We start from the raw sequence: 144,179 nt of genomic DNA on the forward strand, positions 1-144,179 counted from the left end.
TGCCTACCGCTTCATACCATATTGTAAGCACTTTACAGTTATGCCAGTTGCGACGGGAGAGGAACGATCAATGGTAACCTGGTGAACTCGCCCCTTAACTCCACTCCCCCCGACACATATACAAGTGTACGCGCACACGTGTACACACAAGCACTGCTGTTTGGGAGAGCAAACTAAAGAATTAATCACAAGTGCATGAAACAAGGGCAGGGGTGTTAGCACATTGAATCCATTGCAAAACCTACTCCCGTTAGCACGCCCCCAAGAAACCAAATGGAAGAATCTCCTTAGGAGGAAATGTCAATTGCACCAACTTTTGCCAGAAGAGAAGTCTGACAACGTTGTGAGTCATACCAGCAAAGTTTGTCATTAAGTGTTTCTTCAACTATTAAAAAGTTTCTTCAACTATTAAAAGGCCCCAGTGAAAAAATAAACAATAGCGTCTATCTTTATATTATGTGAGAAAGCACACAGAGAAAGAGCGCAAGACCGTAAATAGCATTTTTCCATTCAAGTTTGCATCTGTATTCCTGAAACCCATTTAGAAAACAATAGGACAGAGTACCCGGAGAATAAAGGATCGTTTTCCATCAGACATTAGCGTGTGACTACTTAGTAATATAATTGAAAGCATGAGTGTAGCACAGGGCCAGGGTTCTAGGGGCCAGGAGATTATGTCAAAATGATATGGAATATTTCATATCTGTTTTTATTTTCCAATAGTATAAGGAATTCAACGTCTGCTCATTCAAGTAGTATTTGTAACAATTATTTTTAGTGATCAGCGAGGCAATGACCGTGTCTAACCTACTGCATAATGTTGCACAAGAATAACATCTCAGGTTTGTAAATGGTACCGTTTCTTCAACTTTATTTCTCTTTTATTTGTCTTTTTTTTTTTTAATTTTTTTTTCAACGTTTTTTATTTATTTTTGGGACAGAGAGAGACAGAGCATGAACGGGGGAGGGGCAGAGAGAGAGGGAGACACAGAATCGGAAACAGGCTCCAGGCTCCGAGCCATCAGCCCAGAGCCTGACGCGGGGCTCGAACTCACGGACCGCGAGATCGTGACCTGGCTGAAGTCGGACGCTTAACCGACTGCGCCACCCAGGCGCCCCTTTCTTTTTTTTTTTTTTTTTTTTTTTTAAATTCCCAGAGCTAAAGGTCAGGAAGTGGTTAGAGTCACACAGGCAAAAGTAAGAGGAATGTCAAATTACTGGCATTGCAAAACTGTTTGAAAGAATAGCCTTTTATGTTGAAACCTTGCACGGGTCTTCCACTAACGACATAAAGGAATAAATATCTGCCACTTCTGGGCCTGATGTGTCACAGAGCACATTGCAAACAAGCATGGTAACTTTTTGAAGGGTACTAGTACTTAGCACAGTACCTGGGACATCGGCGGTACTGAAAAGTTAATAAATGAACACTAACCTGTCCATTGCTTTTTTCTTTTGGAAGCTTCTATTCAACAGGAGAATTTAAGTCATTACCCAAAAAGACTTTTTTTTAAGATCACTTCTGTGAAATGTGTTTTCTTTCTGGCTATGCACACCCCCCCCTAGTTTTTCCAATGAGACAAACCAGATTGTCTAACATCACAGATCCTTCTAATTGGTATTAGTGTCCTATTGTATACATTAATAAAGGCATATTATCTTCCCGTAGCCCTGCATTTTTGCTGTGGAAAGTGTGCCAATCTCATTTAAAGTCTTTTAACCTATTCACTTCGTGGTAGTAGCAGGGCCTTCTGGGCTTTGTAACATAATAGCGCCCCTTTATCACGCTGAATGGTTTATTAGGACCTGCTTGTACCGATGATTTAGTTTTACCACGGTGAGACCACCACTCCAGGGCTTTCTACTCTGTTTGGGGACTCTTCTGTCATTTTAATGTTTAGGGGTTTGTTTGTTTTGTTGCAAAATGGGCTTTCATTTAATTTTACCATTATTTACATTATTTATTATCGGGAGACAAATTGAAGACCAGGGGGTTGCGAACAGCGCGCTGTACTTGGGAATCGCTCAGAAGTCTGAGGCATACCAACATCTCTGAGAATATTCAGTCCCTCTGAACTCATCACACACACGCTTGCCCCAATTTACACTGCCGTTTTCAGTTACAGAAGCAAATAGAAAAATAATGTCGAACCTCCTTCAAAACCAGGATTTTGTGAATCCGCCTGCTCTATCATACTCGATGGAGTTTCAGACTCTGCTTCGGAATGTCCTTTGTCTGTCTTGTCTAGTTCCAGCAGCTGAGTGCACTAAGGGCCAGAAAACACCAGCCAGGACCTGGGGCGCCGGTACCCAAGCCTGAGTGAGAGTAAGAATCATTACATTTTCCTCATTCTGTCTTTTGACTCCACTGAAAGGCCTGGAATTCGGCCTTGAGCTCTCTTCTAAGCCTGCCAATCTTCTCTGCCTCCTGATGCTATCTCCCTCCAGAAGGAGAGACCCTGGATGCTGCCAAGATTGCTCAGTAAGGTTCACCTTCACAAGACCTGAGGTATCACGACAAACCTAATGACCAAAACAAACTTGGGGAGGAAAAAAAGGTTATTTTTCCAGAAAAATATAATTTTCATAAATGAAACATATTATCACTGTGATATATCGCTGAGCTGATGTTACTTCCGGAAAGGGGGAGCATCATATTCTAAATTGAATTGGGTAAGATGAGTATCAATGGACAGATCTTGAAGTCCATACAACCACAAAGCATCAGAAATACCTTTCGTTTTTTTCAAGCCACTTCTGAAATCAGGAGAAAAGCATTTTTTTTTTTTAAATAGTAATTTAAGGGTCAGTCAGTATAACTAACAAAAACCTTGTCACTTTTAAATTGATCAACAAAACCCAAAGGCTAAAATCATGCCTCCCTTCATTCTTAACATCAGCGGTGAGGTGAGGGATTTAATTAGGAGTGAAATGCAACGATCGAGAACACACAGAAGCAAAAAATGCTTTTATGTCGTTCATGGTAAAAAACGAAATACCTATAAAACTATTTCCTTGGCAACTCTGCCATAGATCAGGTTGATCTGGAGTTGTAGGCCTATAACAGCCTTGAAATGGTGAAATTCTTTGGCTATCTGGCCTTGCAGACCACCATATTCCATTGTAGATCAGCAAAGAACAAAGAAAATCAATGGGGCTGAATTCTTCCAAATGTAGACAGCCTGCAAAGCAAAGATACCCTTCCCAGTGACACATCCAAATGAACTCCATCCAAAATCAAACCTTTGCATTTGTAGACCTTTCCTGGGTAAAAAAGCTAATGAATAAATTCCATGACTACTTTCTTTCTGGTATGCAAATTTTCTTTGGCAAGTTCTGTATAACAAAAATCTCATTGAATTTAATAAAATTGATGCAACAGCTGAAAGTTAATACCGTTTAGATGCCAAATGCTACAATCGCCATTATTGTTTGATTGGCTTCAGAAAGTAGCCCACAAAATATGCTTGATCTCTTGTTCAGTTTCTGGGAATTTCAGAAGAATTCCAGTTAAAGGCCTAATAGCATGCATTTACTGTTACTTTTTTTTTTTTTTTTTTTCCAGCGCTGGAAAATACTAAAGTCATTGGCATTTGAACTGTTCCATAAATGATTTTTCTCCCACTATGGACTGATTAAACTCTGAAGCTCCACGCATTCTTTAAATAGCCGAGTTGTTTAATAAAACAATACAATCAAAACCTCTGATTCTCTGAACTCACCTCATTCCAAGCCATAATCCCATTAAGAGTAAATAGCATCCAATGTAAGAATCCAGTTAGGGTGCTGAAACATCTTTCATTCTTTGCTCACTAGATCTCGACCTGAAACATGAATTAAATGTAAATTAAATGTAACTGGGGCCAAAACAACTGAAGTATTTCTGTTTTCTCACGTATAGCTTCCGATTTGTCTTTGGCCGGTGCTGAAAAGACAAAGCAAACAAACAAACACTTTGCACTGATTTTTAAGACAAATAAAGCCAAATCTCAATCCTCAATAAAACAGATCCGTCTAGATTCCATAATGTCATACAAGTGGGTTTTCTTACTGGAGATAGCATCAGCTATTATGATGCTAACTACGTATTAAAACAAGGCCTTCAATGGTTTCTCAACATTTCTGTGTAGGTGACCTAGATTTTAAAGAGATGTGTAACTCTAAGTAACAGAAATGTATCAATTTCTAGTCCTATCTATTCCTAGCATCTAACAGGATGCTTAACCTGCCATAGGTACTTAGTAAATATTTGATAAATGAATAAGCACATAAAATGAACCAATGAATAAATACTTAGGTTGTAAACTATTAAGTGGTGGACAGCTTTTTACAAATTTGAATCTTTGAAAAGAATTCCTGCCAATGCAGAAATATGATCTCAAAGTATTTAATGTGGGGGTGAGTGGAAAATGGACTTAACCTAAACAAGCACATGAAAAAGAAAGTTCTCAGGCAGGAATCTAACCACAGATAGCAAGATTTCTGCTTCAGGTGTTTAAAATTCTCCTACTTGATAACGCATTTGAGGGCACCTGGGTGGATCAGTCGGTTAAGCTTCTGACTCTTGGTTTTGGTTCCAGTCATGATCTCAAGGTTCTTGAGTTCAAGCCCCACATTGGGCTCTCTGCTGACAATGGAGAAAATGCTTGGGATTCTCTCTCTCTCCTTCTTTCTCTGCCCCTCCCGCATCTCTCTCTCTCTCTCTCTCTCTCTCTTTCTCTCTGTCTCAAAATAGATGGATAAACTTTAAATAAATTAATTAGTTAATTAAATGAAATTAGATATTTGGGTCCCATTTTTAGTATTTTTAAAGCACGGTAGGTCTCACAGACCAATGACTCATCATATATTTTAATACTTTCTCTATGGCTATCGGAGGGATAAAATAAGGAATCTTTGCATTCAGCTCATTATGCTAGTATAAGGAAGACAATCAACAGGAAGACAGAAGATAATTTCAGCTTTCCAGTATCCCTAGAAAATTATTAGTGCCAGCCCTACGACATCTACTCATGCCACTGGAAGGATCCGTCTGCACTACTTTTCAATCCTATCCTGAAAACAAACCAAACCAAACCAAAACAAAACAAAACAGAAAACAAACAAAACAACAACAACAAAAAACAAAATCCCAAACCAAACAAACAAAAAGTCCCAACCAACAGTATTCTACATTAAGAGAATAAAAAATAAACAGTTAAGAATAAAAATATAACAATAAAAAAATAACAGTTAAGAATTAGTTATGACTATAGTTAGGAGTCCGGAGGGGAAGCATATGTAAGGGTAGGTAGTGATTTTACAGGCTGACAACCCTTCGTTTTACCCTCAGGCTACCACTTTATAGTTGTGTGATCTTGGACAAGTTATTTAATCTCTAAGACTGTTTTCTCATCTTTAAAGTGGGCATAGAATATCACCTCCATAAGGTTGTTTGGAACATTAAATGGTTGGGTACCTAGTAAATATGAAATGTGTATACTTCCTGCATACATATATACATCTGTGTATATGCTGATTTGATTAATTAAAAGATCCATTTTCCTAAAATTTGTATTCTTATATTATTTAGAATTTCATTACAGAGAAATCTGCCCTAATTAAAATATGCTTGATGAGAAACACAACATTATCTGGCTAAACATAGAGGTTATTCATAAAATAGCAGTTTATTTTATATATGCTTCTACTGATATCAACATATCTAGCCCATAGCATAACATTTAAAATATTTTAAATCAGGGGTGCCTGGATGGCTCAGTCGGTTAAGCATCCGACTTCATCTCAGGTCATGATCTCATGGTTCATGAGCTCGAGCCCCACATCAGGCTCTGTGCTGACAGCTTGGAGCCTGCAGCCTGCTTCAGATTCTGTGTCTCCCTCTCTCTCTGCCCCAACCCCACTCACGCTATGTGTCTCTCTCAAAAATAAATAAATGTTAAAAAAAAATTTAAAAATAAATAAAATATTTTAAATCAACAATATGGACTTCCCATATTATATTTTATTTTTACCTAGGCTAACATGTTATGATTAATTCTGAGCACCTATAACATAATCTTAAACTCTAATGTGACAAGTCAGAAAAATGAAGGACTTTTTTTTAAACCCAGCCTTTCATAATTTAAAATGTAACCTTTTGGCTTACATGATGCCTTCAAGCAGTGACATGGATGTTGACGACATTAATATCACTATTTCTGTCACTAAAATCTATAGCAAATACATTAGCAGCCACAAACGGAGGTAGTTTTTCAGAGAGCTTGCTAATTGTGTTGCCGCTGTGAACTTAGTTTTGCGGTGCTCGTATATAAAAGCCCAGAGCTGAAAAGGAAACGTGAATCCTGGGATGATATCCTGGGACAGGTTGGTAGCTACTTTTAAGTCTATATATTGTGTTTCAAAGACATAATGCGTTCTCATCACGGATATCATGAAATGATATTTCCCAAATGGTGTTCAGAGAGACAAAAGCTATCTGTTTGAGACAGAACAATTTACCCAAAGTCTTCTGTAAAGTCAGGACCTCAGGACTAGAACAGATGCTCCCAGATGTGGAATCTAGGGTTATTCCTTCGGAATATGGCTAGATCTATCTTTAGTCTACCAACCAATGCCCCTCAGAACAAAGAAATATGCTGTGTTCAGCAAGCAAGTTCTTGTGGGTGACATTAGGGGATATACTAAGTTCATGGCCTGTGAGAGGGGTGAAGCTGGGATTCCAACACCAGCGGCCCTGGATGCAGGACCCACATCCCAAACACCATGCAACGCCTTCTCGCCAAAGGGCAAACTGGCCCACTCGCCATTCCTGGTTAATTGAAGAAATATGATTTTCTTTTTATTTATTTATTTATTTATTTATTTATTTATTAGTTTATTTATTTTGAGAGAGAGAGAGACAGCATGAACAGGGGAGAGGTAAAGATAGAGGGAGAGAGAGAGAATCCCAAGCAGGCTCCGCACATCAGCCCAGAGCCCAATGCTGAGCTCGAACCCACAAAACCATGAGACCATGACCTGAGCTGAAACCAAGAGTCAGATATTTAACCGACTGAGCCACCCAGGCCCTGAAGAAATGTGATTTCCAATTCTGAGCAATTAATAAAAAAACAATCACTTTGTTTTCTATCATAAGAATAAAAACAATGACCATATCTCTACTCTCCAATTTTGCCTTTTTTTTAAAATAATGGGATTAAAAATGAAACATCACTTTCCTTACTCTATCTACTATGAAACCCAAATGTTTAGACTCAGAAAGAATCTCTTCAACTCCTCACTCTCTTTCTCACTCTGTCTATAGGGTGAAAAGTTAGGTAGGGAGATGATAAGCATTATGAGAGCCCCTTTCAAAGTCATTTGTTGGTTGGGGGTCCAGGACCTCTGACTCCTGGACCCCAGCTCATTCCACTGCCCGTTTCAGCAGGATGTCCCAAGGATGTGCATTTCCTAAAAGCCCGTGTTCCTGGCGCACCTTCAGAGAAAAAATAAAGACAGTATTCATTATGTTTCATTGCCTTAGTTATTATCCAACTAGTCAAAGAATAAAGACATTTTGTTTAAAGCAGAATGCTACGCCATCGGGTGATGGCCATAAATTCAACATTCTTCTAATTGTTCTAAGAATAGGAAAGGACAGACATGCTTTCATTTGATAGTACAGCCGTACCGTTAAAAGAAGAACCTCTCCAAACAAAACAAGTATTGGCAGGAAAATGTGGGGTTTCCCCATCAATTTTGACATCAAATACCATATCAGGAAGCCCCAACTGCCAGTGTCAGGCGTACAAAAGGATTCATAAAAGGGGTGTTCCAGTTTGCTTTTTCAACGGCTGTCTCTTTTTCCTTTTATATTCCTGTCTTTGTAATTGTCTACACAGCAAAATAGAATCTGAATTTTACATATTTGACTTTGTGATTAACTTGATTCATGTGGCACTTAAAGATGCAAGTATATCACATAACCTATAAGGAATCACTCATGGTTCCTAAGGCTATTTAAATAATACTAATTCTAAATCCCCACATAGTAGGATTTGCCCTAAAGTGGTAACTGAAAAATTAAGAAAAAAGAAAATGACTCATGAATAATTGGAAATTTTATATTTAAGAATTAGAACTTAGCAGAACAGTAGAGACTTTGTTCTTACCAATAATGTTTCCAGTACTTGAAGCAAATAAAATCAGAGTTTGCTAAACATCATATTTTATTCATCTCATGTCTCTATTGAAACAAAGGGGAAGGGTATCTGAGGTTAATACCGTTTTTGGGAAAGGGGTTCACTTGTATTTTGATTTAAAATGCATTATAAGGGCGCCTGGGTGGCGCAGTCGGTTAAGCGTCCGACTTCAGCCAGGTCACGATCTCGCGGTCCGTGAGTTCGAGCCCCGCGTCAGGCTCTGGGCTGATGGCTCGGAGCCTGGAGCCTGTTTCCGATTCTGTGTCTCCCTCTCTCTCTGCCCCTCCCCCGTTCATGCTCTGTCTCTCTCTGTCCCAAAAATAAATAAAAAATGTTGAAAAATAAAAAAATAAAAAAAAAATAAAATAAAATGCATTATAAAAAATTGACATAAAAAGTAAGAAATCACCAAAAACCATGCAATGTAACCTTGGAGACAATATGGAATATCTTGATAAATCTGTTATTTTTCATGAATACCAATTAGAATATTTTATTGTATTCCTTCTTTACTATTGATTGGCAATCTGTGTTAGTTTCTTACAACTGTACATTGGATTGTGTTTTACAATGGCTTGTACCATATAGATCATAAATCAGAGTGTGAGAAAATGGCTGTCAGATGAGCATAAGAGACATTTTCATCTCACGGCAAGAATATAAGTTTGGTGCTCTCCCTGACTCCCATCAAATGTATGATCACAGCCAGGTTGTTTTCCTGCTTTGAGCCTTCGTTCCCTCTTCTATTTAGAGGGGTGGCGGAGTGGGGAGGAGGGTAATGTAATCTATTGCATGTGCTTATTTTAGTAAGTATTAAAGGGCCACAGGGCTGGCGTTCAACACTGGTACTTTTATTATTACCTAATCCTCCTTTTCTTTTTTTTTTTTTTTTTGACATGGGAACATCTGATGTCAACATCAGAGGTCAACATCAGATGTCAATATCTGAGTGCAGGAGGAACAGATGCATAAGCAAAGGTCACAGGCTTTTAGATCAGGCATTCAGGTGACTACACCACCCCTGGGTAGTTAGCTTTTTGTTTCAAATATGTCTTTATGCCAGGCTTTATGCTTCTGTTGTATGGAAGGGTGGGGTGGCACCAGGGACGATCTTTCAATATTAAAAACGGATTTTATTCCTACTCTTGATAGCCAAGTACCTGAAAGACAGGGGCAGTAATCTTCTGGGGACTGACAATAACATGAGACCTAAACTATCTCAACACATTGCTTCTGCTTTTTACATATGTCATGGCTCAATGCCAGAAGACTGTCCACTGATGTGTTATCAATAGAGAACATTATCACATGGCAGGGGCAAAAAAACGACTTGGTTGAGGGGGTTAGAGCAGAGAATAAAGCAAGAGCTTTATTATTGCCACACTTGGATGGGGCAGGAAGACTGTATTTGTAGACCAGGAGGATTCTAGGCAGCCCACTGAGTCACATGTTGTCAGTGTAGACCCCTCCCACCTCTCTCCCTCAGCTCTTTCCCTAAGGTCTTAATTTCTCTTCTGGCTCCCTAGCTGATGTCTCAGGGGACAGAGGTGGGGGTCCTCTTACACTGCTCCCTGCCGCCTCACTCTGTCTTACCTATTTTTCGAGAACACTTTTATTCCTTCCTTGCAGCTCACTTAGATATTATCAAGAAGCCACCTAATTCATTCACATTAAGGTAAATGACTGATTATTCACTTTTAATCTCCTGTGGCACATGTGCTTAGATATCGAAATAAATCTCTAATGGATCACATTCCAGGCAACACGACTGGGAATACGTTTTCAAGCGGTGTCTCCTCCCCTTTGAAAAATGGAGAGCACGATGGGTCCAGACAGGCTAACTTTGCACGTAAGATGTGATTGCTGGGGCACCTCTAAATGGGAAGTTATCTTCTAGCTGTGCTCCCACAGGAAGTCTGGTCTCTTTATTTACAAAACTCCTAGGGCTCTTGGGATTTGCTTTCTTAAAGCTCATTAAAGCTTTGATTTAAAAAAAAAAAAATGCCTTCCAGCATTCGTTTCTCTGCTGGTAGCACTTTAAGGATTCCACTCTCCCTTCTGAGTTTTGCTCATTCCACACGGATTTCCAGAGTACCCTTGATTCACCCACCACCCTGACTCCCTTTCCGGCAGCTGGCCTGCAATTTGTTGTGAGAGTTCCCGAAGTCAGAGCTGGCTCACTTCACTGTTGTGAATTTATACTGCCACAGGTGTATTTCTGAACAGATTACTAGCACTATGCACCACACAAGTTGTATCATCAAAATCTATTCACTGGATTGCCTTCTACTGGGGACACCCACGATTACTCTCAGGATGTGCAATAGTGAATGCGGACATCCTTGCAAAAACAGAAAAATCAGTTTGACAACTGTGCTTCTCTTCAACTTCCTGCAGTGATCTTTGGCTGAGAGCCAAGGACACAGAGTGTTTTTAAAAAGCTATGATTCTGGGGGCCCCTGGGTGGCTCACTCAGTCGGGCATCTGACTTTGGCTCAGGTCATGATCTATCTCGCAGTTCACCAGTCAGGGCCCCATGTCAGGCTCTGTGCTGACAGCTCAGAGCCTGGAGTCCACTTCGGATTCTGTGTCTCCCCCTCTCTTTGCCCCTCCCCTGCTCGTGCTCTGTCTCTCTCTCTCTCTCAAAAACAAATAAAAACATTAAAAAAATTAAAAAGCTATGATTTTAAGAGGGTTTTCATATGATACAGTATACCTTCAAGATTTATAAGTATACTTACACTTATTAAAAGTATACTTAAGATTTCCCTCGTTTCTTTTGGGAAGGTATTCTTTACCAGATAACATGCCTTATCTGTATTCAGAAAAGAAAGACCAGATCATTGTATGTGTCTGTCTTAGGAGCACTGTTATGCCTCAGCTCCAGAGAGGTTTGCTTATTTATCTTGAAAAAGCATTATGGCTATCTAAAGATGCTGCTAACGTAGGTTAAAATGTCTTTCCATGAGTGTTTTCGAGGAGAAAGGCTAATGTGCAGTATCATTACTCCATCAAAGGGAAATGAAATGTAGTCCTGAAAACATGATGCCCCAATGTATCAAATAGAGGCCAAATAATTATGTTCGTGGAGAAAAGTTGTCACTGACATGACAACCTGCACGGGTTTGTTTACATGAAAAGAACATATTGTTCAAATATTGTGATTGCTTAGGATGTATGATCCTCGCGGGCTTCTCTTAGAAACTGTGAATACTTTCAATAAGTTAAAAGTGTTTTGATTAGCTAATGTTAGGAGAGGAAGGTGAATTTATCACACTGGTTTCTTGATAGAAGAATTGTCAGAGTTTCACATTAGTTGATCCACATGGAAGTGGTCTAGTTTTTCAGTGAAATCTCCCATGTTTGCCATTTAATCACAAATTTGGGATTAAGATGAGAGGCAAGTGGAGGCAATGGAAAGAAGTCGGAGCTGACGGCAGACAGCACGGTCTCTGGTCCAGCTTCCACAGCTAATGAACTCAGCCATTGTGGACCCCCATTGCTCTACGTGCTCAGACAAGATGATCTATAAGGCCTTTCCAGTCGTGAAAAGACTCCAGGGTAAAAGCTGCCATTTTGCCATTTGCCGATGCTAAGCACTCTGGGATGGCGAGAAAAGCATTTGTTGCCCTAAGTGGCCCTAGGACTGAACACCAGCCTTGGTCTTTTAAACCTGTCTGCATCCTCTGGTTCACACCTTAGCCTTGACCTCAATTTCGGATTTCCAATCCCTAATGGTATGCCTTCCTTTGTACCATTGGAGTCTCAAGAGCCATATTCTAAATTATCTCATATTTTAAATTAAGCCACTATTTTCTCACTCAGTTTTTAAATGTCTATTATAGAGAAAATGGCCATTATTATTCCATTGGTGACTATCCACAATACAGCAGTTTTCATTAACGATAAGTGAATATATACATGCAATGGCCTGAACACATTTGATTTTCTGATTATCAGAAGGAAAACAAAAATATCTTTACCTCACTTAAGTTCTTATGAAAGAGTTGTTTTGTTTTGTTTGGCCATGATTCAATATAAGAAGATGTTCTCTGCCGTTGGAGAGAAAAAGATTACTCCTGGAATGGCAAGGAAGGATTTGCTGATCACCTAAGACTAAATGCCTGTTTTAGTCTTATAAACAGGTTGGGACTACCACACACACACACACACACACACACACACACACACATCAGGCTCTAGGATACATTAACCAAGCCTTACATTAAAGGGACAAGGAGGGGCACCTGGGTGGTGCAGTCGGTTGGGCGTCCGACTTCAGCTCAGGTCATGATCTCACGGTTCGTGAGTTCAGGCCCCGCGTCCGGCTCTGTGCTGACAGCTCAGAGCCTGGAGTCTGCTTTGGATTCTGTGTCTCCCTCTCTCTCTGCCCCTCCCCCACTCACACTCTGTCTCTCTCTCTCTCTCTCTCTCTCTCTCTCTCAAAAGTAAAGATTAAAAAAAAACGGTGGGGGGGAGGAAAAAAAAGCACTGAATGTTTCATTTTTTTCAAAGCAGGAGTGAAGAGATGTTACTTTGTTCCCCACCATGACAATTACATAAAGTTTTAAAGTTCTCTGGGCAAAGATAAAAATAGCAGCTGATAGAATGAGAAAAAGGGTAGCTACCTTTCAAATTGTAGAAAATAGAAGACACGAGAATTTAAGCATTAAAAGAAGTACAAATCAGGGGCGCCGGGGTGTTGGTTAGGTGTCTGACTTTGGCTCAGGTCATGATCGCATTGTTCGTGGTTTCGAGCCCCACATCAGACTCTGTGCTGACAGTTTGGAGCCTGGATTCTGCCTCAGATTCTGTGTCTCCCTGTCTCTCTGCCCCTTCCCTGCTCACACTCTGTCTCTCTGTCTCTCAAAAATAAATAAACATTATTTTTTTTTAAAGTATAAATCAGGATGACAAATGTAGATTAGACAAAATAGTTAAATAGAAGTGAAAGGTCTAAATTCTTCCTTTCCCTTGGCAAAGACCCTCAGAAATCACTGAAAATGACAATCTAATGTTTTATTCCTAACATTTAAAAAGTGAAATATCACAAGAAAATATCTTACACAAGGCCCTAGAGTACAACTCCTTTTTCCCTCTCCACACCACCACCCAAATAACGCAGGGTTAAAATCTTGACATTGGGGGGCGCCTGCATGGTTCAGTTGGTTAAGCATCCAACTCTTGATTTTGGCTCAGGTCATGATTTCACTGGTTTGTGAGTTCGAGCCCCAAAGCCTGCTTGGGATTTCCTCTCTCTCCCTCTCTCTGTCTCTCCCCCACTCATCTCTCTCTCTCTCTCTCTCTCTCTCTCTCTCACTCTCTCTCAAATAAATAAATAAACTTAAAAAAAAAACGCTTTAAAAAATACTGATATCAGTGTTATTTGTAGTAATGACTATCTTCCCTGACAGCATGTTTTGTTTGTAAACCTGTCCTCGGGCCCTATCACAGTATCTGGAACGTAATCAGAATTCAGTAAATATTTGCTGCATGCATAAGTTCATAAATAAATACCTGTTTTGTTAACAAGAAAAACACTAAGTTGAGTAAAGAGAGTAAATTTATACTGATAAAGCTTACAAACAATAGGCAATCTATAACAGCGTTAAACTTTTATGCCTCAAGTAGTTTCAAAATATCTTAGTGTAAATCATAGAATTGCAAATAAAATGAATAATGATAATAGAATCACAGTCTTGGGTTACTCATCTTCATAATCCTAGGGCATTCTATACTGTCTCGTCTATGGTGGATACATGAGGTGCTCAAGTTATATTAAGAAATTGTGGGGGCGCCTAGGTTGGCTCAGGTCACGATCTCACCACCAGTAATACTGAGACCCGCTTCAGGCTCTGTGCCAACAGTTCAGCCCTTGGAGCCTGCTTCAGATTCTGTGTGCGTGTGTGTGTCTCTCTCTCCCCCTCCCCTGCTTGCTGTGTCTCTCTCAAAAATAAAATAAAAACATAAAAAATAAATTTAAAAAATTGTGTGGCTAAACCTAATGATGAATGTGTGAGAGTGATAGCAGAAAGCCACCCAAAAAGGTCCTGCTACATACAACCCCACTCTTGAATGCTCTTTCTTGACCCTGTATATGCCAGATCCCAGCGCAAACCCAGGTTCTCCTAGATTTCAACCTCAGTTTAGATCCATTGTTTTGCATTACTAATATTATTAATAGCCTTCCTCATTTTACCAACGCCTGAATCCCCTCCCTCTTTTATGCACATAACCCCCATGATCATTGCTCCAATTTTTCTGAACCCAGTTCATGAGTTAGTTTCTGAAGGGCCATTGTTCTCTGCTAAACAGTTCATAAGCCAGGTTGGCTTGAATAGGGAAGCAGAGAATTCTTTGAAAGAACATCCATTCCGTGCAAAGTACCCCCCGTAAAGTTAAAGTGCAGTGTGTGTGGCCAAAATGGGTGAAGGGGACGAAAAGGTACAAACTTCCAATTATAAAGAACAAAGAAGCCATGGGGATGTAATATACAGCATGGGGACTATGGTGAAAAATACTGTATTTCATATTTGAAAGTTGCTGAGTAAGTAAATCTTAAAAATTCTCATCACGGGGTACCTGGGTGGCTCAGTCGGTTAAGTGTCTGACTTCGCTCAGGTCATGATCTCAAGGTTTGTGAGTTCGAGCTCCACGTCGGGCTCTGTGCTGACGGCCCAGAGCCTGGAACCTGCTTCGGGTTGTGTGTCCCCTCTCTCGGCCCCTCCCATGCTCATGCTCTGTCTCTCTCTGTGTCTCAATAATAAAGAAACATTAAAACAATTTAAAAAAAAATTCTCATCACAAGAAAAAAATCCGTAACTATGTGTGGTGATGGATGTTAACTATACTTCTTGTGGTGATCATTTTACATTGTATACAAATACTGAATCATTAGGATGTATACCTGAAATTAATATAATGTTATATGGCAAGTATACCTCAGTAAAAAAAAATAAATAAACTAGTGTCCTAACTTCATTTTTATCTGAAGAATCATCCCCTTCCTACTCCATCTGGCTCCAGCCACCACTTTAATCTTCCTGAAGGGTTTTCTAATGGTATTATTCTCCTATTCTAAAATCTTCAGTCACTTGTAATTGATCTCCAATCTACCTTTGTCAAGAGATGGTAAGTGATCTTTCAAGGTCCAACTCAAAAGCACCTCCTCTAAGATTCCTGCTTTTATTATCTATGAAGGAAGTCATCACTGCCTATTTGGAACCCTCATACATTCTGTATTACTCATATGGTACTTATAAAAATTAATTAATTTAATTTAATTAAAGGAAAGTAATTGGCAACCATGGGAACCAGCATCGTGAGAGATTGATGACAAAGAAACCAGTTGGAAAAATGCTGTAGTGATCCAGGCAATAAATAAAGAGGAGCTTCACTGGCACAGAATCCTAGGACCCAGACTTGGAACAAATTGGAGAGGTTGGATTTGAAATAACATTTCTGATTTGACACCACAGGGTAATTGATAAAGCTTGAAGTTAAGGATGACTCCCAAGTTGTTACCTTAGAAGAATCAGTGGATGATGACACCATGATCGATAGAAGAATTAGCTTTACAGAGAAAGTACAGCTTTGACTCTGAACAAAATGGCTTCTTTTCTAAGCATCCTAATTTTGATGGACCCTTAGGGCACTCAGGGTGAGAAATCTGGTATGTAGATGACAGAGATTTGGTTTCAGTCATGTAACTACCCTGGTCACTTTCCGGACTGTTTTGTTCTTGGTTTTTTGGGCTTTTGTATGGTTTTGACTGAGTGCCAGCTATAAGCAAAAAGTGATGGTTGGAGTGATAAGAAATGACTAGATTTTGTGGTTCGTTAGATCAGGAAGGAGGAATAAATAACTCTTTTGTCACTGCAGAACAAAAGTGCCTGTTTAAGGTTCTCGATGGAAACAGATTAGGGCAATGTCCTTTTGACATAGATGCAATATTAAATAGTAAGCCGTGCTATTAAAAATGAATATCATTTGAAATCTGAAAAAATTGTTAGTCAAAAGTTACATACACCAAAATAGCAATGTTAACAGCATAAAAGTAAAGCCAGCTGAATTAGGTTACTAATGACTCAAACTAGCATCTTCCCACTTTAAACCTGACAAGATTCCCATTACATGTAAGCAACACTTTCCTTGTACCAAGAGCCTTTTAGGAGCCCTCTATCACATCCATCTGGCACCAGGCGAGCAACGTTATGGATCATCGAGACAGGTTGGCTAGAGAGGTAGATCACTTTTGTCAAGGAAGAAAATTTAAAGAGTCAAAGGATCATAACTCTTATCCTCTACAGTAAAAATGGCATTGTTGATGATTTAAGAACTTTGGATGGTGCTATTGAGCCAAGATAATTATAAAGAATACCCCATTGTGGAATATTATTCCATAGGTCTGTAAATTTCCTGTCACTTTCCCTATTTCAGCTCATCTTACACATCAAAAAACTCACACTGTCCATAAAATGGAAGATATGCCATATAATAGTTATATCAAAAAAGATCTTTTATGTGAAATCACTTCATAAAGTCTGTTCGAACATGAGGGATTAGCAGTTATTTTAGCCTATCACAGCAGTACTGCTCAGGACTCCAAGATTTAGAGTCAAACTCTTGTGCTCTTTCGCTAGGCTCTTGGAAATAGCATGCTGAATTCTAAAACATGTAGAAAACAATAGCCCAGAATCAGGCTCTAGAGTCGCTGGAGTTAATTTTTACTTCAAATCGGAAGAGTAATAAAGCCAACTTTGAATTCAGCACTAATTTTCTACATATTGTCAACTCCTTTCAAATGTCATCGTTGACCCTGAAGTGCAGATTCAATCCCTTCTTTTGGAGGTCACATTAGCATGGACTTCCAAATCACCTTCTTTCCCCTCTGAATTTCAGAGCTACCAGAAATGTAGTTTTTGTTTTTGGAGACACAATGCCGGATGTGAAGTTGCATAAAATCGGTAACCCACCTGCGAGGATGCATGAATCACAGATGGTGTCTATTTTAATTTAGTTTCGTTTACTTCCAGCTTTTGTTCTGATGGTGTTTTATCCATCCTTTCAAACTTCTTTCTTCATGAGCAACACAATGCAAGGAGAAAGTGCAAACTCTTCGAACACTTAATTTGTGTTCTTTGAAAAATAACTGTACTTAATTTGTTTGTCTCATGTGGTGGTTGTTAGTTTCAAACAAAGAAGTCACCTTTCCTTCAGGGTGTCTCCCAAAGCAGGACACTACCCAGATGCGCATGTATTTCTAGGGAGAGGAAACAGAAGTCTTTCGCCATCAAAAAGGAATCATTTGATGTATTATCTGTCCCATTTGTTTGAACATTGTATTTTCAGGGGCTCAAGTCTAGATTGTTCTACAGCCGTACGTGAGAGCTCTGGAGTATCTGGAGTTTGTAAGCCGCTGGGCAAAAGTGAAGAATGGATCTCTCTATACATTTTGTAATGGCAAAAACAAATCCCCACAGTAAGAGATAAAAGAATCAACTTAATACAACTCTTTAATTCTAGTCTCTGCCTTGTGTTAATTTCCAGTGCTTGGGACCTAAACAACTGAATAACGAACAAGCTGATTGATCTTTAGCCAAGGAATGAATGAATGAATGAATGAATAAATAAGTTTCTTTCAGTCTGGTGGGTATTTTCTGTAATTTCCTAAGGAAACTATTCGGCCTCCGGAAAGGCCAAATATTTGGTAACACATGAACAGGGGGGAATACAATCCTGTGTGTTTTGGTTTTATGTCACCAAGTGGAAGACAATATGTCAGGTTAGGTAAACTGAAATTGTGTTTCCCAAGATCCCTTTCACTTCCCAGTTCTGGGTGGGGAGGAGAGCATAAGAGGCCCTTTGAACAAGATTTAGAATAGAAACGTGAAACGGGGGTCCACGTCCTTGGAATGCTGCAGCACTGTGTGAGGGCATTGGCTGCTGTTGCAGAGAAGACATCTTGTTGTGGCTCAGCTGGTTGGCTGGGGAAGCAACTGGGTAGAGCTGCTTACCTCCTAACTGACCTGTTTCTTGCTTTCCTCCTCCAGCCCACACCTGGGGCCGGTGCATATTTAACTTCATAAAGAATGGCTCCCACTTCTCCAGCTGGTTGTCTCCATCCTCAAAGACGAAGACTGAGAGATAGTGGGTTCCAGTTGGTCCTTGTGGGACTCCATACAACTTTAGGAGCTCCAATTTATCCATTCTCCTCCTACTTCACACCCATCTTTTCTTCCTGCCCGCCCACCCCGTGGGCTTCAAGCTCCCAGACACTGAGCAACTGTCCGCCCCTCCACTACCTAACCAGCTCCCATGCCCCATGGATCTGTTTCTCTGATCCAACCCTAAAGGCTACACACTGCGATTTTCTTCTTCATGACTTTTCTTAGTTGTTTACTTGGCTCTTTCCCCTACTGTCTGCCTCTCAAAACCACATCTAATCTTACAGGCACAGTTCAAGCCCCACCCTTTGTGGGAAGCCTTCTCTGATATTTATGATAAAGATTAACCACTTTCTCTTGCATGTGCCCTGAATACTTTTGTTGTGTCTCCATTTGAGCACATAATGCATCCTGCCTTGCGTGGCAGTTCTGTATATCTGCGTCTTCCCTTATAAATTCCTTAAGGGCAGATAAGATGTTTCACTCATATGTGTATCCCCAAAAGCAACTATCACAGTGTCTGATGCAGAACTCGAGTTCAATAAATGTTTGTTGACTTGAAGTCTGGTTCAGTTTGCTTTATCCTCTGGCCCTTGTGGGCCCTGCTTGGGTTATCACCATGACTGGATCTAAAAGACAAGTTTAGCCTTCTGGGCTCTCTGCTCTTGTTTTAGCTATTTTTATGATGTGTTTATACATAGTCTCTGGTTTATGCCAGAAGCTGAGCACTTTGGAGATACATTTTCAGTCAGGTTAAAAGTTTAGCTTTTTTTTTTTTTTTTTTCAAGTGGAAAGGCCCTCACCAGATGTGTTAAGAATTTTCTTGTGAAACCCTATTATGAAATTAATGAGTAAATAACTACATCCAATAAGGAACCCTGTGGTTAATGTAGCAAAGTTCCCAGCGCACAGCAGATTCTCCTGAAATATGGCCTGAATGACTGAAGGAATAAATTAATGGATTTACTAATTATTAAAAACCTACCCAGGGTGTCTTGGTGGCTCAGTGAGTTAAGTGTCTGAATTCAGCTCAAGTCATGACCTCATGATTTGGTTGGTAAGTTCGAGCCCCATGTTGGGCTCTGTGCTGACAGCTCAGAGCCTGGAGCCTGCTTGGGGTTCTGTCTCTCTCTCTGTCTGTATCTCTCTTCCTCTCCCCAGCTCACACGCTGTCTCTCTCTTTCAAAAATAAATAAACAGGGCGCCTGGGTGGCGCAGTCGGTTAAGCGGCCGACTTCAGCCAGGTCACGATCTCGCGGTCCGTGAGTTCGAGCCCCGTGTCAGGCTCTGGGCTGATGGCTCGGAGCCTGGAGCCTGTTTCCGGTTCTGTGTCTCCCTCTCTCTCTGCCCCTCCCCCGTTCATGCTCTGTCTCTCTCTCTGTCCCAAAAATAAATTAAAAAAAAAAAAAAAAAAAAAAAAAAAAAAAAAAAGTTGAAAAAAAAAAAAAAAAATTTAACAAAAATAAATAAACATTTTTTTTTAAAAAAGGAAACCTAACCAACGGACAAAACTCTCAGGTATGTGTATAGCGTTGCCATTTTTAATGACACGACTTGAAAATATTCCAAAGACACGTAGGTAACTTACCCCCCTGGATATAGTCATACCAGCAGGCAGGGACTTTCTTTCCTTTGACATGCATTAGTTCATCATTCTTTTTTAAAGTTTGCTGTCTGGTCTAGTTGATAATAAACTATAATTCATTGTTTATTTTTAAAAACTAACATGTCAGAAAACAGAGAAAACCACAGAGCAACTTGTGGAGTGGAACGTCTAAGTAACTATTATCACATGGATCTGAATCTATTTTGCTTGTCTAACATCTATTTAAAAAAAAAGTAGTATCTTTTTTGGTAGTAGTATCTTAAATATTTGTCTAATTTTGCTAAATATATGGTAATTTTATAAGAATTCTTTCAGCTCCCATCTGCTTATGAGCTTCTATAGAACATTACTATATATTTCACTAGGAATTAGATACAGTTTTGTCCTCAAAGTTTCATGTAACAAAACATTTTCTCCCCAAAGAAAGTCCTATGTATAGGTCCCAAGGAACCAAGTAAAAGTCTAACATAGAATAAGAATAACTATCTATTTTCTCAGTAAGAAAATTGTCGGGATATTAGGGAAAAGCTAGCTCTGTGTATGTATGAGGGAGAAAAAAAAGAAAGAAAGAAGGAAAACAGACTCCAGAACATTCTTAAGTGATTAAAAAAGTAAAACTTTTACTGAAATTCTTTTATTGTAAATAAAACTAGAATAATTGTTCAGATAAAAGTAAGTTCTCTGGTTTAGTTTGTGTGCATTTCTATGCAGTACCTATAATGCTAATTTTGAGAAGGTTCTTAGATAACATCTGACTGTGCTTTGAGTTTATCCTGCTAGTATAGATATCTTCACAGATATTGCTTTTCTAATCCATGGATTACAGCATTTCCTATTGCCTATTATCCAGCCATTTATCCCACCAACTAAAATTAAAGAGTCAACAAAGATTAGAAAAATTTTTTTAATGTTTTTATTTATTTTTTGAGACAGAGAGAGACAGAGCATGAGCAGGGGAGGGGCAAAGAGAGAGGGAGACACAGAATCCAAAGAAGGCTCCAGGCTCTGAGCTGTCAGCACAGACACTGTGCTTGAACTCACAGAGTGTGAGATCATGACCTGGGCTGAAGTAGGACGCCCTACTTCACTGTTAAGTGAGTTAAGACTCACTTAACCAAGTGAGCCACGCTGGCGCCCCAAGAGTCAATAAAGACTTTATAAGTCATTCATTCAACAAAATTCCATTAAGCAGTGACAAAACATGGACTCTGGTTCACAGTTTAGATACAGGGCACAGACACACCCATATTAGTATAGTGCATGTTACACGTATTATACTTGAAGGTCTCCATAAACACTAGGAGGTCAGGAAAGACAATAATGAAAGGCATGTGTCTAAACTAAATCTTGAAATATCATCAGTGTTTGTTAGGCAAGAAAGAGTAGGATAGGAAAAATATCTCTCATATAAAGGAAACAGACTGAACAAAGCAGGAGGTATAGAACTCTGATTCAATACAGAAATGAATGGTGCTATCCAGGAAGAAGGAAGAAAGTTAGAGATGTGATATGGGATGAACTATGTCTGCCCAAAATTCATACATTGGAGCCCTAACACCCAGTACCTCAGAATGAGACTGTACTTGGAGATAGAACTTTTAAAGAGGTGAGTGAGATAAAATGAGACTGTTTGGGTGGACCCTAATCCAGTATGACGTGGGTCCTTACAAGAAGAGATAGGGGGGGGTCCCTGGGTGACTCAGTCAATTGAGCATCCAATTCTTGGTTTCAGATCAGGTCATGAATACCAGGGTCATGGGATCAGGCCTCGCATCGGGCTTCGTGCTAAGAGTGGAGCCTGCTTGAGATTCTCTCTCTCTCCCTCTGCCCCTCTCCCCTGCTCATGCTTTCTCTCTCTCTCTCTAAAAAATAAAAAAATAATAATAATAATTTAATTTAAAAAAGAGCGAGATAGGACACACAGGGAGATTCCAGGATGCATGCACACACAGCAAAGATCCTGTGAAGACACAGAACACCTGCCAGACAAGGATCAAGGCCCCAGGAGAAACCTAGCCTGTGGACACCTTGATCTTAAACTTCCATACTCCAGACCCAACAAAATTCTGTTGTTTATGTCCCCCAGTCTGTGGTACTCTGTTATGGCCGCCCTAGCATGCTAATATTTGAGACTGCAGAGGAAGCCTGGGACCTTTCCACAGGAAGCCTCATTATCCTGAGACATCTATACATCCCTCATCTATGGGGATCATTAAACAGTTGTAAATAGGAAGCTAGAGATAGCTTAATGATAACTTTTTTGGTATAAAAAGTATCACTCTGACAACCACATACAGCATGGAAGACATGGACAGACGAAGAGTTGAGTCAAGTGGTGATGAGGGTCTCATGGGGACAGGAGTAGGGTGAGGATAGGGCTGATGAGAGAGAGAGAGAGAGAGAGACACAGACAGAGATGTTTCAGATGCTGACTCAGCAGAAGCTGGATTTAGAGTTGATATCATGTTTTGGCAATGAAAGTGACACTCAGATCTGCTTTGGTATTGGGACCTGCAGTATTGGAACTTGACAACCACTTACAGAATGAATGAATGAATGAATGATGACTGAATGAAAAGAAAAGACAAGGCAATTGCCCTTTTCATTACATGTATACCTGAGAATAAATCATACTACTCCAAACATAATAGCACTCCTACAACCAGCTCCCATAAATTACTATTTCCCATACTGAATATGCAGGCAATTGAGTGCTAACTCTAAATATACACATTACAATATCCCCACATTCTTGTATGATTTGTGCATTGTCTGTTCTCCTACCGGTATGTTGATTGCTCAATCAATGCCCAATTTGCAGTAATGTGGTTCAGAAGGGTTGCTATAAAGTCACACAAAATAGATAGATCTCTGCCCTAAAAGGGCTTTTAAAAAATCTCTAGACCATAAAACTTTTATTCTTTAAAATGTACGTAGCAAAGCAAAAGGTGTTGCAAAGCATCAGAGGAGAAGTTGGGCTGATGTGGCCCAAACTGCCTTGTTCTGAAGAGTTCAGGGTAGAAAGACATCAGTATGAAATAAACTGTAGAGAAAAAGCTTAACTGAGCTGTACAACTTAAACCGAGCATTGAGGGGTGGGTAGATTTGCAAGGTGATAAATCTACAAACTTGCTTCTCCAGAATTTTTTAAAAAGCACAAAAGGAAAGTAAAAAGAACATTAATATGGAAGATCCTTCTGGGTAGTGTGAGTAGAAACATAGACATCATCTCATTTACCAATTTAAGATTAGAGCAGGGTCAGCAAATCCTGCCTCCTAACTGTTTTTTCATAGCCTGTGAGCTCAGAATGGTTTATATATTTTTAAATGTTGGAAAAAAGTCCAAAGAAGATTTCTTGATATGTGAAAATTATATGAAATCCACATTTCAGTCATACTTGTTCAGGTCTCCATATTGTCTGTGGCTGCCTTTGTGCTGCAAGGGTAAAACTGAGTAGGTGTGACAGAGACCATATGGCTCGCAAAGCCAAAAAATATTTATTATGTGGCCCTTTATGTGGCTTTTTCCCAACCTCTGACTGAGAGCAAGGAAAATAAGATCAAAGACCTAGATTTTAATTGTCTTTTTGCAAACCCTGAATCTCCTGTGTCCTACAGTGTTACAGAGGTGAGCATCCTGCAAACAGGACCCACTTATGGCTCAAATAACCATTCATAAAATTAGCATTTTGCAATGTGTGCTCTATGGAAATTAAGTTCCGAGGAACTGTAAAAGCTGTCATATGCGGGGAGAAAAGGCGTTCCTGGCTACATAACTTTTAAAGATGCTGAATGATGTTTCAAGGCTTTGGTATGCAAATACAAGTTTTGAATGTTTCTTTTTTGAGAGAGAGAGAGAGAGAGTGTGAGCAGAAGAAGGGCAGAGAGAGAGAGAGAGAGAGAGAGAGAATTCCAAGTAGGCTCCGCACCATCAGTGCAGAGCCGAGTATGACACAGGGCTCTATGTCATGAACCACGAGATCATGACCTGAGCCAAAATCAAGAGTCAGTTGCTTAACCAACTGAGTCACCCAGAATCAAAAAGCATTTCTTAAACATGTTCTACCCTGGCATTTTTTTTCAACCCCACCCTACTCCAATATGGGGCACCGAATGGGACACTTATGCCTTAAAATAGAATTTGAGAGATGCCATATCAGTTGTGTTGAAGATGGGGATAATGAATAACATTCATTGCTTACTGAATTATTCAAAACTTCAACGATGAAACCAAGGCATACATGATACTCTACCGAGGCCTTGTAATCTCAAAAGTTGCATTCTTCTATTAACTCTGCCAACGCATATCATATACTTCTTGACGACCTGAAGAAGCAAATTCTTGGAAAAGAAATCCAGCTTCTGAAGGCAGAGAAAGTCTACAGGCATCAGCGCTGCCCATATAAAGCAGACCAAAAGGGTTTAATGTAGCAGAAAGCCAAGGTAGCTAGGTTATCAACCACCACAGATTTCACTCAGAGCCTCTAATCAGCAGGACCACTTGGAAAAACAAACAGCCTGCGAGGGATAATCACTGCTTGGAAGTCAAATCATGCAAAATATGTTCCCTTTGTGTGAATACCACAAGTCAGTGGAATTGGCTCCTGGTAGAGACAGCCATTGAGGCTGATATAATTTTCTCACTTACGGATTCCTTCAGTTTGGGATTATTCCGAAAACTTTAACTTTTCTTGATTTTATGTCATGGGGGGAAGTGCTGACACACGAGGAAGCTGGATAATGAAAAACACTGCCAAACACAAGAAAAGAAATACTGCCATCATGTTAAACGGCTTTACTAGTGTTTGGTGCTTGGGATTATGTTGTAGTTCTCATTCCCAAGGAAAAATTCACATGCCTAGAAAGCATCGGACTCAATAGTTTTGAAATCATATGCAGATGCCCTTCCTCCCAGGTGTTTGTCTACACAGTACATGGTGTGCACATGCTGCTGGGGAATCACTGAGGGGGTGGGTGAGTACCGATGGGTCGGAGTTTCAGCAGCTGAGGTGACCGTGAAAGGGGTCTGATTTACAGCCCTTTGGTATATCTTAGGATGTCTCAACAATTCTTAATTTCCTTGTAGAGTGATATCCCTTTATCAGGAAGGAAAAAGACCTGTAAACAAAGACTTGCCCCATGGAAGAAAAAAATGAGGATTAAAATCTGCACTTCCCAGGGCATCTGGGTGGCTCAATCAGTTAGGCATCCAACTCCTGATTTGGGCCCAGGTCATGATCTCATGGTTCGTGGGTTTGAGCCCCGTGTGGGGCTCTGCACTGACAGTGTGGACCCTGCTTGGGAATCTCTCTTTCTCCTTCTCTCCCTGCCCCTCCCTGCCCTCTCTCTCAAAATAAATAAGTAAACATTTTTTAAAAAGTCTTTAAAAAGAACTGCACTTATTTTAAGTTGTGAGGACTAAGCAAATTTTATTTATCTTTTTTATTTGCCCTTCACGTTGACACGTGAACAACATGTTGACAGAGGACTCTTGGTTTATTGTTTTTCTTCCTTCAGGAATATTTTTTTAAGTTTATTTATTTTGTGAGAAAAAGAGTGAGAGAGCGAGGGAGAGGGCAGAGAGAAGAGGGAGGGAGAGAATCCCAAGCAGGCGCCACACTGTCAGCATAGAGCCCAAGGCGAGGCTCCAACTTACAAACTGTGAGATCAAGACCTGAGCTGAATTCAAGAGTTGGACTCTTAACCAACTGAGCCATCCAGGCGCCCTGTGAATTTTAAAATTATATATTCATAGAGAGCCTGGGTGGCTGAGTCAGTTAAGCATCTGGCTCTTGGTTTGGGCTCGGGTCATGATCTCATGGTTCATGAGATGGAGTCCCGTGTGGGGTCTGTGCTGACGGCACCAAACTGCTTAGGATTCTCTCTCTCCCTCTCTCTCTCTCTGCCCCTCCCCCACGTGTGCATGTGTTTGCTCTCTCTCTCTTAAACTAAATAAACTTTATGTATATATTTGTGTGTGTATGGAAGGTAATGGCATTTAAAATTGGCATAAAGTAAGCCCTATAGACGTGTTATCTACCTATCTACCTCTCCATCCATGTCTCATCTGTCTATCATCATCAGAGAAGTTTCCATTAACAAAAACCTTCATTAAATTCTCATGAAGTAATAGCTCTAAAATTATCTGCTTGGCAATTTCTGATGTTTATATGTCATGACTAATATTCTTAAAATATGATAAAACTTAGTGTAAAATAGACAAAATGTGTCATCATATGTGCTATCATTTTGTTAGTTTTTATATAAAATCCAAGCACTGATTGCAGAAAAAAATACCTACAGAAAATTTTGGAAGAAAACAAAGAGTATGTGGTTTGCCCTTGAAGCATCCCAGTGACCTTATTCTGGTACAGACACTGATTTGCTTTGGCCTCTAACTCATCATCAGTTCATACAATCTCAGTGTTGACCCACAGGGGAGCCAATCACTATGTTACATGTTCCCTAGACCGGGATCGTGGTGGCAAGTAAGTCAAGCTGGTCAAATCAGAGTGATTGTCCAGTTTTGACAACACTACTAGAAAAGTTACTTCCTCATTGCTGCCATGTTGAAGGTAGTTAGGCTATCGCCACCGCAGCCATCTTGTCACCATGAGGACAATAACCGTCTGAGATTGAGACCAGTCCATGGAGAAGTCAGAGCTGTGACGTGGGGAAAAACAGAGTTCTGATGGTATCCCCTCAGCTCCTAGATCACACTATGGTTAAATCTAGTCCTACTACAACCGTTTAAATAAAGTGAGCCAATAAGCTGTTTTTCTTAAGCCACTTTGAGTAAATGACAAAGATGAGTTCTAGCTGGAAAAGAAACCAAAAATTAAGCCTCAGAGCCTCACTGAGAAGGGTCATGGGGTTTCCTGATAACACTTTAAGAACAGTACAAATGGCTTTTGTATTCTATTATGAAAAGGAAGCAAAGAAACTACTGGAAGCAAAGAACCTATTCATATTTATTAAAACTGCTTACCCATTTGAATTATGATATTAGCATTTGACTCTTATTTCTGGCTTTCAGAGTAACAGTTGTAGACCTGAACTTCCCGACTTTTCCCTGCTACCCCTTAGGTTATAACATTTAGTATTACTTTGTATTTGTGGTTACCTGTTAGGCTAACCCCCTCATACATACTGACACCCAAAAGACACCAGTGTTTCCTCTTTGTACTAATAAAGGAATGAAAGCTCATCTCAGAAGGCATTTGTAACTGTTCCAGTTGTATCCAGATGTATGGATTTATTTCGTTAAGAAATAATTAGTGGGAAACCATTCTATGCCAGATACGGCAATGAGCCAAAAGACGAACATGCCTTCCCTTGTGAATCTTCCAAGTTGGGATTGCGAGTGGTGGTGCAGATAGAAAACAAACAAGATGAATCAGTAAAATCTAAGTATGCTAAGTGGTAAATTAGATGAAAGGGAGGTAGGGGATATTGGGATAGGCACAACGATGGGTTACAACTTTACACAGAGCATATTCACCTCACTGAGAAGGTGACATTTAAGTAAACACCTTAAGGAGGTCAGAGAGAAAAGCATTGTACGTGGAAAGAGTAGCAAGGGCAAGGTCCTGGGGTGCAAGCACACTCTAGGAACAGGTATGAGCCTTAGGAACAGTAAGGAAGCCTGTACAACAGAGTGAAGAGGGGAAGAGCCATGGGAGGTGAGATCAGAGAGTTAAGGGTGCTATGAACTGAATGGAAGAAGGTAAGGTAGATTCAGTAAAACCATACAAGATAAACAGATTGGACACTTCATTTTTCTGAATGAGTGGAAAACACAGGAACTTTTAAGCAGAGTGATTTGATCTGACCTACATTCTAACAGGATCACTCTGGTAGTGTTAGAATAGACTTGGGGTACAGGGCCAGAAACAGGGATGCCAAGCAAGAGACAATGACAACAACCCCAGTAGGAATAATAATGCCTGGGATCAAGATGGTTGTGGTGGAGGGTTAAGGGTTTACCAGATTCTGATAAAACCTGCAAGAAAAAGACCAGACAGCATAAGGTGGCATGTGACCGCAGACTTTTCCCCTGGTGTCCTGCCCTCTCACCCTAACAGATGCTAACCCTTAGTCTCCAGCAAGATTTAACTTTGAGGTCACTGTATCCAAGGAGACTTCCCTTGGGAGTATGGCTATCAAAGCCCTCTTGACACTATTTCCTTATTTACTTATCTTTTCACCATGAAGCTTCAAGTTGTTGGAAATTAGTATCTGTGTCCTGCTCAAGGGCATCTTGCAATGTTTTGAACAGGGTCTGCCATAAGGTAAATAGTCATAAATCTGTGTTGAATGAAATCATATTTTTATGTCAGCCTCTTAAATTTCTCAAATCTTTCTTTCTTCATTTGTAAAATCCAATAATAACTTCCTTATTGATTTCGATGAAGGGAATATATGTGTCCACAATAGATCCTGACAGACAACAGGCACAGAGACACTGATGTAACTCACCAATTTTTAGTTTATACAGCTAAAGAAAGCGTTACTATTTTTGCTGACTTTCTCAAACTTTTGAAAATGAATTTTTCTACTTTCTACTTAAAATGCCACTTTACCTTTTTTTTTTTGAATATTTGCTTTACCTTTTAAAATATTAGCTGAAGGACAGGGAAACAACTTTGGATTCAGTGAGAAACAAACCAAACTTTTGCAAAAGCTTTGCTTATTCAAACAAAAACAGTTCTGTGAATCCCCCCCAAAGGGAGATTGGGTGCTGACCTAATCTTGTTTGCTTTCCTATTCAGTATTCTTCCCTACCAACCTCCCTCCGGGCCTTCAAAGGAATTACCAACTGCACGAAAAAACTGCCTTGATGGTCATGCTTACTTGGTGTTTCTGGTCTAATGGAAGGGTGATATTGAAATAACAGAAAAGTGCTTTTTTTTTTTTTCATTTTTATTTTGATAGCTTAACATTCTGAGGAAGTTTGTCTTTCTATTCTAAAGAAATATCACACAGAAACAACAAGTTTAACGCTTAGTAGAAAAAAAAATTAACTGTAATACTCTTTGGAAGAAACCAAAATAGCCATTATTTTAAATAATAGTAACTTCCAATTACTGGAGACTTACTATGTGCACTAGAGTAGAATGAATACATTTTCTCATTTACTCCCCTCGAGATGTCTGTGAAATGTGTACTCATATTATCACCATTTTGCACGTAATGACTCTGGGGCTCAGGGTGGTTAAGTAGTGATTTGCCTAAGATTACACAGCCCGTAAATGGTTGAGATGATACACTAACAACCATGTGATACTCATTTCCCTCTAGAAGTGCATGTCCATCTTTATATTCCCATTTCCTGAGTCTTATTTCAGCCTCTCGTCATCTTACTCTCTAATCATTGCAGTGGACCATCTCGCCAAAGCCAGACGGATAGAAAGTTCTAGAAACACCTTTCTTTCTTTTTTTTTTCCCCCCTTGTCCATCATGCTCAGTCTTAAAACATTGCTCTGATGTGATGCCCTCCCCACACATAACACATTGATGATTCTCATTGCCCACAAAACACAGGTCAAATTTCTTTGACTGACGTTCAAGTCTCTCCCATCCTCTGCCTTGGCCTACGCATCTGGTTTTTTCTATTAGTTGGCCTTTATGCTAAGGCCACGGCATAAGATGCTGCACTGAAAGCCTGCTGATCTATGTGCAGTGACCCTGCTTTAAAGGGCCTGACTGCCAGCTCATCTGTGGGCTCGCCATGTTTGAAACTTGCCTTAGGCTCTTCTGCTCTATTCCCATTTCATCTCCATCCAAAGCCTCCCACCGCGTGTCTATCCAGATCTTATCATATGCAAATGACTGCTCAGTTATTCATCTCCGATCATGTCTTTCCTGATCACCTTGGTCAGAAACAATTTCCCTTTTTCAACATTCAGATAAAATCTATTTTGAACTGTAAATATGGTGCTGTCTCATATTGCTTTGGATAGCCATCTGTCTAATCCCCTTTACTAGATTTCAATCATCTTGAATACAAGGAATTGCAAGAGTCAGGATAGGTTAGGTTGTAGTGCTTTAGCAAGAAAAACAAATTCAGTGGTTATAGCTGCAAATGCATAATTTTATTTCACGCTAAACCCCCATCAGCTCTGAATTTGGCTTCCATAGCACGATCCTCCACCATGTGGAAAGTGGCCAGTCACAATAGCAAGGGAAACATGAAGGTAAATCGAACACTGGTAGACAGGGCTTCAGCCCAGAAGTAACACATAACATATGTCACCTCTGTTTGCAAGTTATTGTGAAAACCAAGCAATTGGTCAAGGATGACTTCAAGAAGAGTAGGGACTTTCAACTGCACCATGGTCCTGAAAAGAGCGAAAACAGTGTATATATAAACTTCTCCAATGGTTTCCACAACCATATCAGCACCTATGGGCTCAACAATAACCAGGACCATGGCCCAATTCTGCATTTCATACCTGACTCAAAACTATCTTCTATCTTCTACCACAGTCATTATATACAGATGGCACTGAATAGGCAAGTACTTCCTCGGCTCTGGCTCCAGGGGGTCTCATAACCATTAGAGCATAAAGGTCAGAAAGATCAGACAATCGTGGCAGGGGAGCTCTAGCTGCCATAAGACTGTTTCACACAGAACCAGTATTGTCCTACTGATAATTAAAAGGAAGAGTCTAGCTGATGTCTCGGCTGTAGACAGATCCTGAATCTCCGTGACATACAAAACTAAGCACTTATTTGTCGTTCACGTATCTGCAGGCCAGCTGGAGTTGAGTTGATCCAGGCTGGGCCTCAGCTAAGTTTGAGTCTACACTTCAGGTTGGGTCCAGCTTGTTCCATGTGTTCTTCATCCTCTTGGAAAAGCTACTCAAAGCATATTCCTCTTGTGATGAAAGGTAGAGCGTAAGATTGCAAGCCCGTGTCGGCAAGCACAGTTTATGCTTCTGCTAGAATAACATCTGATAACATCCATTTGATCAAAGTAAAACACACGGCCAAGACCCGAATCAAGGGTGGGAAAGAACACTCCATCCACCATGAGACAAAAGAAGTCACAGGGCCCGAGGCAGAAAAACTATACTCTTCCCGTGGATGAAGTGAGGAGACAGTGAACATATGTGAGCAATGATCTACCCCACCTGATGTGAAAGAGGAAGAATAAAATGTGGATTTTACGGTAACGTGTTTGATGTTCGCACAATAGTTCCTGTAGGACCTCTCTCGGCCACAAGGATGGATGGCTTCTCTCAGCCACAAGCGTCTGACTTCAGCTCAGGTCATGATCTCACGGTTTGTGAGTTCAAGCCCCGCGTTGGACTCTGTGCTTTCAGCTCGGAGCCCGGAGCCTGTTTCGGATTCTGTGTCTCCCTCTCTCTCTCTGCCCGTCTCCCCACTCATGCTCCCTCTCTCTCTCTCTCTGTCTCTCTAGCTCAAAAATAAATAAACATTTAAAAAAAAAAAAAAACTAAAAAAAAAAGAAAATCACATGGTAGGTAGGCTATAGTTTTGAAAGTGAGTTGACTGATGTCCTTTCACTGTCAATGACACAAAGAAAGTGTTGGAGCCCTAGGAGTTAGAAAGCTTCTGTGATTTCTGAGAATCTGGGGAGCTGTGAGACACTCTCAGACTAAACTATTTGAAGCCTGTGTGTCAGGTTTGTTGGGGAAGCAGCACCAATATGACATAGCACCAGCAAAAGGCTCATAATGCAGGGGTCATAGGCTATAACATGAATTTTAACATGAACCAGCAGATCAAGGAGAGAGTCTCCAGCAGTTCTACTCTGATAAGGCACTGGCGTAGCTCCCCAGCTGCATAGGGTGCAACTTGCTTACGTGCGTAATCACCATTCACAGGATATTAAGTCTATAATGACCCCCAAATGGCCACCATATTTAGAATAATAGGGGCTGAGGAGAGAGCAAAGGAAAAATTAATGATGGTAGAGGGCACCTGGGTGGCTTAGTCGGTTAAGCTGCTGACTTCAGCCCAGGTCATGATCTCACGGTCCATGAGTTCGGGCCCTGCGTCCGGCTCTGTGCTGTCAGTTGGGAGCCTGGAGCCTGTTTTGGATTCTGGGTCTCCCTCTCTCTCTGCCCCTCCCCCCACTCATGTTCCCTCTCTCTCTCTCTCTGTCTCTCTCTCTCTCTCAAAAATAAATAAACATTTAAAAAATTAAAAAAAAATCAGATGGTAAGTCAGAGTCTTAGGAAAAGGGAATGGTGTGTCAATTGTTTAACCCATTTGGACAACTCCTATTTATGAGGAAGGTCGAAGAAAATTAAGACATTCAAATGTTTCTAGACACAGGATTTAACTCAAGGGAAAACCACACTGACATGTGCGGGAGCAGCGGGATTGCAGTTTCTGACTTGTACTCCATCGTGTTGGTGTGAAACGAGCCGATCCGCAGGATCTGAGCAAAGCAGGTTAGAACAAGGAGCTGGGCTTGAAAATTCCATAGCGCTCATTGTGGTACTAAGCTCTATAATTTACCAATAGGGGCATAATTTATATCCCCCAAATTGTGTACGCTGTGGTAAGGTCAATTTTCACTTTCTAGTCTAAACACATGGCTGCAAGTGTTCTGATGTGGATCCTGCCCATGAAAGAAGGATGTGAACTAGTCACGTAGCATTGGGCTGACCTTCTGGGGTTTGCAGAATGCACTCTTTCTCCAGCTCTTAGAGGGGGGAGGTAGAAGTGAGGTGAATGCTATTTAATGCTGTCCTCCCAGCTCCCACCATTTGCATTCAGCAGCTGCACAGTGCAAGAGTGCTCCTTGTGATGATGGGAATGTTCTATGTCTATGCTGCCCATAAATGAGACACTACGCACATGTGGCTTTTGAGCAGTGGACATGTAGTTAATGTGATTTAGAGAATGAATTTCTGATTTTATTTAATCTTAGTTAACTGAAATTTAAACAGCTACATGTGACAAGTGGCTACCATATTGGATAGCACAATTCGAGAATTATCAAGTCCTCTGAGCCTCTCTACTCTTTTAAGTACTCAAAAGCAGCTCAAATGGCCCCTATTCTGCAAACTCACACTCTCACTGCCAAGGAGCAAACATCAGTATCTTAGCAGCTCTATCAGTTGTCAAAAGAAAAAAAAAAAAATTCTGCTTCTGGGCAGACATCTGACTGTGTAACCGTTGCACAGAGACAATTTAGTTCAAAATTATGTGCCACCCTGACTCTACCTGGCAGGTGCCTTCTGTGCTGGCTTTTCTATCTGAAAACTTGAGAAAGATGACAGGGTTTTAAATGATTAACTCCTCTGGGCCACATTACTTAATTATACAGTACATCCAGGGATAGGCACATGGGTCTTTTATGGTAAATGATATGACGGTCTTAAAAACTCATTAATATGTCATTAACCAAGCAGACATTTACTAATTAAACAATTAGCCCCTCTGTTCTTTTCCTTTGTTCCTCCTAGAGATGCTTGGTTGCCCAGATCCCCAATTTAGCAGAAGGTCCCCCCTTCTTTTCCCAGAGAAAATCGCTCATAAAGCAAACTCTGAGACTAAATGATTCACCAGATTTTTTTTTCCAAGTTGGCTACAAAAAGAAAATCAAAGCTGATTTTCATAGTATAAATTAATGTGGGTGTTTGTCTAGTTTGAATAAATCATCCTCAACCGTAAATCAATTTTATATGTATGTGCTATAATATCCACCATAACCGACATAAACACTGAATATAACAAAACTACATATCCCAGTGAAATAAATACAAACAGACAAGATTAAGGTCTTGAAATGTATTATTATGATTCATCATATAATATCAATACAAAAGAAATGTGCAACGTTCTTAACTTTTTCTCTCAGAAGGTTTCTAAACATCCATCATGGTGTTTGATAATTTTAGCTTCATCATATTTTTGTGCTGAAACTCTGCTAAACTGTAGTACAAGGGGGATTATCTAGTACAGGAAAGTAAAACAGAGCAAATGTCTTTTGAAACAGAGTTTTGTGCCTTAAAAAAGTAAACCTAAGGTAGTTTTAAATTCAGAATAGGAATTTCTGAGACCATTCAGAAGTGCTATAACACACGTGTATTGTTTTCGGCAACATTTTGGTTATACGTTTTGGTTATAGTTCAATGCTATAGTTTCAGTGACTTAGAAATATCCTGCTGACCTAAAGTGTTGAACAATAGCAAAGGAGCAAGAAATGGGTCATAACTGGGGTGATAAAAGAATACAGTGGAAATAGAGTTCAGATGACAGAAAGTTCTAAAGCTGGTACAATTGCAAGAGTTGCTTGACTTTCTCTTGCCTTGCTAGGTTTTCCATTGGCTTCTCTTTCTGCCTTCTGAATGAGCATTTACATAATATCCTTTATGATACTAACAGTAGAATATGTCTAGATAACACTCTCAAGAGGTCTAGTCTTGTGGAGGATGAACACATTGATTATTCCCTCCATGAAATGAATTTGGAATGGGTCTTAGGGACCCCTTAGAACATCACCTGAGGCCCCTGTAGCCCACTTTATGGAGACAGCACTGATTCTCAAACTTCACCTCAGATCAGAAGTAGCTTTACTATGAAGTTAATGAAGGTTGAGCTTTAAGACCACTCACTGGTGCAGGCTCTTGACAGTACTGGGAGCAAGTTCTAGGCTGCAAATAGGAAGCATTTTTTGTAAATATTTGTGGTAAATTTCCTAAAGGATCTCAGAAGACAGAGGCATAAATCTCCTCTAATGTTCTAGTTACTTGTTGGGATTTCTTCTTCCATTTCTTTTCCCATTCTAAATAAATATTCTAACTAAATAATTTTCCCATTAATTTTTATTTGTAACCTTGGATACTTTTCTTAAAGAGAACTCCTCAAATTATGTAACCTTCAGTATGCATAAACTCTGGACCTGTTCTTGAGCTAATCCACACATTCACTGCTCAAATTAAATAATTGACCTCCGTCACTAGAGTCTATTATAAGATGCTACCTGACTGAGCACAGAGTTGTGTAATATGAATTCAGCATTTGAATGTTTAAGGATATTCTGCAAAGAACATTGAGATGTTTATAGCTTCTCACCAATAGAACCAGACTGGACAATTCTGGTTCCATGAGTAAAATAGTGGACTGGGGGAACCAGAAGACCTGGTCCTCCTCACACCCTTGCCATTAAGTACCTGTGCCACCTTGGGAAACTCAGTATCTCTACCCTCGTTATGTTCATCTGTAGACAGAAGGCGAAGTAGAGAGGGGACAAGACCCTTGGTGCTCAAAGTGTGGTTCCAGGAAGCATTCTGGAAATGCAGAATCTCAAGCCTCAACCCAGACCCCCTGAATCAGAACCAAGATCCCCAGAAGATTCATATTCACGTTACTGTTAGAGAAGTACAAGCACTGAAATGGTTACCCTTCCAGGTCTGAAATTTGTACACCATGTTAGATAGAAGGAAACATAAAGTTCACAGAAATTTTCAGGGAAAAAAAATGTAAAATTAAACTTTCACTCAATTTTATCCTCTCATCACAATATCTCACCCCAGCCACTCCCAAATTTCCCTTTATCCTCAAGCCCAGTCCCATTTGGCCAATCACCCATATTGTTTGATTTCTTTAATTTCTTAGGATAAATTCACAGGTGAATTTCAGTTTCGTTCAACCATTGTGATCTTTTACAGTTGCCGTTCAAAAACTTTGAACACCCAGGAAAAAAAAAATCAAATGAAAATGTTATACTGTTTTTAATTCACAGTGATTTTCTGTAAAAACCAAAATATAGCTTATAATTCAGCTCATAAACATTTCCCCCATGTCCTTTAAAACTCTTCTCCCTCCTTCTTTTATTTTTTTCATAATCATATCTCCACTCACAGCAGGAAAATTACATCAAAATGCTCTCATATGCTCTCATATTAGACCAAGCGAACTTTGGGAGGTAGAATGTTCGAAGGTATGACCCAAGTTTGCTGGAACTGAGATACAGCTGCCCAGTGACAAGCCCTTTTTAAATGCTAACTTTACTCTACAAGGCCACTGGGATGCATTTGGGTTAAATAATTCTGTTAAGCATAGGGACTGTACATTTACAAGAAGGTTTTAAAGAAAATGTAAACCTGCAAAACATTATACTTCTTGTTTATGCAACGAACAGGCGCTTACCTGCATAGGTAACGATTCTTGCATTACATGCAAATAGGCTTAGAGCTAATTTGAGAGCCGTAATCAGTATATACATTGGAAAACTTTGATCCCTAAGGAGGAAAAGGGCCGTCATCAATAAACTTGGTTCTGACTTGCATTAGTCATGGATTCAGAGACTCGTGAGCTCAGATTCCAGTAAGTACCTGTAAAACAGGAGAAAAGCCATTTGACATTTCAACACTGGAAAACATTTGCGTGAGAAACTTTTTCATAAAGAGAAGATCAATCCCCCTTCCACTGACTAAAGACAAAATTAATTACCACAGTTGGCAGAAGATAAATGGTTCCAATGTACAGAATTGTGTAATTATAGCAGCTGCAGAGCTGGAAGCCAGCTCCTAACTTTGAACCTCAACCCCGACTTGACATTTCTCCCCACCTTCAGTGTTGCTACCAGAAGCATGTTGAAAGCCCCCCCCCGCTCCATCTTTCTTCCATAATTACATGCTGGGGTTCAGAAGTAATCACTGGCTCCATTGCCTACATGAAACCTTATCATCCTCCGGTTTGCAAAAGGTATGCTGTATCATCTTTTGAAGTGTTGAAATCTCTAGAGAGAAAAATTTATTAGGGGAAAGTTACTGTTATGGCAACAAAATTAATTCTGCCACAACATGTCAAATTAACCACCCTCCTAAGGACTAGAGTTAGAGCCAAGTTCAGAAATGGACAAATATTCAGTATCAATTTCTTAAATGTCACCCTAGGTTTGAGTAAAGCTAAGGTAAACATCACAGTTTATCTCAACATCCTAATGTTTGCGCCAGAACAACCCTGGCTGGAAAACAAGAGGTTAAGAAGAAGAAAAACAAAAAAAAGTCAAATCCTTGTTTCCCCCTCCCCCTTTTTCAAACAGAAAAGGAGGTTGCCACTTAGGCTCTGTGGAGATTTTGGTTCTCCCTTTGAAGCCAAAAGGAACGTTGTTAATCTCATCTTTAATTTTAATCCTTTAAAATATGTAAGTGATTTAGAAATGTACAAGTTAAATTTGGCAGAAGACCCTACTGGTAGAAGTAAAGCCATTTCTTTCAACTTCACCACGATAAAGGAGTTCAAAGCTGGCCACCTAGACTATCTAGATACCTCAGCCACAAGCTGCAGTCTTCTGATTTTAAAAGATCCCCTTATCAAAAACGTTTAGAAGTGGTGACAAGGTCACCATCAAAGAAACAACCGCATGCTTGAAAATCTATTTACAATTTAACAATTTTTAGAATAAGTTTTTCCTATTCAAAGGGAATAGCATCTGTTCAGAGTCAAACATTTGCAAGTTGCTACATCTAGGAGCTCAGATCACTCATTTTTGATGTACAGCAGCATACTTGAGATTTTCAGAGGACTTCTATTAATTAAAAGAAGATAGGGTTTGAACAGTTGTGGCATACTTATTCCTGATACTGGTTGTTTCCATTGCTGTTTCTACATAAAAAATAAGTAGCTAAATCTCTCCATACTTAGTGGTGTCAAACAACCAGCACTTTATTGTGCTCGCAAATTTTGTAAGAATTAAGGAAAGGGTGCATTAGCTGCACCTTGCCTCTGCTCTGTGATATCTGGGCAGTCAACGGGGAGGCTACAAGTACCTGACCAGATGGGGACTGGAGTCATATGGTGGTCCATTCACACATGTGTCTGTGGTTGATGCTGGTTGTCAGCGGGAGCCTCCACTGGAGCTGTTGATCAGAACACCCACATGTAGCCTTTCCATGGGCTTATTAGGCTTCCTCCCAATATGGTGGCTGGATTTTAAGTTATAGTCCCAAGAGACAGGAAGTTGAAGCTGCCAGTTTCTTAAGGTCTGGGCCTAGAAACTGACATGGCCGCATTCATGCTACTGATCAAGCAGTCAGAGTCCAGACTCAAGGTGATATATACCACACCTGGAGTCATGCCAAGAATTTGTGGACCACAGCAATATATTAATTCCCTCATCAAAGATATAATTGTTGGCATTTACTTCAGACTGCTTGTGCCCACTCCAATTAATTTTGTCTCTTTAATTCATATTCAATTTCTCATTGCCCACAAGTTTCCATAAAACTATGGCTGTTTCCTCTTACACTATCCTCACTACGATTCTACTGCCTCACTATCCACCTAGCTCACAATCTGATATCATATCTTTGCAGTAACCTAGTGGACAGCAGTCATTAAGCAGGGAAGAAGTAGTATTTGTTGGATGAGAAGAAAAAATAATATGGGTACACTAAGCAAGAAACAGAAGAGAAAGTGGTAAGAGATTGGATATAAGGACTTTCCATTGTTGCTAAGATCCAACATAAAGAAATGATTCCAGAGACTTTTGGAGATAAACCAGTACAAATGTAGTTCATCTCTAAGTGTTAATTTCTTATAAATTTGAGTGACAATTGGGCTCAAGTTGTCATTGCCCATTTTCACAGAGTGAAAATATTGAAAACTTTTTATGGCAATAATATAGAAATAGAAACAAAATTCTAAAGATGTGATTTTCAAATGGAATTTTTCACCCAATAGAAACTGGTAAAAAGTGTTTAACATAACATGCATTTTCTTCAATGGACATGTATCACATTTGCTCAATATACCACTAATCACTCAGAACAAAAAGACTGTAAATTGGAAACAAAATTTTTAATGGACAGTTATGAATGACTGCAGCAGCCACATAAACCTTACCTATTACATTCCATTGGTTTTAATGCTTTCTGTTTCACTTTTGTTTTTGTTTGGGGACGTTTAATTATTCTTCTTATTGCACAATTATCAAGAAAACACTTCACTTGCAAACTCTGGGAAAATTGGGCATAGGACTTTTAAGCCGACCTACTCTGTATTATGCAATATAATCACCATTTAACATATGTTCTATGATCTAGATTTAAATTTCCAGACTGGTGTTTCTTTTGAATGTGATAACGAGTAAGTTATTATACAAGCAGCTCAACTTTGCATGGGTTATATTTTGGGGCAATAACCTAAGACTTTGGATTTAAGGAGAAATTCTCAGTAACACCTGAGATTCTATGAACACCTGTCTGTTAGATTTGTAGTGCACAAGAAAGTAAATCAAGACATCAAGTATTGTGATAGTTTTTGGAAAAGGAGAGGGAAATCGGGACACTATCTTCCAGGACTGGATAAGGCAGAAAGCCAAATATCCATAACACAATATGAAATCACTACATTGAGACAGTTTAACAAACTCTCTAGAAACATTGTAATCTAGAAATAATCAGTTTTAACCTTCACTTTGTAGAAATTGAGTATCTTGAGAAAGTAACGTCCTTTCTGGAGGGAAAGAGAAGCTTGGGCTGATTGAAGGTCTGTGTGCTATTTGTTCCACCAGCAAACACTAGATCCATTGGAGATTTGGCTGCCCCTGTGGTTTTAAAACCTTTTTGTGGAGTCTAGAAGGAGGTGATTCCAGGGATGAATGAAAAACAAATTGATCTTTCAGTTAAAGTATGTCCCTGAAATATCCTAAGGGTGGAGAGCCTTGGAAGTAGACAGATGTCAGAGCGAATGGTCCTGCAGGGTCCAGCATTAGGAACTGTGCATGAACTCAAAGCCTGAGGCCTCCATTCAGTAGCAGATTGCCCCATTCTCTTTGAGTGGGAAATGGCCACAATGTGTAGGTCAATGAGATGATTCTGCAGTTGGTCATCCCACAGAGAAAGAGGAAGTTAGCACAAAAGGATCAGGGCCATAGAGATACATCAAGACAAAGACTTCCTCACAAACCAGGGTGAGGGTTGCATTATGCTATTAAAGCTAAATACAGGAAAATGGGAGAGAGAATAAAGCAAGCTATTGGGGGAGGGGGGGTGACAGTTCAGGTACTTTTGCTGTACCTTCATTATGTCCTTACCCCTGGATGTTGAACACATACAGGATCCTTCAGGTAGACTCGTTCAGAAGGTACCCAGGGATATTCAGAAAAGGTCTTCCGACCTCTGTTTATTAATGCTTAGTACCTAATTGATGTCACTTAGTCCATTGGTTTTATAGGATGAGGACCCTGGATTTTAGATCACCAGTGCAGACTTCCTCCTAAGATCTAATCTCATATTTTCAACTGCCTAATCAAAATCTCCACTGGATGCCCAAAAGGCATCTTGAAATCAACATTTCTGGAAGCAATGCAGTGGGGACTCCTTCGCCTGAGGTCAGAGCTCCAAAAGACAAAGTCCTATTGGATGTAGATTAGTAGGTTCCTCACCCTCAATCAAAAACTTCTAGGCCAATCCAGAGTTTCCAAACTCTGCTCACTAACTTGCTTCCAGATGTCAAGACTGCTCACAAGTAGTCACTGTGATTGCCTCCATACCTTTAGACTCCAGCTAACGTTTGAAGGACAGGCTGACCTTTAGACTGCCCTGAATTTGAGAAGGGAGAAAACACTCCCACATCTCTTTCATATAGGATTAAGAAGGCAATTGTATTGGTCACACCCACCATGTATATGAACAATCCAAGTGATAAAATATGAGATAGCACAGTCATAATAAATACTGTGGCAATGAATTCCCGTAAGTATGCATATGTGCGACCTTGTGCTAACATACATGCTGAAGCAATGGCTAATGTCCAGTAAAGCTGAGAAATATCCCAGCTGCTGCTGGGAAAACATGGAAAATTGCTCCTTGAAGTAGTAATCCTTAAAATGTTTATAGAACCACAAACCTTTTAGATAAAGGGATGGAAAATACTGGATACTCTTTCCAGAATAACATACATATACATACGCTTGGAAATTTCTCATATACTTTTAAGGGTTTCTGAAGGGGTGGGCCTATGCCATCCGACTCCATCTTGTTTTGTGTCCTTCACCTAGACCACGCTTTCACCCCTTGAGTAACCTCCCACTCACCCGTTCAAACTTCCTGGTCTAAACACGCCCAGGACTCCGACCCTTCCCCAGCCAATCAGCTGAGGCCACAGCCATTACCTCACCAACTGCCCCTAGGCCCCAATAAAACCTTTGTCCTTTTGAAACTCGCTCTCTCCCTGGTATCTCACTGCTGCGTCGGTGCAGGTAGGGGATTGAGCTCGAGCTAGCTCGAATAAAAGCTCTTCTGCTTTTGCATCGGACTCAGCTCCCTGGTGGTCTTTGGGGATCACGAATTCTGGGCATAACATTTCATGAACTCCTAAAGGTCTAAGGTCCAAGTCAAGGGCTTAGTGAGTTTAATTAGCATGAGTATGGATGGAAAACAAAGGTGGCTCTCTGGGCATTTGGAGATCATAAAGTCTTAATTAAAATACCTAACTGAAAACATGAGGCAAATAAACACCTTTCCACCAAAAAGATAGGAAAATGGAAACCATCATGATGCTATCGAAATAGGCAGTAACTTGACCTCATGTGACAATAAAGCTGCCAGCGTTGAAGGAAGCCATATTGCTTCCAACATGGGATCTGGCCATGGGTGGTCAAATTAGCAAATATTTAAATCAGTCCATTGTGTTATATTAACTTCTCTCTGTCTCAGCATGATGATTGCCTGCATAGCATCTATTTTCTAACACTTTTACCATCTGCCTCTATAGAAATGTTTTGCTTGTGCCTGCACATCTCACTGCACCTTGTCCTATGCATCACACAGAGTTAATGCTTGATAACTGTTTGTTAAATCTAATAAAAAATAAAAGATAGTCATCTCAAGTCACGTAAGTCATCAGAGACAGAGCTGGAACTCAACACACGATTGTCCTAGGACAACCCAGTTTTCCACACACCATTTTACGTGCCTATGCAGTAAAGTGAATGGACATGTGATGTCCCCACGTAATTTTCTGGAACTCAAAACCATCTTAGAAATGTACTCACAATAAGTTTAATATGGAGCACATCCAGGCTGGACTAGCCTTTTTATGATAGCATTCTACAGTTGGTCCTGCTTCTCTGTTTTCAATTCTCTTCTGTTTCAAATATCCAACTGCAACAGTGAGGGGTGGGAAACATGGACATCTACATGCAATACTGGGAGGGGCTTGTTATATCTGTTTCTTTCCTGATGTATGTATTCATTTATTTTAAAAGATTTTAGTAAAAATTGGGGCAATGGATTTGACTCAATGGAACAACAGAAACAAAATAGATCACAGAAGGCTGAAGTCAGCTGATACAGTTCATGATTTATCAGGTAGTTTGCATGTGACAACTGTAAGAAGAGGTAGGATATTTGTAATTCATTCATCACTCAGCAGTTCAAATGATGAAATAAAAAGAAATGAAAGAAGAAGAAAAAAGAGAGAAGGAGGTAGGGGGTGAGAAAGGAAAGAAGGAAAGAAAGAAGCAATGGAGGGAGGGAGGAAAGGAGAGAGGGAGGGAGGAGGAATCAAGAAATGGTGTGTTCAGTGATTCTTAGCATGTTTCTTTCAGGCCTGTGCATTGGATTTAGAATGCTATCAGGATATAGTAAAGTACTCATAGTCCCTGCCTCAAGCACATGATCTAAATGAATCTATAACTTTGAGGCACCTGGGTGGCTCAGTCAGTTAAGTGTCTGACTCTTGATTTTGGCTCATGCCATGATCCCATGGGTCATGAGATCAAGCATCAAGCCCTGAGTCATGCTTACACTGGGCATGGGTTAAGAGATTCTCTCCCTCTCCCTCTGCCCCTTCCCCACTTGTCCACACACGTTTTCTCTCTCTCTCTCTCTCTCTCTCTCTCATAAATAAATAAATAAATAAATAAATAAATAAGTTAGCAACGCATAAAACTATTAGAAAGTAATATAAGAGAGTTTAAGGTCAATTGCTAAGAAATTTTACATAAATATAAAAAGAGTAGCCCAAATTAGTTAGGTTGAAAATAAAAAAGTTATATGGATGATGTGGAATTTGAGCCAAGCTTACAGTACTGATATCAAGCAGAAAAACAGCATAAACAGACTTGAGAAACTATATTTAAACTAGTCTGACTAACATGGGGGAGTTATGTTGGAGAGTCAAGGAAAAAAAGTTACATGTGGAGAAAGGAGAAAGGTTCTGGGAAAATTTACTTAAAATGCACTCAATATATCACAGTGTTGGTAACTCCAGCAGGCTCTTGAACCCAAAAATAAATTGCAAAGCAGTGTGAGAAGAGAAATGTGGTTTTAAAAGCACTGAATCCTGAGTCATGGGACCTGAATTCTATTTCTAAGTCAGCCACTTACTGGTGGTGAGTATGCGTTTGGCCATTTGTAAGTCTCAGTTTCTCAGTAATGATGATAATAAAATACACTTTGCATACTTTAATGAAGATTAAATAGCATAATTAATCAATTAATGAACACTATATAAGTTCTGTATAAATTTATATAGCAGCTCTATGTAAGTGTAAAGCAGCATTTTTTGGCTAGGGGCATCCACACAACATTTTATTACATGTAATTTTTTATTCAGATATAATTAACCTACAACATCATGTAAGTTTTCGGTGTACGATGTGCTGATTGGATACATTTACAGGATGTAATTTTGGATTTTGCAATATGATCACCACTAACTAATATGATCAGCACTAACAAACACCTCCATCTGTATTCTTAACATTACTTCCGAACTCTGTAAGTAAGGTTAGCGTGTCCGTCGTAACCACCATGGAGCGGTGTGGGAGAGACTGAAATCAGATTAGTCACGAAATTAAAGCAGAAATCCAAATATGAGAAGCTGGGGGGTGTGAAACAAGATGAATACAAGAGCTGAGTATAGTTACCTGGAGAACGTTGATACCCCTGACCTAAAAAATAGCATCTGAGGGAAGAGAAACTAGACGCCACTAGAGACCCGGGTTTATCCGCATTTCTTATTCACCAGACGGCTGCAGTATCTCTAGTTAGTACATCCATGTTCTTGGAAAGCAGCAAGGGAAAGGGCAAATGGGGGAAAAGAGGCATTGGAGCTGAGAAAAAGCCAAAGCTTCTCTGGAAGACCGCCCCTTTAAACTTTCACTCATACTTTATTATCCAGAATGGTGGCACTGGGCCATCCCTGGCTGGAATGTGACTTCAGAGAAAGGAATTGTGGGTAAAGGTGGGGGTAAACAGTCATTAGGGGTTGCCTCAAGCCTGCCCTTGAAGGACTTTTGAGAATATTAAATGCAATATCTAAAGTGCCTATTGTATTGTCTATAGGACAGTAGAGTAGCTTCTCGATAATGTGCATTCCTAGTACTATTAAACGAAACTATATGAGTGCCTATCAAGTAGCAGGCAGTTGCTGCATCCTGGAAAGCAATAATTGAATAAAGTATGACTTCTGAATGATTTCAATTCTAGACCTCGAAGAAATGGTGGCTTGGAAACCAAGTGAAAATGTGTCCTGTGTAACTAGAGAGTCGGGCAAGGAAACCGTGATTTTTTTTTTTAAATGAATATCACAGGGCCGTTTAAAGCCCAACTAGGAGATAATTATTATAAAAATAAAAAACAGGAACTCCTAGGATTAATGTTTAAAAAACATTAAAGGATAAGCAGAAGAGATTGGCCAAAGCCGGGAGAAGCAAACTTTAATACTGTTACGAAAGTCAAGAAAAGAACATGTTTTAGTTAAGAAGTTGCAGCTTACTTACCAAATTTCACAGAGATGTCAGCAACGAGAACAAAAGAAATACTGAGCAAAAATAACTTCATGGATGACTGCATTTCAGCAAAATTTGGGGTGTGCAAGACACATTTTAAGGAATTAAAGAAACAGGATTGTTTGAGGACAGACCCAGGGAGTTAAGGACATTTATTTAAGACTGTAGAACAACAGGGGTTCCTGGGTGGCTCAGTCGGTTAAGCATCCAACTTCAGCTCAGGTCATGAATTCCTGGTTCGTGGTTCCAGCTCCGCATCGGGCTCTGTGCTGACAGCTCAGAGCCTGGACCCTACTTCGGATTCTGTGTCTCCCTCTCTCTCTGTTCCTCCCCTGCTTGCTCTCTCTCTCTCTCTCTCAAAAATAAATAAACATTATTTAAAAAAAGATTGTAGAACAACAAGAGGTCAAGGGAAAATGAAATCCCATCGTGGCTAGATGAGGCAGCCTGTCAAGTGAAGAACTTTTTAAGAAAGGAAAGCCCAAGTGTGCTTGAGGGCAAGGATGAAGGCAAGTCTTTCTTGGAATAAGAAAGTCTTGAAATGTGGTAAAGGAAACAAATGAGCCTCAGAGTAAAATGTCTCAAAATAAAAACTGGGCAAAACTTAGCATATATGAGGGGGGCAAGTGCCACTGTGGACAGGATGCGGTAAGATCTTAGCACCGAGCCAGGGACGGTTGGGAGAAGGTTACAGTGGATCCCTGCTGAGATGAAGGTTGGCTTGGGAGAAAGAGAAAAAAATGAAAGCAGGTTTGGAATGAGGCCTAAGGAGAAAGCAACAAGGACTCAAAGGGGATAAGAAGAAGTTCCAAGAAGCAGCAAGTGCCAAACTGCAGCGTGAGGCACATCCTCTTGGAAACAGAATTTAAAGTCACAGGATACCCTGGGAATCGTTTCTTTGTTTCTAGTAATCTAAAGAGAGGCATGAGTAGAGTAATTTCTGGAATTATTTTAGACGGGGGCTTGATACTGAAGGCTCATTAAAAAACAAGAGACTTTAGGAATCTAGACGGATGGGTAAGAAGCATCAAAGCTTGAGGTTACCAGAGTGTTCAGGTGGGAGAAGGTGACATAGTCAAAGGAAGTGAAAAGGTGGGCAAAATGAGAGGGGATGTGGGTCATGAGGATGAGAGACAGACACCGAGAAGCAGGTTCAGTGGAGGTGAACAGAGGGAGAATGGCAGACCAAGACTCCGTGCTTGTGAAGAGCCCAGAGCTGGACTACTGTGTGCAGTCCCGGAGTTATGGCACCTGTACAGGAAAGCTGAATGCCAGAATGTTGAAACTGGGAATTCATAGCACTTGATGAACTGACAGTAAGAACGCCAGTGTCACTGAGAAAGATGGAGAGTAAACACACTCATGTGCTCGTAACGACTGACAGCCTGAGTTCCGGACGGGACCCAACTTTGCCTCCTAGCTATACCACTTAAACAACCACTTAACTGCTGTTTGTCTTTGCACAAGTTATTCAACCCCAGTACATTTCATTCCCCTCCATTACAGCATGGAAATAATAACAGCAGACCTCTAAAGGATGGGAATAAATGAAGGAAGGAAGGCATGCAAAGTGTTTAGTAGCACATCAGCACAGAGCAGTTACTTGGTAAATGTTAGGAATATCCTTAGGAATATAAAAACCAAATGTGGGAAGCCCTACAGGGCAGCAGTGATAATCTTCAGTGGGTAGAGAGACACTTGAGGGACTTTGAAAGATAAGGAATGTGGGGGGAAAGGGCAGGATTCTGGTGGGATCTTTGAAGAAGCTGGGACTCCATTGAAAATGGTGGAGGGAAAGGCAAGTGTCTGTTAAGACATGAGGACAAAGAAACAACAATGAGAAATAGGCTTAAAAGAAGTGGAATTTTTCTGATATTTAGAAGGGACTTCTTAAGTCACAATAAAAAAGAAGGAAAAGAAAGAAGAAGAAGGAGAAGGAGGAGGAGGAGGAGGGGGAGGAGGGGGAGAAGAAGAAGAAGAAGGAGGAGGAGGAGAAGGAGGGGGAGGAGGGGGAGGAGGGGGAGAAGAAGAAGAAGAAGAAGAAGAAGAAGAAGAAGAAGAAGAGGAAGAGGAGGAGGGGAGGAGAAGGAGAAGGAGACAAAGAGGAAGAAGGAGGAGGAGGAGAAGGAGGAGAAGGAGGAGGAGGAGAAGAAGGAGAGGGAGAAGGAGAAGGAGAAGGAGAAGGAGAAGGAGAAGGAGAAGGAGAAGGAGAAGGAGAAGGAGAAGGAGAAGGAGAAGGAGAAGGGGAAAGAAAAAGAGACGAGCCCAAGGAGAGTGGAGGAATGTGCAAAGTAGAGATGAGCACGAAAATCTTAGCTGTTACAGCCACTGGAAAGGATGAGAAGTTTCTACCTCTTCTCACCATCATGACCTACCAAATGTATCCACTTTTAAAAAAGAGGGAGAAGCATCTGTTTCTGAAAAACCCAGAGCCTGAGTGTTTGTGTTCTGTTATCCCAAGAGCCAAGAACATAAAGTCAGAAAGAAAGATCATGTAGGACATCATCACATAGTGCTCACTAAAGCCAAATAAGCTTTCACAGAAGAACTTGGTCCTTGTAACTAGAAAAACATTACATAGAGCATTTTATGTGGCTTTTTCTCCTCCTGGCATTATTTTTCCATCATGGTGCTCAGACCCCAAATATGTTTAGATCGTCACGGTTTAACATTAATGAGATAATTTGATCTTGCCCTAATGGCACAGATTGTTTTCCACACAAAAATATTGCTTATAGAAGTAGTAATATTCTGCTGAAATGCAGACAGATTAAAATATCTACCTACAGACATAAATATAGGAAGAATCATGGGGCGCCTGGGTGGCACAGCTGATTGAGCATCCGACTCTTGATTTCAGCTCAAGGTCATGATCCCACAGTTTGTGAGTCTGAGCCCTGTGTTGGGCTCTGCACTGACAGTGTGGAGCCTGCCTGGGATTCTCTCTCTCTTTCTCTCTCTGCCCCTCTCCTGACTGCGCATGCGCTCTCTGACTCTCTCTCTCTCTCCTCTCTCAAAAATAAGTAAATAGACATTTTTAAAAAATAGGAAGAATCTATCTGAACCATTCCCAATATTGACTTCTCAACTCTAGCTACAAATTCATCTATTTCTATTTTCCTTGAGAGTTCTCACACCACCCTTCTATGTGCTTCTTCACTTTTAGATTTTACTGGGCTATAGAACTTTAATTTTTCTATTAATTCACTGCCCATCCTGAACCAAAAGTTGCCATATGTCGTGTGCTGCATTACAACGGTGTGTGTAAGTTTATGTTGGAAGACTGGGGGTGGTGGGGTGATCTACCTTTAGGCCATATTATTTCCATATAAAACCTAATACCATTTCAATAAGTGAAAATCACAGCCTTTAACACAAAACCAGTTATTTAAAAAAAAAGATTTGCCATAAGCAAAATGCTGAGGCTTAAACTGAGTGCACAAATGGAAGAGAATGGAAGTTCAGGTCACCAAAACACTACGGCTCTACGCTTTCCCATGATCTGTTATATTCCTGGATTTCCCCATATTCTTCTTTATATGTTTCGTAAAAAAATCACTTTCAGGTTTATGGCAAATGGAGCATAAAGTGAGCAGTTTTTTGTTTTTTTTTTTTAATGAGTTACATGGAAGAAAGAACAGCAACTAAGATTTTTGTGATTACTTTGATAGACTTCCAGTAGGAAGTATTTAGTTTATCTGCACATAGAAAATGAATATTAAAATATTCATACCCCCAAGGCTACCAGAAAAAGCAGATAACAGCTGTTGGTCTAAAATGTGGTTTCATTATGCAGAGATTGGAATAAGCTTGTAATTATGAATTAGAGCGAGAGCAGTTGAAAAAAAAATGTTGAGTAGGTTTCTAACCCCAACATTTAAAATCAGTTTTTTGTTAAGAAATAAAGGAAGTGTTTATTTCCCTCAATAAGCTTTCAAGTTGTATCAGCAATAACAGACTTGCTTTTGCTCACCTCAAAGAGAAATGTGCAATAAATCCACATAAATTTCAGAATAATCTTTTTTTTTTTATAAAGCAGGTTCACATACCTTGTCGTGAGTCCATATTCCAAACTACCAAAACCCTAATTTAATATTTCTTTTAGATCTAAGGACATAACAAATACAAGGAAACAAGGTTTTAAAATATTATTTTGTTTAATAGCACAAATTACGAGATTTTTACCAACATTTATTCTTCTTGGACATGTTACCATGCCAGCAAAGAAAGCATTCTTTAATTTGTTACAATATCAGGTGAACAAAATAAAGTATTGTAAATAGTCTTATTTCAAAATTTACTGCAATTAGGAATACCTTTTAAATTGCATTCTAATGGAAAAAAAATAAATGATATCTTTTCCAACTGTTCAATTAATCCACTGAGAATTGTGACTTTAGTTTGAACCAATTTATTTTAAGAAATTTAACCCCCCCACACACATAATGCATAAAGTAAATTATATAAAACAATATAAAAATAATATTTCCTTCTTCCCCCATCTCACTGCTTCTCCATTACAATCTGTTCAGAAGCTGAATAGGTTATTACTGAAAAAAAAAAAAAAAAGATAAAAGGTATTTGAACAATACGAAGAGTGACTAAGAGAAGCTTTTGCACTAATATGACACATTTCATTAAGAAATATGAAGCATTTTCAACAATATTTTCTGAAATTAAGAATTATCCTTTCTTAAAAGTGAAGATGAAAAATGGAAATTACGTACTAGACCCGAGATGGACAATAGTTAAGCATTACAGAAAAACATAAAAAACGGGAAACTTTGGGGGTTCCTGGGTGGCTCAGTTGGTTAAGCATCCAACTCTTGACTTCAGCTCAGGTCGTGATTTCACGGTCTTGAGATCAGGCTCATGTGGGGCTCCGTGCTGAGCATAGAGCCTGCTTGGGATTCCCTCTCTCCCTCTCTCTCTCTCTCTCTCTCTCTGCCCCTTCCCCCTCTGAAAAAAGGGGAAACTTTGCTTCCATTATTTGCCGTGATTTGAACTTTTGGCTAAATTACGTGCATCTGGGTACAACGAATGACATCCCCGTGCTACTTTTTTCCTTTCAATACGAACGCTCTTCGTATCTAACTCTAAGATGGGCTTAGAAAGCAAAAGGGAAAACACGCAGCCTCTGTCCTCCAGCCTCCACCTCCTGAGTCGGATGGAGGTGAGAAAGTACAGCGGACCACATGGGGGGATGGTGAAGTGAATGAAGGGGATCCAGAGTACACTTTTCCTGATGAGCACTGAGTAGCTGTAGAACTACTGAATCACTACTGAATCACTATACCGGACACTCGAAACTAATATAACACTGTATGTTAACTATACTGAAATAAAAATAAAAAAATCTTCAAGAAATTTAGAAAGAAAGAATAGGAGACGGCACACAGAAAGTCTGAAACACTTCCTTGAACACTAGCCAGCATTCTGGGGTTCCAGGAACATGTGCAAATAAAGGACAGAACAGAAAACAATGATCAGGATACTTTTTTTTTTTTAATTCAGAATCATTATCATTAATATTTTAACTTTTTTTTTTTAATTTATTTTTGAGAGACAGAGAGAGAGAGCATGAGCAGGAGAAGGGCAGAGAGAGAGAGACACAGAATCCAAAGCAGGCCCTAGGCTCCAGCTGTCAGTGTAAAGCCCAGTGTGGGGTCAAACCCGGAAACCATGAGATCATGACCTGAGCCTAAGTGAGAAGCTTATCTCGCTGAGCCACCCAGGCACCTCCGGAATCATTGGTTTAAAATAATATTAATATTATTATTAATATTAATAACTGAAATGGAAGAGAAGTAAAAGAAGAAATTCATCTTTATTATACTTCATATTTGACACCTTTAATGTCTCTCTCTGTCTCAAAAATAAATAAACGTAAAAAAAAAATGAAAAAAAAAAAAATGAAAAGGGGCGCCTGGGTGGCTCAGTCGGTTGGGCATCCGACTTCGGCTCAGGTCATGATCTCGCAGTCTGTGAGTTCGAGCCCCGCATCGGGCTCTGTGCTCAGAGCCTGGAGCATGTTTCCGATTCTGTGTCTCCCTCTCTCTCTGACCCTCCCCCATTCATGCTCTGTCTCTCCCTGTCTCAAAAATGAATAAACGTTAAAAAACAATTAAAAAAGAAAACTTAAATGGAGAAGTACACTTGCTCTGTTTCTGTGGGAGCATATCAGAAGACAAAATACAAACCACACAACAGCAAAAATCCCCCACTCTCCCTTGAGCTCCATTAATAAGTTCAGTCATTTAGTGTAGACAAACAGGACTGTAAATCCCTTCCCTAAACAAATGGCAAATGGGAAAACAAGTTGACCTGCAATATTGAAAGTAGCCAGTTACCAACATACTGGCAGACAACAATACCTTGCTCATCACAAAGATAACTTTCTTTTCTTAACAAGAATAAGGAGAAATCCTCAAAAGTGAAATCGATTGAAGAGCGCCTGTGTGGCCCAGTAGGTCTGGCATCTGACTTCAGCTCAGGTCATGATCTCACAGTTTGTGAGTTTGAGCCCCATGTCAGGCTCTGTGCTGATACCTTCAGAGCCTGGAACCTACTTCGGATTCTGTGTCTCCCTCTCTCTCTGTCCCTCCCCCGCTCATGCTGTCTCTCACTGTCTCAAAAGTAAATAAACATTAAAAAAATTTTTTAAAAAGTGAGATCAATTGAAAATCTGCTCTCACATGCATTCTAATAAAGAAGATGTAATACAAAAATTAGAATCTAAATCTTTTTTTGATCTAAAAACTTTTATAAATGATTTACAAGAAAACATAAAACACAAAATGGATACACCCCTTTTCCCAAAAGCAAAGTAAACAGCAAATAGTTAACATAAGTGAATAAGTTAACATTTTCACTGTTTACATTCATTAGAGAGCCTAACTGATATTTCCATTAAGAATAGTATTGAATAGCATTAGAAGTATTTTTAAAAATTCCAAGTTATATCGTGCTGCTATTTTTTTGAAGATATAACAATAGTATAAAGGTAATAGAGAACATTAAGAGAAATATGGGACATTTGAAAAAAATTCAATATTTATATCTCCTCCTGAATGTCACAATAATTTTATGACAAAATAGAACTCTATTCTTTTTGGCAGTTTTATTTAATTTTTGAAGGAAAATGGCCATAAAAATACCTTGAGGAGTAATAACAGTATCAAACCCAGAGATCCTAATAAGATTTGATATTTTTGAAAATACCATACAAATATTAATTAGTGCACATAAAAACGTAAGTAAGGAAGCACTATCATTGCCCTCTGACTAACCAACAGTGTGGCCAAGGTTAGTCTCAGGACTTGGGCTGGGATCATCTGCCTTCACTAGCACGTAATTTCACAACACCAGGAAGAATCAGAAGAAAGAAGACATACCTCACATTCCAGTTGCTGCAAAACTTTTGAAAGGGTTCATCCGAGAGGTTTTGACTTGTGTTTATCCTCTGAATCTCCCCCATTTATATTAATTGAACACCTTTCTTGGGAGATAGCACTCCACTGTACAGACATCCTGCACTCTTTTAATTGAGCCCCTTTGGGGGAAAGTATCGTTTAAATATAACAATATATTCAGAACCCTAAAATAATTTGATCTATAATAAATTCTTAAGCAAGGGAGGAAGACCAGCCTGGGGACCCAGGGAGGGGAAGATTGCCAGGTACGAAGTCAGAGATTCACAAGGAAGTTAGAAGCTCCTTCCCTGGAGACTTTTAAAAATAGAATAGACAGCCCTCAACATACAGTGGTGTAGGAGGCCCCATTATACTTTGTTATTAGAGAACTTCACTATAGGTTTCCTTAGGCTTGATTAAAAAAAAAAAAAAAAAAGTGGGAGGAGGGCCAGAGAAAGCCACCTGATGTGAGGAAAATCAGTTTAAGAAATGCCTTTGATGGTGAAATACGTCTGCTCCTTTTAATATGAATTCTCTGATTTTTACACATGATTTTGATGATAAAGTCTTAAATGGATTTAAATTCTAATATCTGTTTGATTGCACCGCTTTACATTTTTATCTACATTTTATATTACTATTGTGTTCACTGCATATTGTGCTATTTCGGGAACCTCAGTACATTCAAGGTCAAGAAGAAATTGAAAGTCGTTATTTTACTTTTTATCTTCCCTTAACCCCATGGTTCTCAATATAATTGCCTGTATATGGAGACACACACCCATATACACATATGATTTAATAATAGCTTTTCAGGGAAAACTAATAACAGTTTAAGTATGTAGAATCTTCTACTAATTAATAAACTATGGGAACATCAATAAAAAATTTAACACACCCTTCTTCTTCAGTTCATGATTCAAGATATCATGAACAAATCCATTAGGAATCCTTTTCTCAATTAAAAAAGAAAAGAAGAAAAATTCATCTTAATCCAATATCTGTATGTACATAGAGCATCATAGTGGCAAGCCCACATGTCATTACTCTTGCTCAAGACTTGGGCCACTTTGCAATTTGAGTTTGAGGCCTTCTGAAGACTACTGAAATTCCTTTTGCATTCTCTATTTGGTTAAACTCATCGCTTCTTTTTTTTCATCGGATTACAATGCAAATAACACAACTAATCTCTCGGCTACCTGGATGTAGCATCTACCGCAAGACTAAATTTGCAGATACATACACTATGCTAAGCACATCATAATATAATTTTGTACCGAGGAGTTAACAACATTTTTTTTTACCCTAATTGTAAATTCATCTATATTTTTAAGAAAATTAATCCTCATTTTTAAGAAAGGTTAATCGAGAACCTAGAACATGTTAATGCTACACTTTATTTTTGTTAAGTTTATTTATTTGGAGAGAGAGAGAGAGAGAGAGAGAGAACAAGTGGAGGTGGGGCAGAGAGAGAGGAGAGAGACAATCCCAAACAAGCTCGTGCTGCCAGCGTGGAGCCTGGCTCGGGGTTTGAACTCACAAAATGTGAGGTCGTGATCTGAGCTGAAATCAAGAGTTGGACGCCTAACCAGCTGAGCCACCCAGGCATCCCTAATTTTACACTTTAATAAGGAGTTTTCAGTAACGTTCTGAGCTTTTCAATGCATCACGTTGGGCTGAGATATTTATCCGTTGTATTAGTTTTCTACTGCTGCTGTTGATGACTTAAAACCACACATTTGTTATCTGGGTGCTGGAGATCAGAAGCCTGGCATGGTTTTCACTGGACTGAAAATCGAGGTGTTGGTAGGGCTGGCATTCTTCTGTGAAGGCTCCAGGGAAGAATCGGTTTCTCTGCTATTTTCCAATTTTTAGAGACTACCACATTCCTTGGCTCCTGACCCCTTCCTTCGTCTTCAAATCTAACAATGGCAACTGGAGTCCTCAGATCTTACACTGCTTCACTCTGACCTATTTTTCTGTTAAGAACCCTTGTGATTATGTTGCAATTACTTGGACAATATGGGATAATATTTTCGCTTACAGCCAGCTGATTATCAACATTAATTCCATCTGAGGCTTGAATTGCTCTTTGCAACATATTCCCACTCCAAGATGTGGACTTCTGGGGAAGGAATCATTGTCTACTACACACCCCCTCCAAATCTCAAGTCCAGATTTATCATCAATTCCCTTATTCCTAACAAACTACAGCTAGTTTAAGTATCACCTGGAAAATGAATGTACCCAAACTGTGTAAGTAACTTCCCAAACTATTTTCCCACCATTTAGATGCTGATTATTTTTAAGTTTCATTGTTCACTTATATAACGTTATTTTCAAAATTCCATATAAAAATGTACAGATACAAAATGATAAATGGTTTTGTGTGAGTTAGATCCTAAATTTTTTTTTTTAATTTCAGAGAGAGAGAGAGAGCATGAGCAGGGGAGAGGGGCAGAGGGAGAGATATATATATAGAGAGAAAGACAGTCTTAAGCAGACTCCACACCCAGTATGGAACCTGATGCGGGGCTCGATCCCACAACCCTGGGATCATGACCTGAGCCAAAATCAAGAGCCAGAGGCTCAAGTTAGCCACCCAGACGCCCCAAATTCAATCCTACACCTTAATGCATGATAGAGAACTTGGATCAATATCATCTCCATAAGTGAGAAAGACGTGCCCCTGCCCTGGGTCCTGGGCTTTGGAAACCCCTTTTCTAGATTTTCTCTGGCACTCACCCTCTTGTTGGAAAGAAGCCCGTAGAAAGGGGTCTGGCTATTCAGAGTTCTTCCCCACTCCCTAGACTACACACATGACACCTGGCACCCTGGAAGTCTCAATTATGTCACCCAGATTATGAGAACGCTTGATCTCTTCTCCCCTAAGTTTACCCCATCAGGAATATAGGGAGGTTTCCCTTGATATCTGAAAGTAGAGACTTCCTATGAAACCCTCTGTAAGCTGAAATGGGATAAAGCAAAAGGTAGCCCCTACTTCCCAAAAGTTCCTGTTAGGCCACTTCACTTTCATAAAAGGCCTATGTTAATAGAGTAACGGCTTTCTTAATAAAAGCAAAAATCCTTTTCAGATTTCTTCTGGTTAGCAAATACAGGTACTAACACAGGTCTTTTGCAAAAGAAAATTGGTATAAAGCAAACTTTTGGAAAGTGGGGGGTACCTGTATGCATCCTTAGGCCTAAGAGGTGCCAAAACGTTAGTAAGTGCTTGAGGTATATATGGAGGTTGGAATGCAGGCTGTCATCTCCACACTAGCACCTGCAGGGTTTTGTAGTGCCCTACCAGCTAGAGGGAGGGAAGAGGAGACCAGGGCATGGGGGGGGGGGGGGCGGGGGAGGTACAGGGGGTGAAGAGGGGTTGCAGAGGCCAGAGGCCTTTCCGGGGCATCGTCTTGCCACACAGATCTCCTAGGGATTCTAGAATTCAGATTCAAATCTGGCCTTTCAGGTTGTTATAACTTACATTTGTCAAGGTAGGAGGGTAGAACATGTTTATTTGAGAGTTTGCTAGTTTGATTTATGACCTTTAAATATTTACATGTAGAGTATGCGGGCTTGCACTTGTATACTCCTGCCTGGGGTCTTGAAAATATTAGGGGCCAGTCCATCTTAGATATCCTTATTCTGATATTTTCATTCCAATTCAGTTTGCACATCAATAAGACAAATTAATACCTCTCGAAAAACACTTTTCAGACATATACTAGAAGGTACCTAATTTTCCTCACCTAGTTCAAAGTATTCTGAAACTATCACAATTTGTTAATTTCAGGGCTTCAAGGACCTGATGATTCTTCAGTTTCTAATTGCTACAAGAAAAAGCTAATATTATTTGTGAATTCTTATCTATCTATCTATCTATCTACCATCTACCTATCTACCTATCATCTATCTATCATCTATCTAGATATCTATATAAATATGGGATTTGAGTTAGTGTATTTTGTTGGGAAGCCAACTCTGGCTTCCCAGAAGCCATAAGAACTCTGGGCACTCAGAATGAACTAGGCATAAAGCCTAGTTCATAAAGCATAGAGAGACTAACAGCAGGAAAGACAAAGAAGCCATTAGCGCTAATAGTAGACTTTCCCATTGTTTCATTGGTAGAATCATGAAAAAAAATATGGAGAACACAAGAAATTTTAAACTGGCATTCATACTTATTCATTGAGTCAATGAATAAAATTTCAATGTGGCAAAAAGTATTTATAGAAATGTAAATTCAAGGGTCTTATTTTTACAATATGAATGTGAAAAGTCATAGAAGCTAGCTAATGATCAAGAGCAAATCTAACCAAGCCTCATCTTGTGTACTAACACCATCCCTGATAAATATGCACTAATCTCAGATTGAGGGTCAATCTTGTTTTTAATATATTATGTCAGTGTAACTACATTTTTAGATGTCTGTGTGATGGAAAAGAATAAAAAAGGAAAAGAAAAGAAAAGAAAAGAAAAGAAAAGAAAGAAAAGAAAAGAAGAGGAAAGGAAAAAAAAAGGAAAGGAAAGGAAAGGAAAGGAAAGGAAAGGGAAGGGAAGGGAAGGGAAGGGAAGGGAAGGGAAGGAAAGGAAAGGAAAGGAAAGGAAAGGAAAGGAAAGGAAAGGAAAGGAAAGGGAAGGAAAGGAAAGGAAATTCCAACCTCTCTTTGGAGAAAACTCTGAAAAGAACAAGCATATTTCTAATTTCTTATTGATCATGACGTCTACTGGTTATGGGTAACAATTATATAAATTTGACAAGGTTCATCCCTTTAGCTTGAGCCATTAAAAATCAATTCATCTTTGTTTTATAGAACTATAGAACTACTGTCTTATATGCTATTGGATGTTCTTTCTTGTAAGATCCTTTGATTATGTTTTCTACCAAAGAATATTGGGAATTTAATTAACTCCAAAAAATTACTAAATCTTAGGAAGTATTTTACAAAATGTCATTCTTTACTTAATAAAGGGCCAGCCCCATATTTCACGAGTTTCCATTCATCTGACAGAGCTGTGGTGTTTGTAATTGTGTATATAAAGCCATCAGTCTTCTAGAACCATCTTTAGCTGAGCAAGCCCCAAAGCATGGTCCATTCTGCTCATATCTGATCAGCATCTTTATAGCTTATCAGCCTTGGGGTTCAATTTTGTTTCGGATGCTTTTATAAATGAGCACAATCACTGGTGAATCTGTTCTTCCAGATTGCAAAGAGAAAAATCGAGAGAGGAACTTTAGTAGATTACTGTGTCATTGAGAATAAAGTACAAGCACAAATGCACCTAAAGTAGTCTCACAGATGATTTTTGTTGGGTGTACATTTTCAGTTTTATTTCAGTAAAATTAGATGATTGTCTTAGTTATTACTGTTTTTGAAGTTATGCTCTCACCCCAGGCTAGGGGTATGATCAATGCATTATCTTACTAAATCAATTTGTTCCAAAGTACTATTTTTTTTTTCTTAAAAGGAAGGAAAGATAAAAGAATACAGGAACAGCAATAGATAGAAAGCATAAGAATTATTTCAGGACTTTCTTCTTCTGGACAGGTGTATGATGCATTTTATAGTTTCTAGTAGCTAGATTCGACAGTATGGTTGTTCTCAGGATCCAAGGCAGTCACAGGAAATAGCAGAAGCCAAGAGGAAATTTTAAATCATTTTAGTGGCTTTTTCATTTATAAAATTTCTCTATGAAAGAGGTCATAATAATATTTGTCTCAGTGAGTGGTTTCTTAAGTCAGTAGGACAATTAAAGTGTAATGTCCAGGGAAAAGTTGTATATCTTAAACACATGTATGAAAATCTTTCATAATATCCAATGTAGATCACATAAAATGTATCATTTGATATTTTAATAAAGGAAATAAAATCTCCAAAGATCAAGCTATCAAATGGTCAAGAGTATATGTTTAACTAATTAATCTTCAGAAAAACCATGAGGCTGTCAAAGAAATTTCAGTGCCTGGCCAAGAATAATTTTCCTGTGTTACACCAGAAATTCAGAGGCGGAGTTTCAATGTTAAAAATCCACATTCAAATTGTTCCAGTTCTGGAAACATATTTTTCAGTCATTATAAAGTGTTATACTTTATAATAAAGTATATAAAGTGATATAAAGCATTATATCCTAGAGATTGTCCTCTGCATGGTAGGAGCAAACAAGGACATAAATGAGCCTCAAAGTACATGTGGTTTGTTCATTTTCTATCTACTCATACTATGTGGGGCATATAATTGATGGCATCTTTCTTAAAACACTTACAACACTTTTATCAACTAAATGCTTGTGTCCCTCCAAAATCCATATATTGAAACCCTGTCCTCCAATATGATGGAGGGGGAGATTAGGATTAGTTGAGATCAGAAGGGTAGAGCCCCCATGAATAGGATTTAGTGCCTTTGTAAGAGTCAATGAGAGAGCTTGCTTCCTCTCTCTGCTCTTTACCATGTGAGGACACAATGAGAAGCCTACAGTCTGCAACCCAGAAAAGGGTTCTCACCAGAAGCCACCCATGCTGGCACTGGCCTCCAGAACTGGGAGAATTAAATTTCTGTGGGTTTATAAGCCACGCAATTACGGTATTAGAGCAGCACAAATGGACTAAGACAAAGAACTGTGAAACACATTCCTGAGACTACTTCAGGTGCACTTGTGCTCATAATTTATTGTCAACGACATAATAATCTACTAAATATCCCCTCTCAATGTTCAGTCCTCACAACAGTTATCTTTTAGAATTGACCACATACTAACCATTTCGGCTGCTTGCATTGACAATCACTTTGGTTTACTTATAGACCAATCAATCAATGATGGAGCCAAAAATACCATCAAGATTTCTGGTTGAGGGACCTACAATGCATCATCTTGCCATTGTTACATCAAACAGACACCAGGAGAGGATTTCTTACAAGTGGTGAATGATTTAAGCTAATGTTAAAATTATTTCTAAAGAAGACGGAACTACTGCATGGATTTCTCCAAAATTATAGTCTATCACACTCCCATCCCTCACCCCTGGGTTCTTCCCTCCTCCTTTTCTCAATTCCGTGAGACTAAGTATGGTTAAAAATAATTAATATGAAACGCATTGAGTTCAAAAGCAGATGCCGTGTTGGCCTAGCTACACTGTGCTCAGAAGTTTGTGGAGAACGGGCTTTTAGTAAAACTGAACCCATTTTAGAATAGCCATGATGACAAAAATAAATAAATAAATAAATAAATAAATAAGACAGACTAGAACATCCAAGAGTATTAAATTCATGTACAAGTCTGTTGGAGGAATTATAAAAATCTACTGTCTGATTCGTAGAGATCATTCAACCAATCTTCTCACCCTTGGGTGAGGAGAAAAGGAGCTTTAAGCACACAGTAGGTATATAAATAAAGCTGACCTAAAAGGACAAGTGTATGGGAGGCAAAACAGCAAACAGCGATAGCGTCTCAATGCAGCTTTAAGGCTCGTACATGTCAGGCCTAGAGAAGCCATCCCCCTTGATAGGAAGGGACCACTAATGTGCCAAGGTAGCTCAGGAAATGGGTGTGACACAGGAAACAATGGTTACAGTATGTTCGAAGTCTTAAATAGACTTACAGAGAAAGATAAATGAGACATATGGGCAATTCTATGAACATAGAAAATAGAAATGTCAGCATACATTTTAGTGAGAACTTTTGCGTGGAATTGGTACCATCCTTTGCTGTTCTGCCTTTTGAGGACATCTAGAGTCAGAAAAGTTTCCCATAAATGAGGACTTAAATAGAAGAAAATAAATAGCCGTCAGTCTCTCTGCTGGTCAGGTTTGGAAAACAAGTACAAGTGAAGAATGGCATTGCTTGAGGCCGGGGAGGTGTGGCGAGTTTGTTTTTGGCTTTACAGTTTTTACGTATTTACTTTTATTTTTTTGTTTGTTTCTTTTAAGCTTTTATTTAAATACCATGTAGTTAACATACAGTGTAACATTTGCTGGAGGAGTCGAATTTAGTGATTCATCATTTGTATATACCACCCAGTGCTCATCACAAGTGCCCTCCTTAATCCCCATCACCCATTTAACCCATCCCCCCGCCCACCTCCCGTCCAGCAACCCTTGTTCTCGAGAGCTAAGAGTTTGTTTTATGATTTGCCTCTCTCTTTTTTTTTCATTATATTCATCTGTTTAGTTTCTTCAATTCCACATGAGTGAAGTCATATGTTTTTTGTCTTTCTCTGACTGACTTATTTTGCTTAGCATAATACATTTTAGTTCCATCCCCGTTGTTGCACATGACAAGATTTCATTCTTTTTGTGGCTGAGTAATAGTCCATTCCATTGTATATATACAAAGGAAGATATATATATATATATATATAGATATATAGATATATATATATATCTATATATATATATATATGTATACGACCACCTCATCTTTATCCATTCATCAGTCGATGATCACTTGTGTTCTTTCCATAATTAGGCTATTGCTGATAATGCTGCTATAAACATTGAGGTGCATGTGTCCCTTCAAATCAGTATTTTTATATCCTTTGGTAAACACCTACTAGTGCAATTGCTGGATTCTAGGGTAGTTCTTTTTTTAGTTTCTTGAGGAAACTCCATACTGTTTTCCAGAGTAGTTGCACCAGTTGTCATTCCCACAAACAACGCAAGAGGATTCCCCTTTCTCCACATCACCCCAACATTTGTTTTCTCATTGTGGTTTTGATTTGTATTTCCCAGATGAGTGGTGTTGAGCAGCTTTTCATGTGCCTGTTAGACATCAGAATGTCTTCTTTGGAAAAGTGTCTATTCATGACTTCTGCCCATTTCTTCACTGGATTATTTGTGGGTGTTGACCTGGATAATTTTTATAGATTTGGGATAATAACCCTTTATCTGATATGTCATTTGCAAATGTCTTCTCTCATTCTGAAAGTTGCATTTTGGTTTTGTTGATTCTTTTCTTTGCTGTGCAGAAGTTTTTTATCTTGATGAAGTCCCATTAGTTCATTTTTGCCTTTGTTTCCCTTGCCTCTGGAGACATATCCAGTTGCTAGGGCTGATTCAAAGAAATCACTGCCTGTGTTCTCCTTTTGGATTTTGATGGCTTTCTGTCTCACATTTAGGGTCTTTTATCCATTTTGAATTTATTTTTGTGTACCGTGTAAGAAAGTAGACTAGTTTCACTCCTTGCATGTTGCTCTCCAGTTTTCCCTACACCAATTTGATGAAGAGACTTGTCTTTTAAACTATTCAGTAATACTACAGACCAGGAACTGTATAATAATCTCATTTGATAGAACTACTTTGCAAGATAGAGATTTTTTTTTTTAATTTTATGTTGTTGGGCTAAGAATACACAACATGAGATATACCATCTTAAAGAAACTTTTTAAATATAGGGGCACGTGGGTGGCTCAGTTGGTTAAGCATCCAACTTTGGCTCAGGTCATGATCTCATGGTTCATGAGTTTTTGAGTTCAAGTCCCACATCAGATTGTCTGCTGTCAGCACAGAGCCCACTTCAGATGCTCTGTCCCCCCCTCTCTGCCCCTCCCATTGTCATTCTCTCTCTCTCTCTCTTTCTCTCTCTCCCTCTCTCAAAAATAAATAAACATTAAACAAATGTTTTTCAAGTATTGTTAGCTATAGGTATAATGTTATACAGTAGATCTCAGAAACTTTTTAATCTTGCTTAACTGAAACTTTATTCTAGTTGAATAACAACGTTTGATTTCCAACTCTGCCTCAGTCCCTAGAAACCACCATTCTACTCTATGATTCTATATATTTGACTATGCTAGATACCTTGCATAAGTGAATTATGCAGTATGTGTCCATCTGAGATTGGCTTACTTCACTTAGGATAATGTCCTCAAGGTTTATCAATGTGGTGACATATAATAGGATTCCATCCTTTTTAATGGCTGAATAATATTCCATTGTACACATATACCATATTTTTTTCATCTATTCATCTGTGGATTGACATTAGGTTGCTTCTACATTTCAGCTATGAACAGTATCTCTTCAATATCCTGATGTCAATTCTTTTGGGTAAACACCCAGAAGTGGAATTACTATATAATATGGCAGAACTTTTTTTGATTTTTTATTTTTTTTAATGTTTATTTATTTTTTGAGAGAGAGAGAGATACAGAGACAGACACAGAGACAGAGTGTGAGCAGGAGAAGGACAGAGAGAGGGGGAGACACAGAGTCTGAAGCAGGCTCCAGGCTCTGAGCTATCAGCACAGAGCCCGCCGTGGAACTCGAACTCACGAATGGCGAGATAGTGACCTGAGCCAAAGTCTGATGCTTACCGACTGAGCCACCCAGGCACCCCCATATGGCAGTTCTATTTTTAATGTTTTGAGGCACCTACCTACTCTTTTCTATAGTGACTGCACCATTTTGCATTCCTACCCATGGTATACAAAAGCTCCAATTTCTCCATATCCTTGCCAACATTTCTTTTTCTTTTTCTTTTTTTTTTTTTTTTTGGCTGGGGAGGAGGGTAGAGGGATAGGCATAAGGTAATATCTCTTTGTGGTTTTGATTTGCATTTGCCTGATGATTAGTGACTCTAAGCATCTTTTCATATACTTTTTGGCCATTTGTGAATCTTCTTTGGAGAAATGTCCATTCAAGTGTTTAGCCCACTGACAGAGTGAAAGAGTAGCCTGTGGAATGGGAGAAAACATTTGTAAACCATATATCTGACAGGTGTCAAGTTACAAAATATGTAAGGAACTCCTGCAATTCAATACCAACAACAACAAAGAAACTAATAAGTCAACTTAAAAATGGGCAAGGTTTTAGAGTTTAAAAACTCTACTGTGTCCAACTCAGTAGTTACTGGCTTGAGGGGCTATTGTTAGTGCAAAAGAGACAGTAACATTAAAGTGTTCATGCTCAGAGAATCAGGTGCTATTTTCCTCACCCACAGAAGCCTCCTCACCCATGTCCACATCTAAGGAATCTTAGCAACACCCTAGGATTTCTTCCTTGAATTAATCCAGATGCAGCTCATAAATGTACATTATCACATGACGTTTTCCCATACCATGAAATCTATGTTTATAAATAAACAGAGGAAGGGCTTTCTCATTGATATAATGTGGCCATAAATCTGCAAGTTAAATACTGGAAAAATAAATAAATAATGTAAAAGATTTTAACTTTTAAATTGTATATTACCTTTGGAATGAGGACTGTCATAATTCTGGTACCACTATTCTGGGGTGGCCTCTATTAGTCTTGGCAGCTTGAAGTTTTTAGAAACGGAGCTAATGTCGTGAATAAGTTGAGCCTCAAGACGTTAAGTGCCAACTGCTCAATACAAATATGTATTGTCTCTGCTTTTTCAGTTGTCTCACTCTTTTCCCTATAATTTTAATAAGCCCATTCACTTTGTCATCAAAAGTAGTTAACGTGATACAATCACAGGGACATTGACTTCTCCCCTCCTCCTGAATAAATACCATAGCAATGAAACTTCTAAGTACTAGATACCAAATATATGATAATTTGTATGATGGGGAAGAGCCTACCAGGTCCAGAACTATGTCAAGAAAGAAGGATTTTAAATTCAAAAAACTTGTTTATTTTACCCTGTGCCAATCTATAAATATTAGAATTTGGAGGAATGGATACCTTCATAAGGGCTATCATGTTGTTTGCTGAAAAGGTTATTTTCCAAATCTGGAAGATTTTTGTTTGTTTGTTTTTTAATTTTTTTTAACGTCTATTTATTTTTGAGACAGAGAGAGACAGAGCATGAACAGGGGAGGGGCAGAGAGAGAGGGAGACACAGAATCTGAAACAGGCTCCAGGCTCTGAGCTGTCAGCACAGAGCCCGATGCGGGGCTCGAACTCATGGTCTGCGAGATCATGACCTGAGCCGAAGTCTGCCACTTAACCGACTGAGCCACCCAGGTGCCCCTGGAAGATTTTTGACAATCAGATGTGAAGTTGGTAAAGGCCTAAGCTCCTAATATAAATTATTAGATATGATATAATGTATGAAGAAAATAATAAATATTGACCAACATCCTCTCTTCTAAGCCCATGTCAATGATAGATAAAATATAAAAACAAACAAAAACAAAAACACAAAAAGGCACATAATGGCTCAAAATCATCTCTGTAGAGTAAAGCCAGGAGGCAGCCCAGTGGAGAGCAGGACTGAAGCCACTCAGCTTCAGCATAAAGAAAAGCAAGGGGGCCAAGAGATGGGTGCCTGCACAAAATTGAGAAACACGATGGGGCCACTATGGATTGAGGAACAGAGCTCACCTTATGGCTCGAGGCAAAATCCTGGGGTAGAATATCCCTTGCTACAAAAAGGAAGCTGAATTAAAAATTAGCTGCTGACCGCTGGTTTAGACTATGTCTTTGGTGGCGGAGGACAAGATCACCTCCTCAAGCAGAGCTAGTGCTAAACCAACGCTGCTTTGGTGACTGGATCAGTGATATCTCTACCCACCACGGGGAAGAGCTCCAGAGTGACACCATAAGGCCAAGTTCTGCACTTGGAGACTGGAATGCTGGAAAAGCTGGAAAGAAGCATCCCACTAGTCAGAGCATCCCACCACACAAAGAAGAATTAGGAAAGAAAAAGAGATTGAGAGGGAGGGGTGGGGGGAGAAATGACACAAATAACCAAATCACCTTCCATTCAAAATAAATCTGTGACTAAAGTATCAAAACACACGATGAGGAATTCTAATACTGAGAAAGTCAACCAAGTTAATCAATAGCATCAAAACATGAATGCGTGTGAAAAACTTCGTCTTCATAGTCCAACAAAGACTTTAATTAGATTAGGACAATGAATGGAGTGTCAACATCCATTTAAAAGAAGAAACGGTGGCAATAATAAAATATAGGGAGAAATAGGTGACTGAGAAATAGATGATTTGAAAATGAAAAATAAAGACAGTTTGGACAACAAAGATTTCAAAATTAAACATTTCAAAATTAAAGATTTCAAATGGCAAAATAACTGGACCGAACTGGACACACCTGAAGAAAGAATGTATGAGTTGATAAATGGTACTAAAGCATTTGGCTAGAGTATGCCCCTCCCCCCAAAAAACACCAGAAACAGCAAATTTTGAAGAATTTTTAAGAGATATTAAACGATAATTTTATGGAATAATAATTTAAATTTTTTTTTATGTTTATTTATCCTTGAGAGAGAGAGACAGCATGTGAGCAGGGGAAGGGCAGAGAGAGGGAGACACAGAATCTGAAGCAGGCTCCAGGCTCTGAGGTGTCAGCACAGAGCCCAACGCAGGGCTTGAACCCACAAACTATGACATCATGACCTGAGCTGAAGCCGGACGCCCAACTGACTGAGCCACCCAGGCGCCCCATATGGAATAAAAATTAAAAAAAAAATACGTTAGACCTGGGATCAGAAGTGCATTTAGGGGCACCTGACTGGCTGAATTGGATGGTTAAGCGTCCAAATCTTGATATCTGCTCAGTTCATGATCTCACGGTTTGTGAGTTCCAGCCCTGCATCAGGCCCCACACTAGTAGTGTGGAGCCTGCTTGGGATTCTCTCTCTTCCTCTCTCTCTGCCCCTTCCCCCTAAAAAATTTTGAAAATTAAAAATTAAAAAAAAAAAGTGCACTTAGAGAGTCAAGGAAGATAAATATAAATCCACTAGAAATACTGTAGTGAACCTACAGAAAATAAGAAAAAAAGCAAACTCCCATATGCTATCAGAGAGAAGATACACTACAAAGAAATAGCAAGTTGGCTTTGTATCAACAACAAATGCCAGGAAACAATAGGATAGTATCCTCAAATGCTGCTGGAAAATAATTGTCAGGATATGTTTAATAGATGAGTCTTACTCAAAATGAGCCCCCTGTGCAGCATTGGTGGTATAGTGGTGACCATAGCTGCCTTCCAAAATGAGCCTCAAATAAGTCATTTTAGACATATAAAAAGAAATCTACCACCCATAGACCTTCAGTACTAATGGATACTCCAAAGCCAAGTTAATACAGATAAAGAAATGTATGTAAGGAACAAAGATGAGGACAAATTTTGACAGAATAAGCTGGCAAGGAGCACCTGCGTGGCTCAGTTGGTTAAGCGTCAGACTCTTGAGACTCTTGATTTCAGCTCAGGTGATGATCTCCTGGTCATGAGATCTAGCTCTGCTGGGTGTTGAGCTTAAGATTCTCTCTCCTACGGGGCTCCCTCCACCCCTCCCCAATTCACGCACAAGCGCATGAGCGCTCTCTCTCGCTCTCTCTCTTTCTCTCTCTCAAAAAAAAGAAAAAAAGCTGGAAAGTTTGATAAATAATATACTCTAATATAGAATCATGATATCTGTTTATACTTTTAAAATAAAAAAAAAAAAAGACTCTTAAAAGCAGTAGAAAATGGGAGAAGTTTGCTTAACAGATCACCAAAATACTCTAAGGTCCTTTTTTGGGTTTGAGAAATAATTAAAACTATTGAGTAAGTTTGGAATTTGTTAAAAGATTTCATGGCTAAGTGCATGTGTTAAAAATTGAAGATAATTAATAAACTTAAACAATAAAAATCGTAAAAAAAAATACAGATGCAACTAATAGCTTTCAATTATTACAGGATGAGGACAAAAGAAAACATAAAAACTTTATCAAACTAACATGAGTCAGAAAAAGGAGAGGAGAATAGGCAAAGAATATAAAATGAAAGAAATTCAAACACAGCAGTAATTAGGATTAAGGTAAACAAAGACAATTCATTTACTATTAGATCAGATTAAATATTTAAAACTCAACTTAAAATCAAAAAGACTTTAAAAAATATAGGACTAGAAAAAGATCTATCAGGTAAATCCTAATTAATTCTAATTAACTATAACTACTAATTCTTTTTTTAAGTTTATTTATTCTGAGAGAGAGAGAACACAAGTGGGAGAGGGGGAGAGAGAGGGAGAGAGAGAATCCCAAGCAGCCTTCATTCTGTCAGTGCAAAAGCTGACCCCCGGGCAAGATCATGAGCTGAATGGCCAACCAACTGAGCCACACAGATGCCCCTATGACTAGTAATTCTAATACCTCTTATCACCAGATTATAAAATCATTGAAGTATAATTCATTGTTAAGAAAACATTAATCTAAAATAAATAATACTACATGTTTTATGCATTTAACAACGTGACTTTGAAAAATATAAAGCAAAAGTTAACAAAATTATGAGGGGAAAAATACAACAACAAAATCAGAGTGGGATATTTTAGTATATTTCTGTCAGAAGCAGAGAAAAAAAATTAAGAATATAGAGGATGGAGTTATAAATAAATTAAGAATAAAATCATAAATATTTATACTATATAATTTATCTGTAATAAAAATGTATATATATACATTAAACTTAAATAAATTCTGAACTAATCATAAAAATATACATTATTATCAAAGTCACATGGAGCATTTACAGAACATATGACTCATTCAGTTGGTCATAAATTAAGATATAAATTTAGAAAAACAATATCGCAGAGATCATATTTTCTGACAAAGAAACATAAAATGGAATTCAGCACTGAGAAAACAAAGGTTTCTATACTTGGAAATTTAAACAAGCACATTTAAATAACTCCTTAGTTTAAAAAGTAAATAACAATGGAAATTATAAAATATTTCCAACTTGAAATAAATGAAACCAAACAATGGAAGTACTTATTTAAACAACTGTGAAATGCAGCTAAAGTAATACCTAGTAATCAAAAATACTTACTTAAAAAGGAAAAAGAAATAAGAATGAAGACTGAGGAAAAAGAGGAAAGCATTTTTCAATTCAAAAGCTAAAAAAGCATACTAATGTAAAACTGAAAAACCTAACAATAAAATAATACATACTGTGTAAGTCAAAATGAATGTAACAGAAAACCAATAAGCAGGAAATCATCCACAAAACTGTTAGCTGCCTAGTACAAATGTGATACCAAATCAGAAGGATAACACAAGAGAAGAAGGTAATAAATCAACATCATACACAAGCAGAAATGGAAAAATTCAAAATGAAGTTTTAGCCAATCAACTTCAGCAGCATGCAATATGGACTACACACACCTACACACATGTGTATAGTATGATGAGGAGAAGATCGATTTTAAAATCAGAGAGGGAGGGAGCCAAAACATAAGAGACTCTTAAAAACTGAGAACAAACTGAGGGTTGATGGGGGGTGGGAGGGAGGGGTGGGTGGGTGGGGGATGGGCATCGAGGAGGGCACCTGTTGGGATGAGCACTGGGTGTTGTATGGAAACCAATTTGACAATAAATTTCATATTTAAAAAATAAAATTTAAAAAAATCAGAGCTGAGTTTGTGTCCTGCACTCTCTATCTATTAGGTAAGTTCCCTTGGTATTTAGTGTTTCTGGTGTTTATTTTGTTAACATGATTTCAGTAGACAGTGTCAACATAGCTACAACCAAAACAGTTCTTAATTTACCCAATATGATGAAAATTAAAACTTTAATTGAAAGGTTTTAACTGAGAAAATGTCACCTTTGAAGCTGTTTATCTGCCCTGAAAAATGCTAATGCTGTAATGGTTTTGTTGACTTGGTAAATATCACCAAAATATATATATTTTTAAGTATAAACACATCTCAAGGTTGGCAACTGAATACTATTTTTTAGTTTTGTTTGTTTTGTTTTACAGCTAAAAAACATGATTTCTTGGTGGTTTTGTCTTGGTGGTTAAACATGAAAACAATGCTCATTTCTTGACTTTTCCTATTGTGAGCTCTCCTGGCCTTCCTGGTGGAGGGTCAGAACGACACACAGTACTAACTCATAAACTGTAGGCACTACATCCATCCAAAAGTTACATCATTCAGGGATGTATTGTGTCTGCTCCCACCTGCCTGAATTTTCATGGAAGTCCTGCTCTCGTAACCTGAGGAAGGCAAGTAGGACATAGAGCCGTTGTCCTTCCAACCCGGACCCCCAAAATGCAGCCACCTTCCTCATCTCATCACCGGAGTCCATGTTACCACCCTGGAAGACACCATAGTGATCATAATCAACCATGTTTGAAATTTGAAAGCCACAAATTTAGTGGCTTGAGTGCCAGAGAAAATCACCATTAAAGAACATATCAATAAAAGCAGGTTGATTCCCAGCCAGCTGCCAACAGTAGGCATCTTGGCACTATGCCTGTAGCCAACCCCTGCAATAGTGTCCCTCCACCTGCTAGTGGAAAATGGACTACTAACAATTACCAGACCAAATGTGCCGTAGCGTGCCTTTCCAAGCAAATTTCAACAGGTATAATTTGTTCTGTTAAAATGTTGCCATGTTAACCCCCATACCTAGGGACCCTGAAGAAAGCTGGCAGTTGTTTCCTAGGTAGTCTGAGAGCTACAGCCCGGAATTTCCCCTGAACTTTTCCTGTAGCCTAGCTTCCTTCCACCAGAGATGACCTTGCACTTTACTTATTCATGTAAGAATGCCAGACCATCTCTCGGGCACCTGAATACACATGGGGTGGAGAGAAAGCTGGAGTTTCTCCTTCAGAGGGGTAAGGTCCTTAAGGCCACTCTTTGTCCCTCCCTGAGATGTGCTGAACTTAGGTTTCCTTTTGGAACAAGTGTAGCAATTAATAATGTGGACCTGTCTTGTCTAATGACAAAAGTCAGACTTGTCACCATTATCACATGATGTGTTTAGGGATCAACATGAACCTATTATACATCATAAATAGTCAAGTATACGAAACGTTCTATGGCTTACTTAGAATTGTATAAGAAAAAAACATATTCTCCTCTACACATTATTGCTTTATCTTCAATCACTTTCTTATTTTACTCTTTTTTTACTTCCCCCAAAAAACTATTGATTGAATTAAATCCAAACATAATAAAATAACAATGTAGTGAATATTAATGCAGAAGCCACAATATTCTAGAAGAGAGGATGCTTTTGTTTCTCAGGATTTTCTTATTGTGGTGATAGGCACGGTGATGGTTGCAATCATTTTAGTAGCTTGGAGAGAAAAAAAGGAGATAAAATAAATGGCCTTGTTGGGCTTCTAAAAAAATAAAATTAATATAATCAATGTAATCATGGTGAAGGCCATATTTTGAAAGAGAGTCTTTCCCAGTATATATACTGGGAAGTATATATATATATATATATACATATATATATACTTGTCCAGAGGAGTTAACTGCTTTGTGCTTAACTTTTTAAAAATGTTTAATTTTTACCTTTCCAAAAAGAAATCTTATAATCAGGTAAATGCAAAAATGCCAAAAATTAACAATTGCCTATCTGACCAGATAAGGAGAGTTTTATTCCATTTTTAATTGCCTCCAGGGAGGAAGTTTCTTTGTAAAATGTAATCAGCTCCCAATCATGGATGAACCTATCTTAGATATATTAGGGTAACATTTAAAAACAGAGAATCAGAAACAGAGGGGCTCAAAGGAATCAATACTCTGTCACCTGCTCTTAAGCGCTTTCCTAAGCAGTGTAGAGGTTCCTCAGAAAATTAAAAATAGACCTACCCTATGACCCAGCAATAGCACTGCTAGGAATTTATCCAAGGGATACAGGAGTACTGATGCATAGGGGCACTTGTACCCCAATGTTTATAGCAGCACTCTCAACAATAGCCAAATTCTGGAAAGAGCCTAAATGTCCATCAACTGATGAATGGATAAAGAAATTGTGGTTTATATACACAATGGAATACTACGTGGCAATGAGAAAGAATGAAATATGGCCTTTTGTAGCAACGTGGATGGAACTGGAGAGTGTGATGCTAAGTGAAATAAGCCATACAGAGAAAGACAGATACCATATGGTTTCACTCTTATGTGGATCCCGAGAAACGTAACAGAAACCCATGGGTGAGGGGAAGGGAAAAAAAAAAAGTTAGAGTGGGAGAGAGCCAAAGCATAAGAGACTCTTAAAAACTGAGAACAAACTGAGGGTTGATGGGGGGTGGGAGGGAGGGGAGGGTGGGTGATGGGTATTGAGGAGGGCACCTGTTGGGATGAGCACAGGGTGTTGTATGGAAACCAATTTGACAATAAATTTCATATATTAAAAAAAAAAAAAAAACAACAAACATACACAACAAAAGCTGAGCAATATTTCTGATTTCTTCCCGTTAGCAGATTGGTTAGCCCAAACACAAGCAGGAGAGGACAGGCATATCCAAGGTATCTGTGAAGCTGACCAAAAAAAAAAAAAAACAAAACAAAAAAAAGTGAAAGGCTTCAGTAATTCAGTCAAATAGGAGGGTTTAGGAACCTTATTACAGCGCTGATGTCAGGAAATGTGAGTATTTTGACCATATCATATTTTAGGATTTTTTTCCTAAAAGTATATTTGGAGAAAGGTAAGAAGTCAGAAACCTCTAAGTTTATGATTTCAACAAGTCTACAATGTTTTAATGTCTTTAATCAAAGAAACATAGTTATTTTTAATTCTAGTTGTGCATCCAACCAAGTTTCATCTACATCATCTCAAATGCCTGGTAATGGGAAACTTTTTAGTATTCAGGACATTCTTGCTTTCCTTATCCCCTCCCCATCACCATTTGCAGAGTCACCGCTCTGGGATCTCCTATCATAATGTGATTTGATATTATTATGTGTAGCAGCTTGAATGGAGAAATTAGTACACCGCATAGTAAACTTAACAGACATGACTCAGGCATCCTACCACGTTTTTATATTTTGAATATTTCCGAGCACATAAGTTTGAGATAATTCTGAGGTTAATTCTATCAGAAGCCATAAAAAGCAAAAGTGATTTTAAAAAGAAGCTGTCATCTTGCTTTAAATAATTTTAGTTAACAATTATTGCTTATGAAAAGATATTAGTACATTATATTAACATGTAACCGTATCTTATATTTATGTAGCTCTTTCTAGTTTCGAAATGATCCCAATCTGCCCCCCCCACCCCAGAGATCCTACAAAATAGGTCCAAGAGATTTAGTCAAAGAGAAGTGTCTCTATCAAATAGGAAGAAGAGGCTCAAACCAGGCAGCTGGTAAATATCAGATTTGGGTGTTTTCAGTTGGTTCATACCTTTGGACTGGATACCAGAAAGCACCCAATTAGAAACATCTCCTATTTATGTATTGGGTCAGGGTATTCCCTGACTAATCACCAATATCATGAACAAGTGTCCAAACTTGGGTCCAGATATGTCTACTAAAGTCTTCCAATGAGGCTTGAAAAGGAGGAAATTAATACAGTAAAGCCAAAAGAATGCTGTAGAGACTAGCTCTGAAATGTTAGTTCCATGAAGGCTACAAAAATGTTGCCTGTCATGGTTCTTCTCCAATACCACAAGTTTATCATGCATATAAACATTGTTCATGAACTGGTTTTCAGTGCATGAACAATTCTATCCAGTTCAATCAGTAAGACCTAGCAAATGTATGGATCTATATGTTACACATACACTATTATGAAACCAGTTAAGCTATGTATAACACAGATACAATTATTTATTATTTTGTTTATTCTTTAGAGAGAGAGGGAGTTCATATGTGAGCCAGGGAGAGGGGCAGAGAGAGAGAGAGAATCCCAAGCAGGCTCCATGCTTAGTGTGGAGCCTGACACGAGCTCCATGCCACGACCTTGGGATCATGACCTGAGCCCAAATCAAGAGTCGGGTGTTCAACTGACTGAGCCACTCAGGCACCCCCAACACAGATACAATTCTTAACGAATACCAAACCTTTCTCACCAGGATCAGGTAAAATGTGGTCATGACTTGCCAAACACAAAGTCTCAGTTACAGCCTCAATATTCTTATATGTCAACTTGCTTGCTCTTAACTGAACCTCTTTTTCTTTATAAAACCTTTATAAATATACTGGCTATAGAAGCATCCTTACCATTCTCTAAGAGGCCAAGGAAGTCAGGGTCACATCTTACTTAACCTTGGTTGTCCTAATAGACATAGCCTCATTAACCACACTTAATCTGCTGTCAGTCATCAGATTGCTCTACTCTACTCTGCTACCTGGGTCATGGCAATACCTTTAGTATAGACGTCTCTTTCACGCCAATGATTCCTTCAGTTTCTTTAAGTGCCCTAGGAGAGACCATTGATTCTGGCTCCATGATTTTGCATGGGTAGAAACAGCTTGAGTAAACCTCTTATTTCCCTTTCCTAAATTTAATGGATTCCATTAAACTTAATGGATTCACACTTTTGAGATACTAATCAATATATTCTCATAATAGTTTGCAAGTCTAACCCACTCTTATTCTTACTCCTCTTCAAGAATTTAGAACATTAAGTATATGTTATTTCCTGCCTCTGAACTTTTTAAAAAACAAAAACAAAAACTCCTGAGACCAATGCTATGAAATCCAGGAAGAAATGTTATAATCACAGCAAAAGATTTGAGTAGAATAAGATTCTACTCTGAGGGGTGCCTGGGTGGCTCAGTCGGTTAAACATCTAACTCTTGATCTCAGTTCCGATCATGATTTCATGGTTCATGCATTTGAGCTCTGCACTTACATCCAGAGCCTGCTTGAGATTCTATGTCTCCCTCTCTCTCTCTCTCTGCCCCTCCCTAGCTTGTGTGTACATACACTCTCTCTCTTTTTCAAAAATAAATAAACTAAACTTAATAAAATAGATTCTGCTCTGATCCCATATTCACAAATAATAAAACTGGTTTATATGTCTCAACATACATGAGAGAAAGGGAAACAGTTCTCAGGGGAATTGTTAAAGAAGACATTCCAGAAAGAATCCCAGGATCCTTTTCCTTAGGAAGGCAAAACCCCAGAGATGGAAACCCTAACAAATATAGAGTGATGAGATTGGATCAGTCTCTTAGAGAGTTCTGTGACCTAGCATGAGAAGAAATAGCAGAGTAAACCTTTGACCCTAAAAACAGCACAGACTTAAGAGAAAGAGCCCAAGACCCAATGAGACAGGGTAGACAAAGATATCTCAGCCATGACACCCCCAAATTAATGGCCAAGGGCCATTTCTGCTCATACCCATAGAACTATTTAACATCTTCAGAGTCATATACGACTCCAGGGAAAAATGAATGTAGGGAAATCCCAAACTAACTGCAATGAACTCTGTTGCCGTGTTGAGACTGGCCCTCAAAATGAAATCAAAATCATTTGTGGAATAGAAGGACTATTGTGTATCTCGTGCACTGTTGGTAGCTGTTGATAAGGATTCATACTCACTGGAAAGACAGGACTTCCCTAAGAAATCAAGAAACAATATGACTAGACTCAATATGAAGAATTTCAACAAAATGTTGCTAGGGCAACAGAACAAAAAACTGGTTCATAAGTTTTAAAGCCTTCTGTTATTTTTTTGTCCCTTCCTACAAGGGTTATATGTGCACATTTTTATGCATGAACCTGATTAATCCACTCAACAAATATTCATTGAGTACTTCTAATGCAGAAGGTGCTAGACATTATAAGAAATGCAGAGAAATATACAAAATGCATTCTTTTACCCAATTGAGGACAAGGAGACAAATTAAATGTAATATATTGGCATGCATCAAATAAACCATAGAAATGATAAAAGTATTATGAGTTTAGACAACTGAGGGAGGCACCAGTGGGCTGGAATTATCAAGGAAAGCTTCACAGAGAAATGTTTTGCAAACAGTGGATGAAGACACATTGGTAAGAATGAAATCATTTTCGGGAGCTATGACCAAGATTTAAACTGAATAAGATAAAGGAAGCTAGAGTCAGATGCAATAGAGCAGGAAGGGTGGGAGAGTAAATGAAACGCTTGTGTCAATGTCACTGAGAGGGACTTCTTGGAAATATTCTAATTAAAATATTTTTTCTTTGACATCTGAAGGTTCATTCCCCTTAGAAATCTTAATCAACTGAACTAGATCACTCCTCTTAAATCACTTTTTTAGTAATGAATCCATAGCCTTGATATGTATCTTTTTAGTGCCCTTTGAGATAACCTTTTCCCTGACATCACCCAGTAATTCTGATAAAGCCAAAGTCCCCTTCCGACACACACACACACACTGACACATTTACACAATTCCTTAGCCACTTAGATCTAGATGAAAGTCAGTGTAACACCCTCCACCCTGCATACACACAATAATACTCACAACCATTACCCCTATGGCTCAACCTAGACACACTTCCAAATCCTTCCCTGTGACTTAAAATGCATCAGTCCTGTTCCCTTTCAAAACATATAGTTTCCTAGAGAACTGGTAAAACAAAAAAAGAGGAACACTGGCGTTATTTCTATGGGCACTTTGTGTCTTTGCAAACTCTACGTTCCATGCAAAAGTCTGCTGATACGGTCTGCCCTGTTCCCACGTTGTCTAGTAATTAGAATTCTTCTCAGCAGGAGACAATGCCATGCATCTTGAGCAGAGAAGAGGAAACTGGAAGGATTCCAGAACCTTTGCACTATTGGCTCAACTTGCCCAACTGGTAAACATAATGTTTCTGTCGTTTGCTGGAGGTGATTATATTCAGTCTGAGTTGGAGAAGAATAAGATTTTTTATTATTATTATTCTAAGGCCTTGCAGTATTTTTTTTTTTTCTTAAAACACCAACGAGTCAACCAGCAGAGGAAAACCCTGAGGGTTTACTCATAATACCCAGAGGCAGATCATGCAGGGAAAATGAAGACCTTGACAAAGGATGCGAGGTATTCTCATGCAAAGAAACCAAATCCAATCGGCACATTTCTAGCAGATCCCTACTATGTGCGAGACCAAGATATCACATCAAAATAAGTAGTTAAGAGAAGCAAATATTGACGCGCAGAGACTTGGATTCATTTTAGATTTGTTTGCTGACAGTTGATGGGACACCAAATTGATTCTGGCCATATACATATACAGCCTCAGGTCTGACGTCCTGGAGTCGTTTTATCCCATCATCCCTGGGAACATCACTAGGCGATTTAATAGACTCTGTTCCAGACAAGACAAGTAGTACTCAATACCAGGTTAATGAAATTTTTGTGGTCATTGCCTCTTCATACATCTTTCTACTAAAGAATGTGCGGGTTTTAAACAATCACATAAACCTCTATTCCTTAAGCAACCACAGTAAAATTCTTAAATCGTTTCTGGTAAGTACTTTATCTGTGCAATCCCTTCTAGTCTCTTCGCCATTTTTATAGATGTAATCAATTATTTCAGTCAAGCAAAGTACACTGCCAACTTTCCAGAATTCCTAGCACGATTTTAACTACCAGCTTGGGGTTTTATTCGGTATGAGCATAAAAGTTATTATATTCTAATTGCTTGTGATTGTTACTACATTGAGATTTATTTTTGTTGGTTTTTTTCAAGAGATTGTTAAAATGAGTTTAGTGACTTCATTCTGGTTTTCCTGATTGATTCTATTATTAGGACTGTGGAAGCCTGGGGCCCTTTGGCCTTGCTACACATCTTGAACAATTTTTTAAGCAGTTTGGGTTTGGCAAAACCTATTTTACCAAGAACATTACCCTTTAATTTTTAAAAACCATGTGCATTTTAAGGAAAATGTGACCCATATGTTCCTAATTCCTCTGTACTAAACACATCAAAATGTTTTGTAAGAAACACTTGATTTCCAAGAAGACGTATGAGCCTTCCTCATAAGACCTTTTAACTTATTTTCTTTTAAAACAGGAAGTTGCTTCTGCCAAGAATAAAGTTATTTAGACACCAACTGTTTCAAGAAACTCATGAACTAAATGGACATATTTTACGTTACTCTGGAATATATTTGCTGAATAAAATGGTAGCCAAAAACAAAAACTGAGCTGTGACAGAACCCAATCAAGTAAAAAAAAGTTCTTAGAATATATCTATGTTTTCTGAATCTTCATACCCTTGAAATATTTAGTTATAGATTTACTATTTGACAAAAACACCTGCTTCAAAAGGAAGCAGTCTTTTAGGAATAAGACTGGGGGGTTTGGGGGGTTTTTCATGTTGTTTTTGTTTTCTTAGCTCTGGGGAAGATATTTTAGAATCTTATTTGAATATCTGTTTTCAACATGGTACACATTCACTTCTCCCAGAGAATTTGGAAATTTTAATTCAATTTGTCTTCACCTTCACATTTCTATCTCTAATCCTAACAGTAAGAATAGAAAGAATATTCACAAACCATCCCAATGTATTTTTCTGCATATATATATATATATATATATACACAAATGAGACTCTCGCAGACAGAACAAACAACCTGTTGTTCTGCAGACAGAACAAACAACAGGCCTGTGTCTGGCTGGGTTTCTTAGATATTCCAGTATATTTTGGTTTCCATCTTCTTTGCAAATATCAGATCAGAAGAGAAAAGTAGAAACTGTCTCCATGCCTCAAGCCTGCAAGGATCCACCTGTTTGCCATCTCCAGGTTAGTTCTCCCCTCAGATCCACCTCATTTTGGAGGACCCTGAAGACAAGGACCTCTGCTCCCACTGGCCATGTTGCTCAAGGCTCTTGAGCCCTTCCATCTCCACCACCACAGCCCCCGGCGGCTGCTGTATTATAACTCCCATCTACGAGCCAGCCCAACGCTGAGCACTCAGAGACAACCCAACAGATATCACAACAAAGCTATTAAAAGGCAAAATGTTCTGATTTGTAAGTAGCCATACGGTTCGTGCTCAACGATATGAGACGATGGATGTGTTAATTAGCTTGATGGTGGGCATCATTTCACAATGTACAGCTATATCAAATCATCAAATTGTACACCTTATGTATATAAGAGTTTTATTTGTGAATTATGCCTCATGAAAGCTGGGGAAAATGTGAGAAATTATATCATCCGGCTCTGTTGTGAATATAATTTGTTATATGTTAATATTACTGTTTATGCTCTGTTAAAATGTACAGATCAGGAGCACCTCAGTGGCTCAGTCTGTTGAGCGTCTGACTTAGGCTCAGGTCGTGATCTCACCGTTGGTGAATTCGAGCCCAAAGTCAGGCTCTGTGCTGACAGCTCAGAGCGTGGAGCCTGCTTCAGATTCTGTGTCTCCCTCTCTCTCTGCCCTTCCCCTGCTCTCTCGCTCTCTCTCTCTCTCAAAAATAAGTAAACATTAATTTTTTTTTAATTTTAAATGTGTAGATCAGAAACACAAAAAAGACAACTTGTTGTCATCTTCTCCCAGGCCTCAGTTTCCTCGTCTGTAAAATAGCGTGAGAGGATGGAATAGTTGCTAAGATTATTTCCTGTGCAAACTTTTTATGAACCTAATTCTTAGCACGTGAGCTTTCCTTCCAGCAAACCTGACATTAAAGACGTCAGTGGCGGTTAGTGTTCAGGGCGCACAGTACTTCTTGCTGCAAATATTTACTAGATCCGCCCAGAGTTCCTGCTGCATGCCAAACACTTTGCTAGGATTAAGAATACAAAGAAGAAAGCAGAAAGAAAGGAACAAATTCTGCCTTCATGGGTTTTAGAAGAGCTTAGATAAATAAGCATCCAAACAACTGTGACAACGTCTGCTTAGAATTCTCACCGATAAGAAAAAAAAAAAAATAGTAGAGGCTGGAAACTTCGTATTTAACATGGAGATGTAAAAACAGAGGCTGATCAATGTCAGGGGGTAATTGACAAGGAAGGCGTGGTGTCGGAGAAACTCCAAGTTATCTGATTAGCAGTAAGGAAATTTCACTTATTTTGTACACATATACTTTATGTCCTCACTTTCCTCTTCATTTTCAAAATAAAAGGTTTTATCAGTTCTAAAACAGTAACTACAGAGGGATTGAGTTCTATTTGTTTTAAAATTGCCGCTGCTTTAGTTTCAGTGCATATTTCTATGTGACGCTTTTCTTCTAAGTTCTCCAGCACCCCAATGTACTGCATCTGTTGCCAACGAAAATAGAATAGGAGGTCCATCAAACATCTTATGGTCATAAAATTCAAAATATACAGAACCATCTCCAGGCCTGGAAATTAATCTAATAATTTCTTGCGTATCTGTAAAAGAGGCCATTATGAAGCTGGAGGAGGGCCATGGAAACACCCCAGATCGTATTCACATGACAGCAAGAGTGCAGCATAGTAAGGGCATTTAAACAAAATACAACCCTTCAGGGGCGCCTGGGTGGCTCAGTCGGTTAGGCGTCCAACTTCGGTTCAGGTCATGATCTCACGGTTTGTGAGTTAGACCCCCGTGTTGGGCTCTGTGCAGACAGCCCGAAGCCTGCTTCAGATACTGTGTCTCTCTCTTTCTCTCTCTGCCCCTCCCCTGCTTGCACTCTGTCTCTCTCTCTCAAAAATAAGCAAACATTATAAAAAAAAATCTGTGACCCTTTAATCTTAAAAGACAAGAACAAAGCTAGTCATAATCAAAGTTTTTAAATTGTGAAGAGTAATATTACAAGAATATTCTGATTCTCTTATGATCTTTAAGGATTAAGGCATTTCGTGAAATAAACAACACACAGTGGATTGCCTGTGTTAAGGATTTAAAATAGGAAATGGCAGATCCATCCATAATTTTCTAAGTTAACCTAAATCTTTCTGAATGTACATCATCCACATTTTTAGATTTAAATTATAAACCACAAAAAAAAGTGTTACACTTGGGAATAATCTGGTAAGAGTGTTCTTTGCTGTCAGGATTGCTAGGAAGTTCATGTGTTAAGAATACGTTCATAAAAAGTTTGTGCAGGAAATCACCTTAGAAATCATTCCACCCTAGGACACCTGGGTGGCTTAGTGAGTTAGGCGCCTGACTCTTGATTTCGGCTCAGGTCATGATCTCACAATTTGTGAGTTCAAGTCCTGCATGGGGCTCTGTGCTGGTGGCATGGAGCCTGTTTGGGATTCTCTCCCTCTCTCTCTGCCCCTCCCCTGATCATGTGCACATCCTCTCTCTCTCTCCCTCTCTCTCTCTCTCTTTCTCTCTTTCTCTCTCTCTCTCTCTCTCTCTCTCTTTCAAAATAAATAAACTTAAAAAAAATCATTCCACCTCCTCACATTCCTTTACAAATGAGGAAACTGAGGCCTGGAGAAGATGAAAATGAGTTGTGTGTTTTGTGTTTTGAGTTGTGAAAATGAGTTTGTGTGTGTTTCTGATGTGCAATGTGATGATGTGATATAGCTGTACCTTGTATATATTGGTAATATCATTAAAAGCAGATCTGCTCTCATAAATATGACTTAAGAGAAAAATATTAATAAATTGGTCTTAATAAAGAGCTGACGCTTCAAACTTATAGAAGATCCATCAGTATGTTGCAATATTCCCAAAATTTTACATACGGTTGGAAATTTCCTTTCATCTGCCGCTTTTGGTAAGGGCATGGATGAGGAGGTGAGAGAATTCTCCAGAGTGAAGCAAGTGGGTATAAATGGTCATCAATTACTATTTCTTCTTCACATATATTGTGTTTGAAAAAAAAGGAAGGAAGGAAGGAAGGAAGGAAGGAAGGAAGGAAGGAAGGAAGGAAGGAAGGAAAAGAAAAGAAACCCTCCAAAAAAAGAATAAGTCCAAACAACTTGAATTATAAAAATATTTTAAAAATAGAGTCACTAATCTCACCAGCCTCAACTACAGTAATAAGAAAAGTTTGTTTGAGAAACAGCAAATTCTAGGTCTTGACTGGCTTCTTTCAAAACTTACTTTTGTATAATTTACCTTGAAATTCAGTCTCTGGAGAAGTTAAAGATCAAATGCTGAGGAAGGTATCGAAGTATAGAGAGAATATGGCTTTGGTGAATATAGTGGTAAAACCAATGCGAATTGTTCTATCTGATAAGCTTTTTTAAAACTCAGAAACATTCACCTATAAACTATGGAATGGGTTACTTGATTTTTAAACCAACCATAGTGACCACTGGCTTTCCATCACTGCAGAAGTATTCAGAGTAACCACAATTAAATAATTATAGTCACTTAACTATAAATCCAATATGTTTGGTCAAACTTTTTTTCCTTTCTATGACACTATGCAGAACTGATGCCCATGTTAGCAACAGTCTACCACTGTTCATTCAAGTGAAGTCTGTCTAATTTTGTGGTAACAGCAATCACACAAAACAGGACTTATTCTGTTTATGGATTGTGAGTAAACAAAATTTGTAAAGAAGCGAATTGTTTACCCATGGGAGATGGATGAGCTCTTCCAGAAGAGCAGGATTTAGTGCCCTCAAGGAGACCTTTTATGAAATGGAGCTACAGGGGCACCAGCATGGCTCAGTCAGTTAAGCGTCTAACTCTTGACTTTGGCTCAGATCATGATCTCACGGTTTGTGGGATCTATTCCCACATCAGCATCTGTGCTGACAGCATGGAGCCTACTTGGGATTCTCTCTCTCTCTCTCTCTCTCTCTCTCTCTCTGCCTTCCACCCTGTGCTCATGCAGGCTCTCTCTCTCTGTCTCAAAATAAATAAATAAACTAAAAAAAAAAATAAATGAAACTAGAAATGTGTGTTCATTTCACTGGTCTAAAGAGAGCAAAGGCATCATCATTAAAGTTACATCAGGGCACTAGGATTTCTGTATCAGGTATTATGTAAACTTTGTACAAACAACCTGCCCTCACAAGCAGTCACAGCAACACAACAATATTTATTAGACCATCCTGCCATGTCATCTCATAATAACGGAGGGGAGCAAAGCCCTATTCTAGAAGTCAGGACATCTCAGTTTGTGTGACCTTCTATGAGCAAGACATTTAAACCCAGGCCATTCATCTGTACACATGGAAGTTAAACAAGATAAGCTCTAAAATCTCTTTCAATTCTAAAGTAAAATTTTTTATTCATTTTCCTTTTTCTGTGTTAACATGTCTTCCCAGTTGTGCTTAAAACATTTTTCTTTCAAGAATGCCTCTTTCACACCCTCCCCAAATATACACTTAATTCCCAAGAATTAAAAGAATGTTTTAAGTGCACTCTTCTCTTTCAAAACACACAAAGAGGCCAAGACAATGCAAAAACTGTTTTATGATTGTGACAAAATCACTAAACAAATAGTTTCCATGCCTAAATAACAGGAGTGTAGGCCAGTCATTTCACTTCCCACCTCCTCTGTTTTCCATCCCCCAAACAGATAATTACTTGCTTATTTTATAAAGTGGATGTCAAAAAGTTTCCTGGAGATTGGGGGGGGGGCAGGCAAAAGAGGGATGCAGAGAAAAATTTGATTATATCTTTTATTTTTTAAATTTTTTCTCTCATTAAACTTTTGTTTTAATGGGTCTCAAAATTCTGTGACAAGCTTTTGGTCAACTTGTTTCCATTAAAAAGTACTGATTTGAGAAATTAATAACTTAAAACTGCCACACACACACAAACTTAATGGGTCCCCAAAAGATCCTCCTTTCCTTCTGAAGGTTTTACAATACATTGCTATCACTAACTAGTCTTTTACTACTAAACTTAAATGGCCAATTGGCACAAAGAGTTCTGAGACCGTTCTTCCACCGCTGATTAAGACTGGGGTGGCAGGTGGTGGCAATGATATTCATTTAGCCTTCCGAGCTTTCTAGGCAGGCTTGGTGACCTTGCCAGCTTCAGCTGCCTTCTTGTCCACTCTTTGATGACACCCCCAGAAACCATCTGTCTCGTGTCACAAACAGCAAATTAGCCCAGAGGATAGTCAGAGGAGCTCTCAACATGCACAGGCTTGCCAAGCACAATATCAACAATGGCAGCGTCACCGGATTTCATGAACTTGGGGCCATCTTCCAGACTTTTTCTAGAACTACGGTCAATATTCTCTTTCAGCTCAGCCAGCTTCCGAGCAACGTGAGCTGGGTGACGATGCAGCACACGTGCATGTCCAGCCCTGATTTGGCTGGATGGTTCAGGATAATCACCTGAGCTGTGAAGCCAGCTGCTTGCTGTCACCAGCCACATTGCATGATAAGATCTTTGACAGATGTGTTCTTGACATTGAAGCCCACGCTGTCCCCAGGAACAACCTCATGCAAAGCTTCATGGTACATTTCCACAGACTTTACTGCGGTTATAACATGGACTCGAGCAAAGGGGACCACCATGCTGGATTTAAGAACACCACTCTCCATTTCGCCCATAAGGACGGTACCAATGCCCCCAAATTTGTAGATGTTCTAGAGGGAGAGACGCAAGGGCTTATCATTTGGACGAGTTGGTGGCAGGATACAATACAGACTTTCAAGGAGCATGGTTCCACTGGCATTGCCATCTTTATAGGTGACTTTCCATCCTCTGAACCAAGGCGTGTTAGCACTTAGCTCCAGCATATTGTCACTGTTTCAACCAGAAATCGGCACAAATGCCGCTACATTGGGATTGTAGCCAAATTTTTTTAAGGTAGGTGCTGACTTCCCTAACAATTTCCTCATCTCTCTTCTGGCTGGAGGGTGGCTCAGTGGAATTCACTTTGTGAACACCAACAATGAGTTGTTTTCACACCCAGTGTAAGCCAGAAGGACATGTTCACGGGTCTTCCCATTCTTGGAGATGCTTGCTTCAAATTCACCAACACGAGCAGCAACAATCAGGACAGCACAGTCAGCTTGAGATGTGCAGTAATAATGTTCTTGATGAAGCCTCTGTGTCCTGAGGCAATGACGGTGGTCACATAACACTTGCTGGCCTCGAATTTCCACAGGGAAATGTCAACGGTGATATCGTGTCCATGTTCAGCTTTCAGTTTATCCAGGACCCAGGCCTCCCTGAGAGGACCCTTTCCCATCTCAGCAGCCTCCTTCTCAAAATTTTCGACCACATTTGTAGATCAGATGACCAGAAGTGGAAGACTTGTCCAAATCTGTGTGTCCGTGACGATGATATTGATATGAGTCTTTTCCTTTTCCATTTTGGGTTAGGTTAAGCAGGGGTTTTCATGACACCTGTATTCTGGCAGCAACCTGTTGCAAAAAATCTGATTATATCTTTTTAAAAACTTATCAATCTTTTGGGGAACTTGGTATTTTGAAAAGAAATAAGTGAAAAGGGAGATCCTGGGTCTAAAATTCAAGTCAGATTGACTTCAGGAAGAATCCAATGTGACAAATTTTAAGTTATTGCTGAAAAAGTGAAGGAGAATACCACGAGGAAACTAACCACACAAACACAGCTCATCACTTTTGTGCCCCTGGTATATTTCAGAGTTCAATATTCACCTCTTAGAATTCCCATAACCGCCATTCCTAATTATGAGCTATCTATGTATTTTTGTGTCCTCCAGGCACAGTGAAAATACCACCTCACTGATTTCATTTCGTTTAGATAATATTTTCAACAAGGCAAGGACTCATTATGCTCTACTGTTTGAACATGTACACAAACACCCCCCAAACAATTAGACTGTTAGGCCTTTGAACGTAGGGGTTCTGCTTTATTCCCTTGTGTCCCAGCACTTACCACTAGGCACATACCAAATGATTAACGTAAATGTGCTGCCTACATAAAAATAAAGTACTTGATATGGAGTTTCATTAAGGTAGAACACGAATTGAACATGAGCAAAACAATAAAACACGTTTAATGTGCTTGTGTTCACTGGTGCCAAGCACTTTACCCACTTTACCTTTAACCCTTAGAATTGCCCTGTCAGGCATCATCATCCACATTTCACAGAGAGGACATTTCTAGGAAGTAAATTGTCCGCCATGATAACAGCAAGTAAGTAACCCATGGCCCAGCTCTCAGCCCCGGTCTGTTGACAGCACAGCCCGGTGTTCTTTCCCTTCCAGCACATTTTCTCTCCTTCCTCACTGCTCTAACCACACACCATCCAACTTACATATGACTTTATGAACACTATTATGAAAAAGCGTGGAGAAAAATATGTTTCTGCTTCACAGCTGGCTAATATCTTCCAACGAGATCTCCAACTTAGTAATCACTTTGTCTGGTGGGTGAGTTGCTTTGTTTTGGTTTACCAAAATATTTTTCTGTCAGAGGGAAAGGCTGTCTGAGAAAATATACATACATCAGTACAAAGGAATCAAAAGGATTATTAAGTGTTCTAGGTAACCTGTGAGCTAGCCACGGAAATAATGGAGGGATGAGGTAGACTGGGAGAAAGATAGGGGACCCATTGTGGTCGTCCAATTACATTAAGTCTTCAAAACTCAAGCTCTTGAGTCAGAGACCTAATCATTGGAGGTCAGTGGACAAAGAAGTTGCCTGTGTCCTAAAGCAAGGCCCTTTTGTAGACTGGGCTCCTTAATCAGATTGGTGTGCTGGTTAAGGAAGCCATGGAGTGACCAAACCCCCTGACTATAGCTTGCTGACACAGGGCCCCACCTGACCCACAATTCAATTACTTATGTTGGGAGAAATTGAAGAATCAGATTAAGTTTCCAGGATCAGTCAGCAAGCAGAATATGAAAAACAGCAGCCTGGGTTTGACCAGGATTCAATTTTTTTATGGAATGTTTTTATAATCCTTGCCATCAGAAGTGGGGTCTGATCCTTATTGGTTGTACATTCTCCTAAAAATTGTCACTTTGACTCACTCTCTCTAAAGATTGTCATTTACTCAACTAGGGATTGTCATTTACTCAAGTTCTTCTTCATTCATGGCTTGGCAACAGGTGGTTAACATCAGAACCTAACGTTTGCCTTCTTAAAATCAGTACTTGCAAAACATAAACATTCTTGCTACTTGATCTTCTTTCTTCAGCTTCCAAGAGATGATCATAAATAAAATATGACTAATCCTCAACAATTCACTAAGCTTCAGTTTTGTATTTATAGCTACTATGCATACACATGCATAACAAATGTCATATCCGCATTTGTCATAAATATGTAATTAAAACGTTCCCAAGGATTGTGCAAACTGTTCTATATAAATTATCACAACAAACCTAGGAGGTAGTAATGGAAAAAACTGTGGCTCAGAGAGGCAAACGTGCCCAAAGTTGTGTGGCTGTTTAAACAAACTTTATAAATATACGTAACTAAAGAGATGACTCTAAGTCCATTGAGACAAACTAATCACATCTTCTGAGGTAGCAAAGCCTTATGATGTAAATCACTCTTTTGGTTCTTATCATAAACTGACCTATATTGTCATAGTTCGTGTCCAGTCTTATCTTCAAAGGTCAGCTCTTTAAAGCTGGAGAATCTTATGAAAGCAATGAACACTTTCCCCAGAAAAATCCATACATCCACCATGGTTGTTCCATAATTTCAGAGAGAAGGCCTTCTGTAGCCTGTCTCTGGGCTTGAAGTTCCATGTACTCCACAGAGCCATGAGCCCCAGGTGCAGAACACTTCACATGCTCTCTTACGCTCCTTCCTGTCTTCCACAGACCTTGTACTCTTCTGTTTCTCAAGAAATATGCTGACTTCAAAAGAGAAAGACCCTTGCTGTGAACTTTGCAGTCCAGGAGCCTATAAATGTGGTTTGCCAGAGAACTTGTTTTTCTTTTTTATTATCATACCCTTGAACACATAAAACCCAGGAAAATAACTGCAGCTTGTGCTGAGCCTTGACTTTGGCGAGCACTATGGGAACAGACACTTCCATATTGGACTGTTTTTGTCTTGCATCAAAAGCCCCAATGGCTGTTGAAGACCTGGATTTGTCTATACCAACTGGCTCATGTTGGAGATATTTAGGGAGGTGTCAAAGTGGACATTATCACTCTTTGGAAAGAAAAGATTCTTCTTTCTTGAAAACTCTTATCATGTAAAAATAACCTGGCAGACCAAAAATTGAGACTATTTAATATATGCTTCTAATATATGCTTCTTTGGTAAAAGCTAAAATTCAATTGAAAGATCTTCGTATGAAATTCACATATTATTATTTTACTTTGCTTCCTTCTAAAAGCATTTTAAAGTCTAAACACTCTTTTTATTGTGGGATCTGTAGCAGAAATACCTTAAATCCAGTCCTCTGCTCCATCATTTTGACTAATTCTGAACTTTATAGTCTTTTGCCTAGGTTCTTAGAACAGCTTTTTGGCTCAGAACCCCTTGACCAAGCTGGTAATGGTGAGTGACTCTAGCTATTTTCCTAATAATTAAGTCTAATCATGTCATTCACTTGCTTAAAAACCTCTCTTGGCTCCTATTGCTTATAGAATTAGAGTCAAATTTCTTATTTTAGCTCTGAAGTCCCTTCTACCACAGTCCTGGCCTAGTGTTCCTTTGCCAACTCCATGTAAACTCTTGTCCACTTCCTCCAAGCCATTAACATGCCTCTAAAGTCATTTTACTAAAGTCATCACCATTTTCCAAGCACAATAGACCTACCATAATAATAAGCATACTATCTCTTCTGGAAGGTCCTTTCTTATATTCACCTACTCTTACAAATACCCCTCATCTTTTAAGACTCAATTCAAATGTTGTCTCTTCCAAGCAGACTTGAAACATTTCATGTGGTTATTTATCCTTTTAACTTCAGTTCCATTTTCTTTGTAACTGTTAAAGTTGATTCCATTGGAAGTTTCATGTGTGATGGCTGTCTTTTCAAAGACTACAAGGCCCTAAAAAATAAAAACAAATGTTTTTGTCTCTATATACCCAGCACCGGACCAATGATTGGTGTAGACCATTAGCTCAGAAATTGTTTGAATAATCAATGAATAATATATAGGAGTGGAGGTGAGCACAAATTTTTGCTCTGTTGCTAACCAATGTATAAAATGGAAGTAAATAAATTTGAGTAGAGAGTGTCATACATTTATAACTTATATTTTATTGAATTAAATTAACATGCAATATTACAACAGTTTCATGTATACAGCATAGTGATTTAACATTTTTTACATTATGAAAGAATCACCTCAATAGCTCTGTCACTACACAAAATTATGCAAATATTGACTTTATTCCCTATGCTGTATATTATATCTCTGTGACTTATTTATTTTATAACTGGAAATTTATATCTTTTAATTTCCTTCACCTATTTTACCCATCCACACCTAGCTCCCCTTTGGCAACCACTAGATTATTTTCTGTATCTGTGAGTCTGTTTCTGTTTTTTTGTGCTTTTTAAAGAATTTTTTTGTTTTTATTTTAAATTCCACATGTAAGTAAATCACATGGTATTTATCTTTCTCTGACTTATTTCATTTAGCATAATACACCTTAGGTCCATCCATGTTGTCATGAATACAAGATTTCATTCTTTACTGTATGAACTTCCAATTCTATGTTAAATAAAAGTGGCAATAGTGAGCATCCTTGTCTTGTTCCTAATCTTAGAGGAAAAAACTTTCAGCTTTTTACCTTTGAGTATGACATTAGCTGTGGGTTTGTCATATATGGCCTTTACCTTATCGAGGTGTATTCCTCTATTCACTTTTTTGAGAGTTTTTATCATAAATGGAAGTTGAATTTTGTCAAATGCATTTTCTGCCTCTATTGAGACGATCATAAGAATTTTATCTTTTGTTTTTTTATGGGGTATGTCATGTTGATTGATTTGTGATGTCAAATCATCCTTGAATCCCTGGAATGGGTCCACTTGGTCATGGTATATGATCCTTTCAATTTATTGTTAAATTTTGTTTGCTAATATTTTGTTGAGGATTTTTGCATCTATGTTCATTAGTAACCCTGGCCTGCAATTTTCTTTTTTCTTTTTTTTCTTTTATTTTATAATATCTTTGTCTGGTCTTGATATCAGGGTAATCCTGACCCTATAAAATAAATTCAGAAGTGTTCTTCCATTTTCAATTTTTGGAGATAATTTGAGGAGGGTAGATATTAACTCTTCTTTAAAAGTGTAGTAGAATTAACCTCTGAAGTGGACTTTGTTTATTGTGACTTTTTTGATTACTGATTCAGTTCCATTACAGCTAATTGATTTGTGGAGATTTTCTAATTCTTCATGATTTCAGTCTTGAAAGATTATATGCTTTTAGAAAATTATCCATTTCTTCTAGGTTGTCTAATTTGTTGGCATGTAATTTTTTACAGCATTCTTGTGATCCTTTATATCGCTGTGGTATTGGCTGTAATTTCTCTTCTTCTGTTTTTTTATTTTATTTATTTGGGCCATCTCTCTTTTTTTCTTAATGATTCTGGCTAGAAACTTGTTGAATTTTCAAAGACAATCAAAGAATCAGTTCTTAGCTTCATTGATATTTGTTTTAGTTTTTTTTTTTTTTCCAGTCTGTATTTTATTTATTTCCACCCTGATCTTTATCATTTCTTACTTTCTTACTTTGGACTTTGTTCTTTTTCTAATTTCCTCAGGTATAAGGGTAAATTATTTATTTGAGATTTTTCTTGTTTCTTGAGGTAGACCTGTATTGTATGAACTTCCCTGTTAAGAATTCTTCTGCTGTGTCCCAAAGATTTTGGAATGTTGTGTTTCCATCTTCATTTGTCTGAAAATATTTTTTTATTTCTTGTTTGATTCTTTTATCGACCCGTTGATTGTTTAGTAATATGTTCTTCTCTACACTTGTTTGTGGGGGTTTTCTTCCAGTTTTTTTCTAGTAATTGATTTTTGGTTTTATGCCATTGTGGTTGGAAAAGATATTTGATATGGTTTCAATTTTCTTGAACTTCTTGAGACTTGTTTTGTGGCCTGACATGTGATCTACTCTGGAGAATATTCCATGTGTATTTTTTTTTAAATGTGTATTCTGCTGTTTTGGGGTGGAATTCTCTGTATATATTAAGTCCATCTGGTCTAATACGTTGGTTAAGGTCACTGTTTGCTCATTTATTTTATATTTTGATGATGTATCCATTGATGTAAGTGGGACATTAAAGTTTCCTACTGTCATTGTTATCTAATTCTCCCTTTATTTCTATTAATATTTGATTTTTATGTCTAGATGCTCTTATTTTGGGTGCATAAGTGTTTGCAAAAGTGATATCCTCTTGTTGGATTGACTCCTTTATCTTATGCAATGTGCTTCTTTGTCTTTTGTTATGGTCTTTGTTTTAAAACACTCTTCTCAGGGGTATTAGAAATACCCAGCAAAAAAACAAAATAGAACCCTGGACTGAAGTAAAACTTCTTGGAATAAACATAAATTTATTAGGTCAGAAACTAAGTGAGTAAAGAAGAAGAGAAAATTCAGATACAATTGGCGGAGGGCACCAGACAGATATCAGAAAATACTGGATGCTTGGCTATATGGAGAGACCATATTTTTTAATACTCTGCATGAACAACAGATACAAAATCAGAGAGGAGTACAAAAGAAGAACCAAATTCTAGAAAAAAATCTAGCTTGACCCACTTCTATCCCCTACACAGGAATCTCTTCTTTGAAGTATAGAGGTACCCAGCTCACTCCAATATGAACAACAGAAAAGAATTAAATATTATTTAATTTAATATTAAATTAAATATTACTATATTAAATATTAAATATTAATTTAATATTAAATAAATGTGTAGACTAAATAACCTTAAAGAAATAAATACATATATAGTGAAAGATGAGAACAGAAAGACCACATAAAAGAATTAGAAATAAAAGTAATAGGTTTAGAAATGAAGACTCAATGGAAACTAATATAAAAGTAGAGAGACAACTCAAGAAGCAATGTTAGGAAAAGAGAAAGAAAAAATAGAACTAAAAAAAGTAAACAAAGAGATTAAAAATAATTTGAGATAGACATAGGACAAAGAAGACCTAGCATGAGTATAATTGGAGGTCCTGTTGAAGAAAATCAAAACCATGGAATTAACAAATACTAAAATTACAATCCAAGAAAACTTTCTTCTTCATAAGAAATTTGAATCCATATATTGAAATGTACAATGTGTACCTGGAAATTGATGCAGGATAGTTATATCTTAATACACAATAAGAAGCTAGATATTTTTATCGAATTTGGAAAGATTACTTAATTATGGTAACCATAGATGATAATGTGTACACTATTTAACTTTCATTTTCTCAAAATTCCAGAAAATAGCTTGTCTATTTGAACCTAAACCCATAGGTAATACCTCTTGAATAAGTAATTACCTCTCGTCACCTATCCTGCCAAAATAGCCACATCTGTCATTGTGATAATGATGGCAAATCATGCTGGTTTGAAGACCTGTGTTGGTAGTTACCTGTATCTTTGATCATTAAAATTGCTATCCAATAAATAATCACTTAACATTGTAAGTGATGGTAATTAATGATGGGGGAGGGAGGGAAGATAACCAAAGTTTTGTCATAGAAAATGTTGAAAGCCACTCACCTTGTGCTGTTCTTTCAGTGTATAAACAAGGAAATGAAATTTAAAGATAAGTAATTTGCCCAAGATAAAACAGCCAGACCATACCAGGCTTCAAATAAAAAGTTTAGTCTTTTAATTTTCAGGTCATGTTTTGTGCTACTAGGATCATGCATAAAATTAAACTTATTCGTTTTATTTAAGAGTAAATATCACAGTGTGGGAAATTAAAAAAATCATAATTCTTTTTGGAATATGATCTTCACAACCGTTATGTATAAATAATAGAGCCCTCTGAATCAAAAGATAATTTTAAAGATAATAATAGTCAGTGTAGTAAAGAATACTATAATGTTATGGGTTTATCAAAATCTACATGTTGTCACAGCTTCCTGGGCCCACAGCTACCTTATAGTTAAGTATGGCCAAGTGTCTGATTTCGAGCCAATGCAATGTGACAGAAATGATCTGTACTGCTTCCAAGCTGGGCTATAAAAACCTCCCATAAACTGCGCTCTAAGAAGGAAGAAAACGTTCTAGGAGCAGATGAGACCAAACTTTGCTTGTTTTTTTTTTTTAATGTTTTATTAATTTTTGTGAGAGAGAGTGCAAGCTGGGGAGGGGCAGAGAGAGAGGGAGACACAGAATCTGAAGCAGGCTCCAGGCTCAAACCCACAAACTGTGAGATCATGACCTGAGCCAAAGTCAGATGCTTAACCGACTAAGCCACCCAAGCACCCCAAACTTTGCTTGTTTTTGATTCTTAGTATCAATAAAGATGAGAGAGAAAAAAATAAAACAATTAAACCTCCCATAAACAAATCTGCATTCTCCCTTCCATATCTGCTGGCTAAGTGTCAGTGCCTTGAAAAGTATATATTTAAAACAACAGAGTATTACTACTTTGGACTGCTAGATGAATTTATAAAGCAGAACCCACAGCCCCTCCAACTATTGGATTTTACATGAGCAAAAACCAAACATCTTGTTGGATTAAGTCATTTATATTTCAAGGTTTACCTGCTACTATAATTAGTGTTATCTTACACAGAAATTTCAGTCAGAGTGAGTAGTAACAAAAAATATAAAATCTGTGTTACTGGCAGAAGAAAACTAGGAAACTAATATCAGAAGCTAGGCAAGTGAATTATCAAGTTAGGCAGTGGGAAAATATTCAGTTACAATGATGCTGATGATATTTGGAGAGGCAAACCACACACCTTCCTAGCCTGTGGCTCTAGCAGAAGAGATTGGAAAACAGAATTACATTAGCATGCGTTAGATATTAGTAACTTTATGTGGCAAGCTATTAGAAGAAGAAATGACCACAGAAAACACTTGCAACTAATTTGGCCATCTAATAAAGAATTGGCAGTCTTTGCATATTAAAAGATTAAAGTAGGAGTGCCTGGCTGACTCAGTTAGTAGATCATCCTTAGGGTTGAGAGTTCAAGTCCCACGTTGGGCATAGAATTGACTTAAAAGTAAATAAAAATAAACAAGAGATTAAAGAAAAGCATTAAATATTTTACAAATATATATAAATTTATAAATATATAAAAATATATAGAGAAATATTTTATAAATATATATATATGTATATAGTATGAGTGTGTGTGTATGTATGTATATATATAGAGAGAGAGAGTAGAAAGGAAGCCTCCAAAAATTTAAATCTTTGAAAATTTGGGCATGCTTATCTCAAAGATTAGATTCCAAAGATTAGAGAATAAGATTTTTTTTAATTGAATCATTAAGGATCTGATAATATAATTATGTGATAAAGTTTAGATTGAGCCGGGCCCTCAACCCAAGGCTGATGTCCCTAAGGTAAATGTCATTGACTAGAGAAAAAAAAAATTGTGATGAAAAAGAAAATAAATTAATTGGATTTAAGAATTATGTCTAACAAAGAATTGTAGCTGTGAGTACCAGCATATTGAACTAACTACAAGCAAAGAGAGGAAAGTCTTAGTAACTTTAAAGGAAGTTATATTGCCAAAACAGCTGTGAGTTAACACTTAAAAGTCTTTGGCTGATTAGTTTTCTATTCATTTGTTTATTAGTTTATTGATGTGGTTTTTTGAAAAAATACCCTGAAATCCTTTGAAATTTAAGAGCTAATGTTTATTTAGACATATCACCTATATGACAAATTCTTGATATAAATGATTTTGAATTTCCTATTGGCCAAAATATGTAAATATGTATCACATCTTTTTTACTGTAAATCCATATAAATGATGTCTATTTGTGAATTTGTATCTTTAAATCTTTTTTCCTTTGCCCCCACCTGAAAAGCAGAAACATTGCTAGACATAAAAATATTCATGATGGGAATGTTATTATTATTATTGGATTTGTTTTCTTCTCTTGGTGACGTTTGGAGTTTAAGCCTAGACATAGGCTCCTTTCCTTCTCTGAATGATTATGTCTGATGAAATAGCAAAAACAGAAAATATACTTTCTTTTTAAAGCCCTTGGCAGAGAATTAAAACCACTCTTAAGCCACCCAACTCATACAGACAGGAAGTATGCAGCAAAAAACTCTGGAGCCCTCAACTCCCACTACAAATGTGGCCATGTCACGTCATGGACCAGCGAGAAGCCCCAGATGGCAGAACCAGAGACCACAGAGGACAAGGAAGTTCCTCTCCGAAAGCAAAATTGAGTTCTAAGCAAGGAATGTCACTCACAGCCAGGACTTCATAACAGTTGTCCAAAAGGATTTCATCATTACCGTGGATGGCAATTACTACGTATAATGCAATTTTCTGTTTTCTGAATGGGCTATTTATTACAGTCATCCTGTCTCTATTCCACCGTGCACATTGGCTAAAGTGGAGGAGACAGAAACCTTGCAACTAATTTAGCCATCTAATAAATCATTCGCAATCTTTATAGATTAAATGATTCAAGCAAAACATGAAATATATATATACAGTTAATGTCTAAACGATATCTAATTCAGGAATTTCCAAGTCTTAAGATCTATAATATTTTCACATCCTCCTTAGTGAAAGGCTTTATAATCAAGGTCTTCATTAAACTACTTTAGGCTACTTTCTTTGTCTCTGCCTATAACCTCTTTACCTACCAATGATATTTGTCCAAAGACTTCCTAATGTCCTTCCAGGTCCCACAATTCAGTATAAATAAAAGGAAGCCTGTAGCTGAAGAAATAGTCCACTGTGTTAGTTTATGTCAGCCCCTGCCCCTGCCTCTACCCCCTTACCCCCTCCAAGCAGACCCTGAGATAAAGATTTGAGTCCTCAGAGTTTATTTGGAAGGTGAACCCAGGAGATACTATGAGAGAAAGGGGAAGTGAGAAAAGGAAGGGAAGGAAGATGATAAAAGGTGCTTTATGAAGTAATTTGCCCTTGAATGGCTACAGTCTTATGGCCTTAGGAAACTGTAAGAGATCCTCTGGAATGTGCACCTCACTGCCGTCCCATCCATGGATGAGAGAATTCCTCTGGGTCTCACTGAGGACGCTCCTTCATGGCAGCATCTTCCCAGTACTCTGAGACTGTTGCATGCCCAGGCAGAGCAGACTCCATGGGCCAGAGAATGCCCTCGGGCAAAGGGAAACAGTTGCCAGCAACTGGAAGTCAAACCAAATTAATACATAACTGGTGAGGGGCAAGGTGATGGTAATCTCATCTATACTAAGGAAAAGTTATTATGTTATGAGTTGTTTTGGAAGCTGGATATTGAGTCTATTTTGGATATACAGCATGATGCTACTTTGCTAATATTTTGGTAGAAAGAAACTATTCTTCATTTTATCTGAATCGTGAAAGGCAAAGTCTTCTGGGAATAAGTCCTAGATAGAAGGCTAACTGATAATATTTTCTGAATACCACCAGGAATGCTGATAGGAAAGTAGTTTCAGATACTTTAAGCTTAGCTGCTTCTAACTTACTCTGTGTGTTCTTTCCCTGCCAAATCCCATAGTGAATGGAGCAAACATTGAACATTCAGCCTGAGTGAGAAGACTTTGGGATTGCAAGCCACCAAGTTGGGGGAGTTCTTGCCCCTGCAGCTTAACTGTAACAGATATCTTCCATTTACCCCTTCAGTTAAATTCTCCACCCTCCTCTGCTGCAGAAAGCCAGCCTGTAAAGTGTATACCAACGAGCTGTCTTGCCCTCTGGCTTCTGCGTGAGTTCAACCACTAGAGACCTGGCAGGAGATTAGAGGGAGAGAAGAGAGTGGGAACAGAGTATTCATAATCCCTTAACTCCCTCTCTGTGGGTCACTGTGAGTTGCTGGTTCCTCCCCATAAAGATCATGGCTCTTCACAAGGTGGTCCCTCCACAAGACTCTCCTTCCAGGTAATTTACCTCTTCAGATCTATAGGTGGAAATTGGCTCTGAGTGACTAGTGTTGGGGTACTTCTCCTTGATGGTTCTCCTATATCCCACCTACATTTTCACAAATGGCCCCTTTATTAAATACTCCTTGAGATATTCTTTGGAATGAATCATCTATTTCCTGCTGGGACATCAACTGATACATTATTCTAACCTATACCATCTGGTTTTGTTTTTCTGTAATAAAACATCACATCATGATGGCATTCTTCCTGAACCACTGTGGTTTCCACTACATTCAACCTTGCCAAAATCAAGGAAGAGACTGGGAGATCTAAATTCCACTGTCATCCCAACATTATTTATGCAATAGAACTCTTTCCACAGACAATGATGTCTTTATATCTGAGAGAGCAAGTGTTCCATCCAAATTGCATATCTATTGCTCCATTGACCAACCCCAACCTATTTTTTAAATGCAGTACTGATTCTTTAGTACTTTAGGGAAGGTTTCTAATGTAAGATCTTTGATATTATTTCTTCTTCCCCATGTTACTCCCTCAACTCTACCCCAGGTTGAGTCTGTTTTTGTTTTATGTGTGGAAAGGACAATTTTCATAAAAGTCATATTTGTTGAGAATTGATTAGTAATTCCAAATACTGGATCTTAGTAGGAGGTAAGGACTGACATGCTTCAAGTGTTATAAATCAATTCATTAAGTCAAGGTAAGAATTGAACAGATTATTTAACTACTTGGAACCAGGGAAGACTTGTTTTATCCCACACTTAAGTGTTCAACAACATCACCTAAGGAAAATTATAAAAGGATCTCAAATATATGCATTACAATTTCAAAAAGAAACAGAAACTAGTAAATTAGAGATTATCATCTATGGAATATGTTCAAACACACTGTTTAACAAGCCTATATTTAAAATTATTATAAGTGAAAGTAATTTTGCCATTACAGGTAATTTATGTTGTATGTAAATTAGACTTACCGAATCATCTTATAGAATTCTAGTCCAAGTTTGTTAAAGACAAATGGACATTTTTTTTTCTCCTACTGAAAATTACCATTTGTTTTTCCCTCCTGAGCATTGCTTCTTTACCCTTGAATGCCACTATTTACATAGTGTTTCACTATTTAAAATCCTTTTCACATACAATGCTGGTTCATCTAACAGTCCTTTGAGCATCTAATGGCAATAATGAGCACTCTCTCTAGAGTTCTGTTCATGGGCCTATATACATATACTACTGCATCGCAATTATGGAAGGTTCATTGATTTCCTAAAATCCATGCAATGGTGAATAACTCCTGTAATTTATAAGTTAATCCTCACAACACTTCTATGAGATAGGTTTTGTTATTCCCATTTTTCAACTGAAAAGATTAAGCCACAAAGAAGTTAAATGATTTGCCCAAGCGAGGCAGAAGAATTTGGTGTTAAACTCAAACCTAGCACTATATCAAATGTGCTCCACTTTGTCCCATGACGCCCTCCTATTTCGGTTAGTGTGGGTCATCACCTATATTCCACTATAAAGCATTTTATGTCAATAAGGTAGAATCAATATTTATTGAATGAGAATTCCAGGATATCTAAAGTTTTCTGAATAAGTTACGGGCTAATAATCTCATCTGATCTTCAAATGATAGCTCCATTTTGATTTTAGATTCAATTGAATTTCTGGTCTATAAAGCATTTTCAGTTTATCTTACAGTGTTATAGAAAGTTAAAAGGCAATATGTATGCCCCAAATATAGATTTGGCTCATTATTTCAACAGTGTTTCCTCTCCTCTGTTTGCCTCTCAGCATTCATGCCCAACCTACCACCTTGGACTCTGGACCCACTGCCTTGACCTACTGATATCCAAGTGTTGGTGTGGGGAAGAGAATGACGAAGATACTTGAGTACACATAAGAAGACCTGATTCTAATGCATTTTGCCACTTAGCAGGTGAATTACCTTAAGTAAACCACTTATTTTCTCTGAGTAATAATTTCCTTACCTGAAAATGAGGATGATATTGTCCACATCTATGTCTCAGGGCATAGAAAGTATCCAACAAGATATACTGCCTGAGAAAGCACTTCAGAAATGTTTAAAGCAGCATACACTTAGGTTGCTGTTATTAGAGTCAGCAAAGATGCCTCCATAAGCAAAACCAGCGTTAAATTTTTTAAAAGTAAGAATAGTGAGATTATTCATCCATTAAATTACTCACTGCAAATGTCCAGCCATCACTATTACGTTCTACATGTTGATGCTGCTTTATTATAAGAAACTGACTACATTGAGCTCACTCATCCAGCCAACTTTGCAGAAAAGCTTGTGTCCTGGTTCCCAAATTGAACATAAACCAACACATGAGTCACTTAACAAACTCAGTGACCTTGCATGATGCAGGGATTTATCTAGTGAAATTGTATGGTAGATTTACTGTCTGGTATTAAATTACTATTTCATTATAAATAGCACCAACCTAATTGTCTTTAAAAAGTAATCTTCAGTAACATCTTTAAATAAAGAGGGATCAATTACTTCTCAATATATGTGGGATTTTTAAAGTTATTGTTGCATAACCTGTTTGGTAGATTTCTCAGAATTTTTTAATGCAGTAAAGGCTTATTTTACCAACTTTCTTGCATCCTAATGGTTGAGTGAACAACACTGCAGTATGTCTTTCAACACATGGATTAAGCCCTTCTGTAAATGAAGCCAGTAGAATTATATCACTTGAGTACAAAACATGCAAGGCAAATATAAACTATGAGTAAAAATCAAAAGGAGTCAGAGAAGACCCATAAGCAACTGTTTTCCAGGACTATAAAATCCAGTTAGGGAAACTGGCTCTGAAAAAGCTGAAAAAAATAATGAAATTCCTAGTGTTTTACAGATCTTTTTAAAGAAGAAATTAAGCTCAAATGCAATTCCTTGAAAAGGCAAGTTTTATGATTACATGATGGCTAACCTATGACTCTACCACAAACAATAACTGCAGTCACTTGAGTAACTTTTTACAACATTTCATAGTCAGGTTCTCTTAGGTTGCAAATCTGTAGCAATTAAAATGTCCATGAATAAAACAACTGAGGATAGTAATCTCAGGCTTCAAACATGCATATACAAAGTTTTCTCATTTTATATTTTCTTTAGCAACTGATTACTATCATGCACCCCCAGTCAGTCTCATGGTCAAATTCAGGATTAATCAGTCAGTGCAGTGTTTTCTCCAGCTATGACTAACCTGAAGGTTTTCTGTACTCATTCATTATCCCAGGGGTGGCATCTCAGTGTCAAGGGATCTACTTAGTATCACAGCATCAGTGGGAATGGAAGGATGTCTGGCTCTCAACCACCACCTTCTCACCATGGTCAAATGTTGAGACATTCACACCTTATCTTCTTTCTCGCCATTGGTATCTAGTATTGCAATCTCCCCATTCCTACTGGGTCTTGGATCATTGCTCCATGCAAGTCACCTTGCATCCTTGAAGCCCCTGCTGAGAGGCTCCTTCATGTCTACCAGCTGTCTCTCCACTACCAGTGTGCCCCTCGAAAGAGGGAGCGGAGAGAAAGAATGTTATGTAAAATGTAATGTTGATGTATAGACTTTAGAAATGACTTCTACTCTAAAGGTGCTTGCAATCCAAAGAAAACATTAAATTAATAGTTCTCTGTTTTTCTCAGAGTGGCCACACCAAACTTTACCCACTTGAGTATGGGCTTTGGATTCAGATGGCCGGGATCAAACCCAAGCCCTACCTGTGGAAGAGTTTCTGGTTTTACTTTGGATATCCCATCGATGCAACAAATTGAACAGTAGCCCCCTCATAAGGTTGCTCCACAGATAATAGATCTAAAAATAATTAAAACATTGTCTCTTGTCTAATAATCTCTAAAGAAGTCATCTCCAGTCTCATCATCATTATATCTCCTTCTTTCCATTCCCTCTTTCACCCACTCCCACTCATAGAAATGTGTCTGGGTTGATGGCTCCAGTGAAAAAACAGCAGAGCTAACACTGAGTTAAATAAGTGGGACACCACGTTGGTCAGGAGAAGACATTTTTACCAGATCCCACGTACTGTTCGCAATCCTGTCATGTTTGCCTATGAGTGTATAGCATTCTTTATTGCTCTGCAAAAAAATTTTCCCCAAATTCCTAAAAGATATTCTTTCAATGTGAACACAGAAGGCTAACATTTGGATCCAGTCATTAAAATCTATTTAATTTTATAACCAGAAGCCGGGGTGGGATATTTGAAGGAAGAAAGGAACGCATGAATTCTGTCAGCTTTCATCTGTTTCCTTTCCTAAAAGTATCCAATTGTAAATCCAAAGAACTAGTTCTTCCTAAGTCGTGGAGTGAAAAAGCTCCAAAGATTAAATCAATCCAGAATCACCTCATGGGTAACTAGCCCAGTAAGTTAATTACAGGATTCTTTGTTGCTTTTTTTTTATTGTGGGTAAGAGTTCTTGATGCAATATTTTTGGTTAATTGAAGATTTTCTTTAAAACTATGCAAGACAGCCAGCAAATAGTGCATTTATGTATGTAATAGAAATGGTTGTAATATATCATTAAGGCACTCCAGGGCATGTTTTATTGGTTCATTAATACAGTACATGCCTTAGGTGTATTCAACCACTCGGGGCCTATATTAATGGACCAATAAAATATACCCGGGAGTGCCTTAATGCCACCCTAATATGGCTAAGCTTAAATTAATTTTTTCAGGCTTATCTTTTTAAAAATCATTTTTCCCCACTTGGGAAGATAGATTCCTTTACAGGGGGAAAAGTTCATGGTGACAGAATAAGAAGAAGTAGGATAATGAAAATCTTTTTTGTTCCATCAGTTTTCTAAAATGTTTCATCCTTTCAGATCCATTTCTAATCGTCTGCATTCTACATCCAGTGTCTTCCCACATCTTCCATGGAAATCAATAATCTTATGGCTAAGATCAGGGAAATAACAACTATTCTTGGAAGTAACAGATCAATGTGCCAGCAAATGTCATGTCTAGCTATAAAAGCCAATCACCTTTCAGTATTCTACCTGACCAGGACAAATGCTTACACTGATTTAAGGACCAGCTTTTCATCTACCTCCTGTCACCTTGTGTAATCAAGGAATCATGCTTCCCTACAAAAAGAAAAATATTCTTCCCAATCATCCACATTATACTTCTCTTTCAGCTTTACAAAAGTTCTTGATTTCCACTTTGGTTCACTGAGGAATCTTCTTTAAGAAGAGAAATGTGGAGAAGAAAGAAAAAGCATTGAATCCAGTTGAATGAAAATCTTGGTCATACCATCTACTTGTTCTGATACTGATCTGGAAGCTTCTAGTTCCTCCTCAGCAAAATGTGTACAATAATGTCTATCTCATAGGAATAGCATGAATGTTGAATGAAAGAATTCATGTAAAACACTTGGTATAATGCCTGGCATGTAGGAACTACTGGATAAGTGTTAGGTTTTATTAACCTGTGAAATGCTATGGAAGAGACCAAGGTGAATGCAACAGTTGAACAGCATGAACTTCCTAAAGAAATGCTGAAAAGTTGAGCATCCTGTCTATGAAAAGCAGATCTCCCTCACTCCTTCCTGTTTTTCTTTTCCTATTACCAGTGAGATACATACCTTTAAAGGTTACTTAAAAAACAAACAGAGTGTAATCCAGGACTTATAAATGCCATAAGTAAGGCCTACTCTGTGGGGGTGGGGTAATGGAAAGTCTGTCACCATCTTCAAAGAGGTTATCTGTTACTTGGAATAACCATATAATATGGAAGAATATAAAATAACAATACAAGATTGATCAATTGTACGTGCCACCTAAGTTTTAATTCATTTTTGGACATAATGGAAGAAAGCTCTGTACACAGGATTGATCAGAAAAGGAGTCAGCCGGCCAGTAGGATCTATACAGGCCCGTTTGCTTAGTGAAGAAGGAAGTAAACATTGAAACCGGCCATGGTGAATTCAGAAGGCAGAGGTGGAAATATTCCACAGTGGGGAATGAAACAAAGGCATGTGTAACATTGAAACCGGCCATGGTGAATTCAGAAGGGAGAGGTAGGAATATTCCACAGTGGGGAATGAAACAAAAACCAGCGAGTTTTTGAGGAATGACCTTTGGGGCACTAGCAGGAGATGCAGTAGGCTGGATGGTGTGGAGAACTCTGCCTTTCAGGTGATGATGGAAAACCAGTGTAGGGGTTTGGATCAGGAAATGTCCTGAAATAAAAGCAGTATTTTTTAAGTAGTCTAATTACCAGTCTGTCTGGAAAGTGGAGTAGAGAGAAATGATACCAGAGGCACCTATTGAGGGAATATTATTCTATACTATGTTTGAATTCGGAGGCACCTGTACAAGTTGCTGAAGGGAAGACTGAAGAATGTGAATGCAAAAAAAAAAAAAAATGTTCATGATGAGCATTTGATTGTGGTATGCAAGAGAGAGGAAAGGTAAAAGAACAACTGAGAGGCTGAAGAAATGGGAGTGTTAAATAACTATTTGCTCCATTCGATTTGCTTATATTCCATTTGCCTCGCTTAGAAATCATTTTCCAAGTACTTGTTCTATGAGCTTCACGTGCTCTTGAGTAAGAATAAAACAGGATGAATGGCAGAATAGAGCCAATGTCATTATTAGGAAATACAGTTAAAAAGTACAGGGGTGCCTGGGCGGCTCAGTCGGTTAAGCATCCGACTTCGGCTCAGGTCATGATCTCGTGGTTTGCGAGTTCAAGCCCCGCGTCGGGCTCTGTGCTGACAGCTCAGAGCCCGAAGTCTGCTTCAGATTCTGTGTCTCCCTCTCTCGCTGCCCCTTCCCTGCTCATGCACTGTCTCTCTTTCTCTCTCAAAAATAAACATTAAAAAAAATTAAAAAAAAAAAAAGTACGTACCCCGACAAAGGTGGGTCAGTCAAGTGCATTAATTTTATGTCTGAAGAAAACCACTTTGTCAATGATCACAGCACAAAGTGTGGCAAAACTTGAACACGTCATTGAAATGTTTCTGTCATTTCAAGTCATACCATGCTTCATGCATTTCCTTCATTTTGCCAAAATGAGTCCCTTCCTCTGTGCTCTGTCTTCTCCTTTCTGCTTACCTAAATAATATTTACTCTCGAAGGCCCACTTTATCCAAGAAACTTTCCCTAACTACTAAAACAGGGACTGAGCCCCCTCTCCCTCCTTGAAGTCCTAGAGCCCTTGCTGAATTAGCCACTTAAGTTAGCACTTAATTATGTATGTCTGCAACACACAAGTCTGTGTCACTCTCAGGGTGATGGTGCTATAAAATACTGTATCCCCATTTATTAATTCAAGTAAAATATTAATTTCTTAGTTCAAAGTTACATGTCATTATAAGCATTAACTGTAACTGTCATGGAAATAGGAAAGGTGTCATTTATTTTTATATTTTTGCCAAAATTACATGAAAGAAACTTTTCATAAATACCTTATGGCTTATTGGGACGTTTACACAATTATTTGAACAGTTAAGAAAATACATACCTTTTGGTTCAAATATCTGCCCCAACTCAAAGATGACAAGGCCAGGGGGTTCTCATTGACAGTTTACAGGGGCGTGTGTTCCAGACAGCCATAGTGAGGTGAGCCGGGCATGAGGGTAACGAAGGTCTGCCCATCTGAGGTTGTACAGAGTAAGAAAACCCAGAACGTTAGGAGAAGCCAAAATCCATTAAGGAAAGCAATGAGTAAAAGCCAGAGAGAACAAAATCTGAATGTGGAAGCCAAAGAGCCGGAGGCAGATCAAAGCTGGGGTGTATTGCCAAGAGTGAGAGCTGGAATTAGTGAGAAACCCAGTGATAGCGTATCAGCTCTGGTGTTGAAAATTTCAAGCAATTGCTTAAAAATAGCTTGGAGCATCTGAGGTAGACTTAATCATACTGAGTAAAGGATACTTTTCTAATATTTCTTGACACTTTTGAAATCTGTTTTTGAATGTGTTTGTATTTGGGGGGACCCAGCCTCATGGGTTAATCATGAATTTCAATAATTTGCCCCAAATTCAAATTTTTGAAATGCAGAGTTTCTATGTGTCCTATGTATAAGTTAAAGTTTTTCACTACCTGTACAAATGTAAAAAAACGACATGTCACCTACAGACGTTGAAGCTGACAACATATTTTAGTAATCAGCGCACGCGATTCATTCTTAACTGAAACCTATCAGATTGGAAGACAGGAATTTTATAGATTTCCAGGCACATGGCTCAGATTTAATTATCAACTAAGAATCTCCAAGTAAATTCCAGTTTTGCAAATAGCTATTTAAGACTATCTCATAGAACCTGAAAATTTCCCCCAGTCATCTCTATAACTTAGGCTCAAAAAGTAGATTTGTCACAGATGGTCTTTTACACTACCATGGAAATAATTGTTCCAATCTTTCTGGAAGGCAATTTGGCAGTTCATATTAAAAGCTTGCAAATGTCCTTATCCTTTGACAGCGAAATCCTGTTGTGCTGTTTGTGAATTTTTCCCAAAGAAACAGTTACGAATGTGTACAAATATGTCTCCACAATGATATTCATTGCATCAGTGTTAATAATAGCTAAAACAACCAAAAATTCAAAGGTATAAAATAGGAGTGTGGTGAAGTAAACTATGAAAAATCCGTATAATGAAACTAATTAGCAGAAACAAAATTGTTGTGGAAGAACATTTAATGAATACAGATGCAAGTTACAAACAGCGTATAATGTCTGATCCTCTAAGAATTAATGAAAGAGAAAGAACAAGTTGGCTCAAACTATTAATATTTTTTCTCTCTCACTGTTTTTAGAAAAGTTGCGTTCCTTCAAAGGTGCCACATGATCTGGTTCTGACCTGCTGTTCCAGCTTTGTCTCTGCCACCTTCCTTTCTGCTCACCACTCCCCAGGCATTTGGGCCTCTGGGAACTTGCCAATGGCCTTCCATCCTCAGGGCCTGGCCACTCACAGTTCCTTCCATCTAGAATGTTCTTCTCCCATTCACCACTCCTACCCTCTTACCCAGGCTCTGCTCAAACTTCAGACTGAAACACATTGTCACAATATTCACCCCTTCCCCTAGTCTACAATAGGTCCCCATGTCATGCATCCTAAGAGAACCTTGGACTCTGTTTTCATAGCATTGGAGTCTGTTGCAATCATAGAGTCCTTTTGTTACTCTCTGTTTAATATCTGTTATCTCTGATATTCTATAAACTCCATAAAGGCACAAAATATGTATTGTATGTATTAGGTACTCAAATTGTTACAGAGCATAGGATAAATGGATAAAATTATGGGTATTATTTATTTTCCTCTCTTGTCATTATAAGTTTTTGTAGCAAGCGTGCATAATTTCTGTAAAAAAAAAAACAAAAAATCTAATTATAAAAAAAGTTGATATGAAATATTCTAAAATTAAAGAAAATTAAGTTTGGGAATGTACTCGAATTATTCAGGTTATATCAACACCCCAATTTGCTTGCTAATATAAACTAGACCGTGACTTTGAAATCAGGGTTTTACATGTTGAAACCTCATCACACATTTTAAACCTTGAATTTGACTTCATATTTTTTATTGTTGCTTGTTGAAAGGATTTATTTTGTTTTGTTTTGTTTTGTTTTGTTTTATTAATTTATTTTCAAGTTAGTTAACATACAATGTAGTCTTGGCTTCAGGAATACAACCCAGTGATTCATCTCCTACATAAGACCCCAGCACACATCCCCCCAAAAATGCCCTTCTTAATGCCTGTCACCCGTTTAGCCCATCCCCCTAGCCACCTCCCTTCCAGCAACCCTCAGTTTGTTCTTGGTATTAAAGTCTTGTATGGTTTGCCTCCCTCTCTGTTTTTATCTTATTTTTCCTTCCCTTCCCCCATGTTCATCTGTTGAGTTTCTCAAATTTTTTTCACGGCAATCATTAGAAACTCCTCAGAGTAAGAATCTACATACCACGCAGGAAGTCTCTATGTGGATGGTGAAAGGAATTTTGCCTTAAGTTAACAAGCTACTTCTCAGATAATAAGTACTAAAATAGGAATTTCATGGGTCAGATAAAAAGAAGAGATAGCTCTTAAATTGCGGAATGGTTCAATGGTATGTGTGAACTGATAATATCTTGCCCTACTCTTTCCTTTTAGCCTTGACCTATGCAACAAAGAATTTGGTCTGCACCATTCCGCCAATTTGAACATGAATTGCCAACCTAGTACATGATCCAGTCTTAGTTCATGATTCTTTTTTGATGAGAACAGATCCGTATGTTTGTACTTGTTTTAGGCTAGTTTTTTTTCTCCTTAAGTTGCTTCTCTGTTTTTAAGCACATAAAATGTATTTCAACACTTAACAACACAAGAAGTATAATCAAGGGCTACAAAATGTTCCAGCGAAGGTTCTCTTTTGAAGTGATAACCAAGCATTGCTACACAGGCTGACTACACGGTAGCTTAATGGTACGTTATAAAAACCCTTTTCAACATTAAACAGGAAAGTAAACCTGCCAAATTTACTTTAAAATGCAAAATTAATTTCCTGCCACGATCTCATTGCCAAAATGATTTCTTGCAATGCTGAAAGTTTGTAAGCTAAATCTCTTCCTAAAAATTGAAAGTTGAGTGCTATGTTCCTAATTAAGACTCAAGTTATTATTTTTACAGGAGAAAAAGTAATAAATATAGTCCCTCCTCTTCAGGTGATCTGAATTGTTTAATATGTATGTAAGATTCTTGATAATATTTTTAAGTTCATTATTATTAACCTTGACAAAAATACTGTTCTGTAGTCAACGACAATTTTACTAAAATCACATGTAACTGCAATATTATAAATGCCTCATCTTGGCTTTCTTACAATCTATCCAAATTCAGTGTTTCTGGTGTAGCCACTTGAGTTCACATTAGATTTATCTCACCCTATAAAAGCACAATTCATTAAACAGACTAGTCTATTTAAACTAAGGCAATTTTATCACAGTCAATTCAATTATTTAACACTGCTTTTTTAACTCACTACTTAAAGCTTTCTTTTGACAAGTATTCTTTTAAATAAATGAGTTGTAATTTAAAGAATGAAAAAAGATTAAGTTCCTTTACAATATATGCAATTAGCCTATAGGGAGATGTTTTTCTGACACAAAACGAAGTTTTCTTTGAAAGTTAGACTGAATTTCAAGTAACAAGAGCCACCAAGTTTATTTTTCAACAGAAATAAACAAAAAGGCTCTTCCTCTGTATAGTTAACTTTCTTTTTTCGTGTTGCTTGAATTTCATTTAAGGAAGTAACTTCTTGGCCAAGCCTACATAATTAAAGAATCAGATTGATCATCTGAATAATTTATTCCAAAGATAATATAACCTGGACTATGTAGAATTGGCTTCCTCATCCTACTAAATGATAATCTGGTAAGTGACTTTATAAAGTCATAATAAATGCCAAAATGAAAGTTTAATAGCTGCCTACTCCACTGCTAACAAAAGCAACTTGAGCTAGTGTGCCAAGTTCTTTTTAAAAATTTCCCCCCAAGATGCTTTGTTTAAAATTATTCAGAGGCTTGGGGCTCCTGTGTGGCTCAGCCAGTTAAGCAGCCAATTTCGGTTTATGTCAAGATCTCGAGGTCCTAGGTTCCAGCCCTGTGTAGGGCTCTGTGCTGACAGCTCTGAGCCTGCTTCTGTTCCTGGGTCTCCCTCTGTCTCTGCCCCTCCCCATTCGCACTCTGTCTCTCTCTGCCTTTCAAAAATGAATAAATGTTAAAAAAAAATTAAAATTATTAAGAGGCTTAAATTTTATTCCAGATTACAAATATGAACTGCAGATTACACGAACAGAACTACAAATGGCACCATCATTAAAGAAAAAGGAAGGTAGATGTGTTTAGGACACAGTATATTCACAGAACAGTGTCTTCATAAAGGCGATGTCATTAATTTTTCCTGAGAGTTATCCTAGAAAAACAAGGTGAAAAGAGTCAAAGGAACATGGCACATGTTGTCTGTATCCAAGAGGATTACTATGATTTATTTTATTTATTTTATTTTTTGAGAGGGAGAGAGAAAGAGTGTGAGTGAGTGAGCTCAAGTGAGGGAGGAGCAGAGGGAGAGAGACAGGGAGAGAATCTTAAGCAGGCTCCATGTTCAGTGTGGTGGAGGGTTTTTTTTGTTGGTTTTTTGTTTTTCTTTTTGTTTTTTCTTTTTGTTTTCTTTTAATTAGGCTTCATGCTCAGTGCAGAGCCCAATGCAAGGCTTGAGCTCATGACCCTGAGGTCAAGACCTAAGCTGAGATCAAGAGTTCGATGCTTAACCTATTGAGCCACCCAGGCACCCCTGATTTTGATAGGTATTACATGAAATGAGTCTCATGACTATTAGGTCAGGTTTCACGTAGTGTTGCTTCTTAATGGAAATACTCAAAATATATTCTTATTACTAAAATATTTGAGGGAAAGGGAATTTTTGGAACTTGGCCTCTCATGAATTGTTTTTGTTTCTCCTTTCTTTTTCTATTAAGAAATAGGTTTGGGTGACTTTTATTTTTCTGGTATAACCACTCATCATACTTTAATAAACAATCCATGGATCAAATTACTTCCTTTAGTATAGGTTAGTGAATTAATAACTTTTATCAAAAAGAATTAAATAATTGTCCAGAATGAAATCTTTCATTATATTGGAATCACCTAGAAATTAAATGCTGCATGCTGGGATAAACCAAAATCATCTACTCATTACCTGAAAAAATATTCCTAAATTTGAAGATAGCTTTGTATGCCCCCTGGACTTACTTTGTACCTTCCATATCCAAAAAATGAAATACATAATTTTTAACAAAACATTACAATATTTTCATAGGATATAAGTGTCAATTTTAACCAGTAATAGATAGTAAAACCTAAGAGCCAAGTTGGATATTATCCAGAATGCCTCATTTTGGTGTTAATTCAAGTGAATTAATTACCTAATTTAGGACTACGAGGGTAAGCCAAGCTATACCTGGAAGGAAATGAAAGAAAAGTCTAGACAAAAGTTTCAAAACAAAATACGGTCATGGTGTGTGTGTTTATTTCAGAGACTTATTTTATCCCTGCCTTTCACTTTCTCCAGTAGAGGGGCCTAACACACTAGTCAGATCTTTCTCCACTCTAAACACATTCTTTGGGCCTTATACGCATCACCACTGACAAATGATGGCCATAACTGAGGGCACTCAAGTTCGTGGCGGGATCCTTGTAGTGGTCAGAGCTGACACCAGCAGACCAAGCAATAGAGTCAGTAGTCACGAAATGTGCCTCCACTGAAAGCAACTAAATTCTTTGTCCTCAAGTCTATCATAAAGCACAAGGTTGTATCTCTTTGATCAACCTCCAAATTCCATTTTTATATCATTATTTCACTTTGCCAATTGAAAAGATTTTCTTCTGTAATTAAATTCCTTCAGTAGCATGTATATGATACATGGGATTTGTGATTGTTATTGTCATCTACTTGATGTCGGGCTGATGATTTCTCATGAGTTAACACTAAGTGTTGGGAGTCTTAGGATGAAACAGGTTGGATCCAGATTAAAAGGATTTGGGCAGACCATAGAGACATTCCTATGCACCCAGAGGAGATACATATGCCAGTGTTTGCCAGTACAACTCTACCTTATGTTGTCAAGAAGGGACAAGAACTTTTCTACTACTCTCAAGAACGTTTCTACTCTTCTGGGTTCTTTTCCCTTATAATTGATACAATATTTTTAAATTATTTCTCTCTTTATAAATTTTAGAAGCATAGAGAATGATAAAGAAAATGTGAGAACAGACAGAGAGAAATAATTTAAAAATATTGTATCTGGGGCACCTGGGTGGCTCAGTCAGTTAAGTGTCTGACTTTGGCTCAGGTCATAACCTCATGGTTCATGAGTTCAAGCCCTGTGTCAGGCTCTGTGCTGACAGCTCAGAACCTGGAGCCTGCTTCGAATTCTGTGTCTCCCTCTCTCTCTCTGCCCCTCCCCCACTTGCACTCTGTCTTTCTCTCTCCCTCTTTCTCTCTCTCTCTCAAAAATAAGTAAACCATAAAAATATCTTAAAATAAAAAAATAAAAATATTGTATCTGATGGATTTAATCCATAAGACATATAAACCTCCATCTCAAATTAATCTAAAAATTAAAAATAGGAACAAAAGTACTCAATAAAATTTTCTTTAATATCTGAATCTCATCTTCTCCTCATCATTACTAATCTTTCCTTTTTTTGTTGTTTTAACTTAAAAAGTACTTTTATAGCCATGAATTAAATTTCTACTAGAACTTTAAGGGTTTTAAAAAGTATAATGACTACCAATTATTTTGTCAATAGATAATTCTTTAAAAAGAGTTCCATGGCAAATCACTTTGGAGATCATACATAAACTTCCTAATTCTGGAGATCATATAGAAAAAATACTAAGAAATCTCAGAGGAAAAAAATCCTACTAACTTCATTTATCTCAAATTTTCCCAAGTTTATTTTATCACAGTTTTAGCATGGAATACTGACTAACATCTTGCAGAACTGGTATCCAGAGCAATGCAGTTTAGGAAACACTAAAATATGTCACATTTTATAGACCAGGAAACTGAGGCTCAAGAGGTCTTTCTATCTCACCCATGGCCACCCAGTCATTTATTAGCAAAACTCCCACTGAACTCCCAGCCTCCTGAATCCCAGTCAAGTGGTCTTTTTCTCACTAGGAAACATGCATGTTAAAAAAAAAAAATTTTTTTTAACGTTTATTTATTTTTTGAGAGGCAGAGAGAGGCAGACTGTGAGTGTGGAGAGGCAGAGAGAGAGGGAACCACAGACTCTTAAGCAGGCTCCAGGCTCTGAGCTGTCAGCACAGAGCCCGACATGCGGCTCAAACCATGAACCGTGAGATCATGACCTGAGCTGAAGTCAGGTGCTTAACCAACTGAGCCACCAAGGCACCCGAAACATTCATATTTTTACCAAAAATAAATGCAGTTGCTTTTTCTAATATTGTTAGATGTAAATTGTCAAATGGATCTGTAAATTATTTAATACCAAAACACAATCAATACCAACTGAAAACTAAGGATTGTAAAGACGTTTGAACCACAGCATTGAACAGAAACACCTTCCAGAAAAGTTTTTAGACCATATTTCATATTGAGGCACCTGGGTGGCTCAGTCAGCTAAGCGTCCAACTCTCGGTTTTGATTCAGGTCATGATCTCATGGTTCATGAGATCAAGCCTTACGTTGAGTTCTGCACTGACAGTGGGAAGCCTGCTTGGGATTCTCTCTTTCTCTCTCTCTCTCTCTCTCTCTCTCTGTCTCTCTCTAACCCTCCTCTGTGCTCTCTCTCTCTCTCTCTCTCAGAAATAAATAAATAAATAAATACATAAATAAATAAGTAAATACATAAATACACTTTAAAGAAAATATTTCATATTTCAAATATCGAGGTTATGAGAAATAAAAAATTTCAGTAATGAATATCTTAATTGTATATTTAATATGGCATGTAAATCTGAATTTATAAGTGAGAATTCTAGATAGCATATTTTATTAAATATTGCAAACTATCTTTAAATGCCTAGGAGTTACCAAACATAGGCTATATACCTTGTATCACAGTAAATATAGATTGAATAATCCTACTTCAGTCAGAATGATCTCAGATTAATGTAATAAATGTAAATTGTAACTTACAGAAACAGGACGGCAAGTACACGTTAGAGCCTTGGTCTTTGTTCAGGTTTGTATTTCAAAAGTTAAACAAAGCTACTAGATGGAGATGCTGAGAATGAGTAAGTCTACACAGCACAGGACCCAAGAAAAATTTCTCCTTCAAACTAGTGATAGCTCTACCAGCTGGTATAAATGAGGGTGATCTTTCTGAAAGAGAAATGTCCCTTTATTCACCCATTCAATGAACATTTATTGAGCGCCTACAATGGCAAGTCACTGTGGCAGCTTAACTAGGCATAGGAATGAGGAGAGAAACACAGTTACTGACCATGGGAGCTTAAGTTCTAACAAGGGAAGCAGACGGTAAATAATTGCACAGGTAATTAATCCATTAGTTGTGGTAAGTGCTACAAAGTGGTGCAGGGCTGAGTAGAGTGGGGCATAGATATGAACATAACTGTCACATCAGAAGACCAATCCACGGGATAGGGCAAGTCTCTTTAGACAACTTACATTTGATATGGATCCTGAACCTGATAGGAATTTACCAGAAAAGGAAGAGAAAGGTATTTAAGGCAGAGTTGCTGGGTCCTTTAACAGGAAAGCTGGCTGAAGAGTAGAGAGTTAGGAAAATTTGATCGCCAAAGGCTGGTAGAAAGTCCAAGTTCTGATATGAAGGTCTGACCAGCTGAAAGGAGCAGATAAAAAAATCACAGCCCTGAAATGAGCAAAAGGCCAATTAAATGGGCCCATAGTTACACAGATACAGTTTGAGATTAGAGGGTGTAGGCAGAAGGGTGACAGTGAAGGGAATAATCTACCTACAGCCCTTCAGAAAAATAGTGTTTTCTATGAGCTTTCCAAGATTCTGGCCTCTGCAGTGGCTGGCCTTGACTCCTCAGACTTTGTAGCCTGAACTGATATCTTCTCAGTTCTCCTCATTCTGTTCATGCTTCCTGTTTATTTCTGGAGTTTAACCAACCACATCCACAGAAATACACCCTGCTGGTTCTGTCCATGTGAACATACTTGGGAGGGTGGAGAATGTATCTTCACTTGTAATCCTCACATATTGAAAACAGATGAGCCTCCATTCTGTCTTTGAACTCATTACTTTAAGATATTCAATTAACTAAACACCAAATTAGCTACATTTCAAAATCCTTATGAAATACACTCAAACTCCTGGATGTTATTAAGATTAGGAGAATGAAAACTGTTTTTGAAACATTTTGAATGAAAAACGATAATATCTCACTATCTGTTAAAGCACTAAGTACATTTTCCCCTCTCCTGTTAAATATGGGTAGAGATATGACTCCCAAACTACTTACATTTTCAAAATGTAGTCATGTGCTATAATTTTCAATATGAAAGTATGGGAAATTATATCCTAGCTTCTAATCTGAATTTTTTTTCATAAAAAATATTGGAAAATGAGTTATCTATTTACCTCTTACTAACACGTAAGGATACTGCATTTTTGCAATTATACAAGGCTTATAACTAAACATTTATCCCAATAAAAGACTTTTATCTTGAAACAAGTGTTATTCTTTATGGAAGTTTTCAGTTTTCTGAGGTTCCTTGAGCAGTCTGTCAAGAAAATAGGAAGCATACTTTTGTTTTATAAGCCAGCTTCCGTATGATTCCATGTATCGCAATTCTAAATGACTTTACATCCAAGATGTCTTATTAACTGGTTGGTGAAATAAATAGATGTGAACCTCAGCAGATATTATGCACAGGTATAGTTGATGATTAGCATTTCAAAAAGTTATATGCAATCTATGGATGATATTTGGAGATTATAAATAAGAGGGGCTGTTTTCTATTTATTTGCATGCTTTAACTTGAGGATATTTAAAGAGTAAGGAGACTATGGAAAAGCGAGTGTTGGACATATGGTCCCAAAGGTAGTTTTTACTATTGTTCCCTGGAACACGGTGGTTCTTCTAAGAAAATTATTACACAAGGTGCTTGTTTAAATTTTGCATATAACATAAAATGCAACTCGAGGCCGTCTCAAATAGTTCTTTTTCCAAAGGTTTGTTATTCAGAATCCAAAAAGCATATTCCCAGAAAAGAAACAGTACAACATTTACCATTGTTAGGTTACCACGCCAAGCCTATTTAGCTCACAATACCAGTAAACCTCATATTTCTTGTGTGTGGGAGTTTTTGTGAAGATTATGTAAGATGATAAAAAGCACATAATCAGATTTTGAGTATATAGTCTAATATAGTCATTCTTTTTTATGGAATCTAGGGGTTCAACTGATGTTTGTTTCACTTCTCTGTCTCTTGTTATTTAATAGGCTGATTTGAATTCAGTGTTCTGGAGGCATTGGTAAGAAGCCGGAAATATTAATAAAGGAGAAAGGAGGGAAAAATCAAATGACTTTCTCAATATCCCAAAGCTTCATCTATAGAACAGACATTCAGTATCTCCTTCCTGCTGGTCAGATATTCTCAAAATAACCACCTATCCAGGCCTGCCCTGATCTCCAATTTACCAACCCCTGCCCTCAAGCATCCAACCCAGCACAGCTGATCCCAGCTAGGTATTTGAAATGAAGTCATACTAACACATGGATGTAATTTTAAGGAAGTTTAAAATACTGAAGAGTACTCTAATTTAAAAGTAGAAATGGGGGATCCTGGGTGGCTCATTTGTTGAGCATCCAACTTTGGCTCAGGTCATGATCTCAGGGTTTGAGGGTTTGAGCCCTGCATCAGGCTCTGTGCTGACAGCTCAGAGCCTGGAGTCTTTGGATTCTGCATGTCTCTCTCTCTCTCTCTCTCTCTCTCTCCCCCTCTCCCGCTTGTGCTCTCCCTCTCTCTCTGTCTCTCTGTGTCTCTCTCTCAAAAAAGACATTAAAAAAATAAGTAAATAAAAGTAGGAATAACTTGGAAGCATAATTGTTTTTCTGATTCGTTGTAACCTGTAATTTGTGCAAATTTTAAAGGAAATGTTAGAAAATATTGGGATCGGGGAACAATATCTGACATAAAAAATTTCTATCATAAAGGTCCTGCTACGAAGTCTAGCCCAAGGGTCAGTTTCCATGAACTAGGGAGATTCTGCCAACCCTCTCCTGCCTCCACTTTTCCACCTACGTCATTGTCCATGACTGTTCACAAGCCAGTATGTGCTTACTGGGAGTAGCTGAAAGGAATAGTCATAGAAATGCAAGCAGGAACTGTAGGTGTTCAGCGGCAAACTCAGCCCCTGGGCAGAAACTTGAGTGCAGCAGGTCAGGGGCAAACTTCATCCTGGTTCCACTCCGGGAAGTGGGGCACAAGGGGCTGGGTGACCGGCCACTCCTTCTCACGTGCACTAGACCACTCTCGGGGATACAGAGACACCCTCTGTGCCATTTGCCATCGCAAAGGGCTGGAGTATTTGTATTTTTTGACATGATTTGTAACATGCTTTTGATGATTTAAAAAATACACAGAAATGCAATACTCAGAATTCAGCATAAAAGTCTCAACTTTCTGTAATCAGTTTTTTTAACTGATAGCAAAATTTCAGTCATTTTCATGTTATAATTGATGTGATTTAGCTTCTTGGATTTTATTATGAGAGATTTCCAGGTTCTTAACAAGTTCTGCAAATACAATTGGCACTTGAACAACACAAGATTTGGGGCACTGACCCCCCCACACAGTTGAAAAATCCACGTATAAGTTTTGACTCCTCAAAAATTTAACTATTAATAATAGCTTACTGATGACCGGAAGCTTTGTCAGTAAGAGCAAGGGCAAGTTGATTTAACACATATGTTGTATGTTATGTGTATTATGAAGTGTATTCTTACAATAAAGTAAGCTGGAAAAAATGTTATTAAGAAAAATGTAAGGAAGAGAAAAATAGATTTACAATACTGTGTTGTAATTATTGAAAAACTCCACATTAGAATGAACCCATGTAGTTCATGCCTGTGAACCTGTGTTGTTCAAGGGTCAAATATATATATATATATATATATATATATATATATATATATATACATACGTATAGTTAAATCTACACAGTGAAATGGAAAATTGAGGACCATACTTTGTGACAAAATTTCTTTTTTATCCTTTTTATGCTGTTATAGTATAAAAGGGAAAAGGAAAAAATATGTCAAAAAACAGTTGCTGCTATTACTTTTGCTATTTGGTTGATACATTGATGAAAAGAAGTAGGAAGAGAACAGAAGATTCTTTATACACGTTAACCAGGTTATGAACATTTGTGTGGTTTCCGATTTTGAGGAATTGTGAATAAGCTACCATAAGCATTCAGATATAGGTGTGTGTGTGTGTGTGTGTGTGTGTGTGTGTGTGTGTTCTTCCATCTTTTGTAAGTACCTAGGTCTAGGACTATTGGGTTGTTGCTAAGTATAACTTAAGTTTATATGAAACCATCAAACAGTTCTTCAAAGTGGCTATACCATTTTCATTGACACCAGCAATGTGTTGAGAGTTATAGTTTGTCTTATCCATTGCAGGTTCTAGTATTTTCAGCTAGTTTGTTTTGTTTTAATTTTAGCTGTCTTAATAGATGTTTGTTTTGTTTTAATTTTAGCTGTCTTAATAGATGTGTTCTGATATGTTATTGTAGGTCTAATTTGCATTACTCTAATGTGATATATTATTGAGCATCTTTTCATATTGTTACGTGCAATCCGTATTTCCACAGTAGTTACTTGCAATCCGTATTTGCTTAAATCTTATGCGTACTTTTATTTTTTATTTTTTATTTTTTTTAAATTTTTTTTTTCAACATTTTTTATTTATTTTTGGGACAGAGAGAGACAGAGCATGAACGGGGGAGGGGCAGAGAGAGAGGGAGACACAGAATCGGAAACAGGCTCCAGGCTCCGAGCCATCAGCCCAGAGCCCGACGCGGGGCTCGAACTCACGGACCGCGAGATCGTGACCTGGCTGAAGTCGGACGCTTAACCGACTGCGCCACCCAGGCGCCCCCTTATGCGTACTTTTAAAAGTAGGTTCTTTATTTTCTAATGATTGAGTTGTAAAAATTCTTTAAATATTCCAGAGAAAACTGGGCTTTTTTATTATGTATTTTGTAATTTCTTTCCTTGTAGATTTTATGATTTCAGCTTTCTGTATTCTGCCTAAGAAATCTTTCCTTAATCCAAGGTCACATGGATCTAGTTTATGGTTTCAGGCTTAGAGTCTTATGGAGTTTTATAGTTCTGAGTTTTATATTAGGTATATTTTCCATTTCAAATTCATTTTTGTATTTGGTATGAAGAATAGGTCGAGGATTTCTGTTTTGTGTAGGCTTTTTTCTTTTTTTATATACAAATATCCAATTTTTCCAGTATCATATTTAAAAAATAATATCCTTTTTCCACTAATTATCTAATCAAAATTCAATTGATCGTATATATGTAAGTCTGTTTTCTTTCTATTCATTCTATTAATCTCTTTCTCTACCCATTCAGTCTTAAGATTGGGTTGTGAGAGTACACCAACACTGACACTTTCAAAAAAATGTTTTGACTATTCCATATCATTTGCATTTTTATAAATATTTTAGAATTTATTTGCCAGTTTCTATATTATTGCATAGTTTCTGACATTTATAAAACAGTTTGTTCCTTTTATGTAATTGATATTTTTTCTCTCTTGCTTCCTTTAATATTTTATTTTATCTTTGGTTAAAAGCTGTTTAGAATGATTTGACATGTGTGTGTGTGTGTGTGTGTGTGTGTGTGCGCGCGTGCGCACATGCGTGTGTCCTGTTTAGGCTTCTTAAAGTTACTTGGATCTGTGGTTTGATATCTTTCATTCTTTTTGGAATATTCTCATCCATTATATTTTCAAATAGTTCTTCTACCTATTTTCTATCTTTCAGTCTTTTCTTTCTAGGATCCAATTAAAGATATGTTAGACCATTTAATATTGTTGTACAGCTCCTGGATGCTCTGTTCCTTTTATCTCACTTTTTTTTCTCTATATATGTCAGTTTTGATCATTTTAGGAATGATACATTCCTGATATTTTTCTCACTGATGCCTTCTTCAGCTGTATCAGGTTATTTTCTGAACTGTCCAAAGGCATTTTTTATGCGCGATGGTGTCTGTGCCATGCGGATGTGGATATGATTCTAGCATTTCTTTTTCATTGCATTACTATAGTTTCTGACTCTCTATGAAAAATTTTCATATGTTAATACATGTGATCCACTTTTTCCACTAAATCTTTTAACATGTGAACCATCGTTATTTTTACATCTCAGATAGTTCCAATATCATGATCATCTCTGAATGGGATACTATTTATTGCTGTATCTGTTGACAAATCATTGTTTTTTCTTGCTTTCTGTGTACCTTCTACCTTTTTATTGAACACTATGTACAGAACCATAGTAACGTAGTATGTAGAACATTATGTGTAGAAGAGTACATAATGAAATAAGTATCATTTATGATATTTATTCTTTTGTCATAGGCATTAGGGTCAGGATTTGAGAAAAACTAGCCATGGGTTGAGCAGGATTTGGGTTTTGATGTTGCTACTGCTACAGTTACCTTTCTTATATCATATGCTTCAGTTCTTCTAGTGGTGGGGTACATTCTCTTGTACTTTGGGCTTGGGTTCCAGAAGTTTTCCTTAGTACTGCTGCTCCAACTCAGCTTTCAGTCATCTCGCTGTACGCTCCACCATATAGTTGCCCTTTTTCCACCCTCTTGTGCTTCCTCTAGTGGCATATTGCTTTCGTTTATTCTCCATGCCCTTCTTGGGAAATGGAAAGAGTTCTCTGGATGCCAGGGTCTCAGAGGTGGGGTTTCCACTCACTCTTTGTCACAGCAAAACTCTGACTTGTATCTTAGGCAGGAATTTCCCCTCCTTTAGAAATAGCAGGTCTTTAATGGTATCAGTATAGGTATAAAAATGGTATAAAACCCTGGTCAAAGAATTTTCCTATCTCCCACTCACCCCCTCCACGAATAAGTGTTTTTTTGCTCCTATCTTTCAGTCAACTCAGCTACTGTATATATTTGTTCTCTTCCTGTCACCACTTCCAGTCTTAGCTGCCCTCACAGAATAAGCCTGAAAACTTTTATAGAGTCTCTGGTTTTCTGTCATTGTTAGGATGGAAGCAATACTTTTAATTTTAAATATTTATTTGAATTTATTGTCCCTTGGATACCTTGTAATGTAGTCTCCATTTCTGATATAATTTTCTTCTTTTTAATTCTATCTAATTCGACTCTTATTTAATTTTATACTGATTTTTTATACATTTATATTATTAGATTTAGAACTTTTGATTTAAGGATTTTTTTTTAATATTTCCAAATGCTTGGAGAGTATTTATTTCAGTTTGAGGAATCATGTTACACTTTTCTGCTTGTGGTTTTTTTGGGTGGGGAGAATATTCAACAGTTGAAATTGTCTGATTTAGATTTTCTGTTATCATTTTGCAGTACTTTTATGTAAAGTAGCAGATTACAATCTGCTTTTTTTATTCTATTTTTATTCCATTCGTGGATGGGGTTACTAGTTCAAGAGTGCCCTCTTCTGTTATTTTAATAAAATGCAGACGCTCTGATGGATAATAATCAGCGGGTAAGGCATTACCAATTTTTCACAATTTGTTTCGGAATTCTTAATTTCTTTTCTCTTAGTTCTTCTTTGCCTCATTGTCACATCTCCAAAGGATACCATTCCTTCTGTATATATCTGATTTATCCTGAAAACAATGATTCCTCAAGGAGGTTATTTCTGGTCCCACTCACTTTGAAGGCCCTTTCCTCTAGACAGTAGAGCAGACTACCAAATTCCAGCTCTCTGTTCAGTATTTTGTCTCCTCCCCTGTGACTTTTTTTTCTTCTGGGAGTGATTTATGTGTTTGACCTACACTTTTCTTTGTGGAGACTTATGAACCTTCCTCCTTCTCTGTATATTCTCAGCTCAGACAGCAAGAACATTTGAGAATTTGGTTTATTATTCTACTTAAAATAATTTGAAAGTTGATGTTTTTCTATTCCATAATGCTGAAAATGTGAGTCATGTATAGTTGAATTTGCAAATCTAATTTGTTATAGGGTTTCCTGGGGGAGGGGTGTATGAAGAGGAATAAAATTAGGCATCCACCATTCAAACTGTAGCATATTCATAAAATAGAATATCCACAAAGCACAAAAATAGAAGGAGTTTTTGATAAATGCAATACAGATGAAACTCAAAAACATCATTTTGAGTTGAAAGTAACTATATGCAAGTATATAAATCCTATATGTGATTATTTTTATGAAGTTTCACAACAGGCAAAGTCAATTTTGTGATATAAATAAGTTGTTGCCTGGGACAAGCCACAGAAGGAAATCACTGCAAAGGAACACAGGGGACTTACTGGAATGATGAAAATATTCTACATCTTGACTAGTGGAGAGATGGCTACATGGGTGTATACATTTCTCAAAACTCATCAAGATTTATACTTAAAATCTATGAATTTTGTGGTATGTAAATTTTACCTCAATAAATTTGACTTAAAAAATTTCAGTATATGGGTGGGGCGCCTGGGTGGCTCAGTCAGTTGAGTGTCAACTTTTGATTTCAGTTCAGGTCATGTTCTCAAGGTTGTGGGATTGAGCCCCACGTCAGGCTCAGTGCTAAGGATGGAGCCCACTTAGGATTCTCTCTCTCTCCCTCTGCCCCTTTCCCCCACTCACCCTCTCCTTCTCTCTCAAATAAAAATAAATAAAATAAAAATAAAATAAAATAAAATAAAATAAAATAAAATAAAATAAAATAAAATTCAGTAGCTCAGTTAAATAGCAGATTAGCCACAAATGATGAGGGAATTGATGAAAGATCAGAAAGATAAAATATGGACAATATAAAAAGAAAGCTAAGAGACTTAGAAAATAGTAAAAGAATATCCAATAATGTATATTTAGTAATAGTTCCACAGGAATAGAGGGAAGACAAAGGTAATATCCAAAGAAGTAATGACTGTGAACTTTCTAGAAAAAAAGCAAGTAATAAACCTTTATACTGAAGAAGGAAACAAAAATTTGAGCAGATTAGTTTTTTTTTTTAAATCTATATCAAAACATTGTAATGAAACTGTGGAGTTCAAAAAAAAAAAAAAAACAACCTGAAAGAAAATCCAGAGAGCATGAATACAAAAAAGAAAAATTGAATGATGAGTAATATTCTCATTAGTAAAAATAGATGACAGAAAACAAGGGAGGAAGAGCTGTAAATGTAAAAGTCTACACCTGCCTAAATTATAACTCAAAAACAAAAGCAAAATAAATATGAATTCACATGAAGATAAACTTTGAGTGTTTTCTATTCGCTGACTGATACATGCTGAAACATTTACAAAAGATGTAATTCAGTAAGAAATAAAGAGCAAAGAACAACAATGTTGATAAAAATTAGGAAAAAAGAACACTGAGATGAAAATATTTTGGCACAACTCTAGAGATAGCAATGAAAAATAGTCCAGGAAGCAAAAGAAGTTGTTAATTATTATTATTTCATTGTCTTCAAAATAGAAAAGTATAGACCACAAATGAATTATCTGAAAGGGACAAAGGATAATATGGTTATATTTCAACATTGAAGAGGAAGAAAGACAAGGACTCTGAGAAAGAAAATATGACACATAACAATAATAACTAAAGTATTTGTAGAGGGAATGTGTCATCCTAATTAACAGCACAGGTTCTAAAACAAAACAATGAATATGTTCAACTCCTGATTTATCACTTTCCAATTGTGTCACTTTGGGTAAGTGACTAAGATTATCTGATTTCCTCATCTGCAAAACGAAAAAAAAAAAATAGTGCCTACCTCAGAGGGTTATTTGAGGAATAAATGAGGATAGCTTCTCATAAAGACTACAGCCTGTCATTATTCACAATGCTTGATAACACTTCAGTATTTTGGTTCTGAAAGCTAAGTAGAGCTGATATGGCTTTTGTTTGCTCAGGTGTGTTTATTTCTCCTACTAAAGAAGATCCCAGCAATCCCAGTGTGAGCTTTTACTAACTATGACCTTGTACAATTCACCCGACCATTGTGAGGCTCAGTTTGCTCCTCCATAAAATGGGGATAAGACTGCCTATCTGTCAGTGCTGTTGTGATGAACAAGTGAGACGACAGGTTAAAATGTTTGAATGATAAGTAAGATGGACTCCTTACAATGACCTCTATGACTCAACATGATCTAGACTTTATCTCATATTACTCTGATTTCTCACTTCTCTCCAGCCCCGTTGACCTCCTCAATCTTGTATGAATATAGCAACACTTTCCCAGATCAGAACCTTTGTATTTACTCATGCTCAGATATTGTCATGGTTGCTCCACACTTCTTTTAGGTCTTTATTCAAAAGTCATCCTCTCAGGAGGCTCTTGACTACGCCTGCTAACAAACACTTTATACCCACATTTCCATCTTGGTCTCCTTCCAAGATGTCATTTATTATACTCATTTATCTCACTTCTTTCTTTGTCCTTTCCTGGAATGCATTTTCATAAAGGCAGAAAATTTTTAACTTTTTTTCCTTCTATTGCTGTTTCTTTATCGGTGGCTGGTACCCAAGTAAGTTCTACACCCAATGTGGGGCTTGAATTCATGACACTAAGATCAAGAGTCACATACATGCTCTACTGACTGAGCTAGCCAGATGCCCCTCACAGCTGGCATTTGATAAACAGTAGCTGAATGAATCAATTGAAGGCTGTTTCAGATATAGATCTCGTGTTTTTTCTTATTTCCTTTCTGCTGTCTGCCTTCTAAACCCTCATCATCTTTGTCCAGTCAAGCCCTGCAATTCTATGCTTGGATCTTCCAACCATCAGCCCTGGGGATGCTGGGCCCTATCCTTTAGTTTCCACTGGACAGCCATGCCTAGAAGTCACTTCCAGACTTAGATGGAACACTGCATCACACACACCGTGTGATCTGGCATCCTGAGGGTCCATCCAATGGGCCAAATGATGCAATCCCAAAGGTCAGAGAAGTTAACTCATCTCTAGTGAGGAACTTGGAACAATACACAATAAGAGTGGGAGGGAGTGTGCAGGCAGCTACATTCCTGTTCTTCCTTACTCCCACAACTACTCAGCGATATGGATTCCCTGCAAGTTGTAGAGAAATCCTTTGTGCTAGGCAAACACACCTGCCAAGCAACCTACAGGGCGTCTTTGTGGCTTGCTCTGAGCTCTGAGCTCTGTCCAAGCAAAAGCCAGTGCAAGGACATGCCACATCACTTTGCTTTGTTTCTCTCCCCAACCCTTACTCCCACATTCGTCTTTTTTTTTTTTTGCTCTGAGTTTGTATCTTTCAAATCAGGCACCTGCACCATAACCCTTGTCTCACACTCTGTTTTCTGAAGAACGTGGGCTAAGACAGGGTCTTTGATGTGTCCATCCCTTTGTATTCAAGGGGCAAACTACATTTATCACTTTTGTAGGTGGAGACACGGTGGTATGTTCCATGTCATTGGAGTCAAGCTGAACCAGGTTTGAATCCCAAATGTACATTTGCACTTATATGCAAGGGGTGGGGTGACACTATGACATGTGCTCTGGCAGGGTATATCCTTGCCAGCCATCCCTCTACAGTATGAAAGCTTGGTGGACAGTTATTCACGTCTACCAGGAAATGTTCATTAAATGATAGACTCAGTCCTTTAACCAAGGTACTGCAATACTAAAGCTGTGCCCTCTCTACTACACTGCATTGCCTCTCAGCAGATATAAATAGCTCATAACAACTGATCACAAAGAGAAAACAGAACAAAACAAAATCATGTTGCCTACCTTCCTGTGGTGGTCAGTTTTATTTAGAAAATACGGTGCTTTGTTCTTAATAAAAGGCAATATCATATTCCTATTACCTAGCTGCACAGATTCTAATAAAAATCTAAGGATTATTAATATAGAGCTCATTTGAGGAGATGAATAGTGTAAAAGACATCGCACTTTTCAATATAACAGCTTACAATACATCTTTAATGAACATGTCTAACAAAATAGATAGGGAGAGGCAAAAATTTATGAAAATTAAGACCGATCAATTCTTGATCTGTTTGTGGCCCACCGTCTTCATTTCTCCTTAAACCTGAACATTTTATTTGAGGCGAATTAATAAACATACAAACAGAAGATAGAACAATATAACACAGAGACCGTGCTGTTGATGATGTGCTAAAGTTTATTTGTCAAAATTTAATTGTGGTGTCTCCAACGGAAATTGAATCCATGAGTCAGGTAAACAAAAGAATCCATTTGTGTTTCAAATAGAGACAGCCATGTTTGCAACCAGATTTTTAAAGAGAGAGAGAGAGAGAGAGAGAGATGAAGCAAATTCATTCTGCTTTAGAATTCAACATATTCACTGTCCATCCCTTCCTTCTAATTTCCCCTCTAACCAGTTAATGGTAGTTATGAAAAAAAAAAGCACATATATTTATTTAAATGGTGTTGACACACACTGAGAATTTTTAAACATGTTTGTTTATACATGCTCCTTCCTCAGCCATCAATTGTTTCCATATAGCCTTTGAAAAATAGAGGGATTTGCGTAATGGTAGCATGGGCCACTTGTGTGGTATAAATATATATATTGCTAAGTAAACATTATATACACATAAAATATATACATAACACTAAGTCTTGCTTATACAAGAGCTAAAGTAAAGACAGTGCCTTCTGGCTTAGCTCAGAAAATGTAATTTCTATAATGAATCATTTTTTTCCCTTATATCCTTGATAGTCTAGACCCAGACAATAAGATGAAACTTTCACACAGTAAAAAGAAGCGAGAAGGAGTAATACCATCAAAAACTAAATGGACCCCAAACCAATGAATGCTAAATAGTCAAACATCATAATAAGGGAAGTGATTTTTTATTTAAGCCACTCCATTTTCAACATTCATCAGAGTAAGAGAGAAGTTTCCATTAGTTTTTTTATGGATGGTAACTAGATCTGCTTTCTTTAACATTCCAAAGCCTGCCTGGGTATGGTAATGCTTGTCATTACTCTGAGTAGCTGTAGGGTTCTAAAGACTCCCTGTGTCTGTCTTTTGCTTATGGCCCTAAAGAGATTAATCTCCAAACAATGATCTTCTGGTCCTGTTAACCTTAGGTTTGAACTTTTAGCCCATCAAGAAAGAAAGGGCAGATTCAGAATGGCAGAGAAAAAATCTAAAGTTTATAAAGGAAAGCAGAAACTGGTTTCCTGTTGTAATAAATCCTCATCATAAAAAAACACTCACTACAAAAGGAAAGGTCCATGGTAAGATATTATTTGTATCTATCCTTTTGTCACTTACTTCCCCAGGAATCACCTACCGGCAACTCAAAGAAGTGTCTCAGTTAAGCGGTCCAAAAAATTCATGAGGATGTTTCTTTTCTTTTCCTTTCTTTCCTATCAGCTTTCTGCCCACAATTTGATGATGATTGGAAGCGAGTTCTATGTTCACAGAAATTTATCTTTCTACATTACCTGTTTCTAGGTGATAAATATGTCATTTTCAAATTAGTGTGGCATTTGTTCAGTTAATTATATGCATTAGGAATTATTTCAACAGGAATGTAATTTTCACCACACACATGCTAAAGCAGAAATCTTCCTAGGACCCCAAACTCCTGCACATGAAATCTTATAGACATTTCCTACTAAACAAAACCTTAAAAGGAACATTTTCTGGGAAAAATAATGAAAACACTGAAAAAACAGTAAATATCAGCACACCAAAAAAAAAAAAAGTGCCTAGAAATAAGAAAAAGAAAGTATCCCTCTTCCAAATCAGAAAGAATCACCTAAAAACACCTAGAAAAGTCTTCATTCTTACCCTTCCATGACTTACAGCCTAGGCTATGACTTTTTTAAAATTTATTTCAGCCTCAAACTATAAAGCTGTATATTAATTATAATACAAGCATATCAATTCTGGACTGCCTTCTATCTGCATTATTTTGCCAATTACAGACAATTACCACAATTTCTGGTTTTATTGTATTTCTTCTTTCATTTCAAATTTTTATAAGGCTTTATCTTCTTTACACCATTCTGCTACAAAGAATAAAAAACCAAAGTGCTCATTAGCTTATTATGACAATAGCTGACTAACTCCAACAAAAAAAGCCACCTTTCAAATTTTACTTTTATTTTTGGACTTAGTTAAAATACTTCTAAAATATGCATGCCTTGACTGTGAGAAGATGTAATTGTGATATTAAATTTTATTGAAATTTCTCAGGTCCTGATTTGTGTACAGGCTTGTGCTCTGCGTTCCCACGAAGCAGTAAAACGTTTAAAATACTGTCTGTGCAAATGCAAAATTTATGAATTCACACATCTCTGGTTGATTTATGTGAAATAATAATGCACTATTTAATGCTTAAACATGGCTAGAAGCAATGCTAGGCTATCAAGATGTACAATGGAATAATAGATTTATAAGACGGATAACCTTCTTGCCTAGAGAAGCTTGTTTAAAGGTGTTGTACAGATATATTAAACTATATGTAATTTTATACTAACTTAATGCTGTAGGCCTCTACTGCAAGCAATAAAAGATTACAACCGTGGCATTTGCAATAATAAAATGATCTGGCTATTCAACATAAGGTATGTATCTGAGAAGTAACAAGACATGAGGAACCTGTTTAAAACTTTTGTCCCTTCTCATCCATTGCTCTTTACAAAATATTTTTTTTCCCTTTAATGTGGCCAACATAACTCCATGCCCCAGCGGTTGTCTATCATCCTGTAACTGAGGAGAAGATTTCCACGAGGGGAGTAATTGGATGTTTCTAGGAGGCCTCCAGGCACATTTAATTATCACCCGATTTGCTTAGAAAACAAACTAAAAACTTATTAGGACGAGATCTAAGAGAAAATTATAATTGGCAGTTTTCTGGTAGTCTCTATGCTCTTTTTATTACGCTGTACATGTTTTTCTCTCTCTCTCTTTTTTTTTAATCAGGAAAGGAAATAATTTTTCTCATCTGAGTTTTTGATTTTTTGATCATTGTAAGGTAAGCCCTGAGATGCATTAACTCAACTATCATGTTCACATGAGTTAAAAGATATATGATAATTTTAGGATTTTTAGTTATTATTTCCATCATAGAACGTTTCGAATTTTGTAGTGATTTGGTCTCAGAGTTTAACACCCTTACACAGAATGGGCTGAATTAATGACAAAATCTCTAAAATAGAGATCTAAACAAGGTAATAAACACATTTCAAAGATCTCCATTTGTATTGCAATTTTGACTAAATTCCACAGATACTTTCATTCAAATGCTGTTAAACAGGAATTCAACAAAGTGATTTTAACCAATGAATTGCCAAAAAAATAACCAACGAGTTATCTTAAAAGCAAATTATTTTCTTTCAACAACTATAGAATTTTAATAGAATCTCCTTTGAAAGAACATTTTGACAAATCAGAACATTAATGCAATTCAGTTTACATTGATTAACAGAGTCACAAACCAAAAATGCCAGGACAGGATAAATGGCCAGTTATAGAGAAATAAAGATTAGTCAGGTTGTATTACACAAGGTCCAGTTGAAATCAAATTAAAATTTGATGACATTTTCAGAAGAATCATGGACATTTTTTTCTTTTAGTTTCCAAAGCTTAACTGTATATCTGTGGCTGCATTGCCTACCTAAGATGAAGTTTTTAGAGCCTGACAGTGGGATCAGTTATCCTGATTTTAAAAGTCAGCTATACTTGTCAGGAAATAGCCTGATCGCACACTAACCATCAAATGTTCAACTCCCTTTCTGCGCATAGAGCGGTGCAAAATTTCATCAGCCATTGTTCGTGGTATTTCAGCAACTTTTATCCCCTGCTTACACACACAGTGGAAATACATATAATTAAGAAATATCTTGGTGCTGAAATATCATCTTATGTAGGACACTGACTGTTGAATGATTTTCAGCATTTTTAACATTGCCCTTAAGACATGTATAATATCTAAACAGCCAGAAATCCAGTAACCTTGTTGAAACTTGTCAAAATATGTGGTCAGTCGGAGTTTTGGAGGTGTAGTTTGTGTCCATTGTAGCCCATATTCCTTCAAGCTACATCTGCCTACAGTTTCCTAAAGTGTTATCAACTCATACAATGTGCAAACAGATAACCTGAGGTCCCTTCATAACAGAAAGACAGGAGAAGAGAAACTACGACACTATTCAACCTTGATATCTAAATGGATTCATATGTATTTTACCATTAAAAACACGAATAGAAATACAAAAGGTATGACATAACTAGAAAATATATTTAATTTGCTAAAAGTCATTGTTTATTTGAATATTTTGAATTGGGAGATGGGGAACTCCTTTCAAGGATCTTTTCAAATGGCATAAATAGAAATAGAAATAGAAATAGAAATAGAAATAGAAATAGAAATAGAAATAGAAATAGAAATATCTATAAATATAAACAGAACCTCCCCCTTCCCTTCCCACTTATATTATTTTCTATCTTCCTTCCCAGCTCTTTTGTCATAGCACTTGTCTAATACCTGAATTATTATGGATTCATTTGTTCATCCATTTGTTGTGTGACTCTCTCAACTTAAGTGTAACTCTGTGAACTCAGGATGTATTTTGTTCACCAGCACCTAGAACCACACCTGGCACCTGTATTTACTAAAGAAATATTTACTAAAGAAATATTCATTGAATGATCATTTTCCCTAGCTCTTCAGCCCCAAGGCTAAAGTCATTGAATTCTTCTGGGTTTTAGGTTCCCCCCAGTTTTATGAATGAGGGAATTGGGCTAAGTAATCTCTCCGATATTTCAGATTAAAATACTTCAATTTCAGGGGCACCTGTGTGGCTCAGTTGCTTAAGCACCCAACTTCGGCTCAGGTTGTGATCTCACAGCTCAGGTCATGATCTCACAGTTCATGAGTTCAAGCCTCACATCAGGCTCTATTCTGACAGGGAGCCTGGAGCCTGCTTCAGATTCTGTGTCTCCCTCTCTCTCTGCCCCTCCCATGCTTGTGCTCTCTCTCTCAAAAATAAACATTAAATATACATATATGTGTGTGTATATATATATATATATATATATATATATATATTTGTTATGTGTATATATATATATTTGTTATATTGTTATATATTTGTTATATATATATATATTTGTTTTATATATATATATTTGTTTTATATATATATATATGTATATATATATATATTTGTTATATTGTTAAATGCTTCAATTTGATTTAAATGCTTTAATTTGACCCTATAGACCACCCTTTCTGAATTACAATATGTTTTGGGTCACCTGGGTAGCTCAGTCAGTTAAGTCTCTGACTCTTGGTTTTGGCTCACGTCATGACCTCACGGTTCATGGGCTCGAGCCCCACGTCAGGTTCTATGCTGACAGCATGGAGACTGCTTGGGATTCTCTCTCTCTCCCTCTCTCTCTACCCCTCCTCTGCTTGTGCTCACTCTCTCTCTCAAATCAAATAAACTTAATAAAATAATATAAATAAACAAATTATGGTATGTTTCCATGAATTTGCTTAGATGAATATTATTTCCCTACATCACTGGTTAAGGATAATTTTCAGATCATAGTGGCAAAAGATGGCCTATTTTTCCATTTTTTACAATTCATATTTGTGTTCAGTGACTAAAATATAAAAAAGAAAAGAAAAGAAGAGAAAAGAAAAGAAAGGAAAAGAAAGGAAAGGAAAGGGAAAGAAAAAAGAAAAGAAAAGAAAAAAGAAAAGAAAAGAAAAAAATGGAGTGATTGTGCCAGTTGTCAATTTATTACTTTTCCAGTCCAAGTTCACCCTTCATTACTCTGCCTTGTGACTCTGAAGATGGGCCCTCCAAACATTTCTTCGTCTACTGGTCTTCACGCTAAGCTTTGTCAGTAGAGGGTGACAGAGGGATGCTGGGGGAGAAAAGAGTCTCTTCCTCCATTCACAGTATGCTTTCCTCTCTTCTGCCCCTGCAGTGTAGGCCAGCACCTGGGGGCACCCAGGGGCACTCAGTTATCTGGCAAGTTTCAGCAGCACACCTCAGCAGCCTCCTAGCAAATTTGGCTGGTTCCCCAGTCAGGATCCCAGATAGTCTGGAAGATGTCTAGTGGACAACTTCCCAGAATGTTCCCCTTGTGCTCTGGCTGATTCCCAGTGAGTGTCACTGGGATCACAGTGGCAGCTTTCTCGCTTGCCAGTCTGAAGCACCAAAGAGAGCTTCTCCACCTGCCCAGTGGGCTGTGGCACACCTTCTCCAAATATGTCCCTTTCTTGTGGACCCTCCTTAGCCATAGAGTCAGTAACTACTCTATCTTCCTTGAGTCCTCTTTACCTCTTACTAGCTAATCCCTACTTACCAATTAACAATTGTTTATAGTAAACTTTACCTGCTTGAGTTACTGTGTGTTGTGTTTTTGTTTTTTGGTTTTGTCTCCTGGCTGAACCCTGAATGATACAGAGACTTTTTTATTTTGTATTTTATACATATTTTTTAAGTTTATTTATTTATTTTGAGAGAGACAGCATGAGTGGGGGAGGGGCAGAGGGGGGGAGAGAGAGAATCCCAAGCAGGCTTCCCACTGTTAGCACAGAGCCCGACACAGGGCTCGAACTCATGAAACCATGAGATCGTGACCTAAACCAAAACCAAGAGTCAGAGGCTTAACCGACTGAGCCACCCAGGTGTCCCTAGAGACTTTTTAAAAAAGGACTCACTTTATAAAAATTAAAAGCATATATGATATTACTTCAAGTTACAGTAATATCTATATCTCAATTTTGTAATGTTTTGAGAGTTCTTGTAATGTTGAGATTTTTTTCTTCTTTAAAATGCCAACATAAAAAAAAAAACAGAAAATCTAAACTCTAAAAAATAGGGTTTCTTAGTCTCTAGTTTTATACAAGGGGATTGTTTTAAAAAGAAGGACGAATTTATTTTTTATAAGCAAGTGAGGGAAGCTGAATTTAATAAATACACAAGTCCCTGGAGTCTAATTTGCTTTATAACAGAGGATAAAAATTGATTCATAAAATGCCCTCATGTAGATTATTACATACTCCCTGCACAAAGTTGCACATATGTATAACCCATCAGAGACATACACACTCAGTGATAGTAGCTTAAGCAGTATTAGGTATGGGTGCTTTCTAGTTAGAATATGGTATTTCATAAACCACATGAATCTTATGGAATATTATATGGTTTAATGCAAAACATACAATACATCTTCATAGGCCTGTGATTTTTTTCTATTCTTAATCTTAAAAGAGCTCTTTAAATTGTACAACACATATATTCTTACGAAACCCCCTTTAAGTTTCCAAAGTTAAATGTGATCTTCAGTACGTGTCAACTTTCTTCTTCTACTTTACCAGAAGAGATAACGCCATCGGACAAAAAAACATATGCACACTGCTATATTCCTCCAAAGCTGTGCACATATGACCTTCATTCTTTCTGAGGAAAATATTAAAGTTGGGATTGGAAACAAGGGCCCTACTTTAAACATCAGCAATAACTTCTAAGTAAATAGCATTTTATTTCAAATTTTAGATGTTACTCTTTCACGACTACCTAGTAAAGCCTGTGAGAGTGCTATCCCTGTGGAGGAAGGGACAGAGGGGAATAATGGGGTGTCATTCCCACAGTTAACCACATGGCACGTTGAGGGCAGGCTAGATGGAAGAATACGAGAGGGCTATATTACAAAAGAGCAAGCTCTACCTGAGTGTATGTGGAAGTGGATGTTACTCTGGCCTGCCAAACAGGCCAGCGAGTCCATCCAGTATGTCTTCACCACGGGTGGCAGTTCCACTTAACCCCTCCTTCTAGGACATTCCTCCTATTTCAGTCACCTGGTCCCTGCCTCTCATTTTACAGGCAAAAAAACCCCTAAGATCTGTATAGGTTGAGTTCTAGGTGACATAGCTAATGGATGGGCTGAGCTTTAATGCACTGAGAAATGCAACTCCTCCAATCAAAATCAGTACAGTGATACTGTGGCGGGAACTGCTAGTTGCTTCCCAAACCCAGCTTCCCCTGTCTTAACCCAGAATCCCATCTTCGACAGGCACATTCCTGCCCAGACTCCCTTGCACCTGAGCGGGACCATGAGACCGTCTGGCCTATGTAAACGAAGTTTCTACTATGTAAATGGAAAAATTTCATGTGAATGCCAAGAAATACTATTAGAGGCATAAGGCATAGCCTTTTCTAGGATCTTGCTATTTCTGGCTGATTCCAACCTAAACAGTTGCAACTCGTGTAGCCACCTTGGACCCTGAAGTGATGTACTAAAGACGGCTGAGCAACAAGGTGGAAGGAACGTGGGTCTTTGACACAGTGGAGCCACAATACCAGCCTTAGACAGCTTACCTCGGGACTTCTACATGAAAAAGAAATTATCTTGTGTAAGCCACTGTTAGGCACGTGTACTCAATCCTAATCCTAACCGGTTCGGAAAATTTCAGGTCCACGAATTTTCTACCAGCTATTCTGAAATAGAATAGCAAATCGTCACACCCCAGTCACAGGCCCAATGAGAGTCTAAGACCTTGTTACCAACGCGTGACTCACTGACCACGAGCAATGGCAGCAACCAATCAAAACCCCAAATCTCAGGGCTCTCCCTACCAAACCTGATTCTGCATATAATCAGGATTCCTGAATGATGATTCCTGAAATGTGCACATGGAAGTTTTGAGAAGCAGCGCTCTAAGATAACACCACTGCTGTCATACTCACCCACGGCGGTTGATAGGAGCCTCGTGGGTGTAGGCAGTTTTACTGCAGGACCTTTCTGCTGAGACCAACCAACAGCGTGGTCTCCGGCAAGTTCCTCACATTCAGGTATTATAGTGGCGACAGCTATCAGCTGAGGCTCTACATTTTAAATTTAATAATCATTAAAAAGCAATTGTGAATCTGATTTTTCCCTCATCTCAGGAAATCCTGGGAACAAGACAGCCCCATGCTCAGTTTTAACGTAAGAACATGTTTGGTCCCTTTTTTTAATTTTTGCCATTGTGTAATAGTCCTTTGCAAAAATGGATTCAGTAGATCCAGAAGCACATTTCTCAATCACAGTCTGCAGTCTTTCCATTCACCCTGGTTAATTTGTTCAGGATGGAGGCAATACAAGGGCTTAGTGTGTTTTGCAGAGATCAAACAAACTTGCCCATGGTCATACATCAAGTCAGAGGGAGAAGCTGAACTACCATGAGTACCAGAAGCAAAATTTGTCCTCTCTGACAGAAGAAAAAAAAAATCATCTTACAATTCTTATCCTCCCTGAGAAGATTCTTTAAAAAAAAATTTTTATAGAATGAGAGCTCAAATTTGTATCATGTCCATATTGAGTAACTATGCTTGTAAAACATAAGGTTCTTCCTGAAGTGTTATTTAAAAGATATCTTAGTTTCCTTAATTATTAATAAATGATAATTATGATCCAAAGCATAATTTTGCATAAGGACAGGCACTAATAACTTTAATAAACTAAAAAAACAGCTACCTAAACAACTGAATATGTTCTTATACATCCTTACCTTTGTACTGATAGTCGTGAAGGTTATTGTTAGCTGATTGGTCAATCTAGTGTTTTTTAATAACATTTCAAACAGTGGTGGTTAATGACACAAGAGAAGTCAAGTAAGACAGACCAAGGTTATAATTCGAGATTCTCAAATTAGAATAACACATATTTGTTTCTTACACGTTGATTGGTAGATTTATTTGATATAATTAATGTACAATAAACATCACAAATTTGAAGAGTGTAATTTATACTTCAATTTAATACTATAATTTAATACTTTAATACTTGTACACGCACCATATCAAGGCAGTGAACATGGCCACCACCCCCAGAGTTTCCTGGTGGCCCACTGCATTGCCTATAGAGAGGCACCCATTGAACTGCTTTCTGTCAGTAGACTGTGTGGAATTTTCTACAATGTTATATAACACACGGAATCATCCTGTGTGTACTACTTTTATCGGCCTATCTTCTCCCACTTAACATAACGATTCTGATATTTATCCATACTGTTGCTGCTGAGTAGTATTTCATTATAAGGATATGCCACGAATTGGTTAGCCATTTACCTGGAGATGAATACGTGTGTTGTTTCCAGTTTTTACCTGTTCCAAATATTCATGTAAAAGTCCTTGTGCAGAGACCTTTACTTCTCTCGGTGGAATATCTGAAACTTATTGTAAGTGAATGTTTAAACTTGCAGGAAACTGGGGGCGCCTGGGTGACGCAGTCGGTTAAGCGTCCGACTTCAGCCAGGTCACGATCTCGCGGTCTGTGAGTTCGAGCCCCGCGTCAGGCTCTGGGCTGACGGCTCGGAGCCTGGAGCCTGTTTCCGATTCTGTGTCTCCCTCTCTCTCTGCCCCTCCCCCGTTCATGTTCTGTCTCTCTCTGTCCCAAAAATAAATAAAAAACGTTGAAAAAAAAATTTTTTTAAATAAATAAATAAATAAATAAATAAATAAATAAAAACTTGCAGGAAACTGCCAAACTGTTTTCCCACTTCCAATCCCACGAGCAGTATACCAGGATACCAGTATACTGTACACTTACCAACTCTGTTGTCAGTCTTTTTGATTAGAGGCATTCCAGTAGGAAGGTAGTAGTTTCTCATTGTGGGTTTCCATGTACACTTCCCTAATGATTAAAGACATCGAGCATCTTTCTGTATGCTTATTTGCCATCCGTATATCTTTTTGGTGAACGATTTTGTTCAAATCTTTTGCCCATTTGTAATTGAGTCATGTGTTGTGTTATTATATTTTGAGAGTTCTTTCCATATTCTGGATATAAATGTTTTAATTTTTTTTCTTTTTAGAGAATACATTTTCCCAATCTACGGCTTGATTTCGCTTTATTTTCATAGTGTCTTTCAAATAAATGAATTTCTTTTTTTTTTTTGTTAACATTTATTTATTATTGAGAGACAGAGAGACACAGAGCGTGAGCAGGAGAGGGGTAGAGACAGGGGGAGACACAGAATCCGAAGTAGGCTCCAGGCTCAGAGCTTTCAGCCCAGAGCCTGACGCATGGCTCAAACTCACAAACTGCGAGATCATGACCTGGGTCGAAGTCGGTCGCCTAATCAAGATGCCCCAAATGGGGCACCCAGATGCCCCAAAATAAATGAATTTCTTAATTTCAGTAAAGACCAGTATATTTTTTTCTTCTTCTTTTTTTTTTTTTTTTTTTTTTTGGAGGGGGGTATTATATTGTTGATGCTGTGTTTAAGAAATCATTGCTTAACCCAAGATCACAAAGATTCTAAATTTGCTTCCAGTCATTTTATAGGTTTTATATGTGGGTCTATGGACCATTTTCAGTTAATTTTTATATGTCGCAGCGTATGGGTCAAGTTTCACTACTTTGGGTAGAACTAATTGTTCCAGTGCCATTTTTTTTTTTTTTTGGAATGACGATTCTCTCTCCATTGAATTGTCCTTGTTGAAAATCATTTGGTTGTGTATGTTTGAGCTTATTTCTGGTTTCTTTATTCTTTTCCCTTGATTTATTTCTCTATCTTTGTGCCAATGCCACATTGTTTGACTCATGTAATGAGTAATACAACAACAAAACAACCATCTAAAAACAGATACTGTAAATCCTCCAAGTTCGTTCTCTCTTTTCTTAGTTACTTGTGACTATTCTAGGTCATTTTTGTTTCTACATAAATTTAAAAGTCAGTTGTTTAATTCTATCAAAATACTTGCTGGGATTTTCATTGAGATTTAATTGAAACTATAGATCAATTTAAAGTGTCATCTTAAGAATATTGAATTTTCCTAACCAAGAAAAGGATGTTTAACTTTCCCAAACCTTTTACGTTTTTAAAGTTTATATCAACAATGTATGATGGCTTTTTATGTACATCTTACACATTTGTCGTGAAATTTGCTCTAAATATTTCATTTCTGATGCTTTTTAAAATGGTATTATTTTCATCTCAACTTCGCTTTGCTCACTGCTAGTATATGAAAATAAAGCTGACTTTTATTTTTTTTTTTTATTTCCAAGTTAATTAACATACAGTGTAGTCTTGGGCTCAGGAGTAGAACCCAGTGATTCATCCCCTCTGTATGACACCCAGTGCTAAAGCTGAATGTTGATTATTGGCTTGTAACCTACCACACTGTTAACCTCACTTTTTTGTTTCTAGAAAATTTTCTGTAGATTCTGGAGGATGTTCCACATAGACAGTCCTGTTATCTGTGAATACTAATAGCATTTACTTACTTCCGTTCCAACTCTGATGTCTTTTATTTTGCCTCGCCTTATAGCAGTGCTGCAATTCCAGCACTATGCTGAATAAAAGTACTAAAAGGCTATTTTTATCTTCATCTTTTGGACTTTCATCATTAAGGATGATGTTAGCTGTAGGGCACTTTCTTTCATTCCTTCCTTCCTTCCTTCCTTCATTCATTCATTCATTCATTCCAGTTTTTATTTGAATTCCACTTAGTTAGCATACAGTGTGTTATTAGTTGTGGGTGTGCAATATAGTGATTCCACACTTCCATACACCAACACACGCTCATCACAGCAAATGCCCTCCTTAATCTCCATTACCTGTTTCACTCATTCCCCACACCCACCTTCCCTCTGGCAATTATCCGTTTGTTGTCTAAAGAGTCTATTTCTCTTTTTCCCTCGGAGCATTTGTTTTGTTTCTTGAATTCCACATATGACTGAAATCATATTGTATTTGTCTTTCTATGACTTATTTTGCCTGGCATTATCCTCTCTAGCTCCATTCGTGTCGTTGCAAACGGCAAAATTCCATTCTTTTTTATGGCTGAATAATATTCCATTGTGTTTAACTACCCCACCTTCTTTATCCATTCACCAATTAATGGACACAGGCTGCTTTTATAGCTTGGCCATTGTAAATAATGAACCCTATGAACATAGGGGTGCATATATCCCTTTGAATTAGTGTTGTTGTATTCTTTGGGGAAATACCCAGTAGTGCCATTACTGGATCATAAGGTAGTTCTATTTTTAACTTTTTGAAGAACATTCATACTGTTTTCCACAGTAGCTACACCAGTTTGCATTTGCACCAACAGTGCACAAGAATTCCTTTTTCTTCACATCCTCGCCAACACTTGTTGTTTCTTTTGTTGTTGATTTTAGCCATTCTGACAGATATGAGGTGGTATCTCATTGTACTTTTGATCTGCATTTCTCTGATGATAAATGATGAACGTCTGTTCATGTGACTGACAGTCATCTATATGTCTTTTTTGGAAAAATGTTTGTGCCTCTCTTCTGACCATTTTCGAATTGGATTATTTGGTTTTGGATGTTGAGTTGTATCAGTTCTTTAAATCTGTTGGATACTCTTCCTTTATTGGATATGTCATTTGCAAATATCTTCTCCCATTCCATAGGTTGCCTTTTAGTCTTGTTATTGTTTCCTTTGCTGTGCAGAAACGTTCTTTTTGATGATGTGCCGATAGTTTATTTTTGCTTTTATTTCCCTTGCCTGAAAAGGCATATCGAGAAAGAAGTTGCTATGGCCAATGTCAAAGAAGTTGCTCCCTGTGTTCTCTTTTAGGATTGTTATGGTTTCAGGTCTCATATTTAGGTCTTTAATCCATTTTGAATTTATTTTTGTGTCTGGTGTACGAAAGTGGTCCAGTTTCATTCTCTTGCATGTTGCTGTCCTATTTTCCTAATACGATTTGTTCAGAGACTATCTTTTTCCCATTGGATATTCTTTCCTGCTTTGTTGAAGATTAATTGACCATATAATTTACTTCTGGATTTTCTATTCTATTCCACTGATCTATGTGTTAACTGCAGGTTTTTAACAGATTTTTTTTTATCAGATTGAGGAATTTCCCTTTTATTCATAGTTTGCTGAGAAATGTTATCAGGAATAAATATTTAATTTGGGCAATGGCTTTTCCAGCATCTACCCAGATGATCATGTTCTTTTGTTTTGTTTTGGTATGTGAATATGATGAATTACATCAACTGATTTTCAATTGTCAAACCAATCTTGAATTCCCAGAATTGACTCCACTTGGTCATGTCATATTATCATTTTTTAAATACTAATGGATTCTATAAGAATTTTTTTTATTATTTTTGCATCTGTGTTTATGAAGATTAATGGTCTATACTTTTTTTCTTCTAATATCTTTTTCTGGCTTTGATATTTGGTTAACACTGCTCTCATAGAATGAATTTTTGAGTGTTTTATCCTGTTCAATTTTCTGGAAGTGTTTGTGTAGACTTGGTATTTTTTCTTCTTCAAAAATTTGGAAAATACTCTAGTGAAGTTAACTCAACCTGAAGCTTTGTGAAAAGATTTTATTTTTATTTTTTTTAATGTTTATTTATTTTTGATGGAGAGACAGAGACAGAGCATGAGCAGGGGAGGGGCAGAGAGAGAGGGAGACACAGAATCCGAAGCAGGCTCCAGGCTCTGAGCTGTCAGCACAGAGCCCGACGCAGGGCTCGAACTCACAGACCATGAGATCATGACCTGAGCTGAAGTCGGACGCTCAACTGACTGAGCCACCCAGGGGCCCCGGAAAGATTTTATTTTTTCTAAAGTTTATTATTTTATTTTATTTTATTTTATTTTATTTTATTTTCACAGAGAAATAGAACATGAGCAGCAGAGGGGCAGAGGGATAGAAAGAGGGGGAGAGAGAGAGGAAGACAGAGAGAATCCCAATCAGACTCCACACTCCATGCTGATCTCTCAACCATGAGATCATGACCTGAGCCAAAAGCAAGCATTGGACGCTTAACTGACTGAGCCGTTCAATTGTCCCAGCTTGGTAGAAAGATTTTAAACTACTAAGTCAATTTCTTTTATAGATATAACGCTATTCTAGTTATCTATTCTGGAGTGACTTTTGGTGGTTTATGGTTTTTACAAAATTTGTCAATTTACTCTAAACTGTCAAATTTTTGGCAAACAGTTGTTCATAATATTCATTATTTTTAAAAACATAGGTAGAATCTATACCTGTCAGTTGTATAACTCCTAATGTTGATAATTGGTGTTATATCTTTTTTTTAATCAATCATTTTTTTTAAACCTACTCAGAGAAACAGCTTTTGGTCATATTAATTTGTTCATTGGGTTTTTTATTTTATTTTATTGATTTCTGTCCCTATATTTATTACTTCCTTACATCTGCAAATACTGGTTTTAGTTTGCACTTCTTTTAGTCTCTGAAAACAGAAGCAGAGGTCAAGGATTTTGACTTTTTTTTTAATTTTTTTTTATGTTTATTTATTTTTGAGAGAGGAGAGAAGCAGAGCATGATTAGGGGAGGAGCACAAAGAGAAGGAAACACAGAATCCGAAGCAGGTTCCAGGCTCTGAACTTTCAGCACAGAGCTGGACATAGGGCTCGAACCCACAAACCATGAGATCATGACCCAAGCTGAAGCCGGACGCTTAACAGACTGAGCCACTCAGATGCCCCTAGGATTTTGAACTTTTCTTATTTTTAATGGGCATTTATGGCTATAATTTTTTCCCTCAGAACTACTTTAGCTATGTCACACAAAATTTAATATATGGTATTTTTATTTTCATCCTAATTTTACTTTTGATTTTTTTCTTTAACCCATGGAATATGTAGAATTATATTATTTAGTTTTCAAATTTTGGTAATTTTCTAAAATTCTTTGGTTATTGATTTCCAATTTAATTCTATTCTCATAAAACATACTTTATAAGAGTTGAATTCTTTCAAACTTAATGAAACTTGTTTTACAGTCTAAAATATGGTCTGTGTTGATCAATGTGCTAAGTACATTATATATCTTGCACTTGTTGGGTGTAGTGTTTTATAAATGTAAGATCAAATTGGTTGATATTATTGTTCAAATATTCTATGCCCTATGAATTTTTCTTCTAATTGTTTCTCCATCTCTATAATTATTGAGAAGGCGTGTTAAAATCTCTGAATCTAATTGTGGATTTTCTATTTCTTCTTGCTTTTCTGTAAGTTTTTCCTTCATTTTCTTTATTTACTCTGTTATGCAGTGCATAAATATTTTGGATTGTTATGCATTCTGAAATCTACTTTGTATGAGATTAATATAGCTACTTCATCCTTCTGATTAGTGCTACCTTGATATATCTTTTCCATTCTTTTCCCTTTAATTTATTTATTTCTTATAAATAGCATATAGTTGGATCTTGCCCTTTTTTAAAATACCAATTGCCAATCTCATCTTTTATTTTATTTTTTTAATTTTTATTTATTTTGAAAGAGACAGAGTAAGTGGGGGAGGGGCAGAGAGGGAGAGAGACAGAATCCCAAGCAGGCTCCACACTGTCAGCGCAGAGCCCCACACGGGGCTGGAGCCCACAAACCTTGAGATCATGACCTGAGTGAAGTCAAGAGATGGGCGCTTACCCGACTGAACACCCAGGCCCTTGGCACCCCACCCATCACATCTTTTAATATGGTGTTTAGACCACTTATATTTATTGTGATCATTTATATTCTTGAGTTTAAATCTATCATCTTGTTATTTGTTTTCTATTTGTTTCATCTGTTCTTTGTTCTCTTTTTTCTGGCTTTTTTGGGGATTGATTGCCTTTTTAATGATTTCCATTTTATCCTTTTTGTTAGTTTATTAATTATAAATCTTATTTGATTTTTTTAGTGATTGACTCAGGATTTATAGTATACATCTTTAACTTATTTGTCCACTTTTGAGTAATATTATAATCCTTCAGGTACAATGTAAGGATCTTACAGTAGTTTGTTTCTGTTGCAGCCCCCTCCCAGCCCTTGTGCTATTTTTATCAAAAGTTTACATTACATGTTGTAAACCTTCTGATACACTATCGTTTTGGCTTTAAACAGTCAAATACCTTTAAAATAAACAAAAAAAGGAAAAAGTATTTTGGATATATCTGTGTATTTTGATCTAGTGTCATATTCCTTCTCCTGAACGACTAACATTCTCAGATGTGGGTCTATTGCTGATGAATTCTTTTAGCTTTATAATATCTGAAAAAAGAAAATATTTCATCTTATTTTTGGAATAATATTTTCTTTAGATAGAGAGCTCTGAAATAATCATTTATTTCAGTAGCTTCAATATGTTGCTATACTGTCTTCTGGCTTGCATTGTTTCTTATAAGAAACACACGTCCTCACCTTTATCCTCTGTCCATCTATGGGGTTTTTTTCTCTGCTTGCTTTTAAGGTTTGTTTTCTGTTTGTTTGTTTTGTCTTTTTCTTTTATTTTCTTTTTTTAAAAAATATTTTCCAGTGTTTAATTTATAGCAACAGAACTCTATGCCCAAACTGGACACAACGGAGCTGCTCAACAGAAATGGCCCCAGGTGACCTGCCTGAGAGCACCTTCCCCAGTACACAGAAACCTTACTACTCAGAAGACCCCAGTGAAAATATTCATCCAAGCAGTTTGAATCTTATGGTTCCCCAAATAACAGGGATTTGCACACAATCCCCACCCCCAAAATTCCTAAATTTATTTTCCTTTCTTTCTCTCCCCTCAGAGAGAGTTCTCCAAAATTTAATGGGCTGCATAGCAAAGACAACTCACTGAACAGGAAACTGATGATCAAGGCAGAGTGGAGGCTGGAGGTCTGAGAGAGGAGGAGTGAGAGGGAAGGAGGACTGGGTAGGTCCCAGATTAACTGGATCCAGATTAACTGGAAGACGGAAGTGTTTGGTCTATGGGCAGGTAGAAAAGGAGTTCAGGTGCAGAAGGCCCTGGTGATCACATAAAGTGGTGATGGTTGGACTCTTTCAGAGCAGGGGTGGGGGGTGGGGGATGGGGGGGATGTTGAGCTGGCAGAATTAGCAGGTCTCTAGCTTCCATGCAGGTTCATCCTTTTCTTTCTTCTTTATATGACACTACTAACACCATTCAGGAAGGATCCTCTAAGAACCCATCAGTTCCCCCAGACACTTCTCATAAGCCACCTGGGGCATATGTCCATTCCAGCTAAGCACTAGGGTGAGAATCCTGACTGTGCTTTCCTAGCAGTAACTGCTATAGGGGCACAGCGGGGAGTCACAGAATGCACACATATCTGTCTCTGGTCCAGCCATTCAGAACCAAGGCTAAGCAGCCTGTTTTTCCATTGGCACATGGGATTTTCTTGCAGTGCCCACCCCTGGGGCAGCAGAATGCCCTTGCCTCGGAAATGTGGTGAAGACGGAAGGAGCAGCAGGGGCTGGTTTCCTGGGGACAGACTGGGTCCCAACTTCCCAATCAACCCATCCACCCAACAGCTTGGGGGAAGGTTAGTACCAGCAGGATGGACCCACATGGAAATCAGAGACCTGCTAATTCTACCAGCTTGGCATCCCCTCCTGGGACAGTCCAGCCACCAGTATTTTATGCCATGAGTGGTTTTAAAGCAATTTTAAAGCAATTTTCTTCCTAATTCTTGCGCTCTAAGTTTCATGATCTTGGCTGTCTGGGTTTATGGTTTGTCATGTTTGAACATTTTCAGGTATTATTTCTTCAATTTTTTTCTTCTCTTTCCCTTCCTTTTGCAATTTCAATTAGACATATATTAGGCTGCTTGAAGTTGCCTTAACAGTATACTTTTACTCTGTTTAAAAAAAAATGTTTTCTCAGTCTTTGTTCTCTCTGTGTTTGATTTTGGATAGTTTCTATTGCTATGTTTTCAAGTTCACTAATCATTTCATTTGCAGTGTGTACATGTACCCTACTGTCTGTCCCATCTAGTGTATTTTTAATGTCAGACATTGTAGTCTTCATTTCTAGACGTTTGATTTTAGTCTTTCTCATGTATTTATGGCCCTGTTTAACACGACACATCTTTTTTCTAACTTTTTTTTTTTTTAAGTAGGCTTCATACCCAGCACAGAGACCAATGTGGGCTTGAATTCATGACCCTCACATCAAGACCTGAGATCAAGAGTCAGGTGCTTAACCTACTGAGCCACCCAGGCACCCCTCTCTAACTTCTTGAGCCTGTGAAGTGTGTTACAGCTTTGAATGTCCATGTCTACTAATTCTATCATCTGTGTGATTTCTTTTTCTATTTCTACTGATTGATTTTTCTTCTCATTATGAGTCACATTTTACTACTTGTTGGCATGCCTGCTAACCGACTGAAAACCATTATTGTAAATGTTACTTTGTCGAGTGTTGGATATTTTATATTCCTTTAAATAACCTTGAGCTTTATTTGCCATGTGATTAGTTTACTTGTAAGCACTCTGATCCTTCTGAGGCACACTTTTAAGCTTTGTAAGACGAGACGGAAGCAGCATTTAGTCTAGGACTAACGTTTCCTATGGAAGAGGTAACGCCCTTCCAAGCACCCTATTTGATGTCCCATCTACTATACTTTTTGTTTTGTTTTGTTTTTGTGGCTTTTGTTGTTGTTGTTGTTTTCTTACCACTCTGGCTGGTGGGAACAGGTGCTATTACTGAACCTGTGTAAGTGCTGGAGATTGTTGCCTCTAATCTTTTCAGGTGGTTCTTTCACTGGCCTCAAAGAGGTTCTCCACCTGGATATAGCAGTTGTCCTCTAAAGAGGAAACCTGTGAAGATGTCTGTACCTCTTTCTCCTGGCAGCCATCATCAGCCTGGTATATCTTCTCTGCTACCTGTTATTGCTTCTCCTTCCTCCCAACTTTGACCTTTCAAGGGAGACAGAGCCAAGTCCGACCACTGGGCCTGCTGCCTAACTGTGTTGTGGCCTAAACACTCTCCCCAAGTAGTACACCAGGGCAATTGTAGGACTTACTTTCTTTTTTTTCCCCCTTCTCTCAGGGATCGCAGTTCTGATTGGCCTTATGTCCAATGTTTTAGATTTTTCTTTCATATATTTTGTCTTTTTTTTTTTCTTTTGATGGGTTAGCAAGATTTTTTTTAGGTGAAAGGTCCTCGTTACTCCAAATTCATCAGAAGTAAATATCTGCTTTTAATATCCCTCTGATATAAAGAGTAAATAGAGTTAGGTTTGAACCTAACCTCTACCACTGAATAGCTATTATTTAATCTCTCTAAGCTTCATTTCCCAATCTCCGTGAAAGCATATATAAGATTTAAATAAATAACATACATAAAGTACTTATCATGGTGCCCAAAAATAAATGCTAGAAATTAGTATTTCTAAAACTGGAAGACTCTTTCAAGGCCTCAGAAACAAAGTTCAATATCAAACAATAAATTAATGAAAATTATTTAGGATGTTTATGAACACAATCTTTTTTTTTAGTATATGTCTTATAAATTTATCTATTACTTCTTGTTGTGACCAAAAATCTTGTGATTCAGAAAGAATGATTTTTTTTGCATTGTTCTAGGTCCAGAACTTGTGGGATTTCATCAGCTATATGGAGAACAGATGCTTTAATGTGCTTGCTTGCCTGAGTTTTCTCACTCTTTCCTCTTTGGAAATGGTAATTACAATAATATATTAGAAATCCAGCATTATTTTTTAGACTGCTACTGGAAAGAAAGTCTATCCCCAACCCTAGACATCTATTTTCCATTCTAATTAAAATTCCCATCAGCTCTAACAGCGGCTTGCTTATGCTCTAGCTACCAACCACTTGAGGGCAAAGTTCACTTTATCAAATCTTGACAAATAGTTACAGCAAATGGAAAACACTCAGAATTCATATTTAGTAGTTTCAAAAATAATAAATTCTTCTGTCCTCAGAAGCTTTCATTTATCCAAACTAACCTGCCAGAATATTTGTCATATCTTTTAAGAAATTAATTATGGTGCTGTCTCTTTACATTTGAAAATATGCCAAGTCCTTTGTGATGAAGAAGTCTTTATTTTTGATTTAGGGAGTAATCTGTAACTCTGAGAAAGAGGAAGAATCGCTGTGCTGCTGGCAGCTAACAGCTAATTTAGAGCCTGAAAGTATTTTGGAAGAAAATCTCTTTACAGAAAAAAAAAAAAAAAATGCCGT

The 144,179-nt window shown here is 37.9% G+C and overlaps 1 long non-coding RNA gene across 1 annotated transcript; it reads right to left on the reverse strand.

Moving 5' to 3' along the window:
* Nucleotides 1-33,738: 33,738 nt before the first annotated feature.
* On the reverse strand, nt 33,739-104,650 carry LOC131513810 (uncharacterized). Its single transcript, XR_009262809.1, has 6 exons — nt 104,375-104,650; nt 103,038-103,171; nt 37,715-37,804; nt 36,576-36,681; nt 36,090-36,274; nt 33,739-33,890 (listed from the first exon to the last, which is right to left on the reverse strand). It is a non-coding gene; the product is annotated as an uncharacterized LOC131513810 (long non-coding RNA).
* Between the last annotated feature and the right edge of the window lie 39,529 nt (nt 104,651-144,179).

This window comes from Neofelis nebulosa, chromosome 6 (genome assembly GCF_028018385.1).
Source record: "Neofelis nebulosa isolate mNeoNeb1 chromosome 6, mNeoNeb1.pri, whole genome shotgun sequence".
NCBI lineage: Eukaryota > Metazoa > Chordata > Mammalia > Carnivora > Felidae > Neofelis > Neofelis nebulosa.